The 133,827-nt window shown below is 38.3% G+C and overlaps 4 protein-coding genes across 19 annotated transcripts; 2 read left to right on the top strand and 2 right to left on the bottom strand.

Annotated features, from left to right (window-relative positions):
• Positions 1 to 22,793: 22,793 nt before the first annotated feature.
• LOC124182377 (regulating synaptic membrane exocytosis protein 2) lies at positions 22,794 to 97,466 on the bottom strand. Of its 15 annotated transcripts, XM_046569553.1 has the most exons (25): positions 94,725 to 97,466; positions 88,252 to 88,456; positions 76,878 to 77,153; positions 75,898 to 76,128; positions 75,541 to 75,805; positions 65,912 to 66,122; positions 64,800 to 64,989; positions 61,713 to 61,926; positions 60,636 to 60,896; positions 58,578 to 58,842; positions 58,267 to 58,404; positions 57,941 to 58,054; positions 57,683 to 57,871; positions 53,405 to 53,434; positions 51,813 to 51,969; positions 50,725 to 50,894; positions 50,455 to 50,642; positions 50,069 to 50,306; positions 47,172 to 49,351; positions 45,469 to 45,669; positions 35,532 to 35,730; positions 28,673 to 28,887; positions 28,411 to 28,550; positions 28,061 to 28,195; positions 22,794 to 23,165 (listed from the first exon to the last, which is right to left on the bottom strand). In XM_046569553.1, exons 1-25 carry the CDS (start codon positions 94,832 to 94,834, stop codon positions 23,163 to 23,165), a joined length of 6,525 nt encoding a protein of 2,174 aa, XP_046425509.1. In that variant the 5' UTR covers positions 94,835 to 97,466; the 3' UTR covers positions 22,794 to 23,162. The 15 variants fall into 15 exon arrangements, 14 of the variants coding, with proteins under 14 accessions (XP_046425509.1, XP_046425503.1, XP_046425505.1 ...); XM_046569547.1 differs by lacking the exons at positions 22,794 to 23,165; positions 35,532 to 35,730 and adding an exon at positions 43,110 to 43,290 and having other exon boundaries at positions 27,813 to 28,195; XM_046569549.1 differs by lacking the exons at positions 22,794 to 23,165; positions 35,532 to 35,730 and adding an exon at positions 43,110 to 43,266 and having other exon boundaries at positions 27,813 to 28,195.
• Positions 97,467 to 102,253: 4,787 nt separating this feature from the next.
• Positions 102,254 to 113,296, bottom strand: LOC124182380 (exostosin-3). 2 transcript variants are annotated; one of them, XM_046569560.1, is made up of 10 exons: positions 112,937 to 113,296; positions 112,406 to 112,662; positions 111,202 to 111,745; positions 110,894 to 111,097; positions 109,396 to 110,442; positions 107,567 to 107,823; positions 107,077 to 107,204; positions 106,717 to 106,993; positions 105,968 to 106,072; positions 102,254 to 105,861 (listed from the first exon to the last, which is right to left on the bottom strand). In XM_046569560.1, the coding sequence occupies exons 2-10, from the start codon at positions 112,568 to 112,570 to the stop codon at positions 105,757 to 105,759; spliced, it is 2,832 nt and encodes a 943-aa protein (XP_046425516.1). In that variant the 5' UTR covers positions 112,571 to 112,662; positions 112,937 to 113,296; the 3' UTR covers positions 102,254 to 105,756. The 2 variants fall into 2 exon arrangements, with proteins under 2 accessions (XP_046425516.1, XP_046425517.1); XM_046569561.1 differs by lacking the exon at positions 112,937 to 113,296 and adding an exon at positions 112,774 to 112,903.
• A 355-nt stretch (positions 113,297 to 113,651) lies between these two features.
• LOC124181998 (structural maintenance of chromosomes protein 3-like) lies at positions 113,652 to 123,870 on the top strand. Its single transcript, XM_046568774.1, has 13 exons — positions 113,652 to 114,010; positions 114,114 to 114,189; positions 115,123 to 115,298; positions 116,253 to 116,411; positions 116,530 to 116,689; positions 118,259 to 118,544; positions 118,955 to 119,129; positions 119,353 to 119,466; positions 119,878 to 120,128; positions 120,583 to 120,726; positions 122,340 to 122,651; positions 123,070 to 123,387; positions 123,639 to 123,870. The coding sequence occupies exons 1-13, from the start codon at positions 113,996 to 113,998 to the stop codon at positions 123,868 to 123,870; spliced, it is 2,418 nt and encodes an 805-aa protein (XP_046424730.1). The 5' UTR covers positions 113,652 to 113,995.
• A 247-nt stretch (positions 123,871 to 124,117) lies between these two features.
• Positions 124,118 to 126,305, top strand: LOC124181997 (structural maintenance of chromosomes protein 3-like). The gene is made up of 6 exons (XM_046568773.1): positions 124,118 to 124,307; positions 124,531 to 124,793; positions 125,073 to 125,238; positions 125,443 to 125,584; positions 125,715 to 125,952; positions 126,173 to 126,305. The coding sequence occupies exons 1-6, from the start codon at positions 124,137 to 124,139 to the stop codon at positions 126,303 to 126,305; spliced, it is 1,113 nt and encodes a 370-aa protein (XP_046424729.1). The 5' UTR covers positions 124,118 to 124,136.
• The last annotated feature ends 7,522 nt before the right edge of the window (positions 126,306 to 133,827 follow it).

Below are 133,827 nucleotides of genomic sequence, written 5' to 3'. Positions count from 1 at the left end.
GTCATGAATAAGGAGGAGACGATGACGACGTAGTGGGATTGGAAATCGGGACGGGTATAAATACGAGAACCGCGGAGAGCATCGCCAGCAGTTGACCGCCACAGCGCCGAACTGACTCACTGTTCAGAGGTAAATTTTGTAAAAGAGCAGTTGACCGGCATATCGCTGAACTCACTCACCCAGGTTTGGTAGCGAAGTGTTCCTCGTATGGAGGCCACTATCGAAGATAGCTTCAGTAAATTGTGACACGGAACTTCAAGCAAAGCGCTTAGATCCGACTTAGAGACAGACGAGTTAATTAGAATCCACGATAGCACGGGATGTCTAGAGCGATAGGAATTATTTCATAAGAGCTTCGAATAGAAAATTTGAGCCGTGAAAGTAACCAGAAGAAAAACCTAGAAATTCTCGCAATATTATTTTATTTTATATTAATTTTCCCGGTTAGTTTATAGAATTTAGACTGTTTGAGCGCTCAGCGCAGCCCTGTAATAGTTTATTTCAGTTAAAACCTACTTTGGTTGATTATCACACATTTGTACAACGAGTCTGTTTCTCCGTCCTACACGGTTTGTTTATTTCACCTTGTGTAAAAACCCGACAGGCAGCCACGGTTGTCCCTGATCTGCAGGATCAGCGTTATGTTTGGGTCATCTACCCAAGATTAGAAGTAGGAAGGCGACTCTGTTAACTCCGAGTTCGCAGTCAGAAGGGAGCACCGGGAAACCCGTGTGTCCAAACGGGTGACATACACCTCACTCTCTTGACTCTGATCGGTAGCAAAAGTGACATAGCTCTTGTCTTACGCGAGGGAGCATAAGAAGAAGGTGCTTATTCATAAACCAAGGCGGCTTTGGTATCACCTAAGCCCGTATAGCTAATTGATTCAGGGTGATTTTGGGTCGGAAAGACCGACCTTTCCTTTTGCCCATCAGAGGGGGTCCTTTATATTATCCATGTTTACCTTAAATTCAGGGGTTAAGGGAAAAGAACTTCACAATAACGAGGTTTTCTTATAGGTAGACTCCTCAAGAAAACCGCGCACGTTTCAATATAATGCATTGAAATCAATCAAGTACTGATATCTTTTTTGTTATTGTTTATTGTTCAGAAGCAAGGACCTGCATACGCGGCAATATTTTCAGTATGAACTATGCGGCAATAAACGTATAAGAAGATATCTTAATTATGCACGAGTGCCCAATTGTAGGGTGATAAGAATGAATCAGATTATTTTCTTACTTTGAAAAACTGCTATCGTTTCATTCAATTTCCTTCTCGATTCTTCGTTTTCTCCGTTTGTTCACACTTTAAATTAGCACTCCTAGAGTTGTCAATTCTTAGGACAAAAACGCAACTAAGAACCACTGGCTCAACTGCGTAACTCGCGGCATTTTGCCGTTGCGACGGTATCCATTATCATGAGCGAGGATGCAAATTCGAAAATTTTCGGTGATTTGAAAAATTAACGACGGAGGAATCGAATCTGGTGTCTAAAGATCGGTGCCGGAGCCTTACTCCACTAGACCATCTAGCCGCCCTGACTACATTGTCTTTAATTTCTCTCATCACCTGTAAGTTAGAATTTGTTTTGTTTTCGTGTGCTTGGTGTTAGTATATTATGAAATTCGTCTTATAAAGCACAATTACAAAAATTTTGTATGTATGTGACGTGTTTACAAGTGTATGAACCACTCGTTGAACGCCACGTAAAACGGACACGGTCGTCTATAAACTGATATGAAAATACGTCATATCTATTTTAGCGAGAAGAAAAATGCTAGAGGATGCATTATCATGAGCGTCTTTTTGCCGTCCACAACGTGACGCTGTACGTGAATTTAACGCCCATGTAAATCTAGCCTAACCGCATAGGCCATACCGAAAATATTGCAGTGTGTTCAGGGCCTTTCTCCTAAACGATAAACAATGATCGTGAAATTATGAATAGTTAATTGATTTCAATGCATTACATGTATTATGGTTTTGGAATAGTGGGATTTATGGATTGGATTGTTTTCATATATCTAGAACAAGTGAACATCTACTTATGAGGCTTGTAAATAAGCTCTATGGAATACTTTGCGATCAACGGTGCAAGAGTTACAGTCAAGAAACGAAAGATTTCCTTCGTAAATTTTCTGCTGTTGGTCCCACGCTCTTTTCAATGCATTTTCTAAGTTTCTGCGGGTCCGATTAGTCAGGTAAGGGTCATACAAATCGTATCTGAAACGAAAAATTTTTTGCGCAATAAAATAGTAACCCCTTTGCATTTTTGGCGAAAATTTTGGCCATTTTGAAAAGTGCTGGAATAAATTGTTTGGTGTGCTATATCGACGTGATTTCGCAAGAGGAATCGACTGGGCGCAGTCACAATAGGCTGCGATCAACGGCTCAAAAGTTACATTCGAAATACGTCGAATCTGGGTATTGGATTTCAAATAGGTGGGGAAAAAAATTACAAATTCATAGCTACACATTTCCAGTTTATTCGATATGCCTTAATTCTAGTACAAGTGTTCGAGTGTCAGTTTATAGCAATTTGACCAGTTGTCAAATAGTATAAAAGTGAATCATAAAATGCTAAAATATGATTGAAAACTACTCACGAAATCAGACTACTATGAGAAAAAAACGGAGCGTAATTACACTATCTTAGGCACAGTATGAAAAGTATTGTATCAGATAGTAACAGTCGTAGTTTGTACCTAAGTATGATTACAGTTGCGACTCGCGTACAAGCGCGACCTCTGCCAGATACGATTCACTGTGTACGATGTTGTATTGTTACTATTTTATACAACTTGAATTGGAATGAACAAATAATCGAATTTCTTTTCATATTTTATTCCTATTTTTTCAGTGCTTGGCCCTACGCTTCTCTCAGTTCCTTTTTTACTTCCTTGCGGGTCTGAATAGTCTGGAAAAGGGCCATACAAATCGGTAACGGAAAAAAAAATTTGGATAAAAAAAAAGTACGTGTCACCCGTCTGGATTTTTTCTGAAAATTTTTACGATTTTGAATAATGCTGGATCGAATTCTTCGATGTACTATATCGTTTTAATTTTGCGAAAGGAATCGATTGCGCGCAGTCGGAATACTCTGCGAGGAACCGATCAACAGTTAAAGACTGTTGCCCTAATGGGCTTTGGTGTGACAATCGAAAATCGTTGTGCGCTTGCGCCCCCTGAGATGTCCCAACGGTAGAGTTGAGAGCTTATTGCAGAACATCAGAGAGTTACCGCTTTCGACACGATGCTGGCTGCATTCACCTTCCGAATAACACAGTCTTCGCAATGGTGAGCCCAAGCCAGTACCTAGCCTGTGTGTACTTACCGAATTGGCGGCGATACAAGAAATTAATAATGACAATAAATTTCTTCCCAAATTCGCAGCAAAACAGTGATTTAATTAGAGTATAGGTAGCCGAGAGAAGAATGTGTACATAGATTATAAATAATAATAGATCAGATGTAATAATGATGCAGAGACCAAAAAGTAAATGCGCTCCATGTACGATATTACTATACCTATATGATCCATTTACGATTAATACGTGATGCATACTATGAATTTTATAATTTTCCAGGAGAAAAACTAGATTATCTACAAAAATACGGCTACAATATGAAAATAGAACAATTATTCCTATCGAAATAGGATTCTATTCGACACGCGCACGATGTATTCCGTGACATTATTATTCATAATTATTCCAACAACTTTTCATTTGCTCCCTCGATCTTGAATTTTCGTTGACATAGAATCGAAACACTGATTTAGCTAGTCGCAAGTGAGGTATCTACGTTGGTTAGAGAAGCAGAATTGTTTTTCAAAAAGTGTTCGTACGGAAAAAAATTCAGAGTAACTGTAATACATCACGGTTGCGCTCATTTTGATCGAGATCAAATGGATGCTCCGTATATGAGACGGTATTTAACGCTGCGTAGTGGTTTAAAGACCTAGAAAGGTGATAGGGAGAGAAAGAACGACGCTTCTTAACACTTCGAGTGTATTTTAACACACATTTGAAAGATACGAGCGAAATTTTTCATCATCCAACTGTCGCAGAACGGCAGCGTTATTAGCCGAGTCGTTCACTAAAGAATATATCTTCAGTCAACGGCTGACCATCGAAGGGCCTGGCCGCTTGAGTCTGGAATCGGCAAGAGAGATAAAGTGTGTATTTCTTGTATGAAATGTGAAAGCTAAAATCATTATACATCATATATCATCATACCTCATACATCATACATCATACATCATACATCATACAACATCATACCTAGTATTACAGTTCGAAACCAAAGTTTGAATTTTCGGATGTTCGGAAACTGACGTCACCAATCTAAAATCGGCTAGCCGAGTTCCTCAGTCTGGAAACAACCGCGCAGTAGAGCGGACGGATGAGAGTCGCGCTCCGCAAATTTCGAGTACCGGGTTCTCAACCTCCCGGATCCCGCGCTTCGGGTCCGCTACGTATTTCGAGTACCGGGTTCTCAACCTCCCAGATCTCGCGCTTCGGGTCCGCTACGCGGTGAAACTCGACTTCCAGGATAAGCGCTCCGTGGTTCCTGGTTCATGTTTACAATAAATTATTTCAATTCGTTTTTCGCGCAAGCCGAAATTCAGTAGCTGTTAGTCCGCTAATAAAGTTTCTCGACTTCCAGGACAAGCGCTCCGTGGTTCCTGGTTCATGTTTACAATAAATTATTTCAATTCGTTTTTCGCGCAAGCCCATATTCGGTAGCTGTCAGTCCGCTAATAAAATTTCTCGACTTCCAGGATAAGCGCTCCGTGGTTCCTGGTTCATGTTTACAATAAATTATTTCAATTCGTTTTTCGCGCAAGCCGAAATTCAGTAGCTGTTAGTCCGCTAATAAAGTTTCTCGACTTCCAGGACAAGCGCTCCGTGGTTCCTGGTTCATGTTTACAATAAATTATTTCAATTCGTTTTTCGCGCAAGCCCATATTCGGTAGCTGTCAGTCCGCTAATAAAATTTCTCGACTTCCAGGATAAGCGCTCCGTGGTTCCTGGTTCATGTTTACAATAAATTATTTCAATTCGTTTTTCGCGCAAGCCGAAATTCAGTAGCTGTTAGTCCGCTAATAAAGTTTCTCGACTTCCAGGACAAGCGCTCCGTGGTTTCTGGTTCATGTTTACAATAAATTATTTCAATTCGTTTTTCGCGCAAGCCCATATTCGGTAGCTTTCAGTCCGCTAATAAAATTTCTCGACTTCCAGGATAAGCGCTCCGTGGTTCCTGGTTCATGTTTACAATAAATTATTTCAATTCGTTTTTCGCGCAAGCCGAAATTCAGTAGCTGTCAGTCCGCTAATAAAATTTCTCGACTTCCAGGACAAGCGCTCCGTGTTTCCTGGTTCATGTTTACAATAAATTATTTCAATTCTTTTTTCGCGCAAACCCATATTCAGTGGCTATCAGTCCGCTAATAAAATTTCTCGACTTCCAGGATAAGCGCTCCGTGGTTCCTGGTTCATGTTTACAATAAATTATTTCAATTCGTTTTTCGCGCAACCCCAAATTCGGTAGCTTTCAGTCCGCTAATAAAATTTCTCGACTTCCAGGATAAGCGCTCCGTGGTTCCTGGTTCATGTTTACAATAAATTATTTCAATTCGTTTTTCGCGCAACCCCAAATTCGGTAGCTTTCAGTCCGCTAATAAAATTTCTCGACTTCCAGGATAAGCGCTCCGTGGTTCCTGGTTCATGTTTACAATAAATTATTTCAATTCGTTTTTCGCGCAACCCCAAATTCGGTAACTGTCGGTCCGCTAATAAAGTTTCTCGACTTCCAGGACAAGCGCTCCGTGGTTCCTGGTTCATGTTTACAATAAATTATTTCAATTCGTTTTTCGCGCAAGCCCATATTCGGTAGCTTTCAGTCCGCTAATAAAATTTCTCGACTTCCAGGATTAGCGCTCCGTGGTTCCTGGTTCATGTTTACAATAAATTATTTCAATTCGTTTTTCGCGCAAGCCCATATTCGGTAGCTTTCAGTCCGCTAATAAAATTTCTCGACTTCCAGGATAAGCGCTCCGTGGTTCCTGGTTCATGTTTACAATAAATTATTTCAATTCGTTTTTCGCGCAACCCCAAATTCGGTAGCTTTCAGTCCGCTAATAAAATTTCTCGACTTCCAGGATAAGCGCTCCGTGGTTCCTGGTTCATGTTTACAATAAATTATTTCAATTCGTTTTTCGCGCAACCCCAAATTCGGTAGCTTTCAGTCCGCTAATAAAATTTCTCGACTTCCAGGATAAGCGCTCCGTGGTTCCTGGTTCATGTTTACAATAAATTATTTCAATTCGTTTTTCGCGCAACCCCAAATTCGGTAACTGTCGGTCCGCTAATAAAATTTCTCGACTTCCAGGATAAGCGCTCCGTGGTTCCTGGTTCATGTTTACAATAAATTATTCCAATTCGTTTTTCGCGCAAGCCGAAATTCAGTAGCTGTCAGTCCGCTAATAAAATTTCTCGACTTCCAGGATAAGGTTGCTGGGTGAGTAAAACACTTTTATAATATTTGATGGCAATTGTAATTATATTTCATCTGAAATATTACAAACTTGTCACGTTTACAATAAATTATTTCAATTCATTTTTCGTGCAAGCACATTTTCAGTAGCTATAAATAATCTTATACAATTTACTATATTATTAATTAATTAATTAATATTCTTATAATATTTAATGGCAATTGTAATTATATTTCATCTGAAATATTACAAACTTGTCACGTTTACAATAAATTATTTCAATTCATTTTTCGTGCAAGCACATATTCAGTAGCTATGAATAATCTTGTACAATTTATTATATTATTAATTAATTGATTAATTACATTAATCCTTACACAATATTTTTCATGTGTTCCTATACTAAAAATATTCATTACTATTCCAGGTATTACCCGAGGTGGTCGGAGGTGGACGAGGAGGAGGACGAGCTGGACGAGGAAGAGGACCAGGTGGACGAGGAGGAGGTGGGGTGGGTCGTGGGAGAGGACCTCTCCTCTCCTCACAGGAGGGGAGGGGGAGGGGCAGGGAAGGGGGAGAGGTGGGCGGGCAGGGGGAAGGGAAGCGGTGGAGGGGGGAGGGAGGCTGGGAGGAGGCGGGAGGGGGGGCGAGGGAGGGCGGGAGGGAGGGAGGGAGGGCGGGCGGGAGGGAGGGAGGGAGGGAGGGAGTGGTCGACGGATGTCAGTATAAGTCCCCCACACGCCCACCCGCCCGCACGGCCCTTCCCTCTCCCTCCTCCCGCCATCCCTCCCTCCCTCCCTCCCTCACCCCCCCTCCTTCCCATCCCTTCCCGCCCCTTCCCTTCCCGTCCCTTCCCCCTCCCCGCCCACCTCCCCCCTTCCCTGCCCCTCCCCCTCCCCTCCTCTGAGGAGAGGAGAGGTCCTCTCCCACGACCCACCCCGCCTCCTCCTCGTCCACCTGGTCCTCTTCCTCGTCCAGCTCGTACTCCTCCTCGTCCACCTCCGACCACCTCGGGTAATACCTGGAATAGTAATGAATATTTTTAGTATAGGAATACATCAAAAATATTGTGTAAGGATTAATGTAATTAATCAATTAATTAATAATATAATAAATTGTACAAGATTATTCATAGCTACTGAATATGTGCTTGCACGAAAAATGAATTGAAATAATTTATTGTAAACGTGACAAGTTTGTAATATTTCAGATGAAATATAATTACAGTTGCCATCAAATATTATAAAAGTGTTTTACTCACCCAGCACAAATCCTCGTCCTCCTCGTCCTCCTCCTCGTCCACCTCCGACCACCTTCAACCACCTCAGGTTATACCTTGAATAGTAATAAATATTTTCAGTATAAGAACACATCGAAAATATTGTGTAAGGATTAATATAATTCAGTAATTGATTAAATAATTAATTAATAATATAATAAATTGTATAAGCTTATTCGTAGCAACTGAATTTGTGCTTGCACGAAAAATAAATTGAAATAATTCATTGTAAAGGTGACAAGTTTGTAGTATTTCAGATGAAATATAATTACAATTGCCATCAAATATTATAAGAATATTAATTAATTAATTAATAATATAATAAATTGTACAAGATTATTCATAGCTACTAAATATGTGCTTGCACGAAAAATGAATTGAAATAATTTATTGTAAACGTGACAAGTTTGTAATATTTCAGATGAAATATAATTACAATTGCCATGAAATATTATAAAAGTGTTTTACTCACCGAGCACAAATCCTCGTCCCCCTCCTCCTGAATCGCCGAGATTACCCGCAACCACCCCTAACTACCTCCAACGAAAACCGCCAACCACCTCGAGTTATACCTCGAATACTAATAAATATTTTCAGCGTGAGAACAAATCAAAAATAATGTGTAAGGTTTGATATAATTTTTTTATCGACATATTTTACCAAAAAGATTATGCGAAGATTGTAAAGTTATAGGAATTTTATTAGCGCACTGACAGCTACTGAATTTGGGCTTGCGCGAAAAAGGAATTGAAATAATTTATTGTAAACATGAACCAGGAACCACGGAGCGCTTATCCTGGAAGTCGAGAAATTTTATTAGCGGACTGAAAGCTACCGAATTTGGGGTTGCGCGAAAAACGAATTGAAATAATTTATTGTAAACATGAACCAGGAACCACGGAGCGCTTATCCTGGAAGTCGAGAAATTTTATTAGCGGACTGAAAGCTACCGAATTTGGGGTTGCGCGAAAAACGAATTGAAATAATTTATTGTAAACATGAACCAGGAACCACGGAGCGCTTATCCTGGAAGTCGAGAAATTTTATTAGCGGACTGAAAGCTACCGAATATGGGCTTGCGCGAAAAACGAATTGAAATAATTTATTGTAAACATGAACCAGGAAACACGGAGCGCTTGTCCTGGAAGTCGAGAAACTTTATTAGCGGACTGACAGCTACTGAATTTCGGCTTGCGCGAAAAACGAATTGAAATAATTTATTGTAAACATGAACCAGGAACCACGGAGCGCTTATCCTGGAAGTCGAGAAATTTTATTAGCGGACTGACAGCTACCGAATATGGGCTTGCGCGAAAAACGAATTGAAATAATTTATTTTAAACATGAACCAGGAACCACGGAGCGCTTATCCTGGAAGTCGAGTTTCACCGCGTAGCGGACCCGAAGCGCGAGATCTGGGAGGTTGAGAACCCGGTACTCGAAATACGTAGCGGACCCGAAGCGCGGGATCCGGGAGGTTGAGAACCCGGTACTCGAAATTTGCGGAGCGCGACTCTCATCCGTCCGCTCTACTGCGCGGTTGTTTCCAGACTGAGGAACTCGGCTAGCCGATTTTAGATTGGTGACGTCACTTTCCGAACATCCGAAAATTCAAACTTTGGTTTCGAACTGTAGTACTAGGTATGATGTTGTATGATGTATGATGTACGATGTATGATGTATGATGATATGATATGATGTATAATGCTTTTAGTTTTCACGTTTCATACAAGAAATACACACTTCATCTCTCCTGCCGATTCCAGACTCAAGCAGCCAGGCCCTTCGATGGTCAGCCGTTGACTGAATAGATTCTTGCATGCACTATGTCGACGTAATTTTGCGAGAGAAATCGATTGGGCGCAGTCCCAATACGCTGCGATCAACGCATTATAAGTTACAGGCAAAAAACGGGAACCGGCGTTTTCGACATTTTTCAGCAGGTGCTTTTTCGCTCGCCATTTCTCTCCTGTTGGTCGCACGCTCTTTTCGCTGCGTTTTCTGAGTTCCTGGGGGTCCAATTGGTCGGGAAAGGGTCATACAAATCAATTCTGAGACGGAAGATTTTTCGGTCAAAAAAAAAGGAAGGTTAACCCCTTTGCATTTTTTGCGAAAATTTTCGCGATTTCGAAAAGTGCTGGAACAAATTAATTGTGGCACTATTCGGACGTAATTTTGCGAGAGAAATCGATTGGGCACAGTTCCAATACGCTGCGATCAACGCATCAAAAGTTACAGTTAAAAACGTAAACCTGTGTTTTTATCTAAAACAGCGTTTCCATTCTATGCCTACGAAAATTCAAGATTGAGAGAGTAAACGATAAGTCCTCGCAATAATTATGAATATTAATCTTATGGAGTACATCGAGCGCGTGTCGAATAGAATCCCATTTTGAAACGAATAATCCATCTATTTTCATATTATAGACGTATTATTGTAGATAATCTAGTTTGTCTCCCGAAAAATTATAAAATTCACAGTATGTATCACGTATGAAACGTAAATGGATCATACGTATTAATATAGTACATGGACCGCATGTACATGTATACTTTTTGGTGTCTGCATCATTATTACAACTGATCTCTTATTATTTTCCGAACTATGTATACATTCTTCTTTCGAGTACCTATACTTCAATTAAATCACTGTTTTGCTACAAATTTCGGAAGTAATTTATTCTTATTAATTTATTGTATCGCCGGCCTGGGCTTACGATTGCGAAGACTGTGTTACTCGGAAGATGAATGCAGCCAGCATCATGTCGAAATCGGTAACTCTCTGATGTTCTTCAAAAAGTTCTCAACTCTACCGTTGGAACATCTCAGGGACCGCAAGCGCACGACGATTTTCGGTTGTCACACCAAAGCCCATTAGAGTAACTGTCTTTATATTCTTCGGTCAACGATGACGATGACGAAGGTGGCTGCGGCGGGGGGGGAGGGGCGGCGCGGAGGAGGAGGAGGAGGACGACAGGGTTGACGTTGACAAGGAGGACGAAGGAGGTCGGTGGTGGGAATAGGTGGTTGACGGAGGTTGGAGGTGCTCGACGGTTGTCGCAGCGTTTCGCGGTGGACGCTGTTACGCGTCTTTTCACGGGGATGATCGAGCTGATCGACATTTTTAAGTCGCAGTCGACAAGTAGTCTTGCATACTCACTTTGTACCGACTCAATCTCAAGCTTCCGTACCGGCACTACTTTAGTTGATACGAATGTCGGTGCGAGCTCGTCAAGTGGAGTCGATAGAGCATAATCCTCCTACGCTCCCAGACCCACTCGGGCCCACTTGCCTGTCGAAAACTAGTCACAAAAATTTACCCAGGGGCATCCGTCTTTATATTCTTCAGCCAACCGCGCGTGCGACTTCCAAGCCTGGGCATTTTCGGCGGGAAATTCAAAAGCATCGATCCAGCAGCACTCATATTTTTTATAGACAGCATAAAAATGAAGAAGAATAATCGGTTAGCGATACAGAAAGCAGAGATATCTCCGTGATACCGCAGGGTTGTGTGAATAAAAAACTTCTGTTTCAATACACCTCTCATTACATACGCGTATGTACTAGCTGGCACGGCAGACGTTGGCCTTCCCTTTCTGGTAGGTGCGCGATAATGCGTTGACAATATGCAAAATAAGGCAACAATCGCGACTTATCGGTTCTTAGTATAGCTATGACCCATCGTTTCGAGAGTACCAATGTATTGTACGAATATGATCTCAATCGGTCAAGTCGTTCAGAAGTTACACGATCACTAACAGATGCACCAAAGAATCATATATATATATATATATATGTATATATGTATGTATAAAGATATATCATTAAATCACTTTATTGTCACACGCCATGTCTCTATGGCATCGGGGGTATCTTTCATATCTGATAGTGTATTACACACACACATACACACACACGCACACTCGCATACATACATGTATGTATATGTATACGTGTATATCAGATTACCGAATACAATCACTAACGCCTCATATATATTAAACATCCCGTCGAGATGCTGGTATAGCTCCATGCTTTCATTGTACATCTACTTCTCTCTCCTTTTCTCATCTGATCACTTTTTGTCTCGCTTTCTTTCACAGTCATACACATATTAATAATATATATAATAATACATATACATATACAATAGCATATCATACTGCTGCACGTCTTTCTAATATTTTTATGTTCTTCTTCTTATTTTTCCTCTTTCTTTTCATCTTCTTCGAACGCGAATATACACATTCATATATAACACGAGAGGATAACATGTGATTATTTCCATATCATCACATATTTACCGTACATATATATTTCAGATTATTTATGATTCATTGGAAACATGTGGGTAGATGAGCTATCTTTTTGTTTCTTGGGAAATTTTTAACATTACTCTTTGTTGCGGAGCTATACCAACGCATCGCTTCGGGTTGCTAAAATGATCAGTAGAATCTTCGTATTCACTAATAATAATAATAATAATAATAATAATAATAATAATAATAACAACAACTACAATGATGACAAAAATAATAATAATAATGACAACAACAATAATAATAATGATAACAACAACAACAACAACAACAATAATATTGGTTATATCGTAACGATTCGATAAGTTTGCATGGCATTTTTTTTTCGTTTTTGTTCCTTACTTCCTTTTTTCCGCCTCTCAAAATTTAGAAATTTTGAGGGTAAGAGAAAAAAATCATACTTTTCAAAATATTATATAGGTATATTGTACAAGCTTTATAATAAATTATCAGAAGATTTCCAAGACGAATCTCAACTCTAACAATGTGTCGAATATGTTCCACTCATAATTATAATATTCGAACAATAATTCAGGTCGTTATTATTACGATTATGACCATTATTGGTTATTTATTCTTCTTTCTTTTGTCGTCATTATCATCGTGGTAGTGATTCTTTTAATTTGTTTTTTTTTTTTTTAATTTCTTTTCTTTAATAATAATCAACAAGGTGTGTGATTTGTTTGTTTCGTTTTGAAAATTTTGATCGACCAATCCTCGCCGTGAATGTGTTCAAATTGCTGTACATATTGTATTATCCTATATAAATCATGCAGTGTGTAACGTTGAGGAATGGTATCGGATTTGAGATGTACATTTTTCTTCCTAATAATATAATTTTCGGTGAAACAGAGTTCCAGAAGGATGAAAAATTACAAAATCGTGAACATTTTTTTTTTTTACCTTCCCTTCTCCTCGTCGCCTCTGTTTCCTGCAATTCAATTAATAATGTTTCTTGCCCTTTTTCTTATTTTTTTTTCTTTTGATTCTTTTTTTCTTCCAACCTCGAGAATGAGCCGATCAATTCTTACAACTTTCGGATACAAGGTAATAATAATAATAGATCATATTATTATAATATATAAGTACAAGGTACGAGGTTTTCTATATACTACAATCGACATGTTATTTTTTCTTTATACAAGGTAGCATATCGGTTATAGTAATAGTAGTAATAGTAATTGTATAGTAATAATAGTTAATAATAACTTCGTGGAATTTTTTGTTCAATTTTTTTTGTTCGTTTTTTCTTTCCCTGGTTTGTTTTCTTCTTTTCACTAGCACTTGCGCGCGGTAGATATTTCATTTTGTATATGTGTATGTACACATACACACACACACACACACACACACCCACACACCCACCCACATATGTAGGTATACATTATATACTAATATTACGTACAATTTATTTTTTATACTCAATATGAATTCGATATCAATAATCGTAATAATAATGATATCGTGATAATCTAGTTATAAAGTTTTTGGCTCACTAGGTGTGTATGTTATCTTTATTTATACATGCAATGTATGTAATATAATTACAAGTTTATTTTTATCCTTTATTTCTTTGATTTGAAAAAAAAAATTTCCATCTTGACAAAAGTGGTACTCCGTGGCTGTTTATATTTAGTATGAATCTACATAATAACAACGTTTAGCGTGTGTTTCTTTTCTTCTTCTTCTTATCCTCGTTTTCACAACAGTTATTGTGTATTTATAATATACATGTTATGTATATACAGCAAGTTTCTTCCCACCTTGATCTACTTTCATCGAGATCTTCATCTTTTGCATATTACTTTTTTTCATCATCATTGTAACTATACTGATTTTACATCATCTTATTCATGTATGTATGCATATGTATACTTTTGTATTACATATCATAGTTAATTATATCATAGGTACAAATTCAGATATTCAGTTTGTGTACGCTTACGTCTATGTAACATACATATACGAATTATCCATTATTATTATCGGTTACGTACATATTGTGAACAATATTATACTTATCGTTAGTTACACTTACTAATCGGTTAACCAATCAATCAATTAATTAATAAATTAATCGTAAGAACTAAGTATCTATGTACAATTTACAAATCGTGGACGACGAGAAATTCAAAACACTCAATAATTTACACCCATGATGTTAAATACATAACAGACTTTTACATGACACAGGAAATAAAAAAAAAAAAAAATTAATCACGAATTTCCATGTTCTATGAGTCTCCAGATTCTTTGGAAATGATCTGCATAGGAATAAAATTCAGGCGAGTCATGTGTAAAATTACATGAAAATTACGAAAAAGTGAAGTGTAATTTATATCAATGCAAAGGAAAAAAAACATGTATCCGATCCATGGGATTATTCGAAATTTCGATTATTTCCAATTGGAATTGCAATATATATAAAGCGATAGCATTACATGTTATTCTTGATCAATATTATTGTTTGTTTTTTATTCCTGTATTCTTTAAAACATAACATTTGTAAATTTTGACATCGTGTATAATATATAGAATCTACGTACGCATTTTGTTTTATATCCAACTTTCACGTAGAAAACAATCTTTCTACTGGGTCTAGTTATTATTATTATCATGATCATCAACATTATTATTATTATTATTATTATTATTATTATTATTATTATTATTATTATTATTTTTGGTGATGTTACCACTGTTAGTATCGTTATTATTCATTTTTGTGATTTTTCTTCTCTTTTCTCCGTTTCGGGTTTCCTTGATCTATATCGTGTATATATATGAGAGCGTTTCAGAATAAAAAAAACTTTTCATTTCGCTCGCACTTGCAGTCTGAGAAGCTTGTTTTAGACGAAAAAATAAGCCGCTCAAAAGATGAGGTCTGTAGCTTGTGTGGAATAGCTGCCGAAATCGCATTTTGTGATAAAAATCATGAAAATTCCATTTCTGTGTCATTTTGGCAAGAACATTTCTTTTATGGCGGCTAGAAAATTTATTTTGGGCCTTGAAAAGAGTTTCCATGGAATATGACCTTGATTGATTATGGAAAAGAGTAACAAAATGAAATTGTACCGAATGATGTCAAATTGAAAATTATTAAAGCGATCAGACATAGAGACGGTTCAGAAAAAGTCTCAAAGCGAATTGAAATTAAAGAGAAAGATTGGACGACACTGCTTGCTAAGGATGTGTAATTTTATTACAAAAAAATTCTTTCTCCTCTTTGAGCTATTCAACTTAAAGTCCGATTTTCTTGTTGTAAGTCCCGAGTTATGGAAAACACACAAAAGCGTTAATGACTCTACGGACGTGAAGAAAAATGGTCTAAACAGGTAAAATTAATCGATTACTCACTATTTTATATCCAAAAATCGCAAATAACTTTTTTAAAGGACAGAAAAAAAAATGCTCATGCCAAAATGGCACGGAAATGGAATTTTCATGATTTTTATCACAAAGTCTGCTTTCGGCAGCCATTCCACGTAAGCTGCAGACCTCATCTTTTGAGGGGCTTATTTTCTTTTCTCCAAAACGTGCTTTTCAGAGTGTAAGTACGAGCGAGATCAAAATTCTTTTGATTCTGAAACACTCTATTATGTATTTTATATTTATTTACCAAATTATTGAACTTGTTATTTATGTGATGGGGCCGTTATATATCGTGTATGTGGTGTACAAAGTGATTAATTACCAAAGTTCGGGCAGGATATGCAATAATTTATGTTTTTTTTTCTCCTTGCATTTATGCATTCGATAGATATCTATATGTATAGGTATGTATGATATATTTACACGGGGTTCATTTCAAAACTGAATGAAAACCGAAATAGAAAACGAGAGACAGGTATATATGTAGATAGATAAGGTTTATTATGCCCGTGGCAATGCCGGGCAAAAAAATCAGAGAGAGAAAGAGAGAGAGAGAGAGAGAGAGAGAGAGAGGAAAGGAGTCACAGAAAATAAATGGAAGAATGAATTTTTGTCGTGGTTTTTGTTTCCATTCGTTCACGGTTCATTTGATCTTTGTTTCTGTCTCTGTCAATGCAAAACATTTTCTCAAATATTTTAAACAGCGAAGACTTGTTTTATCTTTTTTTCGTATTTCCATTTCTTCTTTCTTTTCTCGTTCCTAAGCGCAGAACAAGATTAAAATAAAATGAGACATGAAAAGTTGGAAAAAACAGTTTTCTGCGATACTTTTCATCAAAAAAGAACAAATGTTGGTTTATCGATAGGAAAAATAAAGAAAACACCAGTAATGAAAAAAAAGAATAAATTTCAGTTGTAAAAAGAAAAAAGGTATGAAAAAAACTAAGAATTATTAAAAACTCGAAATTTCTACATTTTTTTCTCAATACCGAAATAAACTCGGAAAAATATCATAATCGTTAATTTAGAAATAGTAATAAAGAGAAGATAAAGTCTAGATTTGTGGGTCAAACATTAAAAATCGATTCACCGGAACCGGAAGTTTGAATTAAACGGGACATGGCAATTTTTCGTGCCTATCATATCGTTGTGAGATCCTGTAAGTTTCAGATTTTTTCATCGAGGTGTTTGTATGGCAGACCGACAGACGGACATTACACTAAACACCTGTTTCTCGGATTCTAGAGGTTCGAAAACCAAAGGTGATGCAAAATTAAAATTATCGATCAAAGAGAGAGAAAAAAAAGTAGAAAAAAAAAAACCAAAATTAATCATTGGAGCAAATAACTTTGTGAAGAGCAAACGCGATGGTGTGTTGTAATTGCCCTTTCTTTATATACAGTGCGTATTACATAATACATAATTATTAATACTATTATAATATTTACGAGAATGTAATTAAAACTTTGTTCTACATTAATTTTTGTTTCTTTAACTTTTTTATTATACAATAATGGGGATGATAATAGCAATAACAGTAATAATGCCAACAACGATAATAATGATAATCATGCTCGTATTACGGAATATATATATATATATATATATATATGTGCGTCTGCACCTGGCAGATTTCGTCCCACTGAAATTCAACCGAAGTTACACTTATAGATTTCACGGTGTAGTTAAGAATATTTTACACTGTATTTTCGATGTAACTACATTAAAAGCATACCAAAGTCCCACCGAAAAATCACTGAAATAAAAATTTTCTACTCCACCACTACAACAACATTGAAATCGAAAAGATTTCTTACCCCCCCCCCCCCCCCCCCCTGAAATTATACCGAATTCTAAATTCATACTTATAACTGAAGTCACGCTTGAAATCTACTGAAATTGCGGAAATATTTTATTTAAAAAATGTTAAGAAAAAAGCAATACGGAACGCTTTATTATCAATAAGTAATACAGAATACTTTAGTAACAATAGTATCGACAGAAGTTATAGAGTAAAGGAAAAAGATCTAGATGAGACTCGGAATTAAAGAAAGGAGCAACGGGAATATTCTAGAACAGAGAAAGAGTATATCAAGAGAGTAGTCAGTCAGTCTGGGAGCTTCAGTAATTCAGTAAGTGTTAAGTCTTCAGTCAGTGTAAATGTGATGTAAGAAACGATACAAATAAAGTACGTCATCAATAGATAAAGAAACCACGCTTCATGTGTTGAATCCTTTTAGTGTTATTTTGATAATACCGCAGTGGGAAAATTTTAAAACTTTACCGAAGAATTGATTGGAATTTGAGTGATTGAAATATCCTGAAACATCACTCTAATATTACTGATTTAAGGACCCACTGAAAAAACACTGAATAACACGGTGGGACCGAATCCGCCAGACTGTGTATTGTATGAGAAATGTACTTTAAACCTCTATAATATTATACATTCATTTTTAATATTTTTTCACGATACTTACGTGGGTTTGTTTGTTTTTAATTTGTTTTCCGGCCCAGTCATGAAAAATAAGTCACTTCTTGACACTGGTTTTCGATCCGACCAGTGCCATTTTATACCTAACCTCAAAACTGCGGTAAATACCTATATTAGTATATTCTCTACCAAGGGCGAGAAGTGGTTCTTTTTTGCCCGCGTGTGGAGTTTACAGTCCAAGTCGCGGGCTCGCAAGCATAAGCGAAACGAGAACTTATTCCGAGACGGAGGCGAGTGATGCAATCACACGAAGGAAAAAGGCCCCTTGCCCCTGTTTCAAACAATATTTTTTGTAACGCATGTATGGACTTGGCTTTTTTTCTGCCAAAAATCGGAGATCAAATTACATTGATCAACAAATTGGTATTTATACATATATATATGTATATATTCAATTAACTAATAATTGCAATATATATATTCAATTAGTATAAAAGTCAAAAGGCAAAAAAGTTACTTTATTGCCTGCTCCGGAAGAAATGCGGGCAAAAATAGTATATTGTGTGACGACGGACGAAAGTTGGCGAATGCGACGAGTGTGAAGTTTGCGTCCGAGCAAAGTGAGGGCGGCAACCACTCGAGTTGCCATCGCTAACTTTGGGCCCGAGTCACATAGTTAGATAGTTTTTATCAGCGGGGTGACACTCAACGCTTTAGTATGGGACCCTTATTCGACAACCTATTGTAAAGCATCAACACCTGAGTCGAGCTGAGCGATGAAGTAACCAATGGTTACTAGAACTTTTGAGTTTTCCCCCACGTTTGTTGGTAACACAAATTTTTCGTAACGCACTCTCGAGATAGAAAAGCAAACAAATTTCCATTGCTACCACTCTTACTAGTCAATTTCCTTTTTAGCATTTACTTTTGTTGCTGTGGTAATAGAATGTCACAAGTTCTCAAATAAGAAAGTGAAAGGGGAAAGTTGTGTTACTCCGCTACTTTTGATAACAGAGGAATGAAAAGTGGTAGGACTTTACTTGGTAGTTTTGTGGGGCACGAGTGGTGAATCTCTCCTCCCTAGGGACGAAATTGAAGCAATTGTAGACTGCGCATGCGTGAACCTATCTTCACAACACTCAGTTGAAATTGATTACATTTGTCACGCTAAACTGCCACGCAAAGCCCCACTTTTCACGCACGTGTGATAAAAAGTAAATTTTTTGCCCGCTGTAGATTTTCATGCCCGTCGTCGTAAAACAGTTACTTTAGTCTCGTATTTAGGGCAAAAAAAAAAAAATTGTCTTTATACTGCAATTTTGATGCGCCGTTCGAAGTGCGCATCTTATACTGCTGTATAACTGACTTTATACGGCAATTCTAACTTCTGTTGCGCGGTCCAAGGTAGGGATCTCAACTGGCGTCAAATTGATTTTTCATGCTTCGCCGCAAAAAATATTGTATGGGGCGTGCCCGTAAAGTGTTTTTCTCTCTTCCTCTCTCCTCCACCCTCCCTTCGAGCAAGTAAAACAGCATTTCTTTTTCTTGGTTTCTTTCATGTTTCTTCATTTGTTTGTTATCAATTCCAATTTAAGCATGTAATATATTTATACGTATGATAATAATAATAATGATAATAACAACATTAATACTAACGATGATGATGATGATAAATTCATTACATGGACAGTCTGTATATATAACTTCTCCCGTTATCCTTATTATCATAGGTATACCTATACCATTATAACACATATTAAACCGGGACTTTACGTGGATGCGCAACATACCTGTAAGAACCCACAGACTTATAAAGATAGACTGAGCGCTCTTATGAGCCGCTTGAAGCAAACATTTAAAGGACAGAAATATGCCGGGAGTACTCCTTTCTCTCTCTGACGATATTTGTGGCGGGGATCGAGGCGGTAGAGGAGAATGAGGCGAAATTATGCGCCTGTATCTATAGCTGTTCCACTTCCACTGCTCCGTTGTCTCCCACCGTGACGCCGATTGAAAAGAGAGAGTAGTACTCCCGGTATATCACTGTCCTTTATATGTAATCGTCAGTGCCTCTTATAGGAGCGCTCAGTCTATCTTTATAAGTCTATGTAAGAACCACTGTGTACTCTGTATTGCCTATAATTAGGGGTCCTTATTACGCGCATCCACCTAATGTCACAGCACGTATACATACGTGAGTCGCGAATCACCGTCATCTTTACATTTACACAAAGCTTAGCGATAGATCATGATGACTATTATTGGTACTATTGTTGTTGTTGTTATTATCGTTGTTATTATAATTATTATCGTTACTGTTGTTGTTATTGTAATTATTATTATTATCTTTATTATTCTTATTATTATTTCTATCATTAATTTTATTATTTTTATTATTTCTTCTATCGTTATCATTATTATTATTACTATGACTTTTTCAATCATGATTCTTTCTCAGTTTTCTCGTTATGATTTATCACGCATTTAACATAATTTGACTCGGTATAGTTATTATTATCATCTCTATACAATAATTACTTTTTCATCAGATTTTTTCCTCACCTTCGTTATTGCATTTAAATGAAAAATTCTCGGCATCTGGGCAGAATTATTTTACATTTGAAATTTGTGTTTTCTTTTTCAATACCATTTGTAGTTATAGGTTATGATTACTATTATGGTTGGTACTATTATTATTATTATTATTATTGTTATTGTTATTGATATTACCTCACCAATCATGATTTCTCTTAAATCTTTTCATGAATTATTTATCACGCGTTTAATATAACTCGACGCGGTATAAGTGTTATCATCATTGCCATATCATTATTATTAAATACAGTTGTCATTACTTTTTCGACAGATATTTTCCTCACATCCATTATTGCATTGAAATGAAAAATTTTCGTCAGCTCGGCAGAATTACATATTTCTGAAATTTGAAATTTTTTCCCCGTAACCGTCTTTCTAAGATCCATTTTTCTTTGCTCGTCATCGAGTCAATCATATTACTAATGATAGTAATAATAAAAGTAATAGTAATAATAATAATAGTTACTATACTATTATACTATTGATAATCGTGTTTTATAATGAATTCTCATAATATACGTAGACGAGGTGCATGATGCTGTGGATTATCATTATTATGAATACTGTTTTTTACTGTTATTGTTACGTATACACATACAGGCAGAGAATCATGAATGGCTAATTTTGCGACCGAATGGATCACGTTGCCAATACAGATCAGCCTGTAGCTGCTTCAACATTGACAGTGGAGGCTGAATCTGCATTGCCAAACGTAACCGAACTGGTCGAAAAATTAGCCTTCTAAGATTCTGTGCGTACATGTGTACTCCCGCAGAGTGAAGAAGGTTAGTTTTCGCGGATTGTATCGTAGTAGCACGGGAAAGTCGTCTCTTGGCATCAGTAAAAAGTATGCTAAAAGAAAAAATTTACAACAGATATTTTCTGTTCTGGCAAACTCCATAACGTTTTTAATTTTTTAACATGGGCTTGAAATGGAGAAAAGTTCCCAAAAAGACCAGTTAGCACTGAAGAATTTATGAAAATCTACCGGGTGATTTGATTTCATCCCCCCCTGCGCATTCTCGAAGCGAAAAGAATGTAGCTTTCGTTTGACGTATTAAAATTTAAAATATCTTGCTTAGTTTCGGTGATATGTGCATTTGAAAAATTATTTTTTTTCAGAAGAAAATTACAAAGTGACAAAAAAAAATTGAATTATGAACAAAGAACCGCCGAAATGACCAAGTAGCACTAGAAAGACTTCATGAAAGCTCGACGATTCGATATTCAAATATCTCGTTTATTTCCTGAAATACGCGCGCGTTAAAAGAATGTGCATACATGTACACTGTGTATATTTACATTTTTTCCGGCAAATTACTTTTAACGCGCTCGTATTTCAGGTAATGGACGAGATATTTGAAACGAAAGCCAAATTCTTGTTGGAACTTTCATGAATTATTTCTACAGCTACCAGGTGATTTCGGCGGTTGTTTGTTCTTAATTAATTTTTTTTTGTTACCAATTTCTAATTTTCTTCCCAAAAAACTTTATTCTTCAAATGCTTATACCGGGACAATATCTTGAAACTTGAAAATCAACTGCGCATGCGCCAAAAATTCAATCTCATTGGTCGGCGAAATCTTCTCGCAGCGATATTTTTGTCTGCGATGCAGGCGGGCCAACCAACGTACACAAAATGTGTACATTTGCATGCTCGAAGAGCATAAGCATTAAATTCCGACCGTTCTTCGAAGAATCAACTTTCCGACCCAATAACAAATGCTTCCCAAACCCTTCCGAGTCACTACCTCAATTATTTGAGATTTTAACCTCGAAAATTCGTATCGACTACATCGCCGCCAGAAACAGTGTGACAGCTGAAACTCGGGATGGTCAGGCTGCACGAACAGCCGATAAAACTCGCGCATGCGCGGTTGATTTTCAAGTTTCAAGATGTTGTCCCGGTATCTCCAAAACTAAGCAAGATGTTTTAAATTTTAATATGTCAAACGAAAGCTAGGTACGTTCTTTTCGCTTCAAGAAAGCGCAGGGGTGCTAAAAACGAATCACCCGGTGAGTTTTTATGCATTTTCAGTGCTGATTGATCGTTCTCGTTTTTTTTCTCTATTCGAATCTCGTGTTAAAGAATTCAAAATTTTAATTCGTTTGCCGGAACCGAAGATATCGATTCCGAATTTTTTTCTTTCGCACACTTTTTTCAGTGATGCCAATACGCAACTTTCCCGCGCGATACAATACGCGAAAATTGATCTTTTTCACTTCGCCCTAATGTGTACGTATGGCAATACATTTGTTTCTATGCCTTTCCTGTTTTTTTCGCAACAATTCGTCATATTCGGTATAACTGCAATTGCTTTACAATCTACGTATTTTTTGATCTAGCGTTATTTTTCGATAGATTTTTAATTTTGGAAATGTTTGAACTTTCATTTATCGATTGTTTGTTTGTTGTCAGGATACGTCATATTATTATAGTTTTGATCTTGTATGTATATGTATACATATGTATATATATAATACATAATGTATAATTCACACGTGCTACGTGCTTATTCTTATTGTATATACAAATTGTTACATGTAATATTTATGTACACCAGTGCCACGTGTCTGGAGTGTCACCTGTGGCGGTAGATTTTCGTGTTTTTACTTCTATTTCGTTTTTTAATAGTTTTTTGTTTTCAATCGGTTCCGATCTCACTGAAACAAACGCAACAATCACAAAATAACGTTAATTCGAGCCATTCGTATGAACAAAGTGGAAATAAAGAAAAGGTTCAAGAAAGAAAAAAAAAAAAACAACAGCAACAGTAGTAAAAAAGTTCAAAAAAGTACTCAAATTTTTGTCAGCCAGCTGCCACGAACAAGAATAAATATAATAAATAAACAAATATATATTAGTCACATCAACAATAACGATGACAACAATAATAATAATAATAACAACAATATTATCACTGCATAGGAATAATTTTTTCAGTTCCGGATGCAGAGGAAAAAGCTTGTCGGACAGAGAAAAAAAATCGCATACATTATAAGTATCTTAAGAGACGAATTTGCAAATTAGCGTCTTTTTGGTTGCATTGTGCAAATTTTCCAAAACAGGAAAAAGATGAAAAAAAAAAAAAAATATTGATAATAATAATTCGTAACGGTGGTTGCTAAAATATTTTTCCTGCTGCTCTGTATAATCATATAGAGATTTTGATTCCATGCGTGGGAAAAAGTCCAACCGAAAAAAAGGATAACGAATCGGAAAATATACGACAAAGATAATATTTTAATAATAATATGATATTTTTTTTTTCTTGATTTCTATTCTTGATTGTGTACCGTCGCTATTTTTGTTTACTTTGTATCATCCATATGTATATGGGGCAGTCCATACTATTTCGACTTGGGTCTGAACCTTGACCTCTTTGATTTGACCCTCCATTTTGCATATGAATCTTCTCACTTTGAAAGGGACTCACTATTTTTTAAGATTTCTTCAACACGGTTTGAATTTTCTATAATTTTCCAAAACCATCTTATTGATCGACACAATTTAAAAAATTGTAAAATCGTGTATCAGATCACAACATTTTAACGCTTAGAGCTGGAGTGGGGAGATTTTTCCTTCTTTCTCTTTTCATGCCTTTTCCGAAAAAAAACGTGAAAAAATTTGGAAGCGGGATTCATTTTACTGTGGATGATTGCTGAAACATTTTCATATGTCACACCGGATTTTTGAAAATTTTCACACACGATGTTTTCGAATTTTGTTAAATTTTTAAATTTTGTCGATCAATAACATGGTCTTGAAAAATTGTAGAAAACTCCAACCGTATCAAACAAACCTAAAAGAACAATCGAGTATCTTTCAAAGTGAGATGATCATATCAAAAATCATGGGTCAAATCAGAAAGGTCAAAGTTCAGACCCAGTTCAAAATGGTACCGACTGCCCAATATCCATATATATATATATATATATATATATATATATATATATATATATATATACATGACATATGAATATTTGATACGTTTTTGTGTATGCTATGATAAATTCTTTACTCGAAGATTTCGTGACGAAATATCAGTTATTATCATTATTACTATTATTACTATTATTATTATTATTACTATTATTATTATTATTATTATTATTATCATTATCATCATCATTATTATTATTATTACATATTTTCATTACTCAACGTTTGCTGCTCTATGTATACAGAGACCTTTTTTGTTTGTTCGTCTTCCATCTTCGTCGTTCATATATATTATCTCTATTTAATGGTACATTCACGGTATAATATAACATAATATTACAATATGCCTATAATGCATAAAAAATATTCTTTTGCGCGGCGCCTGGCTGATGACTTTTTTTCAAGTTTTGTTTTCTTTCGAAAGAAAACATTGATTCAACATATATTATACATGTATATATGTTATAATTATATATAGGTATTAGAATGTTTCAGAAATAAAATTCGCAATTTTTCAACGTGGTGCCCCCTAAAATGTTTGTTGAAAAAATGAGCATTTCATGTTGTGTAGAAGATCGTCTCAATTTCTTTTTGAATTGATGAAGAAGAGTAAAAAACAAAATTTTTCTTATTGCTTACGTCAACCGAAATACTAATTTACGTCTTAAGCAAGACCCGTACTTATAATATTCGGTCTTGTCTTAAACAAATTTTAAAGAGTGCCATGTTGAAAAATTATTATTTTTTCCCCTGAAACACGCTGATAGTTATATATACAGTGTTAAAAGAAATAAATTGATGAGAATAAAGAATAATATCTTGGAAGGAAATTATTTCTACTATTATAACACTTTACTTATATTCACTGCAGACCTACCCATAATACATAATATACATATGTGTACATATATGTATATATATATATATATAAATATATATATACATAAACTTGTGGAATAAGACTCCGAATACGGTATGACGACTTACATTGGAAATTAAATTTTCAACGATAATTTGAAATCGATCCTATTGTAATCGTTATCGAAATCACTGTTATTCAGTTTTTCCACTCACTTTTTTCCATTCTCTATCTGTTAAATCATACTGATAGCATAAAAAAAAAAAAAACAGTTCGAAGAAAAATGATTTCATTCTTGTTGTAATTTTTTCAACTTCTCTTTTACTCGTATAATCATTTTTTTTTTTTTTTTTTTAATTGTACAACAGTAATAAAGTAAATACTGAGTAAGTAAAGTAAATACAGAGGATTTATTAATTATTTTCAAGCATAAGATTATATCGTAGGTGATTTGAGCCTTTCTGCATGACATGGTTCACCGATATTTTCGACGTAGAACAAACAATGAGTTGATTTTAGACAAAAGAAAAGAAGGAACGAAAGACCAAAATATACTATGAAGAATATTCTCTTTCCGATATACATACTTTCGAATTTTTATCAATGATAATCTTAACAGTAATAACAACTTTTTAATCTATCGTTCCCATTTTACGATTCAGCGCAGTTTTGGGAATATTAATGAATGTAGGTATAAAATGTGTAGAATTTTACGTTATTTGTTTATTTGTTCCATTCCTTTACAAACTTTTGTGTATAATTATAATTCTTGAGTCACATCGGGAGCGGTGCGATTGTTGGTACGTTTTGTCTCGAGCTCTTACATTGCGTAGAAAAAAGTTTTCGGTATTTTGGATATTGCTGATACCAGGTAAAGTAACCGCCTAACTTTTTCAAAGAAAAAAAAAATATTCAGAATTTTCCCTGAGCGGATCAGGTGGAAAATTAATGCGCGGGAATAATTATCCAGCTAATTTTTTTGTGTATAACTAGAAAATCCGATTGTATTCACCGTATTCAGAGTCTGCATCAATGATCAATTTTTATTTTTCATTTTCGATGTATATATATGCGTATGTATGTACGAATAGGTGAATCTCGGTTATAAATGCATACGGGGATATATATAGTATAATGTGTGCATTTTCATACACAGGGAACCGGGTTTCATTTACAGCATGGGAGGGCAGGAAGAAAGATTGAGGGTATCAGGTTGCAGGGCGAGCATACACGTGGGATCAAACGATTTTTATTGCGCTTTTTGGAAAAATTTCATACTTTCGGCGTCGTTTATTTTTTTCATCATCCTCGGTTTTGCAATCCACTCAATGCATTTAATTTTCTTTGCACCTGGGATTTATTTTCACTCAATTATTCGATTACCTTGTTCACTCAATAGTTTGTTCGCTTCTTCATTTCTTTCATTAACGTTTCATTTTCGCGAATTTTTACAACGATGTATTCATTATGAAATTATTCTATTTTTTTCGAATGAAATTACGAGTCTTTAGGGTAGTTCGTTGGCCAGCAAGAAAATAAAGGGGAAGCAAGAAATTGAAAAGTAAAGAAAAAAAATTGAGAAAAAAATTATACTGCAACGACCTCACTAAATATTGGCATGAAATTACGTTTATAGATACATATGCATAAGATATTATATCGACGCTCATTTTAATTGTATGTATATATAGTTATGTATATATGTAATATATACCTTAAATCCTGAATACCCGTAACAGACTAATAATCCGCGTGTATTAATTATTTCACGCGTTGGTTTTAATACACTGCACATATAATTTTCCTCCAGTTTTTTTCGTTTTCACTTTTCATTCGATTTTTCTATACTTTATTTCCTATTATTATCAAATATTTCACGATTGTTTAATTCAACGTTCGTATTTTTCATTTTGTTTTTTTTTTTTTTTTTTCAACGCGGACGATAATAATGATTATTACGATATTATTGTTTTTACCGCTACGTATACATTATATAATATAAGCTTCATAGCTGTTATATTATAAAATTTGAAAAAATGCCAAATCAATCTACGAATCAGCGCGATCGTTATTCTTCTCCTTATATTCTTCTCATCTGTTTTGTTAATGTGACATTGAAAGGGGTTACAGATGGAAAGAAAAATGAAGGAAAAAGCGTGTAAAATATTTGCAACAAAAATTATTCTTTTTCAAGTGTGTTGAACGTTGATCTTTCTTCCTTTCGAAAATTCCATAATCAATATCTATTTTAGTGTTTCTCAATTTTGTTATTCTGTTCATTTATCCGACGATAATAATTAATTTAGAGTTATAATTCAAATCAGTATAATGAACATTGTTGCTTTCTTGTTATGATTATGATCATCATCACCGTTAAGGATATTATATTATCATTACTATTATTATTATTATTATTATTATTATTATTATTATTGTTATTATCATCATCATCATCGTCATCATTATTATTAGTATTAGTATTGTTATTATTTTCGTTTTTATTATTAAGGTTTTGTAATTATTGTTGTTTACGGTGGTGGTGGTGGTGATGGTCGTGGTGTTAGTGTCGTTTTTTTTTTTTTGTTACTGTGATAATCGTTATTTTTATTACATCGTAAATGGTCTACTTGAGAATGATAGTCGGTTTTATTGTAGCGAGGGACGCGTCGACCCCCAGAATAAGCTTCAGAGTTTTAAGGATTCAAGGGAAGCGGCGGATGAACGACGGGATAAACCGAGTGACGGAGGACCACTGACCAGGGACGTAGTTCCGAATAGTTTGTACCACCCGATCACAATGTTAGAGAGGTCAAGATCGTCCAACATGATCTGCGCCACACCCATGAACACTTTTTTACCCTCTATCCGGCCGTAATCGCCCCAGACGGTCACCTGCGCAAACACGAAAACAATATACAAAAGAAAACGGAATTGTTTTCGCGTTTTTCACGTTAAATATATTTTGATATTGCCTTTTTCGAATCTGCGATATTGAAAAAAATTGATGGAAAATGATCCATTTTTTTTTCAACAACCTTTGCAATTTAACATTGACGGTGATGTTCCATCAATTCTTTTTTTCATTAACGTTTTTCTTGTGCGGTTACCTGGAGTATACAGCCTTGAAAATTCTCTCTGAAGGCAAGCTGCTGCTGGTAAAGGGGTTCCAGAGTTTTCCTCGCAGTCGCAGTCTTCATTTTAGCGATGCACTTCTTTCCGCTGACTAGGTACACCTTAACGTAGGGCGCTGAAACGAATTAGAGAAAGGGAATGAAAAGGTTTCTCAAATTCCTATTACTCTGAGAATTAGTAAAATCCGAGTTTATTAATTTGAAATTTATTCGAAAGGTGGAACCTGGCAAATCTCACCTGGTATGACCTTGTTACCCTGCCGACCTTGGAGGTACCTAGCCCGAATGACCTCGACTTCGAGGTAGCCCTTCGTGTAGCACATAGAGAGCTGGATTTCGCCGAGAGACGGCGCGCCGAGCACTTGCCGTCCGACTAGTTGTCCGGGACCAAGACCCCCGATAAAGTCACTCAGCTGACCTCCTTCACTTGCCATTCTGAGGCCAGGCGACCAGCTAAATTTCACACAGAACGTTAGTCAGACCTGACCCTGGCTGCTTTTGCATCGTTATTGTGGCACAACAGCAAGAGGAAGAACAGAAAAGGAAGAAAACAAACATACTGCGATGGTGGAACAGTCAACCTCAAACGTATTTTTGTTTTCAACAAAGTTATATGGTACCCAAATGCAAAGATGAAATAAGCAGGGACAAAAATGTTCTCAAAATTTTTCTTCAAGCAAAAATCATATGGTGAATTCGAAAGTAAAACATGTAACATTTTACACACCATTAGTATCATATAATTTACTTTAGCAAAATTTTTTATCCAATTGTTAATTAGCTACTTTGTGATGATATTCGCAATTCGCGTTCCTAGCTGCCAGGATTTGGGCCGTGTTGTAAAAAACCACTGACTTTTCCAACTTGCGTGGCGCGGCGCAGCGCAGCGCTGAATATGGCAGACAGTAGCGGAGAGGGCCAGAGGTTCTCATCGTAAAATAATCGGCCTAAATCCAAGCATCGTAGATTTTACCACCCGATAAGCAAATCGCAGAATACAATAAATAAATAAATAAATATATACATATACATATGTGTAATAGAGTGTATAAATGCTAATTACATAGGTATTTTAAACACACTCATAAACATACAGAGTGAATTGCTAATGGCTGTATGGTTTGTCGGCTGCTAAAAATCCGAGAGCGATTGTTTTCCCGGGCGATCAACCGCCATAAATTTAGACGACAGTTTGCCGCGACGTATATAATCTCAAAAATTCTGATACTTGTTGGTTTTGAGCATAACTGCCAGCAACAACTGACTAAATTTTTAAGGTTACGTTTAAAACGGTTTCGGTGCCGCGGAAAGCAGTCGTACTTAAATTCTTAACAGGTGACGGACCATGCAGTCGTTAGCAATTCGCTCTGTATAACATATAATAAAAATTTGACAGTAGGAGTGAAAGGGATAAATTTGTGATTGTAACTATATGACGCAATAGGTATAAAGTTCATATATATGTATAACTGGAGCCCAAAGAATTTCATAACGTTATGTTTTATACCGAAATGAAATACAGTAGACTTCATACAAGAGGCCAATCGAACGACTTCCCCTTCACACGCACGATCATGCACACTAGCATGGCGTTCCCCACCACGACACTTCGTCGGGCCGCTGGCGCGTTTTGCGCACATGCAGTCGCGACTGATGCGCATTCGAAGCGTGCGGAGAGGGGGCGATCAGTTAGAGGCTACTTTAGAGAATTTTCCTCTCCTACAGCCCTGTCAGATGGCCTCTTATCTGAAGTCGACTGTATGAAGTTTGTGAAAATAGTAATATTAGTAGTAGCAGTAGTAGTAGTAGTAGTAGTAGTAGTAGTAGTAGTAGTAATAGTAGTAGTAGTAGTAGTAGTAGTAGTAGTAGTAGTAGTAGTAGTAGTAGTAGTAGTAGTAGTAGTAGTAGCAGTAGTAGTAGTAGTAGTGGTAGTAGTAGTAGTAGTAGTGGTAGTAGTAGTAGTAGTAGTAGTGGTAGAAGTAGTAGTAGTAGTGGTAGTAGTAGTAGTAGTAGTAGTAGTAGTGGTGGTGGTAGTAGTATGGTATATAGTGTGTACAATAAAACTGTCGGCTGAACTTAAGGCAAGAAGAACTTTCCACTGACTCGGGTCGAGCAAACTGTGTGTAAATGTGTAGACAGACAGATAGCAAGAAAGATAGAAAGATAAATAGATAGATAAATAGATAAATAGATGGATAGATAGTCGATCAATATATATATATATATGTGTGTGTGTGTGTGTGTGTGTGTGTATAATATCTATAAACATTAATTCAAAAGAGGCACACGCAGACGTAATATTTTATATGTAATAACCACATCAGGCGCATACCAAACGTCATGCATTAGGTATTCATAAACACATTCCGCGCATTCAAAACGAGCACCTACCATACATTGCATATTTTTTATAGACGTAGGTCTCTTGACCAGCTAGCTTAACAATAAAGTTCAGCTGCATCGCTATTTGCCAATTTGTATAATAATAATAAAGATACTGTATTGATAGATTTTTTTGCACAGCTGCGTCTTAAATGATCCGCATTCTTTTGATTCGATTTATTGAGAAATAAAATAAAACACGCGACAGCAGATCGACAAAACTCTTTAACAGCTGAACGAATATTGACACTTTTTGAATACCTTAAAAGGAGTCGTATTTCAATTTTTGTGTTTTTTGATACTTCAAAGTTTGAAACAGTGATCGGGGTTATGCATCAAAACAGAAAAGAGAAGACAAGAAAGTGGCGAAATTTAGAAACGGATTCGAAGATTCGTCAACCTTCGATTTTCTCTTTTCTTCTTTCAGTTTTCTTCTATACGAATACTTTATTATAATAATACCTAGATGTTTTTCGCCTAACGAACCATTTTGGGTTTCTTCAGAATAATCCCGTTATTGTACGCATCAGGTTCTTGCGTCCTGATTCTCAAGAGAGACTGAGCTGTTCGTAACAAGATTAAATACGAATTTTACTGCATACGTTTCAATACATAGTACTCTGACGCTCGCTGCAGAGGGCACTGTCACCCCGAGCTTAATTTTTTTCTATCGCATACGAAGTACATCTCACTTATTCGAATTTGGCATCATCCAGACTTACGGTACATTTGATGATTAAAAGTACGTGATGGTAGCACTGTGGATATACAGAGATAAATAGTTACAAGGTTAATTGATGTCGAAAACGAAGATATTCATCAAATGTGCGGTAAATTAATTGCAGGGCGATAATTGGACTGACATACGTATTTCATAGGTCCGTGTATTATGTGTGTATATATATATATACATACACGCTTACTTTTAGTAAATACAGTGCGAAGAAGGTGCATGTACGATTTGCAATAATAGCCAAGCAGAAACGAAAAGACGAAGAATAAACGAAAAAGGAAAGAAATAAATGTAAGCAACATCAACAACATCGACAATCCGAAATTACACGACTTGGTACGTAAGATTGAGTGGGGCAGGAGGTTGAAGGTTATACACGAATGGAGAGCCGGACGGAAAGTAATAACACACAATATACGCATATCTATATGTATAAAATATGTAAACAAAGAGCGAAAGAGATATTGGATAATTAGGAAAAGTATAACGGATCTGGAACACTGCTCTTTTTTTTTTGGTCGGGGGGGGGGGGGGGGGGGCGGGGCGGGAGGGGGACAGATAAATATTTTTTTTCATTACCGTGCATCGATGGACAGTATCAACCAATCATGTTGACATTCTTTCGATACTCAACTATCCTTGGAATTGCAGTTGTCGTTTGAAGAGTTAACCATACATAAGAGCTACCTAATTATGTACAGTGAATGAACTTCGTTCAATGAATTGCCGATTTCTAAACAATCTCTGGATTTGAAAGCAACTTTTAACCTATTTCTCTCATTATTTTATCTAGCGTGAAATAGCTATCGATCAGTTTTAACTGTTGAAAATGATTGTAGATTTGAAATAAAACTACCAGCGAGTGAATCGTGGCCATGTTCATTGTGTCTATCTGGAAAGAGGAAGAAACGACAGACGATAAAGTCTGTCGTTATGCTGTCCTTATAATTTATTTATTTTTCTTTGTTGAAATGCCTGTATGGTTCACTGTTCAAAACGAGAAGAGTAACACCAACAAAAGTTAAGTCGACATTTATACCGATGAAGCGAGCGTTTTCTTATCCTTTCTTTTTTCAGTTACCCTTCAACTTTGAGCAACCGGAGTGGCAACTGAGAATTCGAACTTTAATACTTGGACGGCTGGCGAGTATGAAATACAGTGGATTTTATAATACGGATAATGATTAAGGGAATTTATGTATAATGGTATGTACACATGATTCCATCGATACACTAACCACCCAGTGCTATAAAATTTGGGGGTAATGGTAGATTACCTCCAGTGTGCAGACATCGATAATTTTCAACATGTTCATATATATAATATAGTAAACAATATGTAATATAGATAAACATCGCATCAATATATACATATCCAGCATCGCGATTCGGGCTCGATATTTGGACTACGATTATTTTTCTTCTGGTTTTCAAGCAATTGTTTTTTTATTTCGCTTTTTTCATCACCCACGACTCGTTAATTTCTTGTTCTCAAGCCCGAGACACGTGCTTTACCTCCAAGAAATAATAACTTTAACATAATATACATACATAAACGCACGCGTACTTATAGTATGAATCGTTAAATTTTTTCGTCGGTGAAATGAAACAGTCAAGTGTACGCAAACGGTCCAATCGACTGTCCCGTTTCACAAGAATAATTCGGGTATACTGTACGTATTATACGATTATGCGTGTACGTAGGTGTATATGGGGCATGTACATACATATGTACAATATTTGACCAAACACATCAACACATATTTCATAAGTATGGTAAGAAGAAATATTTCGGAATCCAGAAGAGTTAGAAAAAAGCATTTAGGTAACGTTATTTTTCAGGAATTATACTGTAACAGCCATTTTTTTTCAAATTGAAGAACCGACTTCTGTGCGTCTTATCTTACAGCCAACTTCGAGACGAAGTAAACAGAGCCCTAGATTGTCAATTTCGGACAATCCGTTTGCAAGTTTGCATCGCTCTCTGCAGTTGGCAATAAGTGCGAGGCTCGCTTCGGCTGCTCGAATCGCAACTCAGGTCACGCGCGGATCAAAACTTCAAACTGAAATATTTCGCTAATGAATCATCCATAATAAACGAGATTGACTTGTTGTATTTGTCCCGACGACTGCTCTAATGTACAAATCTTAGGTGTCACGTTTCATCCGCAGTCAAAATACCCGCGACAAAATATCCGCCGGTCAAATCAAGTTCGTCTTTTGTTATACCTTTGCCAGAGTTTTGATAAATGATCGTATTCTATCACTATCCAAAACCACAACACACACAAGAGATACGAACTGCGCTTTCGGTATTTTTATCGACGGGTATTTTGTCGCGGGTATTTTGACTGTGGCTGAATTGTTACGCAGCCAAAATCTTGATATCTTCATTTTTTGAAAATGGCTACTTTTCAAATATATTCCAAATTGCACTAAACACAATGTAATTAATGAGGTTATTTTTACCTCACTCAAAATAGTAAAGCTCTTACAACTGTGTTCAGTTTCCAAAATATTGACAACTCGTTTTATTTCAAATGGAGACACTTTGTACGTTGTATATTGTGTACTGTATAATGTATATAAATAATATCCTGACACCCTCTTCAAAATAAAAAATAAAGATTTCTGATGATTTGAAACTAGTTTCTTCGAAGTTCTTTTTATTTGTTACCTTCTTCTTCTTTCATATATAGGTACTTTCCCGATAATCCACCCTCGATTTTGGAGACGGATTCATAAATTTTTTACCCGTAATTTTCTTCTACAATTTGAAACACAAATTATGAAGATATATTTGTCACGCACAACGTTTTTAGAAAATGCATCACTCTACCAAGGAGAGAAAGGAGATTTTTATTTTTTAATCTATTTTGAACAATTAGTTTTTGTTTTTGTTCGGAGTAGCAAAAAAATCGAAATTGCTTTCAAAATGTGTCATATCTCGTCAAACAATAATGTGGTGATCTATCGATTATCATTCCATGACATCTCGGTCAAGATTCTACGTCGATGTTTTAGATTAGCTGTATAATTTTCTGTCTGAAAGTACATGACGAAAAACGCTGTCGCAGATTTTTTCAAAAATTTTCAACCGACCGTACCTGAAGTATAATTTAAAAACTTGAAAAGAAACTCCAATTTTCTAAAATCTGAAAAAATTTTGATACATCTTTTAGAATATAAAAAAAATGTTGACACCTATTAGAAGATGGAGATCTCATAACTTCCAAAGATAAATGAGAAAAATGAAAATAAAAAAAGTTATTACAAAAAAAAAATATGAATATAAACATTATATTAATATATTTGATTCCCTTCAACTCTCTAAATAGTCTAAATAGACATGTTTCCGTCCATATTATGATGTGTTTTTATGTTCATTCTTATGTCAAAAATGCAATCGAATAATAATAATTTTTTTTTATTCATCTTCGAAAGTTATGAAATCTCCATCTTCTCACAAGTGTTAAAAATTTCCTTACGCTTTGTAAGATTTTTCAGAATTTTTTCAGATTTGAGAAACTTGGGATTTTTTTTTCAAGTTTTTGAATTATGGTTCAGATACGCTGGTTCGAAAAATTCTGAAAAAAATTGTGACCGCATTTTTCGTCGTGTATTTTCGTGCAAAAAATGATAAACCCAATCTGAGACGTTGACGTAGAATCTTGATCGAGATGTCATGGAATACCCGATGTGTATGTTTTTTTGTTTCCGTTGCGTGTAGATATAGGAAGAAAAAAGATAAATGACGTTACTAAGGATCCCCCCCCCCCCATGCCCCCTTCTCATGTCGCGAAAATTTGAGAGATAGAGAGAGAGAGAGAGAGAGAGAGAGACAAATAGAGTATATATCCGTAAAAGTAGAGAGACAGAGAATGAACTCCCGGGCCGATCGAGACACGTGGAATAAGGGAACACACCGCGAAGAGAACCGCCGATGAGAGATGCACACCTGGCGTGATTGGCCAGTACTTACGAGCTTCCTTCGGAACTAGAGATAGAGTTGAGGCTGCCTGCGATGTCGCTGGTAACAGATGAGGCCCCCTGAGGCCTCGACGAGCCTAATCTCTGGTAGGTGGGGACTACCTCCTGGGAGCGTTGAATGCTGCTCGGCGTACTGTTTCGTTTGCGACTTAATCCCCCGCCATGAGCACCGATGCAGCCGCCGCCGCTCTCTGCGCCGTAAAACGAAAAAGAAAAAATACGTACTAAACTATTTTTGCGTTTGATGGCAGGTGTTTTGTTGTTTTTGTTGTTGTTCTTGTTGCTGTTGTTGTTGTTGTTGTTGTTGTTGTTGTTGTTGTTGTTGTTGTTATTGTTGTTGTTGTTGTTTCCTTCGCTTTAGTGTCCCTTGAAGAGAGAAAGATAGAAGTCTGCCAAAAAAGGTTTCCTTCCTTGAAATCAAATGGAGAAGAGAAAAGGGAATAAAATTCAGGACTTAACATTTGTCCGATATTCACAGCTGTAAGTGTCCCTTGGAGATTGGATACAGCGATACACTGTAAATCGGTCTTTCGTTCGCTTTCGATAACGGGAGCCAAGATATGGGCATGGTTAAACAACATGGGGTCGTACATATAGTAATCAGCCTATTGTTTCGGTTTGATTTTATAAATATGAAGGTATAAAAAACCTAGTGGTGCATTGTTACGTTTCTATTTTATAGCACTCACTGAGTTTAATGTAAGAAAGAGGTAAATAAGACACTTGCAAAGTTGAATACAAATAGTTTTGTAATGGCATTTTCTACCACTAGGTGACGTGTTCCGATGTCCAAGACCCGATTTGGCAAGGAAAATTAATCTTCAAGGGACACTCATTATGCGCTGAAGAGCTTGCGAAAACTTCACTATCATTACAAGCATTTTTATAATAATATATCAACAGTTGATAAAATGTATATGCACGACGCTGCCACCCGAAAGGATCTGCTATCACGATCTGCTGGATATATACATATATATTGGGCTGGATATTAAAGTATGCACATTCATTTTCATTAGAATCAAGTATTAGTCATAAGGTTCCCCAGGATGAGCAGTACTCGCTCGGGTTTGTACACTACAATCTTTTCAGGGTTGAACAAGGGGAGAATCCTTTGAGTACGTATTTCAAGGAAACGCTCACCGAAGAACCCATCTGTAATTCTAATAATTATATATTCAGGATCAGGAGCTAGGAATTTTAATTTTGATAGAGGATCACATGTATTCATCTATATATATTGCAAATGTATACTCGATCTTTTGTGCATGTATTCACCCTTATCATCAACTCTCACTATAATCTACATCGACAGCTAAAAGGACAGACAGTCCCGCCACCTGTGTTACCCAGTCGAAATTGACCACGCTGGTGCGTCCAATATGGCGTCCAAAGTCGTGATCAGCTGATTGCTTTAGGTTACTTTTATGGTGAATCAAAACAACGGTCTTACATACAGGTCTTGCAACTCTGCCTAATTTTTGTAGTCGAAGGTGACTCGAATGTTGAAGCAAATCGTAGTTTATGGCTTCGCCACTGCGTTTCACTGCAATCTAAACGGGTCAGTGATACACCTATACTATGTATACATATACCTATAGTGAATATATGTATAATATATGTATATGTATAGCAATGCGTGCGGTTGATTGACACATCCTCGAAATTTTTGATTTTATTTTATCACATGCGCACGTGCTATTGGGCAAAAGAATTTGATGATCAACCCTCACAAAAAGTTTCCAAATTCTAACCAAAATGGGGAGATCAAGCTCCGGCTAGGGTTAAGTTAGACTGCGCTTGCGCTACAAAAACAAAAATACATTCCTATATCTGTCGCGCTAGATTACACCGACCCTGGTGGCCCGGCAGTAAACTATTAAGCACGGCATCAAGAAGTGAGTCACCCCCCACCACCGGAGTTTCCAAATCTGTATGAAAGACCGTGATCAAGACTCACAAAGGTGTTATATGAATTTTCCTTAAAGAAATTGTAGTTAATCTTATAAGCAGTTTGAAAATCTTCTTTTATTAAAAATCTAATATTTCGTTATTATTTTTTGATTATGTCTTTTAAAAACAACATAACTTGAGATAATAATGAGGTTATGTGTGATGATAAGGGGTACTGTTCACGAAGACTGTGGTAAAGCGAATAAGAAGAAGTAGATAAAACAAAATAATTATCGTCAAAGGTTTTGCTCTATTTTTCCGGCATCCCAGTATCAAAAAAGATGACTATGGATTTTGATTTCGGATGTATACGTAGTGTGGGCGGTTTTTCATGGGGGAAGGAGGTGTCACTCAAAACAAATTATTAGTTTGCACATAATATATAAAATAAAAACAAACAGACAGACACACGCACACGTGCTGAAAATTATCGGCTGTCGATATAAGTACGACGTGGACATACAACTTTATATATATATATGGTAAGACAATTATTGGCAGTGTATATCATTGTCATTATTATACATATTAATGTATAATATGTGTAAAGCGAAAAAAAAAGAATGACGATCCGAAACAAGGAAATTATACATATAAAATCATATATATATGTAATAAATTAAAGTAAAACTATATGCCTGAGCGCTATGGTCAACTATATTCTATCTTGACGTCACACTACCCTATATATTGTATATTAGGATGGTCCTTACTTCAATAACTTTTTAAATTAATATCATACGCCCCCTGGATAACTTACAAATATGGAGAAATAAAATTCTGTAAAATTTGTGCCCCTAATTTTAAGATCAACACGTACCGCAAAGCTTCGAAAGTTTTAAACGCAAAATACATGTAATTTTACTAACCATTTAAATTTTTTTCATAACTTTGGTGAAAATTAAAGGGACGAATTGAAACTCGGCAGCGGTGTTGCTTATAATGATAGGAACAATCCCTGAAAATTAAAAATTTCTGTAACAATTGCTGTAAAAATGTAATCTCCCGATATACATATATTACATTAGGGTGTTTCAGAGTGATTTCCAACTTGTCACCCCTCAAAAGGTCTGTTTAGGTTAAAAAAAAAAGAATTTGGGAAAAGACAAGTATTCTATGTTATCTGGAAGATCATCCCCATTTATTTTTTACTTAACATTTTTTTTTCTTGAATATATGAAGAATAGTGAACGAAAAAAATCTCTATTGCTTAGATCAATTACAATATCAATCCAAGTCGTAAAGACCCACACTGGTAATATTAATTAGAAGTATAATTATTATTTGACAACTTTTTAATTCAATCTCATAAAATAATTATAATTTAATATGAAATTTTAAGTCATGGAAATAAATTCTTGTTCGATATATTGTTATATTGCGGATCGTGATTTTTGCGTTGAACATAAATGTTGGGAAAAAAAATTATGATTAAAATGCTACAACATGTTTCTTCATAAATACAAAAAAAAAAAAGTGAAAAATCAAATGAGGACGAGTTTCCAAATAACATAGAACGCTTGTCTACTCTCAGAATTTTTCTTTTAACTTGAACAAATTTTTCACTGGGTGCTACTTTGCAAAATCGCTGATTATATTTTTCTGATATACCTTGATATTATATATATATATATATATATATATATATATATGTGAAACATTGATTATATATTACATACAAGGGAATAATTATTACCAAAATTAAGAATTTCCAGTCTGTTCCTAACATTATAAGCAACAACTCTGCCAAACGTCATTGGAATGAGGACCGCCCTGATATATATAATAGTTACTAAATAACTATGGTAACTAAATACTCAACAGCATCAAATATAAATTACGATACGTAACAAATGCTATTGTTTAACACTTTTTTTATGCACAGTGAAAATATTCGTATAAGCGGGTCAAATACAAAAAATGATTTTTTATCTCTACAACTAAGTATTTGTATATTTTATCAAATGCGTGTATGTTTATACCGATTAAGAAAGTAATTGAAAGACGAAAACAAAGGAACTTCGACGATGACTGAAAAAGAAGCACAAGACCGTTATAGAGGCGGGAAAACACTTCTGTTTATCAAACCAGAAAAAATTAAAAGCTAACCAATCATCACCATCGACCGTTACTTCGCATGCGCTCGAAATCTGAATTCCAGCTGTAAAGACGCACGAAAACTGTAAAATTAACGGTTTTGCTGTTGCTCTTGTTTATTCATGTTAAACATATTGATTCGTCTATTCGATCAATATTATTATATGTAGATTCTTGTACTCAATAATCCATAATATAGGTCCAGCGAATAACAATAATTCTTAATTATCAATGCACAAATTAGCGAACAATGAGAAACACGTATCGTATCGATGTTATGTGTAAGGACATATATCGACACAGCTGCGGTATACTCAATAACAATACACCAACGAAAGCCCATAACACAATTTCACCTGTAGCATATACAGGGTGTTTATGTTAGCTCTGGACAGACTTCTAGGGTGTGTAGGCGTTGTCTAGGGAAACATTTTGCGGCAAGACAACCATGATCGGAAATTCATCCTAACGGTTGTGCAGGGCTTTGAAGGATTTGGTATTGCGCGCTTGTTCGCAGTGCAACGAATCAGATGTGATCACTTTCGACGCAACGTTTGAGTCAGCCATAGACAACAGTACAAAGTACTGGTGTGAAGGCTAGCATAGATGAGAAGGCTAATAAACGAATACCAATCAATTAATCAATCTTTCTCTTGCTCGCTGTCGGTTTGACTGTCTCGCAGATTGTGTCTGTTTGACTGTCACTGTGATATTGATAAGTTGGCCGCGGTGCTGCATAGTCGCAATTCGCATTAGCGTTGTCATTAACAACGATCTCTTGAGAGAGGGAGAGGAAAAGGGAGAGGGATAGGGATGCTTGAGTTGACCACGCAATCTGTGACAAGATGCATAATTTTAAATCACCCGTTACGATGTCATCGGTAACCAAGTAACGTGAAAAAAATTTTCCAACAAAAATTCTCTTTCTCATGGAAGCCAAAATGGCAGCGACAGTTTTATCGCAGGTACCGCCACATTCGCTCAATATTAATGATAGCTGCTAGTCCCACTGAAGAGTGACATTTCCGGGATGAAATTGTTTGTCACTACACGTCAGACATGAAATGGTACAATGCGAACATTGATAACTTTGTCTACTAGCTTACAGCAACAGTCATTTCGTGCCCGTCATAGCTTTTGACTTTTACCTCGACCCTTTTTTTACATTTCACTTAATTTGGGAGAAACCCTGATGTTTGATTCAAATTGGGATACCCTCGTATGAGTGGCATTTGATACCGACTCGACGAACCTCTCACCCTGGACATATTGGATGGAATTTGTACTTTTGTATTGTTCTGGTACTAAATACCATAACACTTGACTGTTTTTATTTTGAACCCTGGAGTTCGGAAGGTGTTAAATTCTTCAATTTTGAAAAAAAAAAAAAATAACCGATCAGTATCAAGCTACTTAGAGCTGTGACAAGGATGCAAAAAATTATTACTCAAATCTGATGTCCTTAGGGGCAAAAGTCATCGAGTTGGGATGGCATTCCTCATACATGTATGTGCATGAATATCAAGCTGTACAACAAAGACATCATCCGTTACGCCACAACGATTAATATCATTTATTCGTACACCATCATTTCTTTCAACGGCACGTCATATTATTCTAGCGTTAGAGGCAACCGGATATCGTGTGAATATATATCCAGATTCGTCTCTGCGTTATATTTTCCTTTGTTTATTTATTTTTGTGATATAATATACGCACTGCGGATTCACTGGCGCAGTTGTATAGTATACTCTACCTAAGAGAGCGACTAGGGGGATGAGAGACAAGATCAGCTGAATTGCTACATCAGAAAGAGCAAACCGTACTGTTGCTTCCGTAGACAGAGTATACCGTAGCACTCGAAGAACTTGAGTTCCCTCTTGATCATTCTCAATCACTTGTGTCAAGCGTTAGTATCGACTCGAATTTTTCTTTCTTCGTTTCAACAAGTGTATATTCATAGGCATGACAGGACATGCAGACTACAGACGTTTATACGAGTAAATTTAGCAACGTGAATTCTCGATTCTTACAATTAGACAACTCGACGAGGATGTCACGATGACTGAACGATGCTTGCTGTAATTTTGTTTCGTGTTAGGTAACGTGTTATAAATATTGAGCAAAAAAAAAAACCGATCGCATAGATAAAGTAAAATCGCAAGTGGTGGGTTGTCAACGCGACAGCCATGTTGATTTTCAGATAAACCATGCAAAGTATTGATTCGCTTAGTCGAATACTCGTTTCTACGTTTCTTTCATTTGGCGTATTACATCTGTACCAATTCTCACTTTTGAAAACTTATTTTGGGGCGTTAGTTCACTTGAATTCACTTTTATGCATGACGTGACACTGGTAAGTTAGTACATACCAGTGATTCATAACAGTCGACTAATGAAAAAAAAAAAAGACGACAGTAAACCAGCTACGTAAAAACTATATGTATATAAATTCTAATACTGCATCGTAATTATATTGTATAGCGTCATATACATGTAAACATGACCTATTATATGTGGGTGATATCTGTACGTGTGTCTCGTTGTAACAGTGGTAGTTATTGTTATTGTTATTGTTATTGTTGTTGTTTTTGTTGTTGTTGTTGTTATTATTATTGTAGAGGTAGATTTATTTGTTGTTGTTGCTGTTGTTCTTCTTGCTGAAAGTTCCCTGTCGAGCTTTTTTTTGTTTATTGTACTCACGATTTGAAGACGGGCTTTTTTCCATCGATCGGGAGTTGGGGTTTAGGTGTCAAAAATTATAATGTTACAATAACTTTAACAGTAAGAATAATAAAATACGATCGAAGTGTTGTGAGGACGCGGATTTGGAGAAAATCAAGACAAAGTTCGTAAATAAAATTAATCGGGATAATCTATTCAATCTAAATATGAGACGATAATTCTGAAATAAAATAATTTTAAGTCTCGGAGAAATTAATATCATTATTTCAAAATTCATTTTGTACGTCAATAGCATAGTTCGGTTATTCGTGGCTGTGGAATAATCTGGTTACTAATTACCGGTACAATCGATAACTATATTACCGATGTTCATTCGTAAATAAGTTGGGAATATCGATAAAACAGAAAATTGATCGATATCTACGCGCGTAAATACCGCGCAGGCGTGTCGAAGGAAATGAAAAAAAAAAAAAACGTCATTTGTTGATTCCACTTGAAAATAAGAGATATTGCAAAAAAGAAAAGCAACAAAAACTTGAACAAATATAAAAAGAAAATAGCAGACGGACGTCCGCAAGGATAAAAATTGATGTGGTAAGTTGAGTAAACAGAAATTCTAGCTCATTATTTCGTATACCGCTATATGGAATAATAGAGGATTAAGCGAGATGGAAGTTGAAAGGACTTTAGGCATAAGACTAGAGACAAAAAGAGAAAGAGAGAGAAACAAAGAGAGAGAGACAGAGAGAGAGAGAGAGAGAGAGAGAGAGAGAGAGTAGCGTGAAGATAAAGAAAAAGAGGCGACTAAAGGTACTTTGATGATTGATATTCGGACCTGTCCCCGTCGGCACTCCCTTCGCCGTCACTGCTGGCGGAGCTGGGCTGCCTCCCGCTTCGCCCGCCCGCCGCGTCCTCTGGAAGGACTTCTTCGCTCCTGTGAACCGTGAACGAGGACTTCCCCTTCTTCCCAAATCCGAGCCGCCGCTTCCGCCCTTCCTCACCCACGCATGCACCATCAACACGTGTTTATGCGTTTACCGCACGTGCAGAGCGCGGTATGACGAGATTTGTTTTTGATTTTTGTAATTTTTTGTTTTTTTTTTTTGTATCGTTCATCGTTATAACATTCAAGGACGTCGATGGGTCGCGAGTTGTTAAATTTCGTTTCGTTGTTTTTGTTCCAAAGATTTTTCAAATGGTCGATTTGTTTTTTGTTCGTTCGATTTAAAGATGTTTTGTATTTTTTTTTTTGTTCGTTTTGTATTTGATGTTTTTTCCGCCGACGGATGCACAGCGAATCCCAGTGACGACGACGACGACGGCGATGACGAAGGTGATGATAACACAACCACCGCGTTGTTATAGTTGTTGTTAATTTTGATGTTATGGTTGTTGAGGTATTGTGTTAGTGTGTTTTGTTCAAAGAGGCGGACAGAGATGAAGAATAGTGATAGAGAAAACAGAATATACAATTAGAATATACACACTGTGCACCCGATCGCAGTGTTCTTCCAGTGTGCTTTCATGTACAAATTACAATCGTGTTACTTTTTTTTTTTTAATGTGCATTCTTTGTCATCAGGTAAATTTTTTAACTAAATTTTCATCTAATTTTGACAATTTTTTAAATGAAAAATGGTATAAAAAACATGCTTCGAGTTTTGAAATTTTACAATCCGAATGCACGATCTATTCCCGTTATGCAGTTTGAGGTGACAGATACTGGATGAATTTAATTCAAGATATTTGATAGCAGGAAAAGTTAATCGGGTGATTGTTTTACCTTTTCTACAATTAAAGCCTCAGACTTAGGCTGTCTGCAGATAAAATACTAAGCGTTGTGGTAAATATTCCTACTTTAAAAACATTAGAGTTATTCAAAATTGAAAATTGAACAGTTCAAAATCGAAGTTCAAAGATTATGATTGAAAAATCTGTAGCATAGTGATTCCTGCGTTATATCATTTGCTTTTTCGTTTTTATATATGTATTGTAATGAAAGCACACGGAATTATTAAACGTGGGTATAAGTATATATCGTATCTATAAACTACTGCAGAAGAAAGTATCATAAATTTACGCTATTCTATAATATTGAATTTGACCAAAAGTAATTGTCTGCCGTGTATCGTGTATAGTGTCAATAATAACAGTTATAACGGAATAACGTATTGTTCATACGGACTCTGAGAAGTATATGTGTATAAGGCAGGCGTATAACGTGACTATACGACGCATAGTAGAAATAATTAATCAATTGATCAATTAATTGTTAAACAGAGTTGCGAAATATATCATCTATGTAAATATTTTGAATATATGTATATATAAATTAGGGTGGTCCTCAAAAAGGTCATTTTTGGATTTCAACCGGCGCTCCCCCCAACATGGCTCCAAATAATGCAAAAATAATTCCCTAATTTTTTCTGATTTTTATATCAACTCTAACCCGTGCCCCAAAGAGGGTGGATTTCCACATTAAATCTACCGAACGGATTGAGATGAAATTTGGTATGGTGGGGTTTTTTGGGTCGCTGATTACGAATCTGAATTCAAAATCCAAAACGGTGGATCCAATATGTTGAACTGAAATCCGAAGACACTTCATATTGCAGTATTGGATCCACTATTTTTAATTTACAAATTTTGAGTTCATATTCGCAATCAGTGACCTCGAAAACCTCCGAGTACCAAGTTTTATCGAAATTAAATTTTTGGATATCGCTTCACCATGTAGGGCCTGCTATTTCGAATTTTCAAATTTCGAGTTCAGATTCGTAATCGGCGACCCAACAAATCCCCTATACCAAATTTCATCTAAATTCGTTCCGTAGATTTGATGTGCTTCTGAAAGGGTTGAATGAAATCTACCCTCTTTGGGGCACGGGTTAGAGTCGAGATGAACTGAAAAATGTACGCAATTATTTTTGAATTATCTGGAGCCGATTTCGGGGGTGCGCCGTTCGAAGTTCAAAAATGAACTTTCTAGGAACCACCCTAAGGTATATATTATTACTTGTCAATTAGTCCGATCTTAATAGAACTCGAACGAAAACTGTGGGTTATATATCGTAATTATGTTATTCTACACACGACACGAACGAATGTCAATAAACAAATGTATATACATCCGATAGGCTTGGTTTTACGTGTCAGTTGGTTAAATGGTTAATAAATTGTTTGATATATGTTACCTGTCGCTGAAAGCTGGCTCGTACTGTTGCTCTTCTTTCCCAGACCGGAGGACTGGTATTGAACTGCACTTCCGCCACCGCTGCTACTTCCGCTGCCGCTCTTACTACCTGGCGAACTTTTTCTACCCCTTCTCGAAGTGTCTTCGACGTGTAAACTCACTGCCGTATCGCTCAGGCTACCGTCTGGTGACAGAAAATTAACTGAAACAGAGAGCGGAGTGACACCAACCTGACCAGACAATGTTTAACTCTGTTATCTGTCGTGTCGGTGTTGTTGTGGTGAAACCTGACGTAAGTTTTCACTGTCCTGTACCCAATTCTCTTTCAATTCCATTTCTTGCTTCGAGTTATCATCCGACTCTTCTCACATTAGGTGCAAAACTCTACCGAGTTTATTGATATGGTCACGAAAATATGAGAAACCGATTTGAATGTGAAACGTTTCCATACTATAATCCATGCTGTAGATCGTTTGCCCCCCTTTTACAAGATTGTTTCAATCAACAACTCTTGAGTAAACGATTTGCTCTTTTACAGAGCAAAGTTAAGACCACTCGAAGAGACAAAGAGGCACTTTAAACGCTCCGGTGACGTTCTGAGAATACGTAGCGTGACTAGGGAGGAATTTTTTTAAAAAATCGTTTTATTCGGACAATTAAACTTGTAGCGACGACGCTTCTGAAAACGGACAGCAAGCCGATGATCAAGTTTTAAGCGATCACGCTTCTAAGAGCAATAAAAGATTTTAAAGCAAGCTTTAAAGCTGTTCTACGAATAGCGCACTACACATGACGAGGTGCAGCTAAAAATGATTTCTTTTTTTACGCTCTGTGAACATTTTACGTTGTTTCAAAACATCTTTTCCGAACCTTAACGTTATATTCTTTCGAAGATGGTGAATGTTCTACATTTAGCACCCTTCAAAGCACAGTAAAATAAAAATCTTGTAAGTAGGTACCACTTCAGATTAAATGTGGGTAATTTTTACTTGACCATTAAGGCTATTGAACTGGAGATCAAATAATTGATTCACTTTATAAAATGCTGTATTTGAACATTTTTTCAGATTATTCACGCACGTTGGCATTTTTGAATGATTGTTTACATGGACCAAAATAGATCAGACGAATCAACTACCGTATGTATAGCACGATAGTAAAATTAAAAATGAAAGACCGAATATGGTAGACTGAAATATCCAGAAGTTATCTAAAATTTGGAATCATGAGTACTTCAAGAGCTTTCAATGCTACATCTGAGATTAAAATGGATTAATTTTGATTTATATTCCAAAAAATTCGAACGTGGAAGTTCAAAGAAAAAGTATGAATAATTCCGTTAATCAATTTTTCCTACAAAATTGTCCGTATGACGTGTTTTTGATCAGTCAAAATTGGGATATGTTTGAAAGCGCAAGAAACTACATGAAATGAAAAAGGGGTTGCCTACGTTTAACAACTGCCTAGCAGTCTATCTAAATCGTGTGTGTTAGAACATAGTGCGGTATGCTTCAAGGTGTAACCACTCCTGAGTTTATTTGCACACCTGACTTCAGAATTTGAATTCTGATTGAGTGAGTTGATGACTCACGTGACTTCGAGTGACTTCACAGGACTTTTTTTATGGTATACAACTGACAGCAGGAGTGATATCCCTTCCGCCGTGCTTTAAGCGTTTACGGAATGAGTAAAAATAGAACTTACCAACTTTCTCATCCGGTGGTACATCAGCGTTGCTGAAGCTCCTCGTGAACTGTCCCCGTTTGCTGGAATGCCCGTTACCAGTGACCCCGTGCCTAGACGAGGCCTCGTAGGGATTGGAAGGTACGTAGTCTCTGCTCTCAGGTACAGAAGATGACCATCGATGGGGTTCGTTCCGTTCCGCGTCGGAATTGGTGTCAGCGCGGTGGGACGCGGATCGAGTTTCGGTCGGATTCGCGTCGTTGGCGGCCCGAGCGTTTTTAGCAGTGTCGGAGTTGGCGGAAAGGGAATCAAAGACAATTGAATTAGCAATACTGGGGGGGGTTGGGTCGGGGGCTTGGGGGCCGGAAGTGCCGGAGGCACGCGGGGACGCTCTACGAGGGTTGCCGGGATCAAATCCGCAGTTCTCGCTGCACTGGCTCTCGCTCTCCATTGAGTACTCGTAGTACTCGAGGGTGTCGCTTATCGCGACGTTCCGCTTCACGCTCCTATCGCCAAGGTCCCTAGTTTCCGGGCAGCTGCTGTTCCGCCGACGGGAATTGTAAGCGACCACAGTGTCCCTGGACCCGAACTCGTCCTCGTCAGAGTTACAAAACTCCGGGGCAGACCTGGAGCCCCGAGCATGGTTCGACTTCCTTCGCGGAGAAAGATGCACAACGGTTTCCGAGGACCCGAAATCATCGTCGGAGTAGAGCTGAGGCGAAGACTCGGCTCTTGCCGTGAGTCTTTTGCTCTCGCGAAGACTGGGCACCGAGAGGCTTTGCCTCCTGGTTTCGTAGACAGTCTTCGCCGCGAAGCCAGTCAGCCGTCGGTCCTCCTCATAGTCCTCAAAGCGGCACTGAGGCGGTCTAACAGTGTCGACATCCTCGATTCCAATAAGCTCAGGTAACTCTTCACTGCCTCGTACCTCGGACTCGGGAGAGCCGAAGTCGAACGGCTCATCGCTCCACCGCTCGCTCTTTTCACATATGCGACATCTCTCGTAACGTTCGAAGTCCAGGTAGGAGTCGTTACTCTTGGTACGCGGTCGCCGCCGCTCTTCAAGTCGCTCATTCGAACCGAGCTCGTCATCAATGCTGCAGTAGATGTGTTCCCTGGACGAAGAGTCTTTGGACAGCCTCGAGTCTGAGCCCTTCGGCCGCTTTTCTAGGGTCCTCTGGGGTCCGGACCCGAAATATGCCTCGGAGTAATCCGAGTCCCGGTATTTTCTCTTTCCGGCGTCGTCACCCCGCCCGGAATCATTGCCAAAGACCATCGACCCCAGGCTCTGTCTCTCGAAGCTCGAGGAAAGGTTTATCTCTGTTTCAGCGCCGCTCAGCTCACTGTCATATCCATAGTATGGCAGCGTCTGGTGCGACTTATTCTCGGTCGTCGGGTCGTAATACGGCTTGCTCTGGTCCTGAAGGGCCTCGATGGTCTCGTCGTAGCCCGAGTCGTTCAGAGATAGATTTCTCTTCAGCTTCCTGCGAGCCGTACGCAGACTGTCGTCGCTGAATATACTCTGCGGTAAAGACTCGTACTCGAAGCTTTTCGCCCTCTGAGACAGGAATTTCCTGGCCCCTGTCAACAGGTCGTCTGGAATGGTTTCATATTCACAGCTTTTCGTCCTCGGGATCGAAGGTCTTCCGCCAAATCCACGAATGTTGTAGCTCGTAGGAAAGCTTCTGCTCATCTGCGGAAATCGCGACGAGAAGGTCGACGATACTCCAGCAGGTAGTTTTGCTCGAAATCTGCTCATAAGGTCGTTTCTAAAGTCGACCCTGAGGCAGTCCTCGACATATATTTCCGGTATTCGTCGCCGTGAGTTCACACCCAGGTTCTCAGGTCGCAGCATGTAGCCCGGAGTTATGCTGTACTCGCTCGTTTCCGGGCTGTAGTATCGCAGCAGGTTCTCGTCCACCGTTCGCGATCGTGTGAATGGCGTCTTCATTTTCTTGTATAGCGAGCGTACTACTGCGGATTTGCTCCGAACTAGGGGGTGCGGGGGAAAATGAATTTGGGGGTGGCTCGTTGGGAGCTGGGAGTATTTTGAAATCGGTCTAGATTTCGGAGGATTGTTTGACAATGGGCAGTGGCATTCGCTACAGGGTACCCTAAGTCTGTGCCTGCGCCTATTGCGCCTAGGGGGCAACGGGGCGGCGGGAGATATGACACCAGGTATAAAAACGTTTTTAACTGTCGGGCTGGAAACAATTATTATATCACGTGTAAAAATTTTCAATCATATCGTAATAAGGTGATCACACACTCTTCGCGGTGGTTTATCGTTAGATACAATCTTCTATTGAAACTCACCCCATTCCCTGCAATTTTCGCCATTCATCGTTGCACGATTCATCAGTCAACAAAACCACCAACGTGTATTTGCCACATTTGTTATTTAAAAATGAGAATGTACGGGTTATATTGCAAAAGATTGGAACAGATTGCACAACGTTCCAGGGATTTGGAATCAAAGGTCTCGGAGGGACAAGCTCCGAGGCGTTTCAGGATAAATTTAATATCGTTGACCGATGAGTCGTGACGTACAGGATGATTGCACGTCATTGGGAACGGGGTATTAAATGGACATTGACTTGCGGTGTGGACAAGTGCGACTACCTTATCTACGCAGTGCGAGCAATCTACGTGAGTCTAGGATCCTCTAATTTCTATTTCAGGATTGGTAAAAGCGAGGAGTAAAGCGTTTACGCGTGCTTATCTAGTGGGATGATAATAAGCGGCCCATCGAGTCGTTATGTCCATTTAATAATGTTTGAAACAGTGCACGTTTCGAAAACAGGATTCATTTACAGTATCTGTAAATTTGCTTCAAGGTACTTTTTGTCATTGAACAAGACGATTTTGCAACGGCTTCTTGATAGTAAAGTGAACGTTAAAGTCAATGTGATCAAACTCACATTCGTCCTCTCGACCCTCGTGGCCTCTCGGACTGGGTACTGAGAGCGCTGCTCGTCACCGAGCCGATGCTCTCCATATCAGAGTCCCCGAAATCGCCCAAGACGTCTTTGTCTGGACTCAGGTGGCGCCGAGGACGGTGATGGATTCTGTGAGGATGGACGTTACTTATCGTCAACGGGTCTTGCCGCATTGATGGTAAGTCCGAATCCGATAGTCCGCTATAGTGTCTTTCCCATCCTGAAAAACAAGTTTGGTCAGTCGCATGTTCTTCCATTCAGCACTTTAAGTGGTACACTAATCACCGCGTCGAAAGTTTCACTCAGACCTTGGTGAAAAGGAAAGTACTACACACCAATAGTTAAGTTGTCAGTTAACTCCAACTCACCTCCCATTCCCGTGCTCCTGTAGGTTGTGTGGAATTGTCTTGTCCTGTGCTTTATGAACTTCGTTCTCTCTTCCAAGTCCTGAGTGACTCTCTCTTTGAGTGCGGCATGCAGATTTGCCGGTATTTGGGGCAGTTGTCTCTTTTTCGGCGAACCGGTCGGCGTCGCCGTCGCTGACCTTGAGCCGAACCTGGAGAACAGGTAAAGGTTGTCCGGTTAACAATTGGAACGGAAATTTTTCAGGGAGAGTAAGCTATCCGGGATCGTCTCACCTGGACCCGTAGCCGTGCGAGTAGGGCACAGTTCGATGCTCGGGGGGCGATAATGACCTATGATGTCCTGTTGGACTTTGCGACCGACCTCGGTAGTGAACACTAGGCGAGTCCATGGGTGCTGCGCTGTGCGATCGATGGCCCATCGCACCCCTGTGCGTCGTGTCGTCCTGTGACGTAAAAGGTAAATTGCGTTCACGATCAAATTTTATTTACACTTTCTAAAGAAAATTAAACTCATAAATAAAAATTATAAATATATATCCGTATCGTGCTACCATATCACAAAAGTAAAATGCACTACCGATTTAAAAATCTGAGGCGTTTGGAACGGTTTGTTTTATGCACCATTCTCATGACGTCACTGTTCGGTATACCTAAACTAACCTCGTCGTACCATTCTAATCTACGAAACATGGATTAAGACACGTTGACATGCTGAAATATTGAGTAATGCAATGACAGGAGACTGGTGTCAATTTAAAATGTGTTGCAGCTCTTGTCACTTTATAGCTAGTTCTGTTAATTTTTATTCATAAAATGATAGCTGTGAAACGTTCATTTTACCAAAAAAATCGGTTCAAGTAAATAAAATTAGGTACGAAAGAAAAACTATGTTAATTTATTTTCTAACCCAATTTGAGCCAATTTGTGGATTATTTGACAAGTTATTTTACACAAGTACTATTGTGACACTGTTTCAAGATCGTCTGACCATGAAATTTTTCTGAGTCACGTCAAATCTTTAAAAATGTACCATTTTTCGTCGAGGAATTGTTTAAGAAATACCTACATAAGACATGAATATTGGAACTTTAATCTGCAATCCTGTATCCACTTTCAGAAAATATCAAAAATTATTCGATGTTTTGGATGGTGGTACGAGTTTCGGAAATATTTCGTATAAAATAACTTTATATTTGCTAGGTTGAATTGAAAACTTTTTTTCTGGTAATAAGAAAAACTCGATGATTTGGAAAATTTTGTGTGGAGAAAATGAAATAACAAACAATTCATTGTTGAGAATAAGATTCCATCAAAACGAATATAACAAAAAAAAAAAAAAAGAAAGGATGGGATATTCTGACCTTGCGGTACTGGTGATAGTCGGAAATGGAGGCAGGCTGTTGATCCCTGGACAGCATGAGGGCAGCTCGTTTATGACCCTGAGGCGACATGTCTCTCCGGCTTCTGTGTTCTCCTTCGACGCTGAGTTCCCTCTCGGGTGGTGGGCTGGAATAGTGGCTGCTCCAGGGTGCGTTCATTTTTTAAAATTAGTGATCGGCGTGTCGCTTACTTTTCTAGATGGGGCGAGTGCTGTGATTTCACGTCTGATATATACGATCGGCCGATTACCGAGACACTCAGCGGATGGTGCAAAGCGCCACCTTGGTATCATGATCATTCTTAAGGGGGTACCCTGGTCGTTTTCGACATTGACGTATTATACACCTCCAAATATCAAATTCCATGCAACTTAAAAACGAAAAAGAGCTTAACAGCCCCGTTCTATATGCAGTTTTGAATAAAAACACTCCAATGTATTTTCATTTGACGCAGAAATAGAGAAATGTCATGATTTCTACACAATCGCAATTGTAAATTATTAGAATTCATGCCATTTCTTTATTTCTGCATCGAACGAAAATGCGTTAAAGTATTTTTGTTCAGAATTACAGATAGAATGGGACTGTTAAGCCTTTTTTCGCGTTTGATATACGTGGACTTCGATATTTGCAGATATATATGACAACGTCGAAATCGACCAGGGCATCCCCTTAACCTACCTCCATTATGGTTTATTTACTAAAGAATTTCGTTATTTTTTTCTAATTACACGAAGCGCCATCTGTTTGCATCTCGGACCGCCGATCGAACTACGGATAGTTATGTATATGTATTATATAAGCAGTAGCTGCGGGTTATTTTTGTCCCCCACCCTTTCATTCTATATGCTTGAGTATATTATATACGCCTAGCCTACGCGTTTTTATGACAAATCCATGAATACGTATGTAATTTATGTACTTGCAAAGTGATGAAGCGGTGAAATAACACCTATGCAATGTGTACGTGAGTTTTTCAACTCTTCAGGATTTCGACTCTTCAAGAATTGCGAATGAACTAACTGGTTGTATAACAAATTTTTTAGAAGGCTAGGCAGGGCGATATAGAGGAAAAATGTAACAAATAAGCGTTTTCAAAAACTATTTAAAGTTTCGAAAATAGAACACAAAAAAAAAAAAAATACGTGTGCATACATTTATTTACAGACAAAGAACTACACCTTCTTATACGTTTAGGCGTGGATAAATTTTATTCGAGTTTGCAGATCTTAATTCAATTTTGAATTTTTATAGATTATTAGTTATAATGATAAAAAAGTAAACAAACGTAAGAACTTTGATTTGCGTTCAATTTTTTTCTTATACTCAATATCATGTTTTAAAAATAGTCTGTGTTGTTGTCACTACTTGACACATGACCCTACCGAGATCCTTTAGAAATTTTTTCTACAGAGCTAGAATATAGTGATTCGTTACAAGTGATTTCAATGTGAGATCATTCATCGCGTTGGCATCTAAACTTCTAGCGGTGAACAATACTGGTATAAGTTGCAGGGTAAATGAATAATGTGATTCATGATGATAATGAAGAGTATAAACTTGAAAATTCGTACCGCTTATAAACTGACGACATATTATGAAACCTAAAATAATAACAAAAACACAGAATTAAAATACTACCAATAATTATAGATAATCACACGAGAAAGAGAGCGAAAGAGAGAAGGAAGGAGAGAAAGAGATAGAGAGAGAAAGGTAAAGAAAGACATTGAACAACGAATAAATTTTTTTTATGAAGGACGATTATGGCAAATACTTTAAACTTATTAATTATTATCCATCATATTTCGCACAATTCATGACTTGCGCAATAATAAATTGACGTTAATCAGTTATAGGCCGTAATATATAATCGAAACTTTTGCTCTCCGCCCTGCGCTGAATGGGGCATATATAAGGGGCATTCCATACCAATTTGACTCGTCTTCGATCGTGAAAAACTCGAAGTGGATTCATGTTGTATTTTCATATTCTTGCTCCAACTTTTCTTTCTGTCTTTTCAGAACTATTCTTGTGATAAAAATATTTTTAACCTTATACAAACGTCAAACTGGTTTCTTTATCATTTGCTTTTCAGGAATTACGGTAAATTTATATCACTGAAGTGAAATTTTTTTCAGTAACGATACATTCTGTACTAATTGCAGACAAACAATATGCTGCTTTGGAAATGATCAGTTTCAAAAATTTAATTTTGAAGAAAAGAGGTAACGATTTTGTCAAATAATTACATGAAAAATAGTACTTATTAACAGATTGTTCATACATTAGGAAAATGATCAATGTGTTTACAGACTGAAATCTTACGAAATCAACAAAAGTTATTGTATACTTGAAAAAAATTGTAATATTTTAACCCGAAAGATAATTTGAATAAAATTTGATTGCGTTTGGAAATCGAAATTATAGCGTAAAAATAAACATGGATCAAATTCGAGATGATTAAACATTGGTAAAGTTGGCATAGAATATCCTACACGTAACGTATGCATATATAGATATAGGTATATGTACATATGTACCTATAATGTGCAGAGTGATAATAAAGTAATGTACGTAACACATAACAACGTGTCACCTGAGGTTTATATAGTTATATGGGAATAGATGCAAGAGCTGCGGTGAAACCTTTTAGGTAATCCAGTTAGGGAAATATTCAATACATACCGTTATATACATAACATTAAAACCGCGGTTTGGATATCCGTTATAGCTTAGCCACATATCACTTCCCATCTCGATCATCGCGGAATATAAGAAAACGGTGGGACGCAAACAAGGAGACGGGGGAATCCCGAAGAATTTTTTAAACTGGGTAGCCAATGAATGCGTGAACGGCACAATTAGATTTGCAGTGTTAAACGATTGTAACCCCTTTCAATTACTTATAATTTGGTCAACACTTTGACATCTCAAAATCCAAAATTCAAAATGCAGACAAATTGGCACGCGGAATTATTTCGTGGAGGTTTTTTGGATCTCTCATTTTAATATCAAAAACCGAAATTCGTAAAATACCTAACGACCATTTTTGACCTCCTACTTGAAATTAGATCCTCAATAAATCACTGTTAATTGAAATATATTCAAATCTGATCTTTTGCATTCAGGAATGATAAAATTCGGTGGATAAAGATTTTCCAAATCATATCGGTCTCATGCATGTTTCCATTTATTTCCAGTTCGACGTTTGTTAAAGCTTGAAAAAAATTTGGGAGCAGTTCAGCTACACTTTTTTTTAACTCGATACTTTTCATGAATCGCTCGGTATTTTGGGATTAACTCGGTATCCATAAAGTAACGAAAACACTCAGACTGACGTTAAGAAAAAAAAATTGTATTTTAACCAAAGAGAAAGTGGTTTAAAGGTTTAATAAAGATCACGGACAAGAGTGGTTTGAGAAAAGACAGAGGAACGAGGAAGAGAGTATGAAGAGAAACGAAAATCGGGTCAACCACCGAGATCCGATAACACGGGCTACACGTGTCATGCGTTTAAACCATCGACTACATAATGAACGATGAGATGCTCGACTCGACTCACAAATAACGGTCGGGCGTCATGGTCGCAGGGTTTGAATTCCGACTACCGTTGGCCGCCGATGCGATCGACTGGGTCTTACATCCCGACAGGGTTCGTGGTCGCGGGCCAACTGGCATGTCAATTGGCTAGTTGCCCACTTTTATAACTCCTCTCTCTCTCTCACCCTCTCCCTTCGCCCTTGGGTCCGCGTTCCGTTCGCCACCCCGATCCACGACTCTGTCTAGCAGCTAGCTAAGCTAGATAGTCGGAATGACTGAACCACGTACATAATTTCGTGGGTTTGTGTATACACATGCGGAGACGTAGTGATCTGTACAGGGTGTCCCAGATTCGAACACGTTTCTCTGCCAACCATTTTCGAGGAAAACAAAAGAAGACCAGACACGACGGTTTTTTATCCACTCAGAATGAAAAGCTTCTACGATCTACAGACGTTTCGAACCCCGTCGGGAGTCTCTGCTTCTGTTTTCTTTTTTTTCGAAATTCAAATCGTATTGAAGTTTGGTGAAAATTGTTAAACGATCGCGTCTCTTTTTTTCCTCTCCGATTGGAAGATCGTGCGGAATTACGAAATTAGGATTAGTTTTTGAACCGAGATTCAAATACAGAGGTGATTTAACTTCAACCGAAAATTCCACTCGTCGATTGGAAACTACGCCCCAAATATGAATCGTTCGAATTTGTATAACGGTCGTAACGGTACCGCCAAACATAGTCGCAGGTTGGCACATTAATGTCTTGCGCAAAACCAAGTTCAAATAGTTTTCATTGAAGAAAATTCATTGTCATTTCTACCAGTAAAGTCAATTCTCAAGTTTGAGTAAAAAATTTATGATAGTCAATCTTAGTACTAAGGAAGTTATTGTTAGGATTTTGATAATGTTCAATCTTGAAAACAAGCCTCCTATATTTTTTGAACAATTTACAATGACTTTATGACACATTTCATTCGACGTATAAATTGTATAGGAAAATTTGTCACTACACCCATCTGCTAATACAGTAAAGTATTTTCAAATAACCCATTAGTTGACTTAATTTTGCTTCAATGAAAAACATTTACTGAGATATCTTCCGGTTTTTGAGTACGTTTAAGTTTTCTTTTAGCCAGTCCAAGTTACTCTAAAAAATGTATTTTCGCGGCAATTAATTAAACCTTCTTGTATCGAAAGTTAGGAATTCCGTAAGTCAAAGTGCATAATTACTTGAATTAAAAAACTCCAATTATTATCGAGGACGTTGAGAGATTTTTCTTAGTCACAACGAAGCCCGATACTTATACGAAAAGGGCGACTAGCTGGCGTAGATATGAGTGGAAAAAAAGGAAGAAGTCGAAGGGAAATTCCGGGTGTATCGAGGGGGTAACGTTTTCTGGCAGGAAATGACGCCAGCGAGGCACCGGCGACTCACCACTTTTGCGGCAAAGAGGGGGGGATGACAGAGCGACGTAAAGGTAAAGGGAGGGGAGCGCGTCGCCGCGACGCCGAAACTGACTGGCGCCTAAATCTTGCCCACGGCGCGAAAAGCCCGCAGAGCAACCGGTATCGCGACTTTTGACGCAGCGCAGCCAGACGAACGACGCCGGTTTATCTCGGGGATTCCCTGATCACTGAACCCAATACCGAGAAAAATGCCCCTCCCACACACCAGGGAATATAATAATAAATACGAGAGGCAGATCGTAGTCTGTGTTCGAGGAGATGTAAAAGGACGTTTGCGCAGGTCGATAAAACAGGAACCTAGCGCGAGAGAATGACCGCCATAACGGAGGAGAACGAGCGCAGAATGAGTCGCCGCCAGTGTTGTACAAGATGATGAATATTATTATCTGGATGAAGGTAAGATTATTCGCGTAGAAATTCATGTGGTCAAGATGATAAATAATATTATACATATCAGTTAACAAGAAAGCGGACGATAATAATGGAAGATTCTTAGTATTACCGAGAAAATTGGTGGTTGAAACAAAATATTTCTATGCCGGTGGTGAATAAAATATCTTGTGTGTAAGAATAACTTTTAGTTTTTTATTCTTTAAACAAAGAAAGATTTAAGTAAGATCAAATAAAATTCAATTTAAGCCACAAAAGATGAACGACGAACTTGACTTTTAGTATCTCTGTAGGTTGAACAGCGAAGTAAATTTATCTACGATGATTTATTTAGGATATAACGTACATCACTGGTCGCCACTAATTCGCTTTCTATTTTCTGCATTCTGTTTATCGAATACTCATACAGGTACTAATTATCGGCAAGGCTGTAAAAAAAGCCTTGGCTCACTCACCTCGATGAACTGCCGATGCTGCTTATGCTCGCACCATCTACCCCCCTCCTCTGCTCCCTGGATACGTCGTAGTCTGTGATGTCACACTCCGAGGTATCGGAATCACTCAATCTTGACGTCGTTGACGGCGGGCTTAGATGGCAGTCAACAGGCGTCGTCACCATCTCGTCGGCTGTGTCTTGATAATGTCTGCAAGGGCACGCGACACGGACAATCGTCAGTTCAGGTTTACGAATCTTTTCCCGCGCAAATACTTACCCTGTGTGCCTGTGCTCCTCGTGAGCAACCAGGTAGTGCCATTCCGGCTCTTGATCCAACGCAGAGACTTCCAACTCTAGGACAGCCTCACCTAGGAAGTCGTTCGCTCCAAATCTGTGAGAGAAATATCAAAAAGTGGAGAACTGGGTTAGTTATTCACCGGACTCTTGTTTTGACCGTTGATCGGAAAAAACAGGTTCCGAACTTGACCAAATGAAACTCAACCCCCCAGAGAGTACAAATTTTAAATTCGTCAGAGAGACGTTTGTAAGATTTCCTTTACTCAGTGTTTAGACATCTAAAGTTCACGAAAGACATGGACTAACCTGACGTAATCCCAAACGGTAACCTCAAGCGCCTGCTGCCGAAGCTCGGATCTTCTGACTCCGCCGTAAACGAAGGTCTGATTCCACTTGGGGTCGTTAGTGTTGGCCAAAGTCTTCGTTCTTCGTTTGGACTTCTCACTGAATGGTAGTAAAAGTGAAATAGATCACAGCCAATGAATTTTAAAAGCGAGTCCTCTCATTCACAGGTCGAATGAGCATTCCAAGGACTTTCACTCTGGTGCAAATTAATTGATTTTTTATCGATTTGTTCAACCTGAGAGTGAGAGGATTGGACTCCTCGAATTGTTTACCTCTTGTCAGGCAGTAGGAATATCTTGGCGTAGGGATTCCTTGGCTGGCCGTTACCTCTGGGTGTCAATCCAGCGGCACATACCAAAGTCACAATGAGCTGAAGCCCGGTTGTGTCGAACCCAAGCTTAGCTTGCAGTCTTCCACCGACATTCGCGTTTCCGCCGGAGTGTCTCGCGTGCCTGTTTCTACCCTGAGCATGGAGGTCGGGAGAACCAGGCGACGTTACAAGTACCGATGGTTTTTCTCCTCGAGTATCGTACAGTTCTGGAAAATATTTTCAATCCTCTACGTCGTTTATTGTATAAATCCTGTGGTCAATTAAATTTTGCACGCCTACATCTCGACCGATATATACTGTTTGGTACCACACATGAATCACATGATATTCTTTCGTTTTGGTAAATCAACAAAAAGGACAGTACTTATAATATCTGAAAAATTCAAATACAGCATGACGACAAGAGCAGAGAATTTTGCTTGATAGAAAATAATAACCAAAATATTTGACGAAACATTTCGGCTTTAGTCGTGACGTTCCATTACTGAAGAGTACTACCAAAGCCGATTACTGATTCATAGACATAGGGAATAAGAAGATAAATCGCAAAGAATCGGAGTGACGTGATACGTAACGAAAATTATTATCTACTCTGAGAGATAAAAGCCGACAAAAGATTCGCCTGCTCTCATGCAGCAAGTAGGAAGTACATAAGATTGGTATGCAAATGTATGTTACTCAAAGTCAGAGTTAGGATACCACGATAATCAACAAGACAAAAATATCGATACTGTGAACAATATCCAAATTTGGCACAAGTAAAAATGTACAAGTAAATTAAATTATCCGATCGGTGTGAAATAGCGAAGACAAGCTGGCTAAGTTACGGCGAAGAAAAAAAAAAAAAACAAAAATAAAAAACCAAACAACATATTGCATGATTCTGGTTAGTCATTTAAACACTTGGGATTAAATTTCGTCTGTAAAATGATTACTAGCATATCTAGTAGCCGAGAACTACTTCACGATAAATAAAATTAGGGCAAGAATAATTTACTCGTACCTACTATTATCGGCACTAATCGACGATTGCATTATATGTAAACATTCACTTGATGCCGCGTATGGTTCACCCCTATAGGATAATAGTAACGTTTTGCGCAGGTAATTAGATGTTTCAGAGTATAAATTAGGTTAGGTTAGAGTTGGATATAAACCCTGAGAGATCATTTGTACAGTTATGTACATACGCATGGATACGTATACGATGAAATATACGGTGAGATAGTTCGTATGTAAGTAGATAATTTACAATATACATGTATACGGTACGGTACGGCAGATAGTACAAAGAAACTATTATAATATAAATATACATAGAGGTAGGTTAGTTTAGGTTATAGTTGTATATTATCAGAAAAAGTTGTTGCTCCCATAAAACTATATCGTAGTGTGTTAGTGTTAAAAGGGTGCAGTTTGTGTATTATTTCTACGCTACGAAACTACTGTATAATATACATACACACATATTATATTTGTGTATCTATATTATACAAAACAATCACAAGACACCAATTCTATGTAGATTAAAATTCCTCTAATAATGACATAAAAAACGTATCACTCGGCGAAACGTATATATATATATATACACTAAAATAAAGAACCGAGAATTGACTCAGGCAACTTTTATCAATCTTGCACGTCCACCAGCTGGTATATTTAAAAATAAATAAAAAAATCAAAATATGCCAAATATCTCTGTTCACAGTGTTGTCTCAATTCGATTACACAGGTTTTACTCGAGGCGGGACTCTTATGCCGAGTCCCCTGTAATAATTCGAAAAATAATATAAAACATAGACACAAGCTCACGGCATATTTTTTCCCGTCGATATTCATTTTATGTACCCATACGACGAGACAAATTCAGGCTTGCGTTATTTACTTCTTCATGAAAAATTTATAAATAATGATAACCGAGAAGTAGACCGGTAAACAAAGAAATTCAAGTTTAAGGTTGCCGAGGTTCGGGAAGACGACAGGGAAATATATTCACCTTTGTGATAAGCCTGGCTTCCGGTTCCCACCAGGTCGTGCTTCTGCCTCCATTGCGCCTGCGTGGCTCCGCGCCTCGTCGTCGTTTTGGCGGGAAGCGATGCTGAAGTTGGGCCAGGCAAATTCGTCGGAGCCGTACCAAGGCTTCTTGAGACAATCAGTTCGACCTGTGGCTCTTGTCTGGACTCGGCTATGATGTCGTAGACCTCCTGATAGCTCTTTGCCTGTAGAGACCTTCCGTTCCACTCGATAACCTCGTCCCCTGCGGCGGAAACACTCACGTTAAGGATGCGTCAGCCGCAGAACGAATCGAGAAGTATTCAGGAATTTTTTAAATTGAAGGTTTCATTTTTTTAAGGACACATAATTTGGATATATGTTCTCGTTTTTCTTGTGAAAAGAAGTTTATAAGGATACGATAGGTTTGAAAAATGTGCAAAAGTATATCTCGAAGCCGGTGAAATTTAATTGCACGTAACTTTTACCATTATCGTTTTTAACAAAAATGAAACAATACAACTTAATTATTTTTAAATGGAAACTACTTGATGCGGTTTTTTTTCACATACAACTTCCATCCTGTGGTTCTCCAGTGGTTGAATTTCTTTCCAGAATTTTACCATTGTCGTGTGAAATACTCGACAAATTTCTCGGAGCTTCAATACCGGAAACTTGAGGTTATGAGTAAAAAGTGTGAAACCAAAATGGTGATCACGCAAAGATACCAAAAATGTCGCTAGCTCAGAAATCAGTCTTTCAAGATATTTCTCTTCACTGCAGTAACGACCTTAATTAGTTGGACTCTGAAACTTTGTATATCATCACGTTTTTGATTGAACGTATTTTCGACGTCGAAGAGCTTGAAATTGAAGAGCTATATTCTGTGAATATGAATCAAAGCAGTCATCAGTTTCACTCGAGCAAAACACGCCTTCAGTTTAGTCTTCAAAAGTTTTGTTCCAGCGAGTTATTTATTGAACTCTGCATCTAATGCATTCAATTCCGAAGTCGACAAGCGGTTAGCGGGACGCTTAAACCATTTAGAAAGGGTGGGATCGGTGCTTCTAGTCTGTCTTACCCGGTCTGAGCTGACCCTCGAGGTCCGCGGTGCTCCCCTTCTTGACCTTCTCGATTAGCGCACCCCTCGAACCATTCTCGAGGAGCTTTCCGCCCACCACCTTCAACCCCAGGATACTGCTGCTACTGCCGGAACCTGCGCCCTGCGACTTCCTCAGGATCATGTGACCGATCATTTTCTGACCGTCGCTGCTTACCTGCCATAACAGCGGGTGCTGCGGATTCGAGAAAAGTAAAATAGACCCTTCGGATATCCGTTTAAATCCAGATTTGAACAGTTGTTGAGTTGAAAGAAGCCAACTCTTTGCTTGGGCATGTTTTTCCTCCCTTTCCTTCTCATTTTTGAGCAATCTAATGTCGTATGTTGAAGGAAAATCTTACACGCTCAAGCAAATGTGTGGTTACTGATGTATGTATAATGATGTACCGGGTCTAAAGGTGGAAGCAAGTCACCTCGGCGTTTACATATAGGCATCCGTGCGTTACAATTTCGTTCGTGAGAAGGAAAATTGTAACTCCAGTTACCTATCTGTAGACACCAAGATGGATTAGTTCCGTGTTTAGGTCCGGTATGATTTTTGTGTAGCTTGAAGTTACAATTTACGACTCTGCCATTTTTGTTAATCCGTAAAAAAAATAAAAGAAAGCACACAAAATTGAAACAAGAATTTTCTTCTACTTTGTTCATCACTCTTTCGTCCGGTTTCTTTCTGTGAAAGTGTTTTAAATCATGGGGTTTGGTTTTGTTATGGTATTTGTTTTTCTTTTTTGCAAAAGGTATTGCAATTACCGAAGTAAACTAATACAAAATAATCACTCGTAAATACTCACTTCACAGAATGGTAATTATATGCATATTTAAGCAGAGTCGTAAGGTGTTAAGAAAGTTTGAAAAAAAAAATATTAATTTTTACTATTTGTTTTGTGTTCGCAATCTTTTGTTTCATTCTTTCATCTTTTGAGATTTGAAATTGTGTCATTCTATTTCTGTATTTTGTACACATCTTTGGTTTTTCTTTGCATAGATCATGATGTCGAAATTGTCATGATTTTGTTGATTAGGTGGTACGTGTATAAGAAGAAAGTGAGAATAAAAATCACATTCACATCCGCACATGAAAATACACTAACAACAATATCGTATCCACACATGCAGTTAAAATCTCGTGCATAATGCATGCGTAGAATAGAATATCAGTAAGAGTTTATGTATGTATGTTACACATATGTATAATATACAGTATGTACTTTATAGCGTGTGTATAAGCTTTGAAGCAATGTAATTACAGATGGAATTAAAGAAACATGGTATGTGGTATATAATATGCGTATATGTATAAGCAGCATGCGTAAAGCTAGGAGCAGGTGGGTATATATGAATTTTTGTAGGTTTTTCTAACGGGCGGTGTAACTGAGAGTGGATCTACTTTCGGGAAAGGGGTTAGCCCTCTCTTTTCGTCAAGTACTTTTCGCTTGCCACCTTCTGATACCACGTTATTGAAATTTTGGTTCGATTTCTTTTGCATAGAGTAGAATGTAACCGAAATCAATAGAATTTATATTCTCAATTATGAAATTGAATTATCGTTTTGGAACATCGCGTTTTTATTGGTGGTTATTTGCCGTTTCTCGTATGCGATTTCATATACCTTGCCAAAACGATATACAGTAATATACAACTAAATGTTCTGCGGGGTTTTTGAGACAGTCTCATGGTAATGAATGAAAATACATATACATATATGTATATACAAATACATGAAACGTTAAAATATGAAAGGTATAACGTAGCTGCCGCTATAAGTCACTACTGAAACTTGCATATAAATATATTATACCGATGTATACAAGGTACATATTTCACTGGCAACAACTACCGTCATTCGCGTAAATCAACTGCAGCTCCTATTCTATTCTATTCTATTCTATTCTATTCTATTCTGTTCTATTCTATTCCATTTACTTAGGTTTCCTATTTATATTTTTCATAATAAACGGGCCGTCGTCAAGCCTATGCTCTACTAGGTAAGCCGACGGAATCGACTATACATGTCAACTAATTACTCCACGAAGAAAACGAGAGAGATTGCTTATTGTGAAGAAGAAACTATTTTCGCTATATTCGATTTCCCTGGCTTTGAAATTTTGCAAAGAGTGGAACACAGGAACGACCAGCCCAACTTCTCCAGTCCAAGTTGCATCTCATAAAATTCAGTCACTAAGTTTTATTCTTTATGTATATCAGTATCAATCTTCGTGTCAAGATGATGATAAATATCTCAGAACGGTTTACGAAGCAAGAGGAAAGTTGAACAGGTATATTTTTGTGTCCCTCTCCTTTTTGCAGTCATAAAAACCAAAAACTCATCTTATGTCCAAGGTACAGAATATACCATTTTGAACGAATTTTGAAAAATCTATCGGAAGCTAAGCGTGTTAAAGAGAAGGTAAATAGTGTCAAGATTTTGAGGCTATGATGGAAATGTTCCGCATCAATTGTTTTACTTCGACTTTTGGTTCCACACTTTTCAACTTACGGTAGGCGTCAAGACGATCTTAACGAGCCCTGGTTCGTCAATTTTGGTTCAAGCGTTCTCGAGATATGACACTTGGAAATCAGGGATTAGCGCGAGCCTCGCTTCGCACGCCCAATGTGCAACGCTATTCGCGTGCGAGTTGAAGTCTGAAGTGTGATATCTCGCGAACGAGTGGTCAGAAATCAACGAGCTTGAGCTCATTGAACTCGTCTCAAGGTCCGCTGTAATATGAAAACGTTGAAACCAAGTCGATCCATCGGAAAAAGGGTATTTGATCGAGTTTATCGACAAACGGCTCAGGTCCTTCGGCCCTTCAACGTTCAAAATGGAACACTCGGCGCATTTTAAAATCGCAAGCATGTTTCACGCACGAAGACTAGTTATGGGGTATACAGAGAAGCTTCAAGGCAGAACTAATTTTTCTCGAATAGTCTTTTGCTTTCGATCTCTCGTTCACTCTGTCTCTTTCACTCTGTCCCTTTCACTCGTCGTTTTTCTTTCTCTAAATAATCTCTCGCCCTCGGCCACGTCCCGGCAACTCCAGCCCGTACCTTGGGCAGATCTCCTCTGTTGCTATCTTCGCTGCTGGTGAAGGTGCTCGAGGTATCGATACCCGAGTCCTTGGTGGCGCTGTCCTGACTTCCCTGACGGTCAGCCTCCCAGGACCAGTCCTCCTCGTGACCGACGACGTTTGTACCGCCGTCGAATCGCACCGTCTTTTTCCCCCTTCTTTCCGTAAACCTGAGAGAGACGATCACCAACCCAGTTTCAGAGATGGGTCAATACAAACTACCAGGCTATCTACAGCTCCCAAGAATCAAGACCGTCGCAAGACCACCACCTCGTCGAATATGTTCGTTGTATTACGCGGTTAAGGATTGGCCGAGGAAGATTTTAAACTCCCATTAATTCGTAGATTCGACGTGTTCGAAATGTTAATTTTCTTAATTTTTTTTTCATTCGTTTCAATAATTGCTTCGATATGATCAGTCAAATTTTGTCTCGGAAGTATTGATTAAAATGCGCAAAAACGGTATTAGATTATTTTACGAATGCAGTCGTATGAAATATGATATGCCGATGAAAATATCTTGATAAAATGATGGCTGAACACGATTTAGATCTAAAAGACAGTCTGGGTGTATTAAAACAAGAATTCAAGTATGACCGACATCTAAAAGATAACTCAAATGTAACGATATGAAAACAAAAAACCTTCCAAAGATGTCTTAAATACGATCAACGCCCGTAACTAAATATTGAAGCGTATATTTCATAAATTTAAGATAAGTAAAGATTTATGAGATACTTCGGTAAATTTCAGACTGAAAGTAAACTTTAGCACTGCATTATTTGAACATGATTCGAGTTTAGGAGTTACCTTGAATAAAGAAGGATTATTCTGACGTAAATGCGATATGCGTATAATGAGATACAACTTGATACGACCGATATTAGAAACATTTCAACACGTCAAGGTTTTGAAATGCTTTTGATACACGACAAAAATACTCAATACGCGCGTTTCGAGAGCAGTTTAACCATTTTCTCTTGGCCTTGAGCTTAAAATTCGACTTTTACGGAGTGAGAATGACATCGACCTCGAGCCAATCGCGAGCTAAGATCTATTCTAGGTCGCCTGATCCCGAAGTGCGTAACGCACCTTCGACTATCCGCACTCCATTCGTCCCCGCTCCTCCTGAAGCTCCTTCTGACAAGGGTGCTCTCCTCTTTTCGTGGTTCCCGTGGGGGATGGTGGCCGTTGTGACCTATGACCGTAGACGTGGTTCGTGTGTGACCGTTGTGAGGCCCAAACCTCCGGACTCCGCTGGACAGCGAGGTCGGCGCTCCCGTCTCGTAGCTGTACCCCTTCCCTACAGTAGATCCAAATTTTTCGACTTCTGACAAACACTATTTTCCCTTACATTCTCATTACTTCGATGTGGAAAAAAATAATAAAACTCGAAAAAAAATACATCTTTTTTTACTTCACTATTCAATAGATAAACATAAATGGATAAATTCTACAAAATTGACTATGATGCTGTAAAACCGTTGCTTTCACACTTATTCGTCGTGATAATATACTGTCTGGCTATCTTATATAATAATTATTATTTTTCTTGTCGCTGTTCAGCGCGTCCGTACAACAATGATCGTATTTTTTCTTTCCATTTTTGGTATTCCTATAGGTGAAAATATTTCAGTAGGTTGATCTGCAACCCTACAAGGAAGTGTCCATGTGGTTCTTGCAATTGCGCATGTGTAGAGGTACAGGTATACATTAATTCGATGTGGTATAATATTTTGCCTGCGGTGTTATTGGTGGTATCACACAACTATATACATATACATATATGTTGTATAGGAATAATGTATAATGTGCTCTGTGTGAAATAAAATTATAAATAAGTAATATGAATATATGAAACAGGTTTCTTCATCCCACTGCGAATAAGCTGCGTTTGTTTTTTAACCATTCAATTGTTCAGTTATATTTATTATTGCTTGTGTTGTTGAAAGAAACAGCGTGCAGACTCGATGTAGGATATGACGAATATGACTCGACAAGAATTGACAATGTATATGTATAGTATATGCATAGAAAATAATAACACGGCAAATCGATGTACATAGATTATAGTATATGTGTATGTATGTATGTAGATTACAGGAAATGTATGCAACACCAATTATAACAATACAAACAAAATGGTAAGTTTATACACGACAAGAATTTACCGCGTTGAAAAATGACGAGTATTTACTTGCAGTTGAATAAAATTTATAACCGTAATAATTAATACAATTGTTCAAAAAAAAAAAAAACATACGTTGAACACGATTTTATGTATTACTAGCTGCCCGTCACGGCTTTGCACAGAAAGACAAATCTAAGTTAAATGTACACTTAATCACGAAAGTGTCTCTCCGCTTGAAGGTAGCACAAAAGACGGCTTTGTAACCCCGAAACGTAAATTTATCTATCACATCACACTAATGTCACATTTCGTGTATATCCAACCATTTGATTAGCGCACGTCGATACAACCGTCAAGCAGTTCTTTTTCTTCCGACTTAATTTACAAATATTGAGAATTCAAACTGACGATTTATTTTTTATCAAAATAAATTATAGCCTGCGTTACTCAGGGATAGTTTAGCTTTTTATTAGTGAAAGAATTTTCAAAATCGGTTGAAATGTTCCAGAAATTACCCCCTACGTACAAACATACAAACTTTATCACTTCGTAATATCAGAATAGATATAGATATAGATATAGATTACACGACTGTGACGCGAGAGAGACAGGAAGATTGAAAAAAAAAAACCAATAATTAAATGTTAAGAAAAAACTTTACTCTGTTGACGGTAAAAAATGATGCACGTGTTAACACATTTATACGATATACACGTAGTATATACAGTATATAGACAGTAAAGAAGGAGAGATAAATTTATGTATGTGGCTTTTTAATGCAGCTGGAAGAATTGTTTCGCAAGTTTGTAAACTGTTTGCTAATGGGTCAGGCTTCGTTACTTATAACACGTATAAATTCGTAACACATATATGCCGTATAATCGTTTTCAAAAGAGAGTGAATTCAAGTTCTAAAGCATTATTTGAATTGCGTTCGCAAACAAATTTATTACGTGAGTGTGATGCGCACGTGCTGAATGCAAATTGGTTCAAGCTGCATTCCGTTCTCTTTTGAAAACCCCGATATCCCGGAATGTCGCGGTGATACAAATTTCTATCGATTTTTCGCAAGACATACACAGATCCGCGAAAGAATAAATGATAACATTTTTATTCCACGAGAAAAAGAAACGAAGAAGTCGGTTCTAGAAAGAAGAGTAACCGGTCCACATGAGACACGCACGTGCATACACATTTAGATATTTTATACATCCGCATATACATATATTCACGTGTGTAAATATTTATGTATGTGTATGTATGTGGGGCATTCTACGTCATACTAACGGGTCATCGACCTCATCCCCCGGGATTCTGATTTCTAATGGATTGTTTGGTTTGTTTCCGACGGTAATGATACGTCTGATTTTTCGAAATTTTACCGCCATTTTGTAAAAGCGTGGTAAACCGAAATATCCTTGACTTGAAGATGGACATTTTTAAAATTGATGAAACTGTTTGTAAAACCAGGGACTCGAAAACATATCTTTTCGACATGATTCGAAAATGGGATGAAATTGCTGAATGTTTGTTTTTTTGAATTTCTGTTTTTCGAGAAAAAAATTTCTTCGAATTTATTTTTAACGAAGGTTTCTTGTAGTTAAAAATAATATCAAAAGCAACTCTTTTGCTAAAATTCTATTTTCTTTTATTTCAAGAGCAAAACAACGGAAACAATGATTAATTCGAAAAAAATAATCGTTTACTTCGTTTCACTTTTGAAAAAACAAAAAAAGAAAATCGAATTTTACCAGAACGGAGCTGCTTTTTATTTTTTCCCACTTACATCCAACTTTCAAATCATGACAAAAAGATGTGTTTTCGAGTCCCTGATTTTACAAAAAAGTTTCATCGATTTAAAAAATTTTCATCTTTATGTCAAGGACATTTTGGGTCGCCTCACTTTTACAAAATGGCGGAAAAATTTTGAAAAATTAGGGGCATCATTTTTGACCGAAAGAAACCAAAGAATCCATTTGACATCAGAATCCCAGGGTGGCAGGTCGATGACCCGTTGATTTGACGTGGAATGCCCCATGAATATATAATATATATGGGTGTGTAATTGCTTGTTTATGGTCGGTTATTTGTCAATATTTGCGTGTGTGCGTGTGTGTGGGTGTAGGCAGCTTAGATTGTGCAGCGTGAATGAGGACCACGGCTGGCGAAATATTTTTTTTATTTGTTATCGTTTTTGTTTTTAGTTGTAAATATTTATACCGCAAGGAACTTCTTTATCTTCTCGTCGAGCATCGCCTGGCGGTTGATTCGATCTCCTGCCTTGTCCCTGGGACTCCTGGGTCCCCCCACCACAATCGGTGGGGGTTTCCTTCCTAGAAGGTATTCGTTATAAGCCACAAATATCCAATCGGAAAGTGCGAATTATGGCAGCTCGTCCAACGGCTCTGGGACAACTGTTCGAACTATTTTTTTTTTCCCCCAAAGATAGAGTGAGAAAAATGAAAGAAAATTTAAAAGTGACAAGAATCTTCACCGAATTCTCCGTAATTTGGCATTTCATTTTTCTTCATATCCAAAACATCAGCTGTGCACATTATGTGCGTAAAAAATAGAAGAAGAAAAAAAGTATCAATGCAAAATCTACATATACCTGAATGTTGTACAGTAGCTGTGCAAGTAAAATGCGCGCGGGTAAAAATAGCATTGGGGTAGGGTGAAGGAGGCGGTAACCAGTCGCTTGGGTCTTAATTTAAAAGTTAGATGACACCGGTAGAACCAGAGAGAAATAATTCACTACGGGCTTGTTTCCCAGTTCCAGCAGCAGGTCGTTCGCCGAAAGGCAATATGCAATTAAAAGGTGACGCAAGTAGTGTCTGGTCGATTTTCATCAGCGTCTGGTGCTGCAGCGTTGCTGAATATATCGTTAGACGTCTTTCACGTTGTGCGGTTTCATGAAATTTTTAGGAAAATCCTCAACGCGAAACATTATTGTGAGAATTGAACTGGCTGCCGAGGCGATTTAGCCATCGACAATTTATTGAACACAATTGACTCTGAAATTTCCTGAAAATCTCGCGGTATATATACAGATATTACTTTAGTTCAGTATTATCAATAATAGTAATAATAATATTAATGATGACTTACCTGGCTAATCTACATACTAATTATGTATACATAGGTATATAAATATCGTACTATTCTAGTTTTGTGCAACTACATGGGAGCAACAACGCCATCCTCTAACGCAGTTTTTTTGCGTCAAACTTCATGTATACTTATTCGTATTAAGATATGTGGTTAACTTTCCGAAATCCCTGACCCTTACTCTTCATACGATGTACCATCATCACTTATACAATAATATACTACAATGCTCATTCTCCGAGTAGCAATTCATTTTCAATCAACGGCAATCAATCGATTGTCAGTTTCCGTTTTCTGCTTCCTTAATTCCTACGTTATTTTAACAAGGATAGTGCAACCACAGCCTTATTAGTTCAATCCAGAAAACCGAGAGATCGTCAGATTTCACTTGTGAATCTTCAACCGTGATTCATGCAGTCTATTGCGATTACATGTGCGAGTAGTTAAGTCTGAAATGTTCGAATGCGGGAATAATCGAACCACAAATGATTGAATGTATGAATATTAAAAAACCTGTAGTGATCCAATGAATAAGCATCAGACCTTGGGACGGCCGGATAGGTGAGTATCAGTTCTGAAATCGAATGCGTGATACTATGTTCGCAAACGATTTAATTCACGAGTATTAGTTTTTGAAACGGTCGAATAAGTGAGTATTAGTTTTTGAAACGGTCGAATTCGTGAGTATTATTTTCTAAAACGGTCGAATAAGTGAGTATTAGTTTTTGAAACGGTCGAATCCGTGAGTATTATTTTCTAAAACGGTCAAATAAGTGAGTATAAGTTTTTGAAACGGTCGAATTCGTGAGTATTATTATCTGAAACGGTCGAATAAGTTACTTTTAATTTCTGAAACGGTCGAATCTGTGAGTATTAATTTCTAAGCCGGTCAAATTTGTGAATATTAATTGTGAAAACGGTTGAATGTGTGAGTATTAGGTTCCACCACTGTCGAATACACAAGTGTTAGTTTTGAAAACAGTTAAATCTGTGAATATTGAAACCTGGCAGATCAAATGTGTGAGTAGCACAGCCTAAAATGGTCAAATACATGAGTAATGACAGCCTGAACGGTGAAATGGGTGAGACATAGCGGCTAAACCGGTCGAATGTGTGAGTAGTAAGATCTGATATATGGTCGACCCAGCGAGTAGTATATGTCAACCGTGTGGGCGGCGGGCACAAAATCGCGTTGGCGTTGACTGGAACCCTGATATCTTCTAATGGATTCCGGGCCAGTTATTCGCGCAATTATTAACGTTGCTTGCATCCGCAACACGAATATCGCATCGCGACGCAAAAATACTTAATGCAAGGAATATTTAAAATCGCGGTGTACGAAATGCCTACTTCGACCTCTTTTTCTCTAACTTTATCTTACTTTTATTTTATCTTCGTCGCAGAGCAGAGATTGAAATTTACATAGGAAAAATGTCTAATCGCAAGTAATCTGAGTACGTACTAGCAAAAAGTAAGTTTACTGGATATACAATGTAGTTAGGGCGGAAAGTGTGATGGCCTGTATACAAATCCATCCTACGAGCTATTATTAGCACCTTGACATAAAGAGAGATATAGGGAGAGTCGAGAGAGGGATGGGATAACAGAAATTCCTCGCATGATTCTGCAGATGAAACGCCGGCTTCCCGCATAGCTTCTGGTTTACAGAATGGTTCGCACAGTACAGTCTCCCGAATATGTCATATACACATACACGTATGTACGTACATACGTATATCATGTACGTGTATATGTACATGCATTTCGACAGACATGGCAATATCCTGCATAAAGTCGAATGTCCAATAAGTTAATCAAATGTCGAATGACAGGGTATGAATTCTATATCTCAGACCTCAAATATGTTTCACGATATTCTATGAGAACGAGGTTTTCATCCCACACAACTGACGCTACCGAATGATAAACAAACTGCATTTCCCGAAACCTTATCTTCGTGTCAATATTTGCCGAATAACATTGATAATGTCAGGGAGGGCGATATAACCACGATTAATGATTTATGTCGCATGAAAACGGTGCAGTAGATCCATAATCCCACCATCGTGTATACTTAGGGTATCACGCGTGTAAGGTTGAAGATGGATATATAGGACTGAAAGTAGCCTGCAGAATATCAGGTTACAAGCTCTGGACAATCGATAACAATAATGACAAGTCGTTTTTGGGTAAAGAGCAAACGTTCCTGCTGTTTCTCGAACATTAATTACCGTCAGCGAGTGGACCGCTTCTTGGTACCGGGGTTTCGAAAGTCGAGGATGGTGCGTCATCGCAGACCGTGTGTGTCGTCTTGGGTTTGTAACCACGAGAAGATGTCGTCGTCAAAGAGACTTACACGCGCACATAGTCGCATCTAGCCTCGAGTTGCGAAACGGTTTAGGTTGGCCAGGGTGCTGAATGGACCACACGGAGCCCGGCCGGGACAGAGAAGAGGTGTCGATTCGCCCACGTGCTGTCCTGTGACGTCATGCGGACGCGTAGGCGGTGTTTGCCACTGCGTGGGTGTCGGAGGACGAGGAAGTCGAGGGGCGAGAGGAGAAGAGGAGAGGAAGACGGATAGATAGAGTGGAGCCGGCGCGTGCCGGAGCGAGAGAGGTGGTCGACCGGGGGTGGAGCGAGGCCAGGGGGAGCGTAGGATCAATGCAACGGTGGGGCTGGAAGCGCAGAACCCGAGAATTCCCGCAGGACACATCTCGCGATATACCCGAGCTCTGGCCAAGATCATCGCTTCGTTTGTTCAAGATTTATTATTCAGAATTAAGTGTCGACGAATTACACCCAGCAACTTTTACCAGACTGATGATAGTCCGGGTTCTCGATTTTTCTGAGCTCTTTAGCGAACCGACCCTTGAATTTATGACCAAGTATCGAATAAAGTTCGAGTCCAAGTACTTGACATCCGTACAGGACTTTTAGTTTGCTGATGTGAAAAATACACAAAACTGTATCGTCTTAGTAATGAAAGACGTGAGACAAATGGAACAATACCAGTTTTGTGGTTTCTGGATCAGCTCCATATTAAACTTTGGTATTTTTACATACCTGTCGTCTTGACATGGACATCTTTATAAAAATTTCTTGTTTCCAATTCGAAAAATACACAAAAAAAAGAATTTTGTGATGATCGAATACATTAGACTACTGAAACTGTACGAGTTTTATGATTTCTGGATGAGCTGGATGGGCGTTGTCATTTTGCTGTGCCCTTCGATCCAAATTGGAAATCTCTGTAGAAATTATAACTTTCTGACTCAAAAATGACATGAAACTGAACTGCCGTAGTGATTAAATACACTAGGCAACTAAAACAGTAAGAGTTTTACGATTTCTGGATTAGTTCGTTACCAAATCGTATCATTTTGCCATATCTTTCGTTGGGACACTGAGGGTAGGTCGCTCACTGGTAACTTTTGTCATGGTGAGAAGAAAATTTTTCGCATGCTCTCTATAGAAACCTATGAACCTGTGCTCCCTACGGTCATATCACAGTCTATAGAAAGCATGCGAAAATTTTTTTTTACCATCATGACAAAAGTCAGCAGTGAGCGGCTACGCTAAGTGACCAACTTTATTTGCTACAAAAAAACATTGCTGAAATAGACATTTCCTTGGTTTTGTGCTTTCTTTGACTAATCAGTTCTAGTTGTGACGAAACACACGCGTTTAGTTGATTAAAAATAGATCTGAATCTATCATTGATTGAGATTATTAACCATACGGAGCAAAGAAGGACAGACCGAGAGCTTACTTTTTTCCCGTCTATTTCCGTAATATCCTTTACCCTATATCCAGCAACCCCTTACCTTATGCCCACATACCTGGTACACCTGAGTGATTCAGTTCACAGGTCACCGGCCAGGCGTCCAATCACCCATAAACTAGATATACCTGTATGTATGCTATATACACACGTATTATGTGCACGTTTGCCACGCCTAAGCTGCGTGAAACACCCGTTACACACGCGTGTATGCACCTGCTTTGTGGTGGAATAATTTTAAGAAAAGAATAAAAATAGCTGCGCTACGTGGTTATAATAGTAAAGGAGCCACGTGCCTTTGTTCTTGGTGTTGCGGAAAATTTTTCCGCATTATATATCCGAAGAGACATCGAGAGACTCGGGTAGGATCTCAAACCACAAAATTGGTACAATGAAACTTGCAAAAATCGGTCAAATCAAATTCCACGTATTTTCAAAGAGTTGAAAAATCACCGCTATGTAGAGGCATCTAATTTTTTTGCATCTGAAACCACTGTTCGCCACGTAACGAATTCGGCTGATTGAAATTAGTTTGACGTCTATATGCACATTTCGGGCTACTGATTGATTGCACTATCCTTTGATTACTTGTCAATTTTCAGTTTTACTGATCATTCTGAGCTAAGAGTGTGTATTCAACTGCTGAACCTTGTAACACAAAGTGGTCGGTCAGCTTCTCTACGTTGTAGAAAAAAATGATCGTCCTTTTTCATTGAAGGAATGTTCTGTAAAATATTTTTTTGTAATACCTGCACGGGAAGTTCGACTTCGCGCACCGAAAAGCACGCGCGAAGCATCTGACTCTCGTACACTTCAAAAACCGTTAGGTAATGTTGAAAACTGTTAGGTAATGCTCATTACGATACAGTTTTCTGTTAAGTAATGTTCATTACCTAACAGTTTTCGACATTACCTAACAGTTTTACGATATGACCTAACAGTTTGGGAATTGTTGGGGAATCGGCCGCCTCGCGCTCCCTCTTCAGTGCACGGGATCGAACTTCTCGTTACAGGTGTTGAAAAAAATAAAATACGATACTATTATATACACAACGAATATGAAATCACGGTAGATCGGGCACTTCATGATCTACATTTCTTTCTTTGTAACTCAAACCAATCACCAGACCGATGGGTGACCCTGTCAATCGTAATAAGGGATGCACTCTTTGACCCCGGCAAAGGTTCGTCCCCTAATTCTTGCCGAGTATACGATCGGAGTACGCCCAGGCCTTGGTGATATCGTTTGCCGAACCGTCAAACCGCGTATAAACTGAACGGACACACAAAACGTCCCACAAAGAGGCCAAATAGCGTTTCTAACGACCACTAGGATATTCTTGGGTTGGTAGAAACAGTATGTAAGTGCGCAATCGATTCCGCTACGTTCAATCGCCACAACTAGATCATAAATGTGAGAATTCATTAGTTTCGCTAGCGCAAGAGAACAAGGATATAATACCTTGAACTGCTCTGAATTTTCGTGACTGCGTTTTACCCTAAAGCTCAAGCTGATGATTATCACGATTTAAAAGGGTCAGTTATTCACCGTTGACGATAGATTGGTAGAATATTACGTAACCATTCGCATGCCTGCTGTGTGGGACGTTTTCTTGACTTTCTTTCTCCACATCGGGTAATCGGCGATAAACAGCTTTCGTTATAGTTAATTAGATCGGGGCTAGATCAAGGAGTGACTCACCCTTCTCGGACTCGTCAGGTTCGTCACTGGCACATTCGGGTGTGCTTCGAAGCTCCTCTTCGCTGCTGCTGAAGCTCCTTTGCGGTTGAACACCGGGTTGAACACCAGAGGTGGGTCCCTGCCCGCCGGGGTGAGATCCGGGGACCTGGTGCTGAGGCATGTGATGCTGGGGATGCTGGGGATGTTGGGGATGCTGTTGGATTACCCGCGAAGGCTCGACCGCCTGGGGATGACCGTAGATCATGACCAGGTCAGAGTTTTGCTCCTTGAGGGCGATCAGCGAAGAAGAGTATTACAATATGTCTGGATTCGGTGACCACTTAACTCGCGATTCGCGTTCAAGCCGGATATTCTCACCTGGTAAATTTGTCTCTGTTTCTGATACGTCTGGGCTTGCTGTCTCATCAGACCGTCAAGCTCGCCTCTGTAGAGGCTCGGATCGTCTTCGGGGAATGCAGCCGGATGCCGAGGCGTCTGCTGCATCCCGTAGGAGCCCACAACCACGTGGGGGGTCGGTAACGACCTGGCGTGTGGGGATACCGACATCTCGACACCACTGTCACTCGTTGACATACGGCGACCAGGCACCTGAGCCAAAAGAAAACCGAAAAAAAGAAAAAACAGTCGCGTTATGAAACTCTCGTAATTTTCAAAAAGCTTGATAGGCTGCGTAAGAGTAGCATAAGTATCGAAACTTCGGGTGTATCGTCGAAATCAAGAAGAAGGATGGACGGAAGATTTGTTACATGCGAAACACTAGAAACTGGGAATCATGGGTTAATAACTTGGATCAATGCTTGGAAACTTATCCACTGGATGAAAAATTGAAGTCACAGAATGGAAACTTGAAGTGATCAACTAAAAACTTACTGGAATAGAACAATGGAGGTATCAGACTAAGAACTTTGGGTGATGGACAAACAACTTAGATTAACAGAACGAGACTTGGCATAACTTACTAAAGATATGAAGAAACAAGATGACAAAGAATTGAAGTAACAGATTAAATCAATATTTTGAGAAATAGGAAAAAGACTTGAATTGACAGACTGAAATTTTGACAAAAAGAAGTTATAGACTTAAAACAAAACAGTAAAAGCTTTAAGCGATGGACTAGAAACTTAAAGTAATCAAATAAAGACTTGAACAGACCGAAAATTTGGAATAATTGTCTAAATATTTAAGAAATGAAACGGTAACATTTGAAAATTATATAAAAACTTGAAGGTACTAATTGAAAACTTGGAAATCATGATGAAAAACTTGAAATAACAGACTATTTTTTGTTTTCATTACGGGCTTGACTTGATAATTATGAGCTACAGCAGAACTCTTACCTGTTCCTGTTGAGAGTACTGCCTTCGTAGAAGACTTCCGCTCCGCTGTAGCAAAGGTAAGTTCTCCTTCTCAGCAGCACTATGTGCCTTCTCAAGTTTCGGTCTTTTATCTTGCGTTTGTTCGACGTGACTGGTTAGTCCAACACCCTGCATATCCTCTTGCATTCGTCTGAGCATCGCGGTGTCCGCTGCGCCTAATCCAGACTTCGTCATCCATTGCCCGGTCTTCGACAACAGTTCCTGCTTTTTCCGGCACAGTATGCAGACCCATATCACCTATGAAATGAAGATTCTTTTAGTATCTTTTAGGTCAGAGTCTCGGTGGCCGGGAGTTCGTGTTCCCGGTGTTGACAAGTGACAGATCCATTCGATATAAGCCGTTAATGGCGGCCACTCACTAATTTTAAGCTTTGTTAAGAGTAAGACAGAGCTGAAAAGTTCCACGTATTAACGAAAGTTCGAGTCTTCTAGAGCTTGTCAAACATTTTATGTAAATCTGACAGAGTGAACAAGTTTCGATTTTTTCATTCAGTTCAGTCTCATATTTTTAATATATTTTTCATTATGTCTGTGGATGATGAATCAATGCAGTTTTTTTTATGTTAGTTACAAAATTCGCGGACGAGTTTGTTGACAGATATTTCGTACCACTCACTGCAAACTTCGAGACTCACTTCTGGAATTTTCAACCTCGGATGCAGGACAATGAGCGGAAAACCTCGGAAGTGGTGAAGGATAGTTTTATGCGGGGTCGAAACAGTAAACGAAAGCACTTCGCCTCTTAATCGGTATCCAGGAATCACATTTTGGCTTGAGGTCGGACAGTAGGACACTCGGAGAATCGGGCCGTGTGGAATCAATTCCGGGAGAAGACTACACCAGGAGCCGAGTTAGGTGGGCAGGAAACGTTCGCCGAGGCCGCTGGTGCAGAGCCTACCGCGGCAAAACGAAGCCGAACGAGAAGCTGGCACGACCTGAAGGGTACTTGTACATACACTTGGAGTTGCCTGGCTAGCAATATGTCAAGTGTACAGGCCCCTCGCGCCCCCTTCACCCTATCCTTTACCCTGCGCCAACCGAGACCGGAGGAATTATTCAATTCCTGGTTGCACCTGGTGCAGCATTTTTCCCTTCCCATTGCTGGTTCAGTCGGTTGGTTCCATTTGTCGCACTGTGAAACGCTTCGGGTTTCTCACCAGTTACCACGATATTAATCTAAAGCGATGTGGGGTTGATCTTTAAAGTAGATTTGTTATTGAGAGTAGTTTCTTTTTCTATGCCGTTAATACTAAACAGAAACCTGAACGCGCGCGAACCGATGCACTATCTTTTACCGCGATGAAAAGCCTTTGGCCTACCCGGCGAAAATATTATCACACATTACTCCCCTCTCATGACGAAATTCGACATTCGACAAGTTTCATACATTTATAGATTTTTAGAGCTTTCATGTCAGTTCGATCAACAATTTTCGTCGACATTAAGACTAGATATATGACATACGAATGTCATATTAGGCTAAAAATAGCTCCGAGCACGGCTTCGAGAAGCTTACGTAGATAGCACAAGAGAGCGCGTCACAATCGCTCGCGCTCGGTAAGCGCTCGATCGATAATAACGTATACGATTAAATATCGTAAATAATCCGTCAGCTGCGTGACATATGATACGAATGAGCGAATGAAAAGAAAATCAAAGCCAGTGGTGAAAAGTTCGCAAATGTAAGAAATAAATCGGTGAACATCATTTACATCGATTTTTTTACCTATAACGATGTTGCGGCGTAAAAATTGCACCGAGTATGGCTTCACTTTCTTGAACAATGATGCTTTTACTTTCAGGGTTATGAGAGCATAGTTGTTGAGATATTCGAGATAATGAATAAAGATGCATTTGAACGTGTTCTGAAACGAACGTGTGAAAAATTTATAAGGTATATTTCACACGAAAGAAGATTGGTCAGTCAGATACTCACCAAAAAATTATTCTCCTAATGAGTCTAACCGCATGGCGATTATTTTGAGCTTGATATGAGAAAATTTGTATGACGCAGAACAGCATGCTTCGTGGGATGCATTTTCATTCCATCAGTTAGGTAAGATTAGAGAGTACCAAAATACGAATTATTATTAGTTCTCATACGAACGACTCGACGAAGACTATGCTGACACACGTACGTAATAGAATAAAAGCTGCAGGGCTTTCTGCGGTAGCACAAATTTTTTTCCAAGCCATTTAAACAGTAGGTACTTCTATCACATCGACGATGCGATCCGATTTGCTCGTAACGGAACGGGACCGATCAGCCGTGCATTTTTAGTGTAACGCAGTAATATTAATCGTCAGAAATCTTTGGTTTCATACAAGTGAAAGTTATAGCGGAATTAACTACATCGTTTTGCGCCTAACTGTCTTATAATACTGTGTTACACTAAAAGCAGCCGGTCGGACCCGGTCCGTTCGGAGCGGATCGGATTGCCTCGGATTGGATCGGATCGGAGCGGATCGGATTGCATCGGATCGGATCGGATCGGGTCGGATCGGATCGGGTCGGATCGGATCAGATCCGCAACAATGAGCGTTGGCCTTAACCCATTGATGAGAGTGCTGCTTGGAAGATAGTGTTTAATATAGACGAGAGATCGTACAATCGTATTTAACGTTCCGATCAGCTTTCAGATATACATGTACCTCGACCCGGCTCACCATCTGTCATGAACATTAAAACATTATTATAATATAAACGACAAAACGCCAGAATGGAGGGGCCATTTACTTCAGGAATTAGTTAAAAATCACTGGAAATCACTGGAATTTGAGCTGTACTTTTAAATTGAAAATCACTTAAAAATCAGCGATATGTCGAACATTTTCAAACGTTTAGGAACCAACTGGAGTTTAGTGGAATTCAAACTATTTCCTAATATTGGAAATCACCAGGAAATCACTTGTGAATCGTTGATGATTTCAAAGCGAGTGGCCCCCTCGAATATCATCCTCAAATTTGTCCACAGGTTTCTTCATACAACGTTAGGGTGCATCAAAAGTAGTTTTATAATATCGCTTTAGAAACATGTGAAATTTTTACATATTTTGAATTTGAAGTCGAGTCTTTGGGCAAAAGTATAGTGACACCAATTTAAAAGCCAAGTTTCACGCGTGTTGAGTTTCATATGATTAAATGGTGGTCACTTCGAAGTAAAAGTTAACAAGATGCACCAGATAATTTTTACATGGTTACTTTTGATGTTGTGTAGCTTTTAACGATCGCGTCTTGTACTATGTGAGGTTTACTAAATTTTGTATTCCATAGTGCCTGATTCAGAAATGAGATTTACTTGGAGTTTGGATCAATAAATTTTAATAAAAAACCGAATTCGGTGTTGTATCGAGATTCCATGATAAATATTTGAAGAATTACGGAAACTTGGGTAGTTTGAAACTCTGCAAATAAGCTCGATCGATCGAAACTTCAAGTATATGAAGCGAGATACGTTGCACTGAGTGCTCAGTGTATCGGACATAGTCAGGTGGATAAAGTCGAACTAGCAAAGTATATATTCCCAGTTGTAATTGATCTTCCGGGACACAAGGCACATAAAGCTTCGAAGAAGCGAAGTCAGCAATATGACTCTTAGCGCAAACTTATAAATTTCAAGAAGAGAATCGTTTTCATACAATATAAATAATATAACTGATCATAGTGATACCGTCATTATTTGCACACTGATTCAACTCGTGTAATATAAGGAACAAAAGTGATGTTCATGTGTTTCATAGTCATAGGTTCAGAACTGAATAAAAATATACAAATTAGTCGTAATTATTAGACTCCATTAAATTCGTTTGATGAACAGCGGAGCTCTCGATGAGGCTAGTGCAGAGCCAGTAGTCTTGCAAAGCCCAAGTTTACGTTCACGTAATCGGGTAAACTTGGTTTGACAATCTATAGCACATTCGTTAGTGCAAATTCAGAAAACAAAAATTAAATTAGTAAGTAGTACCTGGCGGGTTTTTTGGAGAAATACCTTGAGAAATAAATCAAATTCTATCATATTCGTTTCATGCATGTATCATGCCTTGAAAGAGGTCCACTAAGTTTCACGTATTAATTTAATTTTTTTCTTCTGGATTTTCATAAACGTATGAGTTATTTCTACTAATTACCATTTGTAGTTGGATAAGTTTGGTGGCAGCAGTGTGATTCCAGCGAGATGTGGTAGCTAAAGGTCAAGTTTCAACTATGCTTTTATTGTTGATGAGCAGACATGTACTTGGTAGTAGCATATGATTTGAATCTTTTTTGATAAAGGATGAGAACACATTTTTAATGTACTTGGCATCTGTAACCGGGCATCTAGGGATACTTCGCCGGAGACTTACTCCACTAGATCACCCAGTCGCCTTAACGGCTTATCGTTAATTCTTCTTACCACCTTGTATCAGGATTCTTTGTTTTCGTGTGCTTTTTCTTATCACCAAAATGTTTGAATTTAATTCCTCTGATGGCTTTAATCGCGAAGCATGTTTCCAAAATAAATAAAATAGTATAAGCGAAATCATTTTTAAAACCCTGAGGTGACCAAATGAGCTCGTGCATGAAAAAGTCGGTATCGCCAAGATATGTTTCAAGTGTTAGTTACGCTCTGTTAACACAGAATACCGAGATCAATATCGTTAAAGCGGTGAGGACGTAGAACTGGCACAGAATGTCTTTTACGTGTTCCATTTGTTCGGTGCGGAAGGAAATCTGAGTATCTGAAGATCCGTTGTACCTTGTCGACAACACGACACGTTTTAATCGAAATGCATTTCTTCAGGAATGAAGTTATGCTTCGTAACGCGTTAGTACGACAATAAGGAATCTGTGTTGAAAGCACAGGGGGTAATAATTCATTGATATGAAGCATGATTTACCTCTTTGTTCATATGTTCCGTGTTTCCGGATTCGGAAAGAGAGAATGCTCAGCGATTCGAATCACGGAGTGTGGAAGGTCAGATGCGATAGTTTGGGTGAAAATTGGGGTGGAAGGGGATAAGCGGGAACCCCGAATCCCGAGACCCGAAACCGAAAACTCTTGAACACTTCGACGAAACGAAAGCAACAAGTAAACAGCATAGGAGCCAGAGACCAGAGTGCATGGTCTGAAATTCGGGGACTGAGGTAAATGACGGTAGAGTACCTCGACTAACAAACAAGTACCTGAGGTGTACCTCACCGGTTTTCTTAATATGTCACAAAACGTTACGCACATTTTTTTAAAGTGCTAACTCGGCCGTTTAAAGGATGAAAGTATACCCTTTCTTAAAAGGGATATAACGTAATAGCGTTTGTTGAAAGTGAGCAATGATCAGTTGGTTTTACTAAACTCTACGTCATTATCGAGAAATCTTAACAAATTGATTTTCAGTAGTAAATTATAAGGTGGTTTTTAATTCTTAAACCGCCTACTCGTACGTAAAATAAAATACCTACATATCTCATGATTTCTCATGTTCGCCAACGTATCACAGAACGAAAAAAATCTGCGAGGTACACTTCGGGTATTTTTCATTCGAGTCTGTTACCGGAATAAAAAACTACCGGCAGTTGATTTTTTCGCGAAGGTTTCATAAAAGGTGCTCGAAAGGAGTTTCCGTGATGGGTGGAACAGGTTTGCACTTAACCACCGCATCACGGAGCGTGTGCATGCATCGCCGTGCGACGACAGTCTTCTGATAATTTAAATTATGCGAGACTCCCTATACACTACCGGGGCAATAACAAGTGCCTGCCGTGCCTCTTGCGCGACGTCGATAATGCTGGGAGAAAATGAAAAATAGGAGAGGTAAGAGGAGCATTCAAGGCTGCACAACTCAACATCGAGCAAGCGGCGGAGTAGGCGTGTAATAAGGTTCGACGTCATTAGACTCCCGTCACTCTCAGACAACAACCACTATAGTTCTCCTCCCTTCACGAATGTGGCCTCACCTCGGATCCCGGAGAGGCGTCATCGGCACAATTCGAAAACGGCGAAGCATATTTATTCACGAATAGATAGTACCTTCTCGCACGAAGGCAATCTCCTATCCCAAGACGAGATAAAAAGAGCAGAAAAAAGGTGGGACAGTAATAACGCAGAGTCGATTTCGATTTTAATATTCGGAAAATATCTTTGAATACTGATTGCTTGTAAGGGAGTTCCGTGCCTGGTGATCAGGAGTAAATGTTATGACGATAATTAAAAATGCGTATATTTGTGCAAGGCAAGGTGGTGCGTGATGAAAAATGAAAAAGAAGGAAAAATAAAATGAACTAAAAGGAATAACCGCTGTTATTTCGAAGTAGCGAAACTGTTTACCCAGCGTTCTATTTAAATGGTGATAACAATTCCACGTGTAATTAACTCTTGACTCTAATTGCGCCGAAGAACATAGCGAGCCGTGTACCCGCATGCGAGCTGACTAACCAGCAAACCCGTGCCGAGCTTTCGAGACCACGAGGTCGGATGACCCAAAGAACGAAAACGAGGCTGACGTGGAGAGGGTGGAGAGAGAGAGGGAGAGAGAGAGAGAGAGAGAGAGAGAGAAGGAGAGAGGGCGGGCAGCGAGGAAGGCAGAAAGGGCTGCCCGCCAAACTGAAATGACGCTCTTGTAATTAGCTTGTATTTTATTAGCCGTCATTCGGCACTGACGAAAAGGCAAAAGGGGGGGAAAACCAACCAGTAAGTAGTGCAGCACATCGGCGAATGCTGATTGTGCTGTCACGGTTAAACAAATGAAAGACTGCACAACCATTTAAGGGGTTACCCCAAGGTGAATAGCAGTGTTAAGCGTTTCTCTAATCAATTATATTCTAATTACAAATTACAAATGTAATTGCGTAATTGTAATTTGTAATTAAAAGATTCAAAAATACTAATTACAGTTGTAATTTGTAATTAGAAAAATTTCAATTACAAATTACGAATATAAGTAGTATCGATTTTTCTCCTAATCACAAATCTGAAATGTAATTAGAATCGATTTTTCTTCCTATTACAAATTACAAATTTCATTAAAATCATTTTTCTTTTCTTTTGTATTTACAAACTACAAACTACAAATGTAATTAGAATCAGTTTTTCTTTCAATCACGAAAAGCAAATGTTATGAGAATCGAATTCCCCTGCAATTAAATTTACCGCATGTATTTAATATCATTTTTTAAACTAATTACAATCATACTTCAGGAATTTATGGCTCATTCTAAGGAAATATAAGTAACATCGAGAATGTACGGGTTATTACATGAAAATATCAATGAGTTCTGCTATTCATGAAACTTTCTAAAAATATATAACTAACTTCGAGTACACATGGGTCGTTCCGAAGGAGCATGACTGATTTCATGCACATGTGGACTCTAACGAAATATCAATGATTTACAGTAATTATGGGTCATTCGATGTAAAAATAGATTCAAGGACTCGAAATTTATTGAGCTTAGAGCTTTTCGCAAAAGCTGAGTTTACATAATTTAAGATATCAGGCTTCAATTTTCTGCAAATTACATTACAGGATGACTGGCATTGTGAAATTTTGTACAAAACAAGAAAGAGCTTACGCGAAAGTTAGTGCAAGCCTGAAACAAGCTGCAAGTTGAAACTTGCAAATTGCCCCCTCTGCAAAAAAATCACAACCAATTACTCATTACATTGTGAATTCGTAATAATTACTTTAATTACTTTATACTTTGAGCATTTGTAATAACACGTGATTTAATTATTTACTACTTTGAGCAATTATAATTGAAATTCATTCAATTACGAATTACTTTGAGCATTTGGTATTACAGTTGTGTAATTTAATTACATTCCCACAATATTTTTAAAACAATATTTAGTAAAATCAATTATTTTTCATTCTCAGCATCAAAGTCGGCTTAAAAGTCAGTCACTTTTCATTGGGATGACCCAAAAGTTATCGGAATTATTAATATATACAGGGAATGACCCTTATGTACCTGAAGTATGATTGTAATTATTTCTAAAAATGGTATCAATAACATTCGGAAAATATATTTACAGGGAAATTCGATCCTTGTTACTTATTTTTGTGACGCAAGTAAAAAAAAGATTCCAAGTACATTTGTAGTTTGTAATTAGAACAAAAACCGACTTAAATTACTTTTTTAATTTGTAATTAGAAGAAAGACCGACTGTAATTATATCTGTAGTTTGTAATTAGAAAAATATCATTCTAATTACATTTGTAATTTGTGAGAAGTCGATATTAATTAGATTTGTAATTTATAATTAGAATAAAAAGCTATGTTAATAACATTTGTAATTTATAATTAAAAGTAAAATCGATACTCATTACATTCCTAGATCGTAAATGAAATTTTTGTAGTTTCAAATTGCAATTATAATTAGTAAGTTTTTCTTTCGTAATTACAAATTGAAAATGGAATTAGTATTTTATTTTCTCTTAATTACAAATTACCAATGCAATTAATAATTTCGATGTAATTAATTACACAAAGTAATTAGTGGTGCCCAATACTGGTGAAGAGCGGCGAAATAGGTTGATTTTCAAACATGACTTGACGTCAAAAAATTATTAACCCTCAAACCGTACACTGGTGCGAATTGGTACCAGATAAAATTTCAACCCGCTGAAATTCCTCTTATTCAATTCAATTTTATTAAAACTGGATAAACATTCTGCTAATTTTTACCGCAAAAAAGTCTATTTTGAGAATGATTAACATATTACAATTTGTGAATAAAATCACCAAATCCTAATTGGGACCTGTGTACGACTTGAGGGTGCTGGAACCAAGTGCACAGTTTAAGGGTCAATATTGCATTAGTAGTTTTTCTGAAATTCATTTCTCAAAATTAACCTGTTTCGACGCTTGTGACAGTAGGGTAACCCTTCAACTTGGAACCAAGATCATGAAGAAAACGCTCCTAAAGAATGAAACTCGAACTCGCACTGCTACTCCATGAGCATAAGCAGAATAAAGGATCTCTTCTGGTGGTCCAGAGGCGGCTCAACGATCGCGAAACATTTTGTCTGGGGTACCTCGCGACGCCGTAAACTGATCGATATACCTGCACGCCCACGTAACCAAGACCGTGCTCATGATTTTCTACTGCAGGGTGGAAGAGAAAAATCGTACCGAGAACCGTGTATCGAATGTACATTGTCCGTATATTGTACAAAAGGCAGTACGGGATGGGGTGGAGAATCAGAGGAGTGAATCTCTGAGGTACAACTATACCACGACGGGATCAAAAAGGTGACTCAGAAATTATCCATCCACCCTATTCACCCCACGTCGTAACACGAACCTCCCATATACACACGTCTGTTATTTAGTACTTAAACTGGCTGTCAGTGTTTTCCGAATCGAGATGATTTCTGATCGTTTTCCTGCATGCTCTCCGATACTTCAAGGGTTTTACACACTTCTCAATGACTAGATGCCTGATTTAAGAGGCCGTGAAAAAAAATCCAATCACGGTAACCGAACCCTTTGGTAGTCAGTATTTATTATTCCTTCGACCGGAACTCACAGACACCCTGTACTCTCTTTCCATCCCCCTCACTTTCCGTCCCTCGCCCTGCCGCAGTCTACACTTAGATCAATATGTTGCGTCACGTCCCTCCATCCCCTCTGCCCTCCAGCAACTCTCTCTCTTCCTCTCCTTCTCTTTCTTCTTCCCTCCCGCTTCCCGCTGTCCTCCGCGTACCGCACCATCGCCGTGACGTCACACAGGGACGCACCCATTCATGTGCTCCCACGCAAACCTGAGCCGAGTCCGGTGTATAAAATCCACGTAACGTTCCCGGCCAACACGCGGTCCATGGCTTTAGACGGGCCTCTGACGACTACCGAGAACCAAACAACCACTGACCGTTTACATTTCGTACGGAAGTGATCAGGTTTTTCGATTTCAAGGTCCAGGAATTCTCCGCATGAAACCTACATTTTCTGTATTGTACTCATTTGCAAATTTACGAATAAAGGACCGAAGATGATATTTGAGTAAATAATCTATGATAAGCATGAGTGGTGGGACTTTTAGTCGAAGGATTATGGCTCCGGCGTCCTAAAACCCGATAGACCATAATAATGCTGATAGCAAAAAATTACAAAATATGATGGATAATCTGTCGCCAATCCGTTCTTATGGTACCGTTAGTACTACCTGCAGCGAGTCACGACTATGACTCGCAAACTGGTGCCACCAGCGTAACTTTTTTCACTATCCCGACGAGAAAGTTTCAGTTGAGACTCAACTCAGCTCAGCTCAGCTCAGCTCAGCTCAGCTCAGCTCAGCTCCCTAGTGTGTCCTAACTCCTCCCTGATCCTGCAGGATACGGAGGTAAAATTTCACCCGGACTTCCCTAGTCACATAGGAGCAAGATATCTTGCTTCGATGAGACAGCTTCCAAAGGAAGTTCAGACTGAGGGTCTTTTCACTACTTGCTGCACCGTCTTTTCACTATTGCACAGTAGCATTTCTCCGAACTTGTTTCAGCTTCGCGTAATTACACCCCCGGCTGACTTGTAGGACACCGAATCTAGATCCATTCACTCTTGGTTCTCCGTGATGGACCACAAGCGTATTCAACCGCACACCGACGCAAAGCATACACTTCAAGAGTCCAGTGAATGATCAGTGATTTCGTCGACTTTGATAAAGATAAGGTGCGTGTCTTCGTTCTCCGGACTTATTTTCAAATGAACGAAAAATGCCGATCAATTGAAAAAGCTTACCGAACTACCGGACATATCATTGGCAACTAACTCGCCGTGTTGAAAGCGTTTGTCTACACGTTTGTGACATTCTGATTTAAGAAATAGCAGCTGAGTATAGAAGAACATTGGCAATCGAGGTCGGTAACCCGTGATCTTGCTGTGTTTTGTGGTTCGAGACGGCGATTGCAGATGTAACACAAGATGTCAAACGCAGTGCACTTATGCCGAGGGGGAAAAACTGGTTGAAATTTTATCTGGCGATTGCGATATACGTTCTAGACAGAATGCTGGCAGTGGTACGGAGCGAGGAAAAGGAGCGCAGCAGCTATTCTTCGGCGGAAGTCGAGGTCCAGAAGAGTCGATCACAGGCGAACGGAAATAACCTCGGCCCTCACCGCAAATTTAATTCCCCGAAGCGAGCACCTGCAGTATTCTTTTCCCCTTCCAACTCTCTAATACGACAGTTTAAAAACGCTGTGGCCACGGGTGGTCTGGTCTCAGATCTAGTATTCTCCACACCTTGATCGCCAGCACGTAGCCCAAACCCTGATTGGTCAAGACGCGATCCCGTTTCAGTCGATGCATCGTGTGGCTGCTAATCTGACTGGTATATAATGTTCTTTCGAAGTTATAACATACCTTTGTCGAACGAAGTGTAACTTTTCCACCGCATCTCGCGCAGCACCGGATGTTGCAGTAATTGCAGATGTGGCCAACACCGTCGGCGAACTTAGTCTTGAGACAGATGTGGCAGGTGGCATCAAGCTCCACCCCTGCCTTTTTGTGCTGCTCTGACCGCGCCCGAATCGTTTCCTCCAATACCTGAACTTCGTCTTGTTTTCGCCTGGAATCATATTAGTATACAATAATTCACAATCCGTAATACGATGCTTTCGCGTATCGGTTCAATTTTTAAATTCATCTTCGAACGAATGATAGAATGATCACGAACCTATGCTAGTGGTCGATGATGTATACATGATATTGCCCTAGGCCTCGGACGTCATAGGGCAAAGGTAATCTAGGAACGTTTGCCTGCGGATATGAAAGCGGGAAAAATGAGGATATCAATAATGTGGGGAAAAAAAACTGCTCTTTCTTGCTATACACATGACCATAGAAGGTTTCCACGATATGCTACCTCGTGACCTGATGAGTGACTCAGCACCCTCGATTACGCAACCAAGTCGTGCGATTCACAGGCTGGCAAGTTGAAGAGAAGCATTGCATAATGTTAAGTGAATTTTCAATAGATAGAGACAGGGGATTCTCTGACCCTTTTTTTATTTTTAAGTATGATTGAAATGTGAGGAAATACTGGTTGACGGTACGAAATTGGAGTCCAAATGACACGGCGAAGTTATCTATGTTTAAACTCACGGGAGCGTCGTCACTTCGGTATCTGGTTTTCGGGTATAGGTCGATATCAATCTACAGTATATAATGTATACCCATGGACAGTCTTCGGGAGATAAAGGATTTCTATTTTCGCGCTGCTGGCTTAAGGATCAGGGTCGAGCGGAGCAAAGCCCAGGGCCTGCGGCGAAGAGGAGAGGGAGAGGAGAGAGGAGAGGTAAAAGCATGGACTCTGGGCTGCGGTGGCGGTGGGACGGACCAGCATTTACATGATAGAAATGTGACGGGTACAGAGGAAGCGGAGAAGACAGAGAGCGAAAAGAGGGCTCTCAGCACAATAGAAAACTCCGCAGTCCGATTATCTATACCTACACCCGAAAGTGAACGAGACAGAAAATTGGACCTTACTATTCGCGTGGCTGTTTGTCACGATTACAATCTTACCGACTATGGATTTCTGCCTCTCAGATTCTTTCCTTATGCTGCATACAGCGACTTTCGGTATATACTTAGACAGTGTATGACAAAGAAACCCCAAAGAAAGCTATACTCAACAAGATATACCCGATAAAATCGATTGGAACTCAGTCAGCTCGGCTGCAACCGTTGCAACAAAAATAGGTTAGGACAGCCTATCTTCAACACATTCTTCGTTGCATTACCATGGATGGATACCCATCCCCCCAATATCTTTATGCAATACTTCACCAGTCCCAAATAATACTCTAGCCGACGCTCAATCGAACAACGATAATCGACCAAGTACTCCAAACGTGGACTCTATATTTACCACATAGTTTCTCGAACTAATGACACTAACAACAAAATTGTTACGTATTGGGATCCTTAGTGTGTGCGTGGTTAGAGCAATATGGCGAAATTTGTAACAACTGATCGCTTTAGGCAAATTTGATAAATACTAAGCCTCAGAAGATATCGTGCAGGTTGTTGGATTTTATTTTCGTGACTTTGAGTCAATTTGGAGTATAACGTACGGTAGAAAAAAACCTTTTCCTTAATTGAATGTAACCCTGCAGTCAGTGTAATTTGTATATTTAGTGCGATCAGATGCTTCTGATAAATCTAAGGATTCCAATACAAATACATATTTAAAATAGACCCAGAAGCTAAGAATAGATCCGACTTCATTTAGCTTGACAAAACACCCTCGACGATACTGTAGCATCCCCTGAAAAGTGGTCTGAAAACTTCGATCCGTCGAGCAACAGCCATGTCTTGCGAAATTACTAATTCTCAAAAGACTGTGTCGTGCGACAAGCGGCCTATAGTTTCACGGACACTTTTTCATCACAAGAAATTCAGCCTAAATCTTTAGATTTTAAAGAAAGCAAAATAATCATCCGTCAACATTGCGTCAAGTCCATCCATCAGTTTTCACAACGTCCTCTTTCCAGCGGCAAAAAACAATCGTGTAAGAACGTCTTTCAAACGGACAACAGGAAATGTCACCAAATACATTATTTTACATTACCAAAAAGGATCGGGCAACGATAAAAAAAACCTATATAAAAAATTGTCTTACTATAGCAATAGTCTGAAAAATTTCGTGTAGTGAAAAGAAAGTTTTGGGCACTGCAGGCAAGTGTTAAAATTACAACGAAAAAGAAAAACACGTTCTCAACTGTATAACATTGTCCATAAAACATTCCAAAGCTATAGCATCTTGTTGCCTAGGTATAATTCACACTACGGGAACGTGGAATGCAATTTGCTTTTAAAGTAACGGTGGAGAAATTAGCTGAAGCATCCCTTATGCAGTTATGACCTCGATCCGAGTTACATTGTTCATCTTTCGCAACGCACCACCACCCAGAGCATCGTCTCTGGTGCACCTAACGGGTATTGCCACTGGCTTGCAGAGTATGTGGATGTATGCGTTTCCACGCATTGAGTGGAAAGGGGTGGCATTAGCGGGTGTAGGAGTGTGTTGGACGGAGTTGGAGCCAAACTGGTTCGCTCCATGCATTTATAGTCGAGGGCGAAGACGGGCTGCTGAGGAGCGCCCCGTCTGCATGTGTAAAGTAGAGAAGTTTCCCAGGGGTTGTTGGCACCTTGTCAACTGGTTAAGTTACGCTTACAACCAACTGAAAGCTGAAAAATACTCCGAACGTATTCCCAGGTCGCACTAAAGCATCGATTTTCACTGCTGTCGTAAATTAGGTATATCAATGGATCAGAACTTTGCTATACTCGTATACCCTCTGCATGATGCAGTCTTATGCAATGACATCGATGCTTCTAGAGTGAGTTCCATGTGTCAGATCATGCATGAGAGCCCTAGGTATAACTATATAAAAGTCCTTTAACGACCTTTTACGGCTTAGTATCGTTACTCGATTGGTAATTAATCCTCCTCTGAATTACGGAAATAATTAATCAAGGTGTTGATCAGGGGGGCTTAAGAAAGAAGAATTGGAAAAAAAAGTGTCAAAATCAAAAACGTCAGGGTGAAAGGAGGAATAGCAAATCGAACGAACCTTGCCAATGCATATATATGTATATCCAATCTACTTTGTCAGTATTCAGAAAAAGGGGAGAATTGTGAAGGAGACGAGAAAGTTTTCAAGCCCGATCATTACCGATTACAAAGTGCAGTGCACGCGAATCAACGAATGACTTCAAGATGACGAGCGGTAACGAAAACTACAGGGAAGTCGCGCATTATATGCAAGTGATCAAACTCCTAACGCTGGAAAAGCAGCCCACGCTACCTACTGCAACCTCCCTTTCTCCTCCTCCGCTTCTACCGCCAACGCTTTTCCGCGATCGATAACTAAAACTGCAGAGGCGACTATGAGCATAGCGAAATCGAGGCTAAAGGGTAGTGCAATTCCTTTCTTTACTCAGTGCTCTTCTGATTCCTTCTTCGTTTTTATATTTTATTGCGCAACTACTCGACCCTTTGGTCTGGGGTTTCTTGTTGGCGTTGAGCACCTAGATGAAGAATAATCCAAGCCTAGAACACTCTTGGCGTTTGATATACATACGACAGACAGTCACCTGTATCAACTATATCCATTGGAAAACGCGTGCTGTGAAAAGAACATACGAGAATAATGACAACTGGGAATGCGAGAAGCTGTCAGCCGCGAGGTTGGAAATGTGAAATGTATGACCTGTGGGCCAGGTACCTACGGACAACGATGACCTTCGGCAGTACCGTCTTCGCCTCAGGATTCTACGGGTTAGGTGCTGCGGTCGTTGCGAAGCCGAAGAGATTTTATTCCCGTGGAAAACCCTTCCAGTGCCCGCGTGCAGAGAGTAACGGCCGATAAAATGTGCGAAAGGTATGTGTAAGGGTGTCAAAAACCTGATATATGCATGAACCTTAAACTTTTACGTCCTTTTGCGAAATGGGCTCTGCGGTATAGACGGATGCCAGTCTAATGGATCTATCGTCATTTTTCTCCCCCACGTTTATAAACATAACCCGTTATATACAGTGACATGTAGAGATGGATGAGCACTACCCTGCAGATTCGTATTACAAGCTTCCTCGATCAGCCGTTGAAAACTTTGCTTTTATTCCGAGGTCTGAAAAGATGTCTCTAAGAGTCATTCCGAACACAGGGTGGGTTTGCCCCATCTCTCGCCCCAGTAGTATTGCCTTCAGTTGCAAAAATTTAAAAAGACTCTGTGGGAAGTCTATCTACAGAGTCAATACATAATCTTTCCTGACGGTGACTTTCCGCCACGTGACTTATGCAAGATTTCGAATAATGCAGATTCTGATGTCGACCCGCAGTCAAATGTGGAAAGCAGACACATCGTGTCCGCAGTTGCAGCCTGTAGGCAGACTTACCTCAGAATGCTATTAGGGCGTATACGCCCTCTCTCTCTCTCTCTGTCTCTGTCTCTCTATCTTTTTTTTTCCATAGTGAGAACTCAAAGGTTTCTTAAATTATTCTACTTTCAGTCCCACAGTGACGATTCAAAGAGCTAAGACTTGAAGGGAGGTCTATCAGAAGTCCTTGTTGTAGATGCGTGTTGATGGAGTGTTGGAAAAGTATCTTTCACTTCACATGGCATGCCTTGCATTTGTGATAAGGATATATCACCCCGCCAGTTGCCCATCTAAACTGATTTATCTCGGAGCTATATTGTTTTACTTTCTATCTGCGTACAATCGCCCAGCAGTCGCCACCTCAGAAATGGTCGTAACCGGTATTCTTCGACTTCTGACACCTTAAAGAAATCCGTCAACATTTTTCGTACAGATACAATTGAGGCGAAAAACACAGTGAATAATTGAAATGAAGCTTCAACTCCAATTTAAGTTGGATTTCCATGTTTGGAATAAACTAATACACTATTCGCTTGATTTTTTTTTTGTTCTAACAGTATGTTTTTTTACTTTACTCCACCAGAGTCTAATCATATATCCGTTCTCCTACATAATTTTTAGGCTCTCCTTACACTTCGTCACAAACATCAGCAAGTACCTCCAAAACGTGAATTGATTATCAATCGGCACGAGGTTCAAATTTTCCAAGTGAACGGACACAGATTTTGATACTTGAGGACGTGTTTTAATCTTAACTACCGCCATTCGTTGGTCATGTTTTAATATTGTTGTAAATAAACGTGAGTAAATTGTTAGGATGACTTGTCCCACTTTTGAAATATCAATTTCTTTCATTACATTGTGTTTTGTGCACCTTTAGAGAATGTTGCAAAAATGCTTTAGTACTTTCGTCAAATTTTATCCAATGTAATTATAATTCCGACAACATCGCTGAATTCAAGTATCTGTCGCCTATTTACGCATCAATCAACTGAAGTACACGCAATAATCATACACCGTTCAAGGAATCAAAATATAATTACACTATGAAAATATTTTATAGGGTAAAAAGTTCTCGGATCATGGTGATCTATGATGAATTTAGGCAGCACTTTGCTGGTATGATGAAAAAATTATATTCATTATCGTTGCGCGATACGTCTCTCTTGAGTTGCATTTGTATTGCCATCCATACATACATACATGATACACAGTGTTATTTAGATACTCAGTCAAGTTTTCGTAGCGAAGATAACATTCCCCTGAACCATTCATAATAGCCCATAACTTTCACCTTCCGTCAATGTATTTACGTGTCAGGCATTCATAGATAAAATCAATGCAATCAACTGCGAGCGGTTGGGTTAGAAATTTGAAAAATCAACATTGCAATAGATGAACAGTTCAGAAAAATATACCGTAATACCTCCAGGGAATATTGTTCGTTGGATATTAAAAACCAGGTGCATTGCAAACATCGTTATGTCAAGTATAATTCCAACATTTTCTTTCAAGTTTGGTGATAAATAGCTCTAAATAAACACACCCATAGCATTTGAAAAAAAGTAATGAAATCTATTGACCACCCTTTGAAATATACCAGAAGCTATGTTAATAATCTGTTGCTTGTGGAAGGACGTAAGTTAGATCTGGATCGGTTGGATTAGGTTAGATTGTTAAGTCACGTGACCAAAAAATTTGGTAAAAGTCATAGAATGGATAACTATTGATAAGTTGTCACATTCTGGGAGTATATGGTTGAAATGAATCTGAACGAATGAACCTTTCACAACAAGGATGAACGGTTTTCTGACTTAGTCATGTTTTGCTATTGGCACTTCGACATGCACCATTCTTGATAGTGCATCCTGCGATGTGTTGCAATGTTATGAACATTGAACGAAGTGTTTGGACGATTGACGGTGGGTGATGACATCTGGTGAATACTAACCTCATAATCTCGTTTTCCCGTTCTTCCTCCTGTTTTTGGCGCATCATGACGCTCTCGATGATGCGCCTTTCTTCTGGAGTTAGGTGCGACATGTCTGGGAGGTCCGCCATCACGGCCCGACTGATCCCGGGGGCGCAACCCTGTCCTCCACTTTTGTTTCCGTCTTAATAATTGATAAAGGTATAAAAAAATGCCGGCACGTTAGGGGCAACAGCTGGAGCTGTGGAACAAACCGCGGTCCGTAATGCCGGGATAGTGGGCGCCTGTTCTCCAGGAGGCTGATCGAGACACATGGGGCGTTGACTACAACTACGGGGCGACTCGTCGGCGGAGTCATCCGCCACCGAGGAGCCAAACACGGCGAACAAGGCGTGAAAATGAGACAAGAAAAACCTCGGAAGACGACGAAAAAAAGCCGAGGAACGCCTCGATTATGATCGTTAATAGACAAATCACTATGAACTCATTAAGTCCACTGTTACAAATCCTCCACCAATAATTTGCACCCGTTACAACAAAGGGCGTCGATCTCGTCAAACAAACTCTTCTATGTAATAAACTGCACCGATTCAGTACTATCGTCACTGCAGCACTAAATATACAATAATTATTACTATTAATATTATTGTTGTTATTACTATTATTATTATTATAGTTGTTATTATTATTATCGTTACAATATCCGGAAGCACGCTGCAGTAGCTTGCAGAGGTTAAAAAATTCTACAACTGGCGGTCCAACAACTACACTGATCGTCGTCTCTGAAAGTGAATCGTCGATTTTGCGAATGTCCTTTGATTTGAGGTATCTTGCACTTGCGTCATTCGCATCGTTCGTATAACAAATCATGATCGCAGAATGTGAGGCGGTTTTACCATCATTTAACCGCGGCTTGAATAGGTGTATTATCAAGGCTAGATTAAACCTCCAGCCATGCACTCTCTCTCTCTGCCTCTCTCTTCATCTTCCAGCCTCGTCTTTCTTGTCACTATTTATACCGTCGTAACGCGCTCCACACGTCACACTTGTATTGCTGCTGTCGTTGCTGCACCACTGCACTGACTAGGGGTGACGGGGGGTTGAGGTGGGATGGGGGGGAGGGGGATACAAATAAATCCTCCTTAACGGGTAAACGTAGTCAGGATCAATAGTCGGCAACGCGTTCTGAATGAATCCACGCCATGCACACAACCATCGTTATATAGCTGGCGGTAATTCTCTCTATATCTCTCTCCCTCTCTAATCGTGAAATAGGATTCACCTACAACCCTATAATTCACTTCCAGCGTATGACGGTTTTCACTTCTCAAACTGCAGATCACCTTGGCATGCACCTCTAAAGTTCTACGTTTTTTCTTCGTTTTACTACTTCAGCTTTCAGGTGACGATCCTTCGCCGGCCAAGGATCCAGGATTCTTCAACAGAGGACGAGATTCCACCAGCAGCACCAGGAGCATTGATTCCAAACGGGCAAACGGGTCAGGTCACAAGTCCACGATATGTGGAGCACCTCGAGTAGTAGGTATCTATGTACAGTTTCGAACGAAAAACAGGTCGCACGCACTTTCCTCGTGCATCGGTACAAATCCCGTCAAAATATAAGAAAAAAAGTAAGAAATAGATAGAGGAGAAAGAGAGACAGAGGGAGTGAACAAGAAAACCGTAGAGATAATTCGGCTCGAAAACGGAACAGTAACAGTTGGCGGCTTCGTCGTTATGATGCAGCACTATTTTGTTATTTTTTTTTAGTGTACTTATGGTTATCCTCTAGCTGTATTAAGTTATCTTCAGACTGAAAAAATTATTGTTTCAGGATTATTTCAACAGGACGAACGTTCAATGCCACACACACGCTCACGGATCAGTACTCAAAGTCACCCAGTGAGTGCCGAAAGATTCGATTGACTAATAAAACAATTTCCGCGCACTACGGTCTACCAACATCAGCAAACAACCCCACATCCAGGGTCCGCGGTTTCGGACCACAGTCCCGACAATTCGGTCTCCGCTTGTCTGGGTATTGAGGGGAGTCAATTCCGTCGAGGAGGGTCGCACCAGTCTCTGTTCACCGCTAGCGTCACTTTTGGACTAATATCGGGCCCGCTGCTCACCCAACACGACATATTATCACCACGGTCTGCGCGTCCCACAGTCTGTCACCAGATAACACTCTTGCAGCAAGTATCCGAGGTTCAACTCCTCACCCGATCTTCATCTGCCTACCGCCAACCGACCCCTGTTTCCAACCGTGAAAATAAGCTCGAACAACACCGGGCAGCGGAACGAAGACTCAGCGCGATCCACACCCATAACCCCGTGAACGGCTATGCCTGGTTTTTCTTCAGTCCCGATCCGCTTTCGCAGTTCCGTTATCAGCTCTCCACTGGGTGGATATCACTGGTCTGTTTACCCGGCTGTTCAGCCTGGCTCTCTTCCGTGCACAATAACGTGTGATAACCGACGCGCGTTACGTTCGGTGGATTTTCTCGAAGCTGGGCCGACCGCGCGACCATCGACACGGCGTGGCCTCAACCCGGACCACCATTCTCCGGTGACGATTTGCGCGAACACTATTGCCGAGGGAGCTTTATTCGCGTTGACGTTGGCGCAGGTGGCGCCACCTGGGCCGCGGAAGCGGGGGCGGAAAGCTTCTTCTCCGCGCCGCCGCCCCCCGAGCATGTATCTCGGCTGGCTTCAAGCCGCTCCGGCTCTTCAGGGGCTGCAATGCCCGTGCCGTCGGAGGCCGATCTCTTCTGCGTAGGCGGCGGGCACCCGGACGCCAAATCACTCGTTCATGCGGTCTGAATAAATAATCGGATGCGGAGCGAACCTCGGGCCAATCCTCGGACCGGGACGCTGCTTACGTCACCCGACGCCCCGTATTGATCAACGCCAACGCCAATGGCGCTCGACATCGCGACGACTCCACTACCCCCGAATCAACCCCCAAAGAATTCTACCACGTCGATGCTCCCGCGACGCCGGAGAACCGCCAATTTTGACTCGACGCGTTCTCCGGAAGCCGCCGCACGGCCATGCACACTTCATGCCTCCCAAAGACCGGTGTTATCATGGCATTAATTAATAAAACAGGACTTTAAAACGGGTTTTACATAATTATTGGCGGTGTGCAAATCGTCGTCGAATCGAATTATTCGAATTAATACATACAAATATCGAATCACTGTTAGATTTATCTCAAGTTATATTTATGTCGGATCGAATTCTTCTATTTCATTGACAACAATAAAGCCAAAATAATCCCAAGATACGTTCAAGTGTCCTTAAAAATGAATAACTTTTCAATCGTTTTACAGATGACAATAAGCTCAGTTCTTCGGAGTTCTTTCAAAAACAGTTCGTATTACATTGTCAGCTGTAAGATAGTTTGCCTTGAAATGGTTTTTGATGTAAACTGTCAAGTCTAGAAGATGATCGAGTTGAAACAAAGCTCGAAGAGCGCCGAACGGTGGCCATGTTGGTTTCACACTATAAATGTTTGAATCCGTCTGTCTGAAAATGTCTGGTCAATAACCGTTATTCCACAAAGATTTTTTACGTAAAATGTTCGTGTAATTGCGCAATAATCTTTGTGTATGAGCGAATTTTTGGAAAAAGTTGATTAGCGTTGATTCGCCTTGATTACAACTATAGGTGTAGTTGAATAGTAACCTGCATTATCGTTTAAACTTGTGGGTCAATTACTTCAGAAATACTGAAAAACTGTAATTGCAATTGATGTGGTTATTTGCTGTTTCCTCTTTTTCAATTCAACCGATCAGTTGCAGAGATCATCTGCCGCGGTACTTGTTGCGCAACATTCAGAGAGGTTAAAAATGAAGGTATAAACTACTCGCATCCCAGGAATCAGGGCTCAATCCTCGAAATCAGCGTGAAACTTTCTGTGTGGCCTTGTTTTTCCATCGCGAATTCGTAAACGAATTGCTGATCCGTATTTATTGAAACAGCTTACGTTTGGATCAACTTCTTTTACTCTCGAGCATTCTTTTTTTTTTATTTTTGGTGTTTGTTGTTACGAATGACAAATTTCCCAGCATTTTCCTGTCAGTAAACATTCACTTGTGAAATAGTCGTGGAAATCAAAGTTCATGCGCTGATTTAAGGTAATTTGCAGTCATTTGAAGTATACGGGATTCATTGGAAATCGTCGATCCGTGAGTATAACTTATATTGCGAAATTGCATTGAATATAGAGACTACGCCGAAGCAAATTCAAGTCTCTTTGGAGGCGATTCGGATTCATTGGAGAAGGCGCGTTTTCGCAAATGAGAAACCGAATCAAAGCATTCGGCTTTTCCGTGCTTTCCTCCATACTTGTGGAATCCTAAACGCCTTGGACAATTGATCCATCCGAGATGTATTTTTCTGCATCTTCATCTCCGTTTTTGCCCGTTTTTATTTTATGAATTTTTGTGGTAGGGGAGAGGCGTGCGGGATGGGCCCTAGCAGGGAAAATGGGTCCATTATACAAACAAATGACATTTTAACAAATGTCGATAAAGTTTGAAATCTATTTTTGGACCACAGGCATAAAAAAATTGCTTCGTCGAAATTGGTCTAACGTTATTCCACCCTTAAGATTCTCATTTTGCCCGCCTCTCCCATAAGCTATGACTTACAGCCGGGAAGCATGAGGCTGGATGGTTGAAAACTTCGTCCTTTTCTTCTTCTGCTTCTTCTTCTTTTATTTCACTTCCTATTCGTCTTTTCCATTTTCTTCTGTTGTTCATTTTTCTGTGTCTTCGAAATTCTTTGACTTTTCCGGGATTCCTGGACTAACAACTCAATTTCCCATGCATTTTTAGAACTTGGGATATGCTGTAAAAGAAAATTATTCCAAAAATAAAAAATTTACTGCTTCCTTTACGAAGATATTCCAGAATTGAAATTCAATATTTCCCTTCACTATTCGTTAGATTTGAGCACGATTTTTAAGTACATTGAAGAAATTCTATGTTTCAAAAATCCAAAAACGTAATCTATCAATTTTATGCGCTACTTAAAAATGCACAGAAATCAAGAATGCCCAACTTCTCTGAAGCATCGATGATTTACAAATGGGAGATCCATTGCAATAATTGTTTTGACATGAGAGATACATTTCACAATGCAAAGATATTTAACAAATATTTCGGTAAAACATGATTTCTTCGATCAGAATGTCTGGTGTGAATTAACGTCAGACAATTATAGATTGGCATTATATTTTTTACGGTATTCGTCAACAGATTCGAACTATAGGCGCAAAATCAGAATGGCTGCTGTTAGACACACTGGGAATTTTATTTCAGCTCTATACTAACGTTTGGAGGTCGTTGGATATCAGATATTATTTCAAGACACAGAAAATTACAACATCGGATACTGAGATATAATTTCACCTTCAGCCAATTTCTAGTAACCGAGAATTCAGCCTGCAAAAATCACTTGTACGTAAAAACGTGTGAGAAAGGAGTAGACATCAAACTGTAATAATAGTAAAATGTGAACGACCGGATAAAGTCACGTTATCAATGGCATAAAATAATGTGCCTGAAATAAGAAAGAAGACTAAAACCGCGTGATGTATAATAGTAGAAAGGAACGGAGACTGCAGAGAGAAACCGATCAGAGAAACACGATGTGAGGATTTCGGTGGGAATGGAGCATGCGAGGTTGCAAGACTGAGGTAGAAGTGGCGTGAGTTATCGTTATTATACGTACTTCTGCATCTCACGTGTCACAAATTGCAACTTTTCCTAGCCGGTAGAAGGGGGTAAAAGGAGGTACGGGAGGGTGGCTACCGGGGGGCATTGATTATGCGCTGTAGGAAATGGCGCCGACAGCAGTGTCGGCAGCATCTCTGGCACCGGTCCAACGCTCATCAATCAGATCTGTCCGCAACGCGGCGTAAGAAATGAGCGGAGACCGCAGACGACCGACCGACCGGCTCGAGGCGAGAGAACGAAGGTGCGGGATGACAAAAAGGAGGAAAGGGGGCAGAACAAGAGTGGCAAAGAACCGAATTCGGGGGGCGGGAATATCCGGGGGTGAAATTTTTAATAGAGTATTGACGAGGAGACACCTTATACACCGCATAATGTTACACTGCACCCAAAAAGGAAAGGGACGAAAATTAGTCTTTTTCACTCTACCAAATATGGCAGAAGAAGTCTTTTGTGAGTGCAAATAAACTTGGTGTTCATTGGATAATTCTATAAATCTTTCTACTGGTTACAACCGTTCAGTTAACGGAGGTTGGAAATGTTAAAGAATCTTGAGAATTCGTATCTCCAGTCTCGACAGCCAATTATTCAATTCGATTAGGATTTGTTTCGATATTTCTTCCTATTAATTGAATTAATAAAAAACAAGCAAGTAAAACTCGATCTACATATGAATATCTCCGATATAACTGAATAATTGGTTGTCGAGATGTAAATTCGCAAATTTAATCCACTTTTTCAGCCGTTTACTCTTTCTTGCGATACCTCTACACGTGTACAGTAACGTACTCATTCATGCCTTCCCCTTCCGGCTAACTTGTTTTCGGTCCGAAACAAAATGAGAGTTCAATTCTATACGAAAAAAATACGAGTTCGATTTTGTACGAATTATGTGACAATGACTGCTGTTGCAGCCGATGTAAAATATTGGGAATCATTGTCACATAATTCGTACAAAATCGAACTCGCATTTTTTTCGGACCGAAAACAAGGTAGTCGGAAGGGGAAATTAATGATGAACATTACTGTGCAACTGATTTGTTGCGCGCAGAATTCTCAATCATCAGAGCTTAGTTAAATGTGAAGTTACGCTTCAGCTGCTCTTGCCGTCATAATCTTTGGCGTGAAATAATATTCGATGTCGAGCAAACTCCGTATGTAAGTGCTGAGCTGAAATAAGATTGCAAGTATTTCAACCGCGGCAATTTTCACGTTTTTCGCGATGATGTAAATCCGAAATATTTGGCCGTTATTTCACGGCAAACATTTTTACCGAAGGTATAATTTTTTGTCTTCAAACATCTAATAAACACTTTTTTGTGCCCAAAAAGTCAACCCTCGAAAATCACTCGTACGTGTGTGCATGTATTGTAAGTCACAAAATAACGGCAATCGCATTTTCCTTGGTATGAGCAATATGGCGCCGAAGGTTTGTAACAGCTGATTCTTTCAGGTGATTCTAACGAATATCAAGCATTATGCAAGATGTCGGACTTTTATTTTACGACATTAAATCAATGTAAGGTAAAATATGGGGTGAAAAATCGGTTTCATAATTAAATACGATGCAGTTAGAATGGTTAGTGAATATACATATAATTTACTGCCATCAGAGATCGAATTGCGAATTTAAAGATCTCAATACCGATTCAACTTACGAAAGAAACAAACTGACGCAGTGGGGAAAAATTATGAAACTGAAACACGTCTTCTAACTACACGCGTATCGTTGGTCTGGATCAGTCTATTTTGAAACTGTTTCTTGATTTGAAAAGTTTTTGAAACAACGCGAAGTCATCAATATCAGGTACAATGATTTTTGTATCTATTTTGTTTCCTTCTACATTGCTTTCACAAAATTGGAAAAAAAAACATCACGATTTCATACACAGTGTGATCAAGAAATAAATCTGACATTGTGGTATAAAATAACAATCATAATCATAATTATAACGTTAATGAGTAGATCAGGAGCAACGGAATGAAAAAAATTCATAAATCTTTATGCGATACCTATTTTTAACGGTAGAAATAATTCTACTAATAAATAAGCGAACAATAGGTGGTACAGAAAAATGCTATTGTTAACTAGTAGATACAGATATTATTCATATAATTCGTATAATGGCAGATAGTATGAACAGTCAGGTATATATGTATATACATAATATATTCTTAAAAATTACTATGACACAACTCGAAATTACACCTAATATCATACAGTATAGTATGTATACTATATACATAAATTGGATCAGATATTTACAATAGTTGATTCGTTGCTTCCCGTGATCTCGCTTCTTTCTTTTCATTCTTTCAACTTTTTTTCAACCCTTTCATTTTTAACACACAATTTTTCACACAAATACGTTTTTTCTTTTCATTTTCAACGTAACTTTGTTATTTCATGTCAAAAATTCTGCGATTAAAGAAACCAAAAACATCCTGGAAATGAAACAAAATAATGAAAAGAACAAGAATACCCTAAATCAGGTGTTAGAATGACTTGTTTAATTTTTTTCATTTTCTGCTATCGCGAAAATTAAGCACAACAAAAAAAATTGTAATTGCAAGTTAATGCATGAAAGGGTTACGAACATATAAATTTTTATTATTAAAAGAAAAAAAAAAAAAATTATGGAATAATTTGAGGGCAGTATAAAACAACACTGAAAATCATATGGCATAAACCCACCTAACTCTATGTTACATATGTATAAAATAATAAGACATTTGTACGTTTCATTTTGTTTTTTTCATTTTGTATACATAGAGGAGAGGCGGGAAAAATAGATTCCTTGTATAATCAAGTAGGACTTCAAAAAACATCAATAACGCTTAAAATATAAAGATTCCTTTAAGGGGCCCATTTTGCTCGCTTCTTCCCGATGTATACCGAGTGAATTGCTAACGGTAGAATCGTCCGTCATCAGCTATAGTTTATTGCGCATGTGCTACAATCCGAGAGCCGATGTCTGCCAGGGCGACCAACCATCGTAACCTCGTACCAACGTAACCTCGAAAATTTTCAAGTTACGTTACGTCGCGCCGAACTGCCGTCTAAATTTATGACGGTTGTTCACCCTGGCAAACAACTGCTTTCGAATTGTGGCGCATGCGCATTAAACTATAGCGGGCGACTGAGCATTCTATCATTAGTAATTCACTCTGTATACGTGTAACTGCTGATTGACCGCAAATCGTTATTAAAATGAAGATATGTAGAGATTAAAATCAAATAAATATAATATACATAAAACTAATAAAATAATGCGATCACTGGTAGAAAAATCTCTGTCGCGTTAAAATTGTCACGTTGTTAACGTTTAGATAGTTTAATAAATATGTATATCATTAGCTACCGGTAAAACGAAGATATTCAACCCTAATAGGTCACACCTCGGTAGAACCGCACAACGGTTACACGGGGTAAAATTCACCCCAGTTCCAAAAAAATTATATTCTCCTTCAACAATGAGTTCTAAAAATGTAAAAAAAAAAATAAAAATATCTAGTCACTGGTTAAGAATCGCAGAAAAAGCTCTCGCATCTAACCAAAGTTGATTTTTTAAATATTGTAAAATGTCAGCAAAGTTAAGGTAAAGCGAAAAAAAGTACGGATTCTTTTTTTCTTTTTATTAATTTTGGACAAAAAATAACGATGAAAGTCTATTTTTGAACTTTACAAGGAGTTTGAAAGATGTCTGGCGTGAAATTCACTCCCAGTGACCGATTAGGGTTAATATGTACTAGAAAATATCTGATTTGGGAAACTAGTAATAACGAATAACAAAAATTACAAAAAAAATCACAGCTATTTGCAGCTACAGCGACGGTTAAAAATACATCATATGAGTTATACGTGAAGAGAATTAAAATAAAGTAAATTTACAGCAGGGCGAACAAACGATAATAAAACTTGATTATTTGATAAATTTTGCGCAATGGCCTTTGGGTGTGAAGAGTATTGCGTGAAAAACAAATGGTTTTAGCAAATTTATACCGTTTCTGTCGCTTTTTTGGCCATTAACGTTAGATAACGTAGAGAAATGCCGACGCGGTGAGAATTCTTTCAATCACGGGCCTTATAATCAGTCGTAAAATATAATATTATTTTTGGCATTGAAAAATTACTTTTTGAATATTTGCATCCAACTCTGAACGAGGCTAGAGAAAATATTCAACGTGGTTGAATTTATGGTCGAATTTCTCCCCCTTGTGCAAAGTATGAATATCGTAATACGAATAATATTCGTGTTGTAAGTTATCTATATCATTATTTTTATAATCTTTTACGACGTGAATGTATAAAATATGTGTATATACCTTTTAAACCTATTCAAATCGAAGAAAAATTACATTTTGATACCAAATTGTATCAATGTTAATTATGCGTCGTGATTTATTACGCGTGTATATTATGTAGGTCTTTGAAGTTTTCGTAATATTTTTTTCCGTGAATAATTGTTGAGTAAAGTAAAAAAAAAACATTGTGTCAAAGATTCGAGCCAAAATGCATCGTATTCTAAGGATAAATGTACATTTCATGTGAGACAGAATCTAACTAACATGAAATTTACTGTTATTAACGCTAATAGTTCCCGTTTGATTTGATCATTAAATTAATCATTTTTTATGCTTTCTTATATGTATATACATATTAGGGCGGTGCTTATTTTGGTCATGCCTGAATTTCTTCGCATTCACCCCCCTCAAGTAATCAACATATACAGAAAATAATCTGACTAAGTCCCCAAAGTTTTCCGATAGCTCTAACGCGCCCCGCCAAGCAATCAAATTTTTACATGGAAAAATACATGTATTGAAGTTTTTTCAAGAAAACTGTTTATTGCTTCAAAGCTGTATATCATAGAAACAATTCGTTCATTTCAAGAACTGCCTTCATTTTGCCGCTAATAACGTGATAAATATTAGATTTACGAAAATTTTACAAGCGATTTTTTTTTGCAGAGCCTTAAATCTCCTACAGAATAGCCAAAGGAAATTTTTTGATAACAATACATAGTTTTAAAGTAATAACCAGTTTTCTTAAAAAAATTTGATCCATGAATTTTTCAATACGAAAATTCGACTGCTTGGCGGAGCGTGTTAGTTACCGGAAAAATTCGGAGGCTTACAATTAGCCACATCTTTTTCTATAGATGTTGGTTACATTTAAGGAGGTGAGTGCGAAGAAATGCTAACATGACCAACATAAGAAGCACCCTAATACATATGTATACTAGATGCCGATTATGATGAAATAGATTTATATTACCTTTTTCATCTTGAACTGTCCATTTTTATTATATAAATTTAAAACACTTTTGCTTGTCATGCGGTATTCTAGTCTTGAATAATATCGAGTCTGCTCTGTACTGAGTATTTAAAAGCGGCATGTATCCAAAAACCTGTAGCAAGAAAACCCAAATATAAAATTACATCCTGTTTCTTGTTTCCGATTTAAATTTTTCCTCGATATGGGGGAAAATAAAATCACAAGACGTTACTTCTTACCTGAGAAAAGAAGTTTATGCACTTATGACGCTCTTGGAAATGCGTGTCGTCTTCGGAGAGTGAAACCGGACATCCGGGACACCTGAACGTCCAACGTGAAGTAACCTGGTGATCAGAAAAGTAGAGAAACGAATTCATGAAAATTAGGAAGGATGAAAGAAATATAATTGTGCATTTTCATTCTAACGGTTCCAAACACAGTGTCAAAACCTTTAAAAGACACAAAGTATTACTTTCTCCAATTCCACTCTCAATTTTTTTCACTGTACACTATTTTATATTTCGTCAAGTCATTTGTGAGCAAGTGATATTGCGAAACTTCAAGATTTACACAGAAAAAAACTCGTTGTCATTCTCAACATTTTTTTCAACTGTTCCAGAATAGCATCTTTCAGATGAAAAAAATTCAAAAAATTTCTAGTGAATATTCTCGATTGCTAGGATGACGATTTCTGGGCTTTTCTCAAAGAAACAGCTATTCAAATGCGTCAAAATTTACAAAACTCATTCCCAATGCTCAAAACTTTCTGTTATATTTACCGTATTCATAAATAATACTGACATGTTGCGAAATGATAGCAAGAATACACAATAAACGGTTAGAAAATCGGGGTTGGAGCAATGAAAGATGTTTCCAAGGATAACAAGGATGGAATCGTGATTTGGGGTGTTGTTACAATAAGTTATTATTGTTAGATAGAAATTAAATGTTTTCATTGAGTTGTTTTTTCCTTCTATTTGACTTTCACCTTGACGGGCGGTTTCCTCGTGATATGTGATACCAAAAAGTTCATCGCGATGTCTTCACAGTTCATATATTCGTCAACTTTATCCCTGATAGCTTGAGGCAACCAGTGAGTATAGAGGTAAGTGTAGTGTTTGTGGAAGAATGCGGCACCGGTCAAAACCATCGACAATTCGCAGGAGTAATTCGAATTGTAATTCCATGCGTTGTGATAATTCTGATCCCAGGCGTGAAAGCGACCCGGAAAACCAACGACTCTGTCACGATGCTCTCTCCAAACCCTAAAAACGCAATGGACATTCAAAAAACGGATAAATAATGCGGATGAACGAGGAAAGAGAAGAAAAAAATTCGAGCAAATCACCTGAAGCCGAACATTATTTCGTCATGTCGCAAATGAGCGTCGTCATCGATTGATAAAACCGCTTCAGTCTCGATCGCGTCAAATGGTAAAAATCTGTTGTTTAAACTGTTTCTGAGAGCCTTGATTACCTGATAGTTTGAAGGGAAAAGTATGTTGAGAATAAATAGTGAGAATCGTTCTTTAACCTTTAGAGGGCCGGCCTGGCTTCTTTTGGAGCCTAGCAGGTAACTCGGAAACTCCACCGGACGTGTTGACTATTTATATACAAAAAATCGTACCTCTAATAAATATCGAATTTTATGGGAAAAATGCTGGCCCTCTAAAGGTTAAACTTCGACAAGTTGGGTGTAAATGGAGAAACAGACAGCGAAAAAATTAATTTTCTCTTAATTTCTCTCTTCTTCGTTATTGCCTTTTACTTAAAGGTCGGTTGATTTTGGGTATATACCAGCAATATGTCAGCAATGAATTATTCGAGAAACCATCTTACGTGAATCGGCACTCCGATTTCTGGCCACCTCAAATCCTCCATTGGCGGTTTTGGACTATTCCAAACGACGAGAACTTTGTTCAAATACGGCAAACCATAAAGACGAGCCAGGGCGTTAATAAGCACCTGCTCTCTCTCGTATGTTAGCATAACAATTGTAAATTGTTCTCTAGGATGATTTCCACCCAGTGACTCGCTGAACTCCTTACCCGCTCCGCCTGCTCCTTTTCCAATCGGTCTAAAGCCGACCTCGGATCCTGCGCAAAATCAAACGCAATACTTTGATGTTTGAAATCGGGCACAAAAAATTAGAAAAAGAGAAGAACTAAACGGAAGATACAAATAAGTTTTTGGAGATTATTGTATTCGTAATTTATTCTGAGAGCATCAATTTTCAACAATAGTATACGTTTAACCCTTTGAGTCACATATTATTATTCTAAGTTGACCTTTATGCAATTTAGTTCTAGTGTCGTTGGAGGTGTTGATTACGAATCTGAAACCAGATTTTGAAAATTCAAGATGGCAGATGCAATATGCCTGGCAAAGTTTCAAATTTGATTAAATCTGGACAAAATACTGTAAGGGTTTTTAGGTTTGATGATCACAAATCTAAAATCAGATTTTGAAAATTTCAGATTGTGAGTCCAATATGCACGCCAGTCATTAGAAAATTAATTAAATTCGGACAAAAATCTGCGCACCGGGTTTTTTTTGGGGCGCGTATGACGAATTTGAAATCTAACTATCAAAATTGAACATGGTGGATCCAAACAATTGACATGATGTTTTTAGATTTCTCGACTATAAACAAAACGAATATAAAACTTTGTTGTAGATATTGGTCGATTGGATTCATCATGCAGTGACCCTGAAAACCCCTAAGTACAGTTTTCCATCTAGATTTGATCAAACTTGAAACCTTCGTCAGCCATATTGAATCCGTAATAGTGAATATTGAAAACTGCTTTCAGATTTTATTCAGTGACCCCAAAAACATATAAGGTGTAATGTATACATTCTTACAGGAGTAATTTGCTCGCAAATGAATTATTCCTTTTGTTTTGTCGATTTATTTCAATCAATTTGTTCATAACAATAATGGTATATAACATATTGCAATAACTACTCGTGGGTTTTGCAGACAGATAGACATATGTACTCTCAGAAATAGTAAAAAACTACACTAAAGTATTTTGAAAAAATGCTCTGAATATTTAAAGACAAATGGATATGAAATAGGTAGTAAGAACACTTATCGTTACGCTTACGCGGAAAGAGTTAAAAGGTAAATATTTAAAGTGTCAATATTTCGAATGGCCGATGTACCGAAATTTTAAACATGCGAAAATAAAATAACGAAACATAAATTGTTTGAAAACCTATCCAAGTTTTGTCCCTCACCCAATATTTATCCAAACTAGGTTTGCTCGACTACTCAATCTATCGTTGAGTTTATTAATTGTTTGTCCAATTGATCAATGCGTCGGTTGATAAAAAAACTATCAACCAAAAAATTCGATTCATCGATTAATCGAAAACACGGTCTATGCAAGGAGCGGATTAATTGGTGTATCGCCAAAACGAATCGAACATACATAAAATATATCGATAAGTCGTAAGCCCTTTCTATTAATGTTTTTTTTTTTTTATCAATCATTCAATCTAACAACTAAAATTGCAACTAATCAAAGCTGTGATTAATCGATTAATCGAAAACATGATTGATGGAAACACAGTTAATCAAAGTCTACAATTAACCGATTACTCTCATATTGCAAATCCAAGTCAAGCAAACCATGAAATAAACAAAATATCAAACAACTCACCAATAAACTTGGCGTCACTGGGAAGCACCGTGTCGTAAGGCAGTTGAGGATAAAGATTGAATGGATCAGCCCAGTCGTTCCAAATCATATGCCCTTGAGTAAGAAAAGTGGAGTAATTCCTCCTGAAAGATGGGGAGGGATAGGGAGGTTCAAGAGGTCCAAGGCTCTCCTCAGCCTCGGGTTCAGCAACAATATTGTCAGCTCGGAGGGGAATGAAGCTCTCGTTGAAAACGCTGGGACTTGGCGTCTGCGGGGCAGGAAGGGGAGGAATTCCAAGTCTGTCCCTGACGACGGCGACGACAGTGTCGACGGCGCCCTGAGCTACGCCCAAATACCGTTCCCAGAGGGTTCTTCCCTGCCTTCGCATAGCAAGTAAGTCACTGTCCGGAATGGCGCGGAGCAAAAAATGCAGCTCCGTGACTCTAGCCTTGGGTAGAAATACAGCTGCCCTGCGCCAGGCGACGACTTCGCCGTAGCTTAGCAGGACCTGGTCTCCGCCCAGGATGACTGGAATCGCACCGGCTCTGAGCGCCTCGTATAGTCTGGCCTGCATCAAAGTTGTAGAAAGGAAGTCGGCGTCACTTGGCGCGAGGATGAGGGCAAAGGTCGAATCCTTGAGGATCGATTTTCTCGACGAGTCAGTTCCACACAACGACCAATCAGCAATTTCAACCGATTTTCGCTCGTCCGAGGCTGGAATACACTCGAATTGAATCAGGAATTTATCCAGGGTCATTCCGGTCGTCATTTCACGCAGGTGCTGGATTATGAACACGTCCAGGTTCAACTCGTTATCCGCATCAGCGTCGTCTGAATGGCCCAACGGCGTCGTCGCGAATCGCGAAGCAGATTTCATCTCTCCCTGGAAGGACAACAGGTATTTTCGACGTGCTGGCAACATCAATGGGCAGTCTTGCCACACGTCGCCACCTGGCGGCCCAAGGATCGGCGGAACAATCAGGTCGAAATTGTCCCGGAATTGGGAACGTCGGAACGTCGATTGGACGAGCATCGATCTTCCTGTGTCTAGCTCATCAAATATGTTACCTGGAATGGTGTGTTCAACCGCGGGGAACGGCGATTTTAAAGTAACATTGCCAAGGAGTAAGTTCTCGCAGAGAGAAATTGGCAAAATAACAAGTATTCTGGGAGAAAACATGTGCAGGAGTACATTTTTTTCGAGAAAAAATATTAGCAAGAAGTAAGTTTACCAAGAAAAATGCTAAAAAGAAATAAATTTTTTAAGAAATATTAATGAACACTGATTGAAGGTAACGTGAATCCTGTAGACATAGTCTTCTGAATAAAATAATCCATTGTACAATAAAACCAAACGAACCTACCATGAGGTACCACACAAGTATGTATTTTCAACCACTATGAAGTCATTTGAAATGACGCAACGATATTTAACATATGTACTAAGCATGTCGATTTTTTTTCTTAATGCACAAAAATGAGTACGACTTGAGAAACGTAAAAATAATTCTTTTTGTACCTGAACCGACAGAAAGATCCCGTCGCGCGAGATTCAGCAAGATATGATTCCTTCCATCGCCACCCCAATAGGGGAGGGAATGCAGCTTATCAACATCCAAAGGACTCGACTTAGTGCCATGAGCTTCTGTGGATAGAGCCTCACCGACTAGAACGATATAGACGCAAGCTTCTGCCGGATTCGATGTTAAGTGTGGATTGTAGCCTAAAAATTCAATTGTTCAGTCATCATGAAATTTAAAAAAACGGCACTTGTAGTTGAAATTCCCGATTCGATCCAAGTAAAACGTTATTTCGTTATTCACATACCTAGTGTCTGCTTTATGGTAGTTTTGAGAAACCCGTCAACATCCCAAGCAGGATTAACAACAGAGTATAAATCAGGATCATAGAGGAAGACAGGAAAACCGCTGGTTAATGCACATCGGCTATGATCGAAACAATTGTGCATACGACACGAGTGAAAATGATGGCTGGGCGGAACTTTTGGTGGCAAACTGTCGACAAGCATTCTTTTTGGTGGTGCCAATTCTGGCGTGTTTCTCTCGACGGCTTCTCGCTGTGCGACTTGAGCCTGAACAACGCTGATTTTCAGCCTGTCAAGGTCAGTCTGTTGGTGAAGAAGTTCCTGCTTCAACTCGTCTATTCGCTGCGTAAAGCCACTGACTTCCATCTGAAGACGTTGACGCTTTGCCTCAAGATCTCGAAGCTCATTGCTGACCGATATTTTTATCCTCATCATCTCCTCAATCCGGGATTTAAGGTCTGATGCTTTCATCGATGTGAAATCCTCAAACGCTTCGAGTTTTGATCTCGTTCGATGGATGTCGATATTCGGGGAATCTGACTCAACCTGAGCGCGAAAAGAGGGCAAAACCATTGAATGAAAAAACGCATTTGGTACAAATTTAATGATCGAAAAGATCTCGGACAGTCATCTAATGTTATGCTTTCATCGTTCATCGCTATGTTCACTTTCTGTTTGCATTAATATTCACAATCAAAAGGTTTAAATTGGTTTTCACCTTTTATACTTCTAAATTCAAACTCTGGTATGTGTTAAGTTCTTTACTACAATATCGATATTGATAGTAATTCAAAATTGCCATAAGATTTTCTTTAAATACATTAATTATTTATTATACTTCAGTTTATTATACAGCCAATCAACAAATTAATCGATCGAAGAGGCCAAATAATCGATGATTCGAGAAGCAAATACTTTAAAAGGATGATGAATTGGTTAATCAAAAAACGATCGCTCAAAGCGTTGATTATTCGAATTATCGAAAAATAATTACTTCAAAGGACCAATTAATTGCCATAACCCTGCTAAATACTGACTACTAGAATTTCAAACCTGTAAAACACGATGGCATATTTTTATTTATTACTTTATTATTTTTGTGATAAACAATCCCTACAGCATGGACATCTCGCCAAATTTCAAATTCCAGCAACCTGTCTTTTTACGGGTCAAGAAAAAAATAAGCAAATTAAATATGCACGCAACCTTGGATAGATAATAATGCGTAAAGAGTGGCACAATGAAGAGAATGACTGGAACCAGAATGATTATTCTAGAGAGTTTGACGTGCGAGCGCCAGTGGAATGTCTCAATTCGTCCGCTGCCCACGGAATGATAAGTGGGACCTCCATCATACAATCCTCCGATCATATTTGCAAGCTTGAATCCAGCGAGGATTCGCCCCTAGTTATCAATGAGGGTCTAAAATCATTTTTCCCTTCAAAGTTGGCCAGATCTAATTTCTGAAAAAAAATTCATCAACACTTAGAAATAGGTTAATAGAGATCAAGTTTGGTTAAGTCTGTAATTGAGCCAAGCTGGCTGGAGGACGCTCATGACTTGTTGCTGATAACTTTTTTGAGCATTCTTTTTTTTTTCCTCTGGTTTAGAGAAGACATTGACGCAGAGTATGAAGAAAATTTCTCTTTGCAGGTTATGAATTATGAATTTTCTGCAGAATAACAAGCTTCATACACTCTATTCGTTATTCACACTAATACGTATGTTGCAACTCACCTGTTTTTATAAGCAGAACCACCGGGATCAACTCATCTTCTATCAGTGGGTTGTGTTACTCTTCGAATTGATGTAATCAACTCTGAAGTGTGGTCTGTGGTTTCCGTGGTTTCATTCCATAGCGTTACTACCACCACAGGATAGACACGACACTTTGGTTCACGGCATGTATGTACATACATACATACCATGTACGCACACTTATCTATCTACACCTTCAAACACGGCATATCCCTAGACATTTTACGACCCGATGGTGGATGAGCACCGTTTGCACCGCTCTCGCAGGCCGGGCGCCGTAATTCCGTTTTGTTTGCTGCTCAGCCAGTCCTATGGCTGTATTTTTACGTGTATTAAGACGTGTTGACACGGCGCTAGAAATCGGCCCGAGATCTCCACTGATATATATACAATATATCAGTGGAGATCTCGGATATAGGTTTAGTAACTTAAATTTCACCATCATTTTGCGCTTGGAGGAATCCAGACAGCGCTGCGGTCGAAAACGTGAAGTTGAATGGTAGTTATTTACATGTTACCAACAAACAGTGCAGAATCCTAAATAGATAAAGCGATTGAATCATAACCTCTATTGTGCTCGAAAAGGTAACTTGAATGTTTTCTATTTAATATTGTAATTTCTCATTCCTATATGTATATTAATTAATGCATTTCTAATAATATTGGTTAAACTATCATCACACTACAATCGAAGCGTTCCGAAACTAGTCGCAGAACGCCGCTTAAGAATCGAGTACCGTGATTGGCTGAGAAGGTCTCGTTGGCTGCCGCCTAAATTCACATTTAAACCCGGCGTTGCGACACTGAATAACAGTTGGATGCAGCTATAGCGGTTTACCTCGTGATGGTCTCGCCATTCAGAATTTAGAAAGAAGTGTTTAACGTCGTTCAATTTCACCGCCGATGGTGGAAAATATATGCCACAATCTTTCTTTGATTGATGTAATCGGTTTTAAACGCACGGCTTATCCTTACAACGATATTATTCGTTACTCTCTTTAGGTTGCATCGAATTCACCGTCAATTGCCGGTCACGCGATGCACATAAAACAGGTAAAAAGTCTGAAGAAAATATTGTTAGAATTGTGAACATTTCTCTAACGTCTGACTGTCTGATCGACTGATGCTTTAATTTCATTTTTAATCACCTGTCCAGGTTATAATACAGGGCTTCAGATCCTACAAGGAGCAAACTATCGTCGGTCCCTGTGACCCTGGACACAATGTCATTGGTGAGTTGAAATTTTGCAGTTCCTACTCTTCATTCAACCCTAGAATACAATGAACACTTACTCTTTGCACTCCTGAAAATCTTACTGTGTTCCATCGAAGTTTGCATGATATATTTTTGTCACATGACCCATCAAGTTTTATGTTTACTATATATTCTTCCTGTCGACAACATACTACTAATATTTGAGCACAATTTAATCAACAGTCAATCCCTGGTCAATGCTTTCATTCATTGGTTAAAAATTGTATTGCCAAACTAGTCATCGTTCTGTACATGTCATCTCACATATGAAGGTCATTTTGTACGTACCAGTCATTAGGGCAAAAATCTACACTGATCATTGATTTTATCACAGAGATAATTGCACACCGAATATCTATTAATTTATTACTTCTGTCAGTTGCAAGGATGTATTTGAAAATATAAATGGTGAAAATATTGAAATTATGACCAACAGCTCAAATATTGATACTTTACTAGGTTGAGCATATATTTGTTGTACTTCACTTTATACAATGGCTTATTTTATTCAGAAAACCATTTTCTACAACTTTACTAAAACGACTGTTTCATCAGGTTGGTATCATTAAATATCTAATTACACAACATTACATTGATATGACAATCTATTTTAATGAAGTTGTAGCAAATAGACTGTTGAATAAAATGAACCATTGAAAAGTGAAATTGAATACATCTCTGAAACTCCAAATAATTTTCAAGCGATTTGAAACGAATCATTAATATTCAAGCTTTGATTCATATACAGTGCTTTCTGTTATTATATTTCTAAATGGATCTACATAGAGAATTGAATGCAATAATTTGATAAATATTCAGCGTACTTCTAACTCATAATAAAATTGATCTTATTTTCTTCGAATCATCTAGTAGGAAATTATTATACGTTCGTTTCAACCCTGTTTTACAGTGGGCAGGAATGGATCAGGAAAGAGCAATTTCCTTCAAGCTATTCAGTTTGTTCTTAGTGACGAATATGCTCACTTGGGTTCCAACGCCCAATCTCTTCTTCACGAGAGTTTGGGCCCTCGAGTTATTTCAGCCTATGTTGAAATCATTTTTGACAATTCTGACAGACGGCTGCCGGTGAGTGAATCAGATATATTGGGCAATTATTTATCAGATGTGAAAAATTGAAAATCAATGTCTGCTCAATTAAATAGAATTTCCCTTTCACTGTGCAAATGTGGAAGAACATGGAAGTTAATAGAATTGTTATGAATTGTTGAATAACAACTATCTGCTCTCAAATTTCATTGGATTGAATGCTGAAAATCCTGACCCCCTCGCGCCTCTATAGCGGCTTCCGGGCTGGGGCGCAAAATTCAAACCTGTATTATAATGTTTTCACTATTGTTGGTTATACAATAATTAATATCGTAAGAATATTTATCTAAATAAAAAATTAAGTTGATATTTCACAATCAGCATAAGTGAAAACATTTTTACCATAATTTATGTGGTTAGAAGAAAAAAAATACTTCATTTGTTTTACATCAATTTATTTTACAAACACCAAGGTGAGTATTTGGAATATGAAAAATAGTCAGCATACTTACGTGTCAATGCGTGGTTTTTTTTTTTTTTGTTTTGATTTTGATGTTCACTCAATAAAATATGATAACAATTTATTATATTATTGTAATAAAAACAACGTTGGTTTCGTTCCCACTTCCTCTAACCCCCACGCTCTAACTACTCACCGATACACGTACTGTCATGAAAAACATTCACTATAACATTTTCATGAAACAATTTAAAGCCATTAAAGTGGCTTCCGATCTTGTGAAATTTAAGAACAATCGTCGTCGGATTGTAATAAAAGAAATAAGAAATTCAAATGCGAGCAATTAACTATGCGACAAGTTTGAACTGACTTTTCGCCGCGAAAAAATAAAAAATTTTCTTCTACATTGATAAATTGATCGGTTCTCATACAACGGCTGATTATAAATTGATGTGAACAATACGTTTCGTAATTTCTGAATGGAATACGTCATTAAAATCAAATATTTGAGATTCGTGCCTCTTATCACGCAGATTGAACGGAACGAAGTTAGTTTAAGGAGAGTGATCGGCTCTAAAAAGGACCAGTATTTTCTGAGTGGGAAACTGGTGAACCGTAACGAAGTTATGAACTTGCTGGAATCCGCGGGATTCTCTAAATGCAATCCATACTACATAGTGAAACAGGGAAAGGTAAGTGAGTTTCGAATCGGTAGAACAACGCGTTTGCACAAACCGATTCTGTGATTAGAGGAATTTTAAACATACCAGAACAACATTAAAACGTATTTTTGACCTCATTTTCCGTCAGATAAATGAAATGGCAATGGCGTCGGACTCTCGAAGATTGAAACTTCTTCAAGACATTGCTGGAACCCGAGTTTATGACTCCAAACGAAACGAGTCGAACTCTCTCCTCAAGGAGACGCAGGGAAAAATCGTAAAGATTGAGGATTTACTTATAACCTTAGGTGAGGCAAATTTTAACTGCTTCACTAAATCATCGAAAATTGTCTTTCGTACACTTGGCCAACATATTGAATTTAAATTAGCTCAAAATTGGTAATGCCAACAGAACGAAATATTGAAGAAAAATCACTAATTTGCAACTTTAAAATGACGATGAAGATGTCTAGTTTTTAGAATTCCAAATATGCTTTGCTCTATCACGTTTCACTGAATTTCAGCGCTGACCTGGCGTGTTATATATATTTTGTGACGTCACAAGCAGGGGCATTTCATCGCCGAACTGTGCGAGAATGGGGGTAAGAATCTGACTAGAAATTTTTTTAAATCGTAGCTCGAATAAAAGTCTGCGTCTCTAACTCAGTCATTGTTAATGTAGATCCCTGATGATGTTTATTACGAATAATGATGATATAAACAAAAATGAATGAATATTCACCGCTTCTACGATTTTGGAATTTCTTTCACTTCCAACAGGGAGTTAGAGACGTATAAAAGCACACACGTGATCCGGCAAAACCTATTCCATTAGTTAGCTTTCCGAAAATGTAGCACGATTCGACAAGGATATTTTCAGGCGACAGGAGCCCGTTCGTGATGAACTTAAAAATTATATTCATAGGTTGGATCTAACGAAACAGACCAATGAAATCAGCGGCCTTAGTTCAACGTTGAACGTCCAGAAGCACTGACGTCACGAAATATATATTTGCAAACCAGGCCAGCGGCGTCTTAAAATTGTATGACAACGATTTTTGTATGAGCGTGTAGATAGTTGAAAAAATGGGTGAATTTTCGAAATTTATATCTCCACAACCAATCATTTTATTCAATTGCGGTTTGTTTCATAAACAAGTATGTAGATCGAGTTTAACTTGCACAATTTTTTCAATTAAAATCAACCAACACGAAGCATTCTTATTGACAATAACGTAAATCATTGTGCTTGGTGACATGTTTTTCCGTGTCCATGATATCTCGAAAACGGCTTGACTGATTTACTTTTTATTTGAAGAGAGTATTCTTGGATAGTTCATATCTTTTTTGCGTTGGAGCAAATTTTTCTTTCTTACTTTTTTAACCAATCGATGACCATTTGAAATTGAAATTCGATATTTTACTCGAATCTAGCCCCATTTTGAAATCTAATCAACAAGAAAATATGAAGGTAAAATGTAAAACGGGACGGTAGCAAAGAGGATAAACTATCCAACAATACCGTCGACCAATTTTACGCAATTCGGTTCAGTCGTTTTTGAAGTATCCAAAAAATGTACCGAGTGGAATGTTCAATACTATTGTCAATACTGCAATGCTTTGTATTGATTGATTCTTATGAAAAAATGTGCAAGTAAAGCTTGATCTACACGTTTTTGGATAAAACAAAGCCTAATCGAATTATATTTTTAGTGGTCGTGCTATAAATTCTAAAAATTCACCCATTTTTCAGTCATCTACGGACACCTGGCTAATTTAATTTAAAAAAAAACTTTAATTTTATCACCATCGCTTAGAGCCATCTTTTCCCATTTTCTCATTTCCTCATTTTAATTTAAAAATCTGAAATCACATAGCCGAGCAATTGAAGAATTTGGACGGAGAAAAAGAGGAGCTTAAAGAGTACAATCGTTTGGACAAGATTCGTAGATGTTTGGAGTATATTATTTACGATCAGGAGCTAAAATCGTTGAAGGAGAAACTAGAAGAGTTCGAAGAAACTCGCCACGCCTGTAACGTGGTACAAGCAGAACTTGAAGCTGACGCAAAAACAGCCGAGGAGGCTGCTCGCTCTGCCGCAAAGAAATTGAAGGAATTAAAGAGGGAAGCTAGAGCGGAAAAAGATCAACTCGACAGGCTGAAGTAATTTCCGAGATAATTGTTTCCCAAATTTAATGTTTATCTGTTGGTTATTTCGTTGCTAACTTTTTAATTTCATAAATCATTCTAATTGGAGAGTTTTGGAACTCAGTGAAAATGTGACGAAAAAAAGCAGAGTTAACTCACACATTAAGCCAAAATTCTGTTTTGAAAAATCGTCAAATTTTGCTGAAATTATTAATACAAGAGGTCAGAGATTCATCAGATTATTTCAATGTCTTGAACATTAAAATTTAATGGTTTTGTGACGCAAGTCGTTAATCTTGTGCTAACGAATACAAGAAATCTGTTTTCTTCGTACAATTTAAAGACATACAGCGCTACTGTAAAATTACGAAAAATATTGCAATGTTGAAAAATATAAGATTATACCTTGTTTTCCAAATTATTAGTGCCGATCATCAGCAACTGCTCAAAGAGAAAATGAAGTTGAGATTGACGATACAAGACTTGAAGATTGAAGTCAGTGGCGACTGCAAGGCCAAAGAAAAAGCCGAGGAAGAGTTGAATGCGCTTAGAGTAAAAATCAAGAAGTCTGAACAAGATATGGAGAAGATCAGACCTGAGGTAAAAAAAAGGGAGGATTTTTATGCACCAAAAATGAAAAATCGCTTTAAATTTTCCGATTTTCATCTGTTGAACTTTCCTGGAAAGTTTGACAATACGGCTCTACTCAATTAGAAATGAACTATTGTCGATATCTCCGTTCAATACAACGGTTTTGTTCAACAACAAGGCAACTACGATTTTCGTTCATCACTTGAATGCGTATTTTCTGCGTTTTTTTCAGTATGAGATTGTAAAACAACGCGAGCAGGAATACAGCAGGGAATTGGCAATGAATGAACGAAAGCGCAAGGAGCTTTACGTCAAAGCAGGCAGAGTGACCTTGTTTAAAACAAAGGTGAATAGAGCTAAGTTGGACTTGACTAGAAATTTTTTGAACTACTCCAAGCGACGTGAAAAAGCTTCTCACTTTCGCTCACATCTGTTTTACATGAAAATTGTTTTCTTACCTGAATTTTTTTCCCTCTTTACATTAAATTTCTTGCGCATTTACAGAAGGATTTTTCGAAGCGTACGGAATCTGTACTCGTATGATGAAATTTTCTGTCATTTTTGGATAATTGTTGTTCGTCCTGATTGCAGTTTCGTTTCTGTTTGCAGAAGTTTATTTTGTCGCACTGACACAATTTTCAATTCTACAGTTGGTTTTAATTTGATATACGAAATTCATTTCGGTGCATGGATGATAAATATTGTCCCGTTTTCTGGTTACACATCACACGATGAGATGAATTATTCACGATTATAGGAAGAAAGAAATAACTGGATAAAATCTGAATTGGATCAGCTGAGAGGACACATCGTTGAGAAAGAAACTTATCGCGCAGCGATAGCTGAGGATTTAAAAGTAGATAACGATAAATACGCTGATCTTGAGAAAAAAATCGCAGAGCCCGCGAAAGACGTGAAAGATCATATGAAAAGTATCGAAGAGCGCAGTAAAAACTACAAAGAACTAATATTGCAGAAAAATCAGTGCCAAGCGAGAATCAAGGATCTGTAAGTTCGCTACCAATTGTTTGTTTACTATTTCTAATTTTCTTCTACTTTTCCCACGCAAGAGAACTCGATTCGGTTTATCTCTCAGTCTGAAAATAGTTTCCCGCTGAATTTTTACAGAAATTTTCCTCTTCTTTCGCTTCGAAATGTCGACTTTTATCTGCAGAAGCCTTTTTGGTTTACAGAATTTGTTTCGACTCTACAGGATTTTTCGAATACTTCTAACGATGTTCTGTATTATTTTTGCAATGCACTTTTATCCGAACAATTTATTTTTGCCCGTATAAGAATCACCCAAAAAAAGAAATGTCCGCGAATTTTGTGGGAAAATCACCGTGGAAATAAAATCGCGTATGAAAAGTTCGGGAAGATGGATAATACGTAAAATTTGCCGGTTTCTAAAGTTATGATTACGCCGTGCGAACAAATGCTATAATTAGTTATTTTCGTTAAGATACCGTCGATTCAGTGTGCTAGAGCAGAGGCAAAATGAATTAAAAGAAGATATGACAAAGCAAGATCAACTCTTGAGACGGGTCGTTGGTAAGTCGACGTTGAACGCAATAGACAGCGTTCGCAAAGTGCTGAACACGTTTCGGTGAGTAAAAAAAAAATTGAGATGCTCACCCCTCCTTCTATTGCGTTGATTCTCAACATGCACCGTGCAACTTTTCTCTGATAATTGAGTATGCATTTTGTCAAAATCATTTTTTGCTTTTCCCCACAATTCCTTATTTCGAGTCTCAGAAGAAATACCTTTTTTTGGAACGCGCACTATTGCACCGACTTGTTCCTAAATTTTCGTCTCTACAAATTCCGTAGCTAAATTTTTCAACTTGCAATACCCAAAACTGTACGATATGACTTTTCGAGTAAAAATAGATAATTTTTCACATTTTTTTTTCACCCGAGTCAAAATCAAAGTGAAATTGCATGTAAGAAAACCAGCTGCGTCTTATAGATGGATGTTTCAAAGCTATTCTGTAATTTTCTCAAATAAGAAATTCAATCAAAACTGTCAATTAGTCGTTTAATTGAAAAACCGGTGATTATTCGGAAAAACATTTAATTCGTTAATAAAGAAAGCAGACAAAAGATTAATCGATTGATCGAAAACGTCGATTTGTCGATCAGTCGATTAATGATACGGTTCTCTGCATAATGCAAACTTCGTCACGTTATCGGTATTTCGTAACTTCTCGTTAACCCTTCATTAAGCGCGTCAGCTTTCGTAGCGCCAGTAATCGCGTTGGATTTTAGGATTTTAAGCCCGTTTTCTTAACGCACTATTTTCATATGGAATACAAATGAAATAAAAGGTTTTATCCTGAAAATTGTATTTGTGCATGCGTCTGGTAATAAAAATTTACAGGTTGCACATTTCAAATTCATTGCTAATCATACATAAACCTTATATCACCTCGGAAGTCGAAGACCCCGAAAATTTCACCCCCATGTACGTGTGACGTACAGAGAGACTATCGCGGGTTTTTTGCGAAGACGAACTCGTCCGATATCTGCTCTATTCGGAGCTCGCGACGCAACTGCTGCTCGCTTCTACATCGCTCAGCGCGCTTACTCGCCGCCGCGCATGCGCAGTAAAGACGGTCGCAATCCGCTACCCCTATTATGGCGGGTAGAGGTAAGGAGAAGTATCTCAAATGGGTTATCAACTGAAAAAGCGTCCGCCAAAAGCAGCAAATAGGGGTTCAAAGAGTGACCACAATGGCGCTCGTAAGCTGTAAGGGTACCGATCTGATTGGCGGTTTGTGGAACTTTTGCCGCAGCAACGCCATTTTAATTTGCCTCTACTTTACTATCTGATACTTACACTTAACCACTTGCGGCTTCGAAATGAATGATGAAAAGAACGCGCCAACATAGATAATGGGCTTGTTGGAAGATTCTTGGGAGGTACTGAAAATATCAGCTACAGAAAAATTTTATCTGTAGCAGCCGAGAAAAACTTCAAGGCCTGGGGTCTCTACAGCCCCCACACGCCTAATGAAGGGTTAATCGTATTCCATTTCTCCGTTTCGAAATTATTTTTCATCGTGTGTAAAACATGACTCGTATGTGAAATATTATTCTTGCACTGAGAAGTAAAACATTTTATTGTCAGAAATAATTCAAAGATGAGCAACGCTTTTCTTTCCGTTACCAACACAACGCTTTAAGTAATCCATTAATGAGACAAAAATTTCGAATTAGCGAGCGCGGTGATTCGGAGGACGAATTGCAATCCTACTACGGACTCTTAGTGGATACTTTTCAATGCGGAGAAGCTCTTCACACGGCGGTCGAGGTGTCCGCAGGAAATAGACTGTTCTATCACGTCGTCGAATCCAACGTACTCGCTTCCAAAATTCTTAGCGAAATGAATAAACAACGATTGCCCGGCGTTGCTGATTTCATGCCGTTAGATCGTCTTTTGGTACGACGCGTCGATTATCCCAAAAACAGCGACGCGATTGCACTGATCTCTCAATTAAATTATGATCCCAAATATGACAGAGCTATCAGGCGAGTAATTTTAATCTTAGTGTTTCATCGTAGTCTTAAATCTTAATTTTTTTCTCCTCTCTTTGCTCTAATTTGTGCCAATAACAATGGTATATATTTTTTTGTCATCACTTATAGAGTAGGAGTCAAGAAATTTTTCCTTTCAATCGTTTTGTGTTCGTGCAGTTGTTACGATACTTCTAGTCATAGGATTTTTATCAACTTACTTTGCTCAATTTTATGTTCGGACATTCGAGAAAATCTACTATTTTTCACTTATTTTCTTAAAGCGTATCTTACGCTCAAAATTTAGTTCTGAATTAGTAAATCAACGAAAATTTGAATAAAACCGTTTAATCATTCCGTGCAATTGAATCAATTCTCTTCAAAACAATGGTGAATTATTATATTAATATTGAAATATTATTAATATTTGCAGATTCGTTTTTGGGCGAACTTTAATTGCCAGAAATTTAGGGACGGCCGTGGCTTTGGCTCGCTCTGCGGGATTAGACTGCGTCACTTTAGAAGGCGACCAGGTTTCCCCCAGGGGAATGATCACTGGAGGCCACTTTAACGCAAAGCACTCTCGTCTGAATATATACAAATTGAGAACCAAGCTCAAAACTGCCTCAGAGCTAAAAACTGTCACAGATGAAATCGCAAATGTCGAACAGGAGATCGAGGCCACCAACGAAAGTTTGAATTTTTGCATCGCGGGCGTACAGAAAATCGAACTGAAAGACAGAATCTCGAAGTTAGTATATTTCGATAGATTTTACCCATTCAATTGCTAATTCTTCCAGGCTTGTTCCTTCTTTTTTTTTCAACCCAAAATTCGACCAACCAACTTTCTCCCCTGCATAAATGAATAAATTCTTCAGGGAATCACTTTCGAAATTTTCATTACAATCTGATTAAGAAGCAATCTGATACTTGTTGATCTTGTTGGGTGCTCCGAAGTAATCATCGTCTGTAATCATTGTCATGTATCAATTGATATTTTAGAGACATAATAGACAATTCAACGGCCAATATAAGACTGCTGAGAGAGGAACTCGAGATTGTCGAAAAATCTCGTACGTCAAAAATGCAAATTTTGGCGCAATGCGCCAATGATCTCGAAGCGTTGAACGCGACTAAGGAGAGTCTAGAAAATGAATTCAATCAGGAACTGGCAATTGAGCTGTCCGAAGAAGACCAAAAGAAGGCAAGCAAAAAGGGATCGATTATTTTATAAATACATTTTACTATTTATTCCAACCTGGCGAAAAGACTTTTTTCTGAAAGTCGAATTACTAGAAAATATACTCTAATTTTGTATTCTTGAAAAATATTCAGTCTCCGGCTGAATTTTCTTTTTACATCTTTTTCTTTCATTTTCAGATCAAGACACTTAACGAAGAAATAATGCGTTTGACGAGACTGAATAAAGAGGCTTTCACTAAGCGGGTACAGTTAGAGATGGAAAAAAACAAGCTCGAAATAGAATTGACTAATAATTACATGCGCCGTATGGAAGAGCTGATTCAAGCCCTGCAAGAAATGTCGATGGGCAATCGTGAGCGCCAGCTTGAATTGTCTGAGGCTCATCTTGAGGAGGTTAAAACCAACCTCGCCAAAATAAACTCAGATATAGCCCTGCAGAATCAAAAAATTACCGAGGCAGCAGAAAACGTGAGGCTCGTTTTATGCTCGGCGTTGAATTGTTAAGCCGTTTTTTTCTTTTATAATTGTTTCGGCGTTTAATTGTGCCCAACTTTTTCTCGTCTTGTTGATGAATGAAATGTCGAAAAAACCAGAAAAGAATGAAAATTAAGCTTGTAACGTGTTTGTCGACTATTCTTGGCTCTGATTATCTGGAATCGTATTATTGATGAATTGTATTTTTACCGTGCAGCAAAAAGCAGCGATGTTGTATTTAGATAAGTACAAATTCGCGGAAAAACGAGCTAAAGAAAGGTTGGAGGAAGACTTGCAGAGTCTCGAGATGATCGGGATCCGACTCAACACTATACACCGGAATATAGACGAGATTACTAGGAAGATAATGGAACTCGGTCCACTTCCGAATTCGGCATCGATTGCAAAATACGGCAAACTTTCAACGAAACAAATTCTCAACGAAATTGAGAAGATTCATAATCAACTTAAGGAATACAGGTAATGAAAAACATTATTTAAAAGAATACCGGGTCACTTTTTGATCGTAGAATGTTTTAATCAAAAATTGCATTCGATAATGCAGGTAGACTTTTTATTTTCATTCGAGTAGACGGTTGAAAAGTGACCGAATTTCGATATTTTACAAATGAAAGAAGCAATGATTTAATACGATGGAGGCTTATTTTGTTCAAAAGTATAGAGATCGAGCTTGGTTTACTTATTTTTTTTATTGCTACTAGTACCTGTATAAGGTAATCACCCATTTTCTGTTTGCAGCGACGTAAATCAGAAAGCTTTGGATCAGTACTCGACGATGACCGATGAGGAAAAAAAATTGAGAGAACGGAAGTTGGAACTTGATCGCGGGTACGAAAAAATAAAAGAATTAATGACTGTTCTTGAACAGCACAAATACAACGCGATAGAATTCACTTATAAACAGGTGAGTGATTTTATTCTATCTAGAAGTCTTGCAGCTTAGGGTAATTAAACATTTTAGTGCGATTTAAAAGTATTGACGGACGAATGTCTGAGCGATAAAAAACGAAAAAGTTCTTGTAAATTGATTTTGAGGTGAAACCACGATAGAAAAACCGAATTCGCTGTGATATGATCTTCACTGTGTTATGTCTGTGAAACTGTTTAGGTGAGCAAGTATTTCAGTGAAGTTTTTCAAAAACTCGTACCGTCTGGACGAGGTGAACTTGTAATGCAGACATCACATGACGAGGAAGAGAATGATAGAGCTGTCGCTGAGTCGGCGATCTGCGATAGTTTTGTCGGCGTCGGTAATAACTCGGGGTTTTTTTTTTTTTCTTTCTAAACTCTTAAAATTGTTCCAGTCTTCTTACATTTATCACGGCGAATATTTCTGTTTCCTCTTTTTTCTGCTGTTCTTTCACATTCTCAATTTCGCAGGCATTCGAGTTTCTTTCGGAAATTCGGAGAGCATGATGCAAGAGATGAAGCAGTTATCGGGGGGACAGAAATCGGTCGTAGCTCTTGCACTGATATTTGCAATACAAAAGTGTGACTTGGCACCGTTTTATATATTCGACGAAATTGATGCGGCGTTGGACGCCGAGCACAGGCGCGCCGTTGCCGGTGTGATTCACGAACTCAGTTCCACCGTGCAGTTTATCACTACGACCTTCAGGTGCGATTTTTTATTGTTATTATTAAAAAATTAGAAAAGTTATTCCAGTACGGGATGTATTTTCATTGGTAATCAAACCGACGTTCATCGAGTGACTAATTCAACATAATCGAAGTGAATAGCAACTAAATTTAAAAAAAAAAACTGTCTAAAGAATATAATTTTGTAGAAATTATATACTTTTTGTTTTTGTAAAGATAAAATGAATTTTCATTTCCAGGCCAGAGTTAATTGAACATGCTCATAAACACTACGGAGTTACCGTTCGAAATAAGGTTTCGTACATAGAGTGCGTGACGCGGAAACGAGCACTTGAATTTGTCGAAGATGCGGCAGAAGATTCCGAAAACTGAGTTCATTATTTCTCATTATCAATAACGAGCTTTGACCAAAACGAAAAAAAAAAAAAATACAATAAATATTTTTCTGTCGCAATAATTCCATAGATAGTTATAATATCTATAAGAATACTATTTTAGTTTGTGTTTGATTTTTTACTTTTTAATGCTAATTGTATCTAGTATAAGATATTGATAATCTCAACAGCTACGTATTTACCTGCAAATACCTAGAAAATTACTACCAGTTTGTTGAATAGTATTTCATACTTTTCAAATCATACTGACGGTATATTCTGGTATTTTTATTATTCGTATTCCTATTTGCATTTTTGTAAGGTATTAATTGGTAGCTTCTTGGTTTTAATTCTCATCGCATATCCTACGATGTATTTTATACGTTTTTCTAGCTGTGATATTGTTACCTGAATACCGGAATTCAATTTATCGAATATTTAGTTTATAATTAACACGTATAGTATTTTAGTTTTGCCAAGTAATAAATGTGCAATACTATTTTTGTTTTATTTCTGCTCGATAATTACTCGACAATTGACTGTAATGAGTACAAATGTAAGTTATCGATGACTTTAATGGTACTTGATAACTTTTGAAAAATGTGTTATTCGAGGTTGTCTGGAAACAGGTAAAGTGACTATGTGTAAAATATTACTGAACATCGCTTAATGCGATATAAAACAAAATAAATATTTTCTCAACAATATCTCGATGAACACCCGTCCCTAATTAATCCCTCTGTCAAAAGTCACGTCTCCGACTTCTCTTGGTCGTTTTCATAAACTATTAAACATCTGTCGGATTCTTCGGCACATGGAACATCCTCTGTACGCAGATGACCTCCAAATCTATCTACAGTCCCCGAAAAAAAATCGAAAATGCTTGGATGAGAAAGCAATTCATTTTGATTCACTATTTCGGAAGATTTTGAGTGATTTTGTCACTCAAAATTCACTCTTTCTATTTAAACAATATGATTCGCAATACAATTTCCTTGACTCAGATCCAGAATTTTGGAAAGAAAATAAGTCTTTCGTTGAATGCATTGTGCAAGTAGTGGAACATCACCGAAAGGAGTATCCTACTTGCCAGAAAAGAAAATTGGCCTCAATGTTAGATGAAATCGTATAAGAACTCTCACATTGATAGATAGTTTGGAAATAAAAATTATTTTAAATATAGATCTAGCTCTGCGTGCAAATGAGAAAATATTAATTTCTCATTTTATGTGAGTTTTTTTTCCATAAGTATCGAAAAAAAATCGTGAAATTTTTTTGATTTCAAGTTCGCTTGTGACTGTTTCTTAGAAACGAGTCTGAAATCAACATATTCAAGCACCAATAAATATTTTCCTACAATACAGAGATGATAATATATCGATTTTTTACTTTTTTTTCATAAAAACAATTTTTGGAACACAGAGTTGTTTTTTCTTTTTAAGGCTTTTGTTATAATCTGCAACATGAGTTATTATAATTCATGTATGTACATGCAACGGTAAATATAACCATCGCTCAATGGTTACATGTATAATAAATCATTTGCAGATAAATTCTTATATTTCCCATGCCTTATTCTTACATTACATCACTTATCGTCCACGTCTTTTTTGACGAATTTAATTATTACTTGTTAATGTCGGATATTGTTAACAGGTCGGTAAAGGTGTAAATCGGCGAGTACACTCGGGGATAATTCTTCAACCATGGACTTCAGGTTACCATTCGGCAGACCAGATGACTCAGACGGTAACACAACCCGAATTATGCTCACTTTGGTAACCTTCCGATGTTCTGCAGTTGGTTTTTAACTCTAGCATCGCGGCATCGTAATTACTCAGAGAGCGCCAGCGTGTTACGAATTTTTCTTGGTACACCAAGATTCGTAAAGTATTATTCACAATTGACTTATCGTTAGTGCAATGGTGTTGCAGCTGTGCAAAAGTTTGCAGAATTTTGGAAATACGTATACCATGCGAGCGTTTATAATCGATTATTACAAACGCTCGCATGGTATTCGTATTTCCAAACTTCCGCACTGCACTAATTGCAAGTCAATTGTGAATAATACTTAAGGGTCTGTATATTCTTAAGTCAACGGTCAATAGTTGGTCGAATTGATACGCAGAATTCAAAAGCAATACTTCAATCAACTTAAAAATTTTGTACGGTACACGCCAGAATAAAAGAGTCAACAGATTGAAGTTAAAAAATAGTATACGAGTAGGTACTAGCAAAGATTTGAGCTAATGAAATTGCAATAAAAATCAACACTCCGATATTGCGAATCGAAAGAATATCGAGCACTTCTCTTTTCGCTGAATGTCACAGACAATTGTGCAAAATTTTTGACAATCTGTTCATCGAGATATTTTCACAGTAAAATCTTTAATGAATTATTTTAGTTTGCTGATTCGATTGGGTGAAGAAAAAGTCTGTGCGACAGTCGAGTGTAGAGGTAAAAAGAATTTATGAACTAGTATTATCATATCCATGACAGGTACGTGTATATTACATAAAAATACGAATATATAGCGACATGGGGTCTTCAAACATATCCAAGTCGTGTGGAATCAGGTAGATAACGAGGATGTCATGTGACTTTGGTGCAGTTACATGCATATAATACGATCGAGTATAAACGTTGTTTGTCCGCCTCGCACGGCTACGATTGGTTCAGAATTTATATACAGTATACACTGAGTCGTAATAGCTGAGTAGGTCGATAAAGTACATAAGTATCTACATATATATATATACAGTGTCCCTCGATAGGATTTTATATATATCAACCTTTTTATTAGCTTAATATGGCGGCGTTAACAAGTATTTTCTCGTCACACTATCGGCTTATGGTTAATTTATATGCAAGAAGGCTGTAATAAAAATCGACTCAACCGTTTTACCTATGTATTATGTACCGTATAACACGGGCATTCACTAACACACACCTGCGCAGCTGTCCGTGCACAAAAACGAGGAAACACATATATCAATGGTTTCGTATCGGCAACCGCCCTTTTAGATGTCGGCGTGTCGCTAAAAGTTTAATCAAAGTCAGATTAGCTCGGGGTTGGGTGTGCGGCCTGTAGGGGCAATCCGAGTTTTATTAAACGCAAGTTGATTAGGGGGATGGAACATCTATTCATAGTCTTTGTACTATGTGAATTATTTCAAAATACGGTATCTTTTTATTAACATTATTATTAGACAAAGTCCGTTGCTTTTACCTCGTGTTCTCATGCATCGGGTTTTCTGTGAAGCTACATTTTGAATATGTTGTAATATCCAAAAGTCGACTTTAAAGATCGGCGAACCTTGAAGCATCTTTGATTTCGATGAAAGGATCCCATTATCAGAACATCAGATACACAGCGGAATAGAATGAAAAAAAAAAAACATTAAAAACGAAAATTAATGTTTTTTTTTTATAGAACAGTTGGAGAATAGAAGATGCCATTGTGAACGTGAACAAAAATCCTTCGGAGTAAAAACGGAAAATACTGTGTAAAAATTTATGTGCAACAATACTTCATCTCAAGATTGAAGGGTGTCAAAGCTTTTCAAAATATTTTATAGGGTTTTACGGTTTCCATGGGATTTAAGCGATTTCAGAAATTTCAAATAACATGATTTGAAGATCTCACAATATCATGTAGGATTTTAGAATAATTCCAAAAATTTATCAGAATTTCAAAGATTCCATAGGTTTTCAGATGATCTCACGACATTTTATAAAATTTTCCAAGATTTCACATGAGTTTCGAAGAGTTCAGAAGATTCCAAGAGATTTCAAATGATCTCATAAGAATACAAGATATTTCAAGGGTGGTCAACTCCTCGGCAAAGATCAACTTTTCGTAACGGGAGGCTGTAGGCAGGATATAGATGGGTGCATGGGGACTGTTAGTGTTGAACTACCTTCTGGTAAAGACACGATGATTAAGGGAGAGAAGCATTTAGACATCCGCAGTCGGGGGTGGACCCAGAAGTGATTCAATCTCTGTGTAATCCCTGTAATCCCAGGGGAATCACCGCCCTTCCTTTTCCCTCCCGATCGCCCCTCATTCTCTCTTCGTCTCTTTCTCTCTCTCTCTTTCTCACTCGTACTCCCTCTGTCCCCCTCTCTCTTCGAATCACCCCGACTTCTGCTCCCACACAACCGTCTCCCAAAGGACCCATTGGCAAGATCATATTCACTTATGACCTTCAGTGTACTCACTGTCATTGACATCCGTGGAAGGCTCGGAAATTAATTCTGTGTTCACTTGTTACTGTCTGTGATCTGATTCCAGTTGATCTGTTGATAATTTCGTCAACTCAATGAAGCTGCATTTCGTAATTTACTATGAATCGATAATTGAGAATCTTTTGATCTCTGTTATTCTTGGGTGGGGGTGAAAATGCAGAAGAATCATAAAATATAAGAATCGGAATATTGAACTTTAAAAAACGGGAAACCACGTTTCCTGGAATCTCATTAAAAAGATTCTACGAGTATATTTAGATTTTCTGTACTTTATCTTCCTATATTTTGATTTTTCCGTATTCTTACATTCTACGTATTGTAAAATTTTGTAAAATAGATTTTCGGGTTCTTGAAAATTTGGTCATTCCTTTTATTTGCTAATCTTTCTACTTTTTTCAACGAAATTCTGGTTGATCATTCAGTGCCTGGTAAGCAAATAAATGCGTCATAAAGCCCGTGAGATATCGTTAATTTGACAAACTTGAAAAGCTTTCGAAAGACTGATAAAAATGACTGTCAGTTCGATAAAATCACCAAGCTAAATAACCTCACCTGACTTGAATTATAATGATTAATTTCTCGTTTTGGTTCCAAATACATAATTTATCACTTCTATTCATCACACACTGTTTTTTTTTTTAATGTTTGTTCGTCACCATGGGCTGATTGATGCATGGACACAACATTTTTTTACATCTGATACTTTGTTTTCGCCTGACAGTTATCCAACTCGCGTTGTTAATCTCGTTTGGCTAATCATTCGGGTTGGATATGCATCGTACGAATAGCCAGAGGTGTATTGGTGAGGATAAATTATTCGTCGGGGTTGGCTGATCTGCGATCAGCAAGGATCAGATGCAAATCAGATTCATTAGCGCTGAGCCTACTGCCTTCGCACGGAGGGACGGTGAGAGAGAAAGAGAGAGAGAGAGATAGAGAAAGAGCGCAAAGGGGGCGAAGGATCAGGATCGCGGCGTCCCTTCGACGCCATACAAGCGGGGGCGGTCGTCCTGCGTATGTCAACCCCTGGTGGAGTTGTTATTGCGCGGTTAGGCCACCCCCGACACCCTGCCTTCGCCTATAATTTCGAGCCTCCCCTTCTCTCGCATCTATACCCTCGTGCTGCGTTGATCTGATCTCCTTCCCTGATTTCTCCGAAAAGATAAAGTGAAAGAGAATAATAATAACATAGAGATGAAGAAGGTGAATTGAATCGAAAAAATATTGAAGGTAAAGAGCAAGAAGTTTTTGCACAACAAAATTGAAAGAAGGAAAAGATCGGGCAGAAGAAGATAACCCTACAGAATTTATCAACGAACCGAGAAAAAAGAGTAAAATAATAACAATATACCTACAAAATTGAAAAAAAGGTTGAAAAGCTTTTTTCAAAAAATATTAACTACATAAATTACGTACGAGCAATTTATGCAAGAGAGACGAAAAAAAAGCAGAAGAGCATCTTCTCAGACATTGATGCACGTGGATGAAGGTTGATAATCTGAAGATTGTTCGGAGTAATGAATCGAGATCATCGCTCAGGTCTCGTCCGGAGCTGATGGACTCGCCGATAAAGCCTTTCTTGCTGTTCATTAGTAATTAGGAGCTGCAGTTAAGTCGTTGATGACGACTCCATCGGTGTAATAGAGTACGAAAGTGCAATCAGCCCATCGTGCAGTCCTCTTGTCATCACCGTACATGCATCTCAATTCGTCCTTGCATTCCCTGGAGAAGAACTCGGACAAAAGCATCTTATAATTTCAAGTTCTTGGGTGTTCAAATTTTGAGTTCTGCACCTTTATCGACAAGTATGATCCAGGAATTTTATTTTGAAGGCTCCCCGTCCTCATAAGAGTCTGTGACAAGTCAAATTTGCAAGCTTCACAATCGGTGGGAATTGTTTTTCTATTCTCTGAAAAAAAGAGTCGAGCAGCAGAGATTTACAGATGAAGAGAAATGGAGTACGGTTTTCACATTTAGGGCTCAAGGAAGTGCCAATATGCTGGAAGGATAATCCGAGGTCTGCGTTGGTGGCCCTTCCGGTGCGAACGTAGAAGGTCGACAAATCGCTACGCTTTGTACGGATTTGCAGTGGGTTACGAAAGGAACGGACGGTCAGGTAAACCACTCGTTTTATTGATAAAAATGTCCAATGCGTCCCCCCCGGCGCGTTTGTTTTTCTCTGATTCAGCGATCACCTTATCTCCCCTTCTCTCTTCTACTCCATCTTATTCCACCTATTGAACAAGCGCATACGACACGGTATCACTCACCCATTTCCGCAATTCCGCCCAGAGGATTTTTCCCCCTCTTTTTCTTCTTCTTCTTCTTCGAGCAAGTTCGGAACAAGATCTGAATCCCTCTTGCTCATCCTCATCTTCTTCTTATTCTTCTTGTTGTTCTGTCGAGTCCCGGTGAGAAGAGATGATAGTTGCTATGTGTACCTAACAATTTATACGTACATTGGTCGTTTTTCTTTCAGCATCAAAAGAAGAAGAAGTAACAAAAAAGTGATGGTCGAATTTTCACCACCGCTCAAACTGCTTACATCGTATATTTATAAGGGCAGGGGGATGCATTTTATGTGAGTAGGTACTCCAAGCGTTGGTCAGCCGCGTGACAAAAACAGAAAAGAAAAAACAGCGCCGAAGAAAGAAAAAAGGGAAAGTAAAGAAAGAAAGATAGCACGAAAGGTCGTGGAGGCGGGGCTGTCAAGAGGATCGGAGGGTCTGAGAGACTCGAGTATCCCGCCCACCAAACACTGGAGTCGTCTAGTATGAGTATAAATTGATCCTCATACACAACCGTCACAACCGAGTAAATGACACTCGCTTGAAAGACCGTGCGATAAAGGATGAAGCTCCAGAAAAAACTATCAGGCACAACTGACGTAACGAGAACGACACAACGGTTTCTCGAGATTTTAACAACGAATTGGCACCGGAGACGATACTACGGCTCACATATAAGTAGTCACGCTTTTGAATGACACAAGCTTGAACCGTCTGCATGATTGGCTTCAGGATTGGGTCAACAAAAATTGGTTTTCACAGTTTGGCGGCGTTTGATCCGTGACTGAATAAGCTTTTCGCTTCTCCCTTTCCTCTCCTCGGAATAAAACGGTGATTTGAAACTCGGTGGAAGCGCGGCGGCAGCCTAGCCTCCACCAATCATTCATAATCCAATTAAAAACCAGCGTCAACCCCGGGTTTATATATATTACCGGCGTGCGCCCGCCGCCACCCATCACGGCTCGGCAACGGCCACCTCACCG

This window comes from Neodiprion fabricii, chromosome 5 (genome assembly GCF_021155785.1).
Source record: "Neodiprion fabricii isolate iyNeoFabr1 chromosome 5, iyNeoFabr1.1, whole genome shotgun sequence".
In the NCBI taxonomy this organism is placed as follows: Eukaryota; Metazoa; Arthropoda; class Insecta; order Hymenoptera; family Diprionidae; genus Neodiprion; species Neodiprion fabricii.
Note: the sequence above shows the minus strand (reverse complement) of the source record. Positions and strands in the feature narration are given on the sequence as shown.

Excerpts from the sequence above, each read along its gene's own strand:
- LOC124181998 (XM_046568774.1), top strand. Across the intron at positions 115,299-116,252 it reads ATTCTGACAGACGGCTGCCG|ATTGAACGGAACGAAGTTAG; the intron begins GTGAGTGAATCA and ends CTTATCACGCAG. Across the intron at positions 116,690-118,258 it reads GGATTTACTTATAACCTTAG|CCGAGCAATTGAAGAATTTG; the intron begins GTGAGGCAAATT and ends GAAATCACATAG.
- LOC124182380 (XM_046569560.1), bottom strand. The coding sequence starts at position 112,570 with ATGATCGGAGGATTGTATGATGGAGGTCCCACTTATCATTCCGTGGGC. Across the intron at positions 106,994-107,076 it reads GAAATAATGTTCGGCTTCAG|GGTTTGGAGAGAGCATCGTG; the intron begins GTGATTTGCTCG and ends TTGCGTTTTTAG. Across the intron at positions 106,073-106,716 it reads CGAGGAAACCGCCCGTCAAG|GTTACTTCACGTTGGACGTT; the intron begins GTGAAAGTCAAA and ends TCTGATCACCAG.
- LOC124181997 (XM_046568773.1), top strand. The coding sequence starts at position 124,137 with ATGCGCCGTATGGAAGAGCTGATTCAAGCCCTGCAAGAAATGTCGATG. Across the intron at positions 124,308-124,530 it reads TTACCGAGGCAGCAGAAAAC|CAAAAAGCAGCGATGTTGTA; the intron begins GTGAGGCTCGTT and ends TTTACCGTGCAG. Across the intron at positions 125,239-125,442 it reads TAGAATTCACTTATAAACAG|GTGAGCAAGTATTTCAGTGA; the intron begins GTGAGTGATTTT and ends GAAACTGTTTAG.
- LOC124182377 (XM_046569544.1), bottom strand. The coding sequence starts at position 94,834 with ATGGCGGACCTCCCAGACATGTCGCACCTAACTCCAGAAGAAAGGCGC. Across the intron at positions 57,872-57,940 it reads GAGGAGCACAGGCACACAGG|ACATTATCAAGACACAGCCG; the intron begins GTAAGTATTTGC and ends GTGCCCTTGCAG. Across the intron at positions 35,731-45,468 it reads GAGCCAGCTTTCAGCGACAG|AGAGCGGCGGCGGCTGCATC; the intron begins GTAACATATATC and ends TTTACGGCGCAG.